The sequence below is a fragment of the Pseudophryne corroboree genome, chromosome 11 (genome assembly GCF_028390025.1).
Source record: "Pseudophryne corroboree isolate aPseCor3 chromosome 11, aPseCor3.hap2, whole genome shotgun sequence".
In the NCBI taxonomy this organism is placed as follows: Eukaryota; Metazoa; Chordata; class Amphibia; order Anura; family Myobatrachidae; genus Pseudophryne; species Pseudophryne corroboree.
Window position 1 is genome coordinate 67,918,565 of NC_086454.1, and position 144,179 is coordinate 68,062,743.

Here is a 144,179-nt window from a genome sequence, read left to right on the forward strand (position 1 = left end):
GCCACAAATCCACAGGAGAGTCCAATTGGGGTAAGCCATTCTGCGATGATCTTCCTCAGTTGCCGTAAGAGGTTTTTAGCTGTGTGCGTATTCTGGAAAGCGGTGATACAAAGCGTAGCCTGCCTAGGAAAGAGTTGGCATTTGCGAGATGCTGCTACTGGTGCCGCCGCTGCTGTTCTTGCGGCGGGAGTCCATACATCTACCCAGTGGGCTGTCACAGTCATATAGTCCTGAGCCTTCCCTGCTCCACTTGTCCACATGTCCGTGGTTAAGTGGACATTGGGTACAACTGCATTTTTTAGGACACTGGTGAGTCTTTTTCTGAGGTCTGTGTACATTTTCGGTATCGCCTGCCTAGAGAAATGGAACCTAGATGGTATTTGGTACCGGGGACACAGTACCTCCAACAAGTCTCTAGTTGCCTCTGCAGTAATGATGGATACCGGAACCACGTTTCTCACCGCCCAGGATGCCAAGGCCTCAGTTATCCTCTTTGCAGCAGGATGACTGCTGTGATATTTCATCTTCCTCGCAAAGGACTGTTGGACAGTCAATTGCTTGGTGGAAGTAGTAAAAGTGGGCTTACGAGTACGACTTCCCCTCTGGGATGACCATCGACTCCCAGCAGCAACAACAGCAGCGCCAGCAGCAGTAGGCGTTACACGCAAGGATGCATCGGAGGAATCCCAGGCAGGAGAGGACTCGTCATAATTGCCAGTGACATGGCCTGCAGGACTATTGGCATTCCTGGGGAAGGAGGAAATTGACACTGAGGGAGTTGGTGGGGTGGTTTGCGTGAGCTTGGTTACAAGAGGAAGGGATTTACTGGTCAGTGGACTGCTTCCGCTGTCGCCCAAAGTTTTTGAACTTGTCACTGACTTATGATGAATGCGCTGCAGGTGACGTATAAGGGAGGATGTTCCGAGGTGGTTAACGTCCTTACCCCTACTTATTACAGCTTGACAAAGGCAACACACGGCTTGACAAATGTTGTCCGCATTTCTGTTGAAATACTTCCACACCGAAGAGCTGATTTTTTTGGTATTTTCACCATGAATGTCAATGGCCCTATTCCTCCCACGGACAACAGGTGTCTCCCCGGGTGCCTGACTTAAACAAACCACCTCACCATCAGAATCCTCCTGGTCAATTTCCTCCCCAGCGCCAGCAACACCCATATCCTCCTCATCCTGGTGTACTTCAACACTGACATCTTCAATCTGACTATCAGGAACTGGACTGCGGGTGCTCCTTCCAGCACTTGCAGGGGGCGTGCAAATGGTGGAAGGCGCATGCTCTTCACGTCCAGTGTTGGGAAGGTCAGGCATCGCAACCGACACAATTGGACTCTCCTTGTGGATTTGTGATTTCGAAGAATGCACAGTTCTTTGCTGTGCTTTTGCCAGCTTGAGTCTTTTCATTTTTCTAGCGAGAGGTGAGTGCTTCCATCCTCATGTGAAGCTGAACCACTAGCCATGAACATAGGCCAGGGCCTCAGCCGTTCCTTGCCACTCCGTGTGGTAAATGGCATATTGGCAAGTTTACGCTTCTCCTCCGACAATTTTATTTTAGATTTTTGAGTCCTTTTTTTTACTGATATTTGGTGTTTTGGATTTTACATGCTCTGTACTATGACATTGGGCATCGGCCTTGGCAGACGACGTTGCTGGCATTTCATCGTCTCGGCCATGACTAGTGGCAGCAGCTTCAGCACGAGGTGGAAGTCGATCTTGATCTTTCCCTATTTTTGGAACCTCAACATTTTTGTTCTCCATATTTTAATAGGCACAACTAAAAGGCACCTCAGGTAAACAATGGAGATGGATGGATACTAGTATACTTATGGATTGACGAGCGACTGCCGACACAGAGGTAGCTACAGCCGTGGACTACCGTACTGCGTCTGCTGCTAATATAGACTGGATGATAATGATATAAAAATATATATATATATCACTACTGCAGCCGGACAGGTATATATTATATAATGACGGACCTGCTGGACACTGTCAGCTCAGCACTGCAGACTCCTAAAGTAAGCTACTAGTAGTATCAAGAAGATAGAAAAAAAAAAAAAAACACCACAGGTAGGTGGTATACAATTATGGATGGACTAGCGACTGCCGACACAGAGGTAGCTACAGCCGTGGACTACCGTACTGCGTCTGCTGCTAATATAGACTGGATGATAATGATATAAAAAATATATATATATATCACTACTGCAGCCGGACAGGTATATATTGTATAATGATGGACCTGCTGGACACTGTCAGCTCAGCACTGCAGACTCCTAAAGTAAGCTACTAGTAGTATCAATGTCACGATCCGGGTATCTGGACGCCATTACTTACCCTTCAGATGCCTCCTAAGGCTGGCTCAGCGTTCCAGGACCGGATCCCGCTGTTCCTGAGTTTCCACATGCAGAATGTCAGAGTGGTGATTTCATCAGCCGCGGCCTCCGCTGTGCCAGCGTGGTTAAATGTGCGCTTGTCAGTCTGGCGTCTCCTGTCTCCTGTGGCCGGCGTCGCCATTACTGTTTCAATTCTCACATGGATTACAAACCAAACTTCCCTCCAAGTGTCTGCATGGGCACAGCCATCTTGGATTTTGACATCTGAGCATTTCCACCAATCTGCTGTCTGTATTGTTGATTTGCATAATTGCCTAGCCAACCCCTTCCTTGCTGCAGGTATAAGTAAGCTGTGCCTGAGCAAGGAAGGCGTCAGTGCTTTGGTTGTCTAACCTAGTTCCAGTTTGTCTCTCTCCTGTGGTTGTCTTCCAGGTTCCAGCTCCTGTCTCCAGACTTCTGCTATAGAGACCCGCACCAGCATTCCATCTGCGGTGTAGCCTGACTCTCCGATCCATTCTGGACTCACCTGTTTCCAGTTACAACAATCACCTGCTTCCAGCCCAGCTTCCAGCAGTGTACAGCTTCTCTTAAAGGGCCGGTGTCCTTTCTGCAGTTTACCACTCTCCACCGGTATTATTATTTCACCGCTCTCAAACTCCAAACTTCATCAATCACCTGCTTCCAGCCCAGCTTCCAGCAGTGTACAGCTTCTCTTAAAGGGCCGGTGTCCTTTCTGCAGTTTACCACTCTCCACCGGTATTATTATTTCACCGCTCTCAAACTCCAAACTTCATCAATCACCTGCTTCCAGCCCAGCTTCCAGCAGTGTACAGCTTCTCTTAAAGGGCCGGTGTCCTTTCTGCAGTTTACCACTCTCCACCGGTATTATTATTTCACCGCTCTTAAACTCCAAACTTCATTATTATTTAATCGCTCTCAAGTTCATTTATTATTTAACTGGTTCCAGACAGTATCCACTCCGTGCTAACAACAGTCTGGTTCCAGCCAGTATCCACAGCAGCTGTTTTATCTTCAGCAACCCAGCTTTTCCTGGAACACCAGCTGGCACAATCCTGGGTTATCTCCATTGCTACAGTCGGGCCTGGTAAGGACTTTCCATCTAGAAGATCATAAGAACTATCTCACACTACCAGTGCCCTGTGGCTCCTGCCATCCTGTAGTACCCAGGAACTGTATTTATTCTTTGCTGACTTTTACGTTTTCTTTTACTGCTGCTGTGTTGCGGAGTTGTCATAATAAACATCATTGACTTTTATCCAAGTTGTCGTGGTCACGCCTTCGGGCAGTTATTATTCATGTTACTTACATGTCCAGGGGTCTGATACAACCTCCCAGGTTCCGGTACATCTCAGCCCCTACAACTGAGGCTGCCTCCCGTCAGCTCAGGCCCTCAGTTGTGACAGTAAGCACTGACCTAATGAATCCAGCCGGAGACCAGGATCAAGCGGCCAGGCCGATGCAAGAACTGGCAGCCCGACTAGAACATCAGGAGGCTGCACAGGGCCACATCATCCGCTGTCTCCAGGATCTCTCTACACGGCTGGATGGGATTCAAACGACCCTCCGTGGACCTGGCACGTCCGGTGCGTCCACTACAGTGACACCAGCTGTAACCCCACCCACCTTACCCATTTCCAGTCCACATCTTCATCTTCCAACGCCAGCAAAATTTGATGGATCTCCAAGGTTCTGCAGGGGATTTCTCAATCAATGTGAAATCCACTTTGAGCTTCTACCTGGCAATTTCTTCAGTGACCGTACCAAAATTGCCTATATCATCTCCCTTCTCAGTGGCTCAGCCCTTGACTGGGCATCACCTTTATGGGAGAAGTCTGATCCCCTGCTATCCGCCTATACTGACTTTGTAGCTACATTCAGGCGCATCTTCGACGAGCCAGGCCGGATAACATCTGCTTCATCTGAGATTCTCCGTTTACGCCAGGGAACACGTACTGTGGGACAGTATCTTATACAGTTTAAAATCCTGGCATCCGAACTGGCATGGAACGACGAGGCCCTGTATGCTGCATTCTGGCATGGCTTATCAGAACGCATCAAGGATGAGTTAGCTACCAGAGACTTGCCCTCTAAGTTGGATGAGCTAATTTCTCTTTGCACGAAGGTTGATCTACATTTCAGAGAGAGAGCAACTGAGCGAGGAAGATCATCTACTCCTAAATCTTCTGCTCCACCTCCTCGTCAACCATCTCCATCCAAGGATGAGCCTATGCAAATTAGTCGTTCTCGTCTATCTCCCGCTGAGCGCCGAAGACGTCTCTCTGAGTCTCTCTGTCTCTACTGTGCAGCTCCGTCGCACACTATCAATGCCTGTCCCAAACGTCCGGGAAACTCCAGATCCTAGCTCGCCAAGGAGAGGGCCGGCTAGGAGTAATGATCTCCTCTCCATCTCCTCATGACTGTAACCTCCCAGTGTCGCTCCAAATTGCTCAACGTTACAGGAACGTCATTGCCCTCCTTGATTCCGGAGCAGCTGGGAATTTCATAACCGAAGCTTATGTTAAACGGTGGTCCCTACCCACCGAGAGACTGTCCTCGTCCATCTCTTTGACTGCCGTGGATGGCAGCAAGATTTTTGACGCAGTCATTTCCTTAAGGACTCTTCCAGTTCGTCTGAGAGTGGGAGTTCTTCATTCTGAGTATATTTCTTTTTTAGTGATTCCAAGAGCCACACATCCAGTGGTTTTAGGCCTTCCATGGCTCCGTCTCCACAACCCATCAATTGACTGGACGACTACGCAAATACTGGCATGGGGTCCCTCCTGTGCTGAGACTTGTTTAGCCAAAGTTCTTCCTGTTTGTTCTTCCTTCCCCAGGTCATCTGATGTTCCGCCTCCTCCATATCAAGACTTCACGGACGTGTTCAGTAAAGCCTCTGCTGATATCCTTCCTCCTCATAGAGAATGGGACTGCCCAATCGACCTCATTCCAGGGAAGGTTCCACCGCGAGGCCGAACTTATCCGTTGTCTCTGCCTGAGACACACTCCATGGAAGAGTACATCAAAGAGAACCTGGCGAAGGGTTTCATCCGACCATCTTCTTCTCCAGCCGGCGCAGGCTTCTTCTTCGTTAAGAAGAAAGACGGTGGTCTGCGTCCGTGCATCGACTACAGAGGTCTGAACGACATTACCGTCAAGAACCGATACCCTTTACCCCTGATTACCGAGCTCTTTGATAGAGTTAGTGGTGCAACTATTTTCACAAAGCTGGACTTGAGGGGTGCCTACAATCTCATCCGAATCCGTGAGGGTGACGAGTGGAAGACCGCCTTTAACACCCGTGACGGACATTATGAGTACCTCGTCATGCCCTTCGGATTGAGCAATGCTCCAGCAGTCTTCCAGCACTTCGTGAATGAGATTTTCAGGGACATCTTGTACCGCCATGTCGTGGTTTATCTAGACGACATCCTCATCTTTGCTAATAATCTCGAAGATCATCGTTTCTGGGTAAAAGAGGTTCTTTCCCGTCTCCGTGTCAATCACCTCTATTGTAAATTGGAGAAGTGTGTGTTTGAAGTTAAAACCATTCCGTTTCTAGGTTACATTGTGTCCGGTTCCGGACTAGAGATGGATCCTGAGAAACTCCAAGCAATCCAGAATTGGCCTATACCCTTAAGCCTCAAAGGGGTCCAGAGGTTCTTAGGGTTCGCCAATTATTATAGAAAATTTATACGAGACTTTTCCACCATTGTGGCGCCTATCACTGCATTAACCAAGAAAGGTGCTAATCCGTCCAAGTGGTCCGAGGAAGCTACACAGGCCTTTCACCTTCTGAAGCAACGGTTCATCTCTGCACCAGTTCTGAAACAGCCCGACACCGACTCTCCTTTTATCTTAGAGGTAGATGCCTCCTCCGTTGGAGTAGGAGCAGTGTTATCCCAGAGGGCCAAAGATGGACATCTACATCCTTGCAGTTTCTTCTCCCGGAAGTTCTCCCCAGCTGAGCGCAACTATGCCATTGGCGATCAGGAGTTGCTAGCCATCAAGCTCGCTCTGGAGGAGTGGAGATACCTGTTGGAGGGAGCTTCCCACTCAATCACCATTCTTACCGACCACAAAAATCTTTTATATCTCAAAGGCGCACAATGTCTGAATCCTCGTCAGGCCAGATGGGCACTTTTCTTCTCTAGGTTTGACTTTAAACTCCAGTTCTGTCCGGGTTCTCAGAATCGTAAGGCCGATGCCCTTTCCCGCTCATGGGAGCAAGAAAATGAGTCCGAGTCTGCAGACAAGCATCCTATTATTAATCCGTTGGCATTCTCCACGGTAGGGATGGACTCTACGCCTCCACCAGGGAAAAGTTTTGTTAAGCCAGTTCTAAGGAAGAAGCTCATGCATTGGGCCCATGCTTCCCGTTTTGCTGGACATACAGGCATTCAGAAAACCCTTGAATTTATTTCTAGGTCCTACTGGTGGCCAACTCTGAAGAAGGACGTTATGGAATTTATTGCCTCCTGCCCAAAGTGTGCCCAACACAAAGTCTCCCGCCAGTCGCCTGCGGGGCAACTGGTTCCATTATCTGTTCCCCGTTGACCTTGGACCCATTTGTCGATGGACTTTGTTTCCGATCTACCTATCTGCAACAAGTTTAATACCATCTGGGTGGTAGTTGACCGGTTCACCAAGATGGCACATTTCATCCCTCTCACCGGTCTTCCGTCAGCTTCCAAGTTGGCTCAAGTGTTTATACAAGAGATCTTCCGACTTCACGGTCTTCCTGAAGAGATCATCTCGGATCGTGGAGTACAATTTGTAGCCAAATTTTGGCGAAGTTTGTGTCAAGCCCTCCAAGTCAAGTTAAAGTTTTCCACGGCTTACCATCCTCAGACCAATGGTCAAACCGAGAGGGTGAATCAGGACTTGGAGGCCTTCCTCCGTATATATGTGTCTTCCTCTCAAGATGACTGGGTTCAACTCCTTCCTTGGGCCGAGTTCAGCCACAACAATCAATACCATTCCTCATCTTCTTCTACACCATTCTTCATTAATTATGGATTCCACCCTAAAGTCCCAGAATTCCAACCGCTTCCCGCAACTTCTGTTCCAGCAGTGGATGTCACCTTGCGTCAGTTTTCAAATAACTGGAGGAACGTCCGCGCAGCCCTGCTTAAAGCCTCATTCAGGTATAAGAAGTTTGCCGATAGAAAGCGTAGAGCGGTTCCTGCTCTCAAGGTGGGTGATCGTGTGTGGCTGTCCACGAAGAATTTGAGGTTGAGAGTTCCCAGCATGAAATTTGCACCTCGCTACATCGGACCCTTCAAGATTGAACAAGTCATCAATCCTGTTGCCTACAGGTTACAGTTACCATCCTTCTTGAAAATACCCAGGACATTTCATGTTTCTTTGTTGAAACCGCTGATCCTGAATCGGTTTCATTCCGCACTTCCTCCAGCTCCCAAAGTTCAGACTCAACGGGGAGTCGAGTACGAGGTGGCCAAGATTTTGGACTCACGTTTCCGTTACGGTCAGTTACAATACCTCATTGACTGGAAGGGCTATGGTCCTGAAGAACGCTCTTGGACCAATGCCTCAGACGTCCATGCTCCTGCCTTGGTCCGAAATTTCCACGCAAAGTTTCCTTTAAAGCCTAAGAAGTGTCCTGGGGCCACTCCTAAAGGGGGGGGTGCTGTCACGATCCGGGTATCTGGACGCCATTACTTACCCTTCAGATGCCTCCTAAGGCTGGCTCAGCGTTCCAGGACCGGATCCCGCTGTTCCTGAGTTTCCACATGCAGAATGTCAGAGTGGTGATTTCATCAGCCGCGGCCTCCGCTGTGCCCGCGTGGTTAAATGTGCGCTTGTCAGTCTGGCGTCTCCTGTCTCCTGTGGCCGGCGTCGCCATTACTGTTTCAATTCTCACATGGATTACAAACCAAACTTCCCTCCAAGTGTCTGCATGGGCGCAGCCATCTTGGATTTTGTCATCTGAGCATTTCCACCAATCTGCTGTCTGTATTGTTGATTTGCATAATTGCCTAGCCAACCCCTTCCTTGCTGCAGGTATAAGTAAGCTGTGCCTGAGCAAGGAAGGCGTCAGTGCTTTGGTTGTCTAACTTAGTTCCAGTTTGTCTCTCTCCTGTGGTTGTCTTCCAGGTTCCAGCTCCTGTCTCCAGACTTCTGCTATAGAGACCCGCACCAGCATTCCATCTGCGGTGTAGCCTGACTCTCCGATCCATTCTGGACTCACCTGTTTCCAGTTACAACAATCACCTGCTTCCAGCCCAGCTTCCAGCAGTGTACAGCTTCTCTTAAAGGGCCGGTGTCCTTTCTGCAGTTTACCACTCTCCACCGGTATTATTATTTCACCGCTCTCAAACTCCAAACTTCATCAATCACCTGCTTCCAGCCCAGCTTCCAGCAGTGTGCAGCTTCTCTTAAAGGGCCGGTGTCCTTTCTGCAGTTTACCACTCTCCACCGGTATTATTATTTCACCGCTCTCAAACTCCAAACTTCATCAATCACCTGCTTCCAGCCCAGCTTCCAGCAGTGTACAGCTTCTCTTAAAGGGCCGGTGTCCTTTCTGCAGTTTACCACTCTCCACCGGTATTATTATTTCACCGCTCTTAAACTCCAAACTTCATTATTATTTAATCGCTCTCAAGTTCGTTTATTATTTAACTGGTTCCAGCCAGTATCCACTCCGTACCAACAACAGTCTGGTTCCAGCCAGTATCCACAGCAGCCGTTTTATCTTCAGCAACCCAGCCTTTCCTGGAACACCAGCTGGTACGATCCTGGGTTCTCTCCATTGCTACAGTCAGGTCTGGTAAGGACTTTCCAACTAGAAGATTATAAGAACTGTCTCACTCTACCAGTGCCTGTGGCCCTTGCCACCCTGTAGTACCCAGGAATTGTATTTATCCTCTGTTGACTTTTATGTTTCCTTTACTGCTGCTGTGTTACGGAGTTTGTCATAATAAACATCATTGACTTTTATCCTGGTTGTCGTGGTCACGCCTTCGGGCAGTTATTCTACATGTTACTTACATGTCTAGGGGTCTGATACAACCTCCCAGGTTCCGTTACATCTCAGCCCCTACAACTGAGGCTGCCTCCCGTCAGCTCAGGCCCTCAGTTGTGACAATCAAGAAGATAGAAAAAAAAAAAAACACCACAGGTAGGTGGTATACAATTATAAATGGACTAGCGACTGCCGACACAGAGGTAGCTACAGCCGTGGACTACCGTACTGCGTCTGCTGCTAATATAGACTGGATGATAATGATATAAAAAATATATATATATATCACTACTGCAGCCGGACAGGTATATATTATATAATGACGGACCTGCTGGACACTGTCAGCTCAGCACTGCAGACTCCTAAAGTAAGCTACTAGTATCAAGAAGATAGAAAAAAAAAAAAACACCACGGGTAGGTGGTATACAATTATGGATGGACGAGCGACTGCCGACACAGAGGTAGCTACAGCCGTGGACTACCGTACTGCGTCTGCTGCTAATATAGACTGGATGATAATGATATAAAAAATATATATATATATATCACTACTGCAGCCGGACAGGTATATATTATATAATGACGGACCTGCTGGACACTGTCAGCTCAGCACTGCAGACTCCTAAAGTAAGCTACTAGTATCAAGAAGATAGAAAAAAAAAAAAACACCACGGGTAGGTGGTATACAATTATGGATGGACGAGCGACTGCCGACACAGAGGTAGCTACAGCCGTGGACTACCGTACTGCGTCTGCTGCTAATATAGACTGGATGATAATGATATAAAAAAAATATATATATCACTACTGCAGCCGGACAGGTATATATTATATAATGACGGACCTGCTGGACACTGTCAGCAGAATGCGTTTATAGAATAAAAACACCACACGACGAGTGTTTAACTTTTTCAGGCAGACAATCACAATATACTGGTGGTCAGTGGTCACTGGTCAGTCACACTGGCACTGGCAGTGGCACTCTGGCAGCAAAAGTGTGCACTGTTAAAATATGTACTCCTGCTATAACTGCTCCCCAGTCTCCCCCACAATTAAGCTGTGTGAGCAGTGAGCACTCAGCACAGTCAGATATACAGTATTACATAGATGATGCAGCACACTGAGGGCACACTGAGGCTGAGCACAGATATGGTATGTGACTGTGTCACACTGTGTATCGTTTTTTTTCAGGCAGAGGACGGATTAAACTGGTGGTCACTGGTCACACTATCAGCAAGTAGTACTCCGTCCTAATATGCTCCCCAAAATTAGTAAATCAAGTGTCACTCTCTACTCTCTCTCTAGTCTACAGTCTAAATGGAGAGGACGCCAGCCACGTCCTCTCCCTATCAATCTCAATGCACGTGTGAAAATGGCGGCGACGCGCGGCTCCTTATATAGAATCCGAGTCTCGCGATAGAATACGAGCCTCGCGAGAATCCGACAGCGGGATGATGACGTTCGGGCGCGCTCGGGGTAGCCGAGCAAGGCGGGAAGATCCGAGTCTGCCTCGGACCCGTGTAAAAAGGCTGAAGTTCGGGGGGGTTCGGTTTCCGAGAAACCGAACCCGCTCATCTCTAGTTTCAATCTGGCAGCATACTGAAGGACTCTGCACCAGGGAGAGGGCCAATGTACAGGCTTCTTACAGACCCCCTCCTCTCTGGGATCACAGTAGACTCTGGCTTTGTGCAGGTCTCCAGGAACATGGTGCCCGCGCTTTGTTCCCAGGGACATCTATATTGCGTATGCGCAAATCATCAGGAAAATGGTCATCAACATTTTTTATTAGTGTGTCTGGATTTTCCCTCTCCAAATTCTGTAGACAAATGTGTCTGCATTTGTCAACATCCACTTCACCGGCTAGATTGAGCATGGTATATGCCTGTATCTTCTTTAATTTGTGAGAGCCTGGCACACAATTCCTTGTTGAACTTGAGCCATGCGTCCGCTATAGCATAACCGAAAACTAGTGGATCTATGCTTCAAAGCCAGACTTGCAACACTATGTAAAGTGGTCTGTGTGCAAATCACCACAGGACTCTGGAGAGCTGCAGAAGTGTGACTTCACTAGCTGCAGTCATGCTGAACAACGGCACTTCCTGAATAACAAGTGGATGGCAGTGATGCAATTTCCGACATCCACATTAAAACAACATGCCCACAGGCTGAATCCTGATAAAACAGAGGTCCTAATAGCAGGAGCTCACCATCAAAGGCAAAGACTGCAACTTAGCCAACAAACTGGACTGACACTTGGAGGTTAAGGATTACAAAACAATGAAATGGCAATGTAATGTTTTTACACTTCTGAAAAAATAAATTTTAACACTACTTATAGATTTGTGAAATGTATCCTATTAGGATTGTGGCCACAATAGGGAGCACAGAGCAATGTGAAAGTACCGAAGATGTACTGTAAGGCCACACAGAGAGTCCTTAACCAGACAGCTGGTACAGGGTAAATGCAGGAACACAGTAATGGTGATGGAGGGGTTAGCAGTAACCAGAGGTAATGGTATCAAACACGAGTGTGGTATTGAAGGTCGACAAGACTTAGGTAGACAGTGTCTAGGTCGACCACTATTGGCCAACAGGGATTCTAGGTTGACAGGGTCTCTAGGTCAACATGGTCTAAGTCCACAGGTCTCTAGGTCGACATGAGTTTTTAAATCTTTTTTGGTGACGTATTCGCCGTACAGTGACCGTGAACCCCAATTAGTGCACCGCATCCCCTCGCATGGCTCGCGAGCTTTGGGCAGGTTACCGTTCCCAATCGTAGTCCACGTGGGTCGTAAAGTATGAAAAAGTTCAAAAAAATTTTTCCCCTGAAAACTCATGTCGACCTTTTGACCTGTCGACCTAGAAACCCTGGTGACCTACTTACTGTCGACCAATAGTGTTTGACCTAGACACTGTCGACCTAGAGACAGTATATGCCATCAAAACACTGGTAATGTCCTCTTCATGGGCTGGAACCACTCTAATTTCAAGCATTTGGTAACCGCCCTATTATCTGCAAGTTCAAAAACTCCACTCCAATCAATTTCACACCTTTATTTTATCAACATTCACCTTAAGACAGGCTTCTGTTTCTTAGCCAAATTATGCTAATTTTAACCCATCCATGTGCATGATCATTCATTTGGGTAGGTGCACCACAGGTTCTGCAATGCATCCTGACATTTTTACCATACAGAAAAGAAGTTTCTTCTTTTTCCCCTGCTCAGGGTGATACACAAAAAAAATGCTATATTACTCTAAAAATGAAACAGGCAGAGGCGAAGCGTGGAGCCATGGCTCCCGGAGCAAGCTCACGTCATGGCAGATGTTGGGCAGAGAGAGGATGGGGAAGATGCTGGGCAGAGAAAGAGGGGGCAGATGCTGGGCAGAGAGAGAGGTGGTGACAGATGCTGGGGAGAGAAGAGGGCAGATGCTGGAGAGAGAGGGGGAGGCAGATGCTGGGGAAAGAGGTGGCAGATGCAGGGCAGAGAGGGTAAGGGAGTGTCTACAAATATTAAGCATTCTAATACACTAACATCACATCCTCTTTTCTTTAAAGATAATCCCTATACACTTCAATGCAACAATTAACAACGTCATATTAAGAACATCATCTAACACGTTTCAATGAGTCTCTCAGGTCTGCGTATTTCCCTTTTGGGTCTTTCATACACAGTCTGTGTTTCATCGACCATGTTGGACCTTTCTAGAATCGTGGTTTGTTCACCATTATGAGGATCATCATACATGTCAGATGAAGGGTATTCTTCAGTCATGTTGTCTTCATTATGGTTAGGTTGAGATCTTAAATCCACCCGATTTCTTCTTACTTCCGTTCCATGCTCTGTACGTATAGTATAAGATCTTGGTGCTACTTGTGCTTGCACAATACCTTTCTGCACCCAAATACCTTTCTCGTGATCTCTGAGACGGACTTGGTCACCCGATTTTAGATCAGATAAGCGTTTTGTTCGTCTGTCATGGAACAGTTTCTGTTTCGCCTGTTGACGTTCCTTCCTCAGTCTGACCAACGCTGAGTTATGTGTATTAAGCAGTTCATCATGTATCGGGAGATTTGCTCTAATCCTCCTTCCCATCAGCATTTGTGCAGGAGAAAATTCATTCTGTAAAGGTGTACTGCGGTAGATTAAAATACTTTTGTAGAAATCTTCTTTACCTTCTTGAGCTTTTTTCATGAGACTCTTTACAGTTTTTAGTGAACTTTCCACCAACCCATTTGAGCGTGGATAGTGGGGACTTGACGTAGTATGGACAAATTCCCACTCATCAGCAAATTGTCTAAATTCAGCACTGGAAAACTGAGGAGCATTGTCAGTGAACACTTCCATAGGAACACCATGCCTTGCAAAGATTGACTTCATGCAATTGATTACAGCTTTACTAGTAGTTGTATGTAGTGTCTTCACCTCAGGGTAGTTAGAGTAATAATCAGTCACGACAATGTACGTTTTCCCATTACAATCAAACAAATATGCGCCAACTTTCTGGTACGGTCTCTCTGGCACTGCGTGAGGACTCAGTGGCTCGACTTGTTGTTTCGGTCTATACGTAAGACATAATTCACATGTAACTGTAGTCTGTGCTATGTCTTGGTTCATTCTTGGCCAATACATAACTTCACGCTCTCTCCGCTTACATTTTTCTTCTCCTAAGTGGCCTTCATGTATCTTGCACAGCATAGTTTTTCTTAGTCGTGCAGGTATGACAAACCTATTGCCTTTGTAAATAATACCATCGACAACTGTAAGGTCACTGCGATACATCCAATAATCATGGATAGACAGCGGGCACGCATGTTTTTCTGCTGGCCAACCTTTCAGAATGATATCTTTCAACACTTTCATTGTGTCATCTGTCTCAGTTTCTTTCCTAATCTGTTCTTGTCTTGCAAGAGACACTGGTAGAGAAGCTACGATCAAATTAACATAGGCTTCTATCTCTTCATCCATCAGACTTTTGGAACCTTCACTTTTGTCCACAGCACGAGAAAGTGTATCAGCAATGTACATGTATTTGCCGGGACAGTACAGCAAGTGTACATCATATTTCTGTAGTCTGATAAGCATTCGTTGAATTCTCATGGGACAGTCATGTAATGATTTAGTCATGATAGCTACCAATGGCTTGTGGTCAGTTTCCACTGTAAATGTTTGACCATACACAAACTGATGAAATCGCTCACATGCATATGTGATCGCTAGAAGTTCTTTTTCTATCTGAGCATACCTTGTTTCAGCACTTGTCAGTGCTCTTGATGCATAGATTACTGGTTGCCATGTATCCTCATGTTCTTGTAACAGCACTGAGCCTAGGCCAAATTGCGAAGCATCTGCTGAAATTCTTATTATTTTCGCAGGATCAAAGAATTTTAGCACTGGTTGCTCTGTAATGATCTGTTTCAAGTTTTGCCAACTTTCTTCTTGTTCATGTGACCACATCCACTCGTTATCTTTGTCCAACAACCATCTAAGAGAGGCTGTTCGTTCAGAGAGTTGAGAAATAAACTTTCCTAAGTAAGTTATCATTCCTAGGAATCTTCTGACGTCGTCTTTGTTGTTAGGACGTTCCATGTTCACTATGGCTGATATTTTCCTTGGGTCTGGTTTTACACCTTGATCCGAGACCACGTCGCCCATAAAGGTAAGTGTATTCACGCCAAATTCACTTTTGTCCTTGTTTAGCTTTAGATTCACTTTCTTGACAAGTTCCATTACTTGTCTCAATCTAGAATCATGTTCTTCCTTTGTAGATCCCCAGACAATAATGTCATCCATCATTGTTTCAACACCTGGAATATGTTCAAAAATTATGTGTATCTTTTTGTGATATACTTCTGGAGCAGACAATATTCCATATGGTAGTCGAAGAAATCTGTATCGACCTTCTGGTGTATTAAATGTACAAAGCTTTGAGCTGGCCTCATCTAGCTTCATTTGCCAGAATCCTGAAGATGCGTCCAATTTACTGAACCATTTTGCTCCCACAAATTGCGACATGATTTCATCTCTGGTTGGTAGTTTGAAATGTTCTCGTTTAATAGCTTTGTTTAAATCTCTGGGGTCTAGACATATTCTGAGTTGTCCATTTTTCTTTTTAACAATTACTAAGGAGCTTACCCATTCAGTAGGCTCATCAACTTTCTGTATCACACCCAAGGCTTCCATGCGATTTAACTCTTGTTTCAGTTTTTCTCTCAGCGCAAACGGCACTTTTCTACAGGGGTGTATCACTGAAGAAACTTGCGTGTCTATATTTATTTTATGCTCTCCAGGCAAACAACCTAGACCTTCAAACAAGTCTCTGTATTCTGTAAACATCGATTTGCAGTCATCTTCTACTCGTGATGTCACCATAAAAACTTTCTTTAGCAAGCTTAGTTTCTCACAGGAACTTAATCCTAGAATCGGTTGCATTTTTATCCACAATCAGTAGAGATGTTTTAAACTGTTGTCCCTTATATTTCAGTGTCACTAAGCATGTACCTTTCACAGGAATTTCCTCCCCAGTGTACCCTGTAACTGTCACTTTGGCTGGGTGAATTTTAGGTTTTACTCTAAAAGTCTTATAGTCTTGAAATTATATTAAATTCACCTGCGCACCAGTATCAAGCTTAAAAAGAATGACAATCTCGTTCACAGTTAAAGGGACAATCCATTCTTTCTTATCTGCACTGCAAAGTTCAATGCTATCCACAAAGAATTCATCTGTTTGTTTAACAGCATGCACTTTGGTTGTTTTACTTTTAATTTTACAGCATTTGGCAAAGTGATTAAGTCTACCACATTTCATGCAGGTTTTACCATAAGCAGGGCACATTTTAGGATTGTGAGCATTTCCACATCTACTACACATTTCCTTATTAGACTGTTGCTTAGACTGCTTCATTCTTGAGAATGGAGGTTTGCATGGCTCTGTTTTCTGCACTACATGCACATCAGCTTCCTTGTGTAACTTTTTGGCTTGAAATCTAGTTATTTCTGCAGATCTACACATAGTCACTGCCTTTTCTAGTGTTAGGTCTTGCTCTCTCAGCAATCTCTCTCTGAGTCCATTATCAGGTATTCCACAGACAATACGATCTCTAATCAGTGAATCCTTTAAATCACCAAACTCACAGGTTTTACTGAGTGATTGCAGCTCTGTAACATACTGATCAAATCCATCTACAGACTTCTGATCACATGTGAAAAACTTATATCTTTCATATGTCACATTTTTCCTTGGCACAAAGTAATCTTCAAACTTTTGCATTATAGAAGATAGCACCATATTCTGCCCCTCATCAAACTGAAAACTATTATAAATGTCCAGCACATCCTCTCCTATCACATGGAGGAAAATGGATGCCTTCATTTTGTCAGCCTCTGAATCAGCTCCACATGCAGCAAGATATATATTAAACCTTTGCTTAAATCTTTTCCAGTTTTCAGACAAGTTACCAGACATCAGCCTGCCTGTTGGAGGAGCCAGTTTATCCATGGTTACTCACTGTTTGAAGAGAGGAGCACACGGCAGGCTTTGCAGACACTGAGTATCACAGCCTTACAGACTTCTGCAGGATTCTTTCACACTCTGAGAGCACTAGCAGTCCAAGTTAAACTTCTTCTGGCACCATGTTTTGTTCATATGTTTGTAAATCCAGTCATCAGGACACAGAGAACTGTGAGTTCACTGCTGTGCTGCTTTATTCCCTCACCAACTCCAGGCATACTGCACACTGGACCACCCACTTCCCAGCATCCCCCTGGTCCCAGGGACCATCACTGAAGATTCAGGCTTACACAGATTAGTAAGGGAGTGTCTACAAATATTAAGCATTCTAATACACTAACATCACAGGGTGGGTGATGCTAAGCAGAGAGGAAGGGGGCAGATGCTGGGGAGAGAGGGGCAGAGAGATGCTGGGCAGAGAGAGGGGGGACAGATGCTGGACAGAGAGAGAGAGAAAGGAGGGGGAGGGGGGGTAGATGCTGACCAGAGAGAGGAGGGGCATCAGATTCTGGGGAAAGAGAGCACGGAGGGACATATGTTGGGCAGTGAGGGGGCAGATGATGGGCAGTGAGGGGGCAGATACTGTGCGCAGACTTTACATAGAATGAAGCATGTACAGTATGAGTGAGAGAGAGACAGAGGCTGATTAGAGAGGTAGCAGAGTTATGCAGGAGCTATGGAGACAGGAGCAGTTACTGTGGAGACAGAGAAGGCAGGCTTAATACTTACAGACAGGGGTCATGCTGTGAGATCCTCCATGTTCCAGGGGTCAGAGGAACATGTGACAGCTCCTCCAATCAGGGGCTCTTCTAATCAGCATGTGCCGAGTTTCTCCAATCACAGCTCGGCACATGATCTTCTGACCCCCATTGCTGAGATCAGTAGGGAGGAGACTGAGGCTCGGCACCGCAGTGAGGTGCAGGCACTTCCCCTGCTGCTGCTCTCTCACAGTGAGACATATAGGCTCTAATTCCCCCTCTCATCCCTATGCTGCCGGCGCCGCTGCTTGTCATGCAGTGTGACAGGCGTAGTGGTAGCAAAGCAGGGAGAGTGCCCATCACCACGCCTCCCTACTTTGCAGACTGTGCTTAGTGGGTAGCGCTAGGCCTGCCCGTAGCGCTGCCAAGCGCCCTCTGAAGTTTCTGGCGCCTGGAGCTTGCACTCCACCGGAACCGCCCTCCCTACGCCCCCGGAAACAGGTGTTTGGAATTGAATTGCAAATGAAAGTTGAAGATTGTAAGCTTGCGAGCCTAGCCTTCCTATCTCTATAAAAGAAACTGTTAATAAATAAATAATTTAAGAACTAAATAACATGTGTAGAATATTGGTATTGTCCCAGGTGGTGGCTTAAAACTTAAACATCAGGTATCAGACATAATCAAATCCTTATTGTTTCATCTGAGGAACAGAAGACCCTCCTGTCAGTTGCTTCTTAAGGTGGGTACACACTGATAGATATATCTGCCGATCAATTGATCGGCAGATATATCTATGGACGGATCGGGCAGTGTGCTGTGCATACACACTGCCTGATCCATCGGGGACTGATGTCATGAACTGGGCGGGCGTGTACACACGCCCGCCCAGTTCAGGTGTCAATCACCGCCGGCCGCAACAGCGTGTGTACGAGCGGCCGGCTGGTCGCCCGCACACATACAGCGATGCACCAATATATCGGTAGATATATTGACCAACGTCTATGCTGTGGGGCCGACGCAATATGTCTGTGAACAACGGAGTTCACAGACATATTGCCCGTACACACTGGCTGACGGACCCGCGATATATCGGGCGTTCAATAGAACGACCGATATATCGGCCAGTGTGTACCCACCTTTACTCACAGCAGACTTTTGAGCGTAACTAAGAAGCAATTTGCTACTGTGGAAGCTACAGAACCCCCTCATGGGAGAAGGCTTCTCTTTAGACAGCACCTCTATCAGAGTCAAATTCAGCTCATCCTGGGCGTGATGTACTAAAGGGAAAATGCGGTAAAACCCCATTTTCTGTGTTTTAACGCATTTTCCCATATGTGCTTAGAGCCTAATTCAGCATGGATCGTTATTCAGAGAAACAGCAAATCGAGCGATTATCGGACTACTGTGCATGCGTAGCGTTCGCAAGAGGTAATAGCGATAGAAAATGTGTTCAGATCGTAAAAAAGCCGCTGTTTGACTGACAGTTGTTTCTGGTCGGAAACCTGCCATTTTCTGGATGTGTCAGAAAAAACGCAGGCGTGCCCGGGCGTTTTTGAGGAGGGTCTCTGACGTCAGCGGAGACCCCTTCCAAGCCATCTCAGTTGCAGATCAGTGGCAGCCTCAGACCTACTCACATTTGCTCAGACAGCAAAGTTCCGGGAATTGCGTATGCATCTGCGAGTGGAATGCGATCTGCGATGCTTTAGCAATTTTGCATGAGACATTTTTCTTCCTGTCGGGGCAGCGCCTTTCTACTTGCAAACATCTGCAATTTCTCTGAATAGCAATCCATGCTGAATTAGACCCTTAGCCCAACAATGCAGGCCTTCAGTGCGGAGGGTAATGCCAGCTATTGCTGGCAAAGGGCCTAATTCAGACCTGATCGTCGCAGCAAATTTGTTAGCAGATGGGCAAAACCATGTGCAGGGGGGGGGGCAGATATAACATGTGCAGAGAGAGTTAGATTTGGGTGGGGTATATTGTTTCTGTGCAACGTAATTACTGGCTGCTTTATTTTTACACTGCAATTTAGATTGCAGATTGAACACACCACACTCAAATCTAACTCTCTCTGCACGTTATATCTGCTTCCCCCTGCAGTGCACATGGGGGTCATTCCGAGTTGTTCGCTCGCAAGCTGCTTTTAGCAGCTTTGCACACGCTAAGCCGCCGCCTACTGGGAGTGAATCTTAGCTTATCAAAATTGCGAACGAAAGATTAGCAGAATTGCGAATAGACACTTCTTAGCAGTTTCTGAGTAGTTCCAGACTTACTCGGCATCTGCGATCAGTTCAGTCAGTTTCGTTCCTGGTTTGACGTCACAAACACACCCAGCGTTCGCCCAGACACTCCTCCGTTTCTCCAGCCACTCCCGCGTTTTTCCCAGAAACAATAGCGTTTTTTCACACACTCCCATAAAACGGCCAGTTTCCGCCCAGAAACACCCACTTCCTGTCAATCACATTACGATCACCAGAACGAAGAAAAAACCTTGTAATGCCGTGAGTAAAATACCTAACTGCATAGCAAATTTACTTGGCGCAGTCGCACTGCGGACATTGCGCATGCGCATTAGCAACTAATCGCTCCGTTGCGAGAAAAAAATAACGAGCGAACAACTCGGAATGACCCCCATGGTTTTGCCCATCTGCTAACAGAGTTGCTACTTCGATCATTAGACGGTGACCCATTGTCCGATAGAAGCCCATGGGTTCCTTTCCGCATTGTGCTTAAAGAGTGATGTGATTGGATCCCTCCCAGCACCCCCTGTGGCCACCACTTCACTTTGCACATGCGCAGACAGACCCCCAGGTCATTAACCCGAAAGTCCAAGGACCAGCGCTGATCGCAAAGGGCAGTTCTAATTGTGGAGAGCTGACCTTTGCTTTACTAATCACATAGATTAGTACATATGTGATTAGTATCAACGCGATGTACCGGTGAGGGTTAGTACATCCCGCCCCCCCCCGTCATGGGGCCCCTCCCATATGTTCCACTGGATCCCCATTCTCATGTGTGCCTCTTCCCTTGTCCCTCCCTAATAGTTCCACTAAACCACCTCCCCAAGTGTTTCTCTAAAAACCCCCTCCCCAATTGTGCCTCTGATCCCCCACCCCTTGTGTGCCTGTTCCCTTATCCCTCCTAAAGTGTGCCTCTAAAGCCTCCTTCCCAAGAGATCCTTTAAACCCCCCTCCACAAATGTTTCTCTAAACAATCCCCCCCTCCAATTTTGCCTCTGATCCAAGTATTAAATGTGCCTCTGAACCTCCACCCCATGTGTGCCTGTTCCCTTATCACAAAGTGCGCCTCTAAACCCCCCTCCCCAAGAGTTCCTCTAAACTCCCCTCCCGAAGTGTATCCCTAAACCCCTTTCTCCAATTGTGCCTCTGATCCCACTCCGAAATGTGCCTCTGACCCTCCACCCTATGTGTGCTTCCTCCCTTATCCCTCCCCAAGTGTGCCTCTAAGCCCTCCACCCCAAGTTTCTCTAAACCATCCTACCAAATTGTGCTCTTGATCCCACTCCCAAATGTGCCGCCGACCCTCTGCCCCATGTGTGCCTCTGACCCCCTCCCCAGGTGTCCCTCTGACCCCCTCCCCATGCTTGCCTTTGGTTCTCCTACCAAAGTGTACCTCTGACCCCCTTCCCCATGTGTTCCTCTGACCTCCCACCCCATGTGTCCTAGTTACACCCCTGCACACAGAGATATATCACAGCTGATCTTCATCCTAATACAAGGGTCATGCGGATCAGACCTGGAATGATCCGTCCCTACCCTTCTTCTATTAATTCTGCATAAGCTGGCCTGCGTTGGAGGGAAGCAGATTGACTGCTTGAGAAGTCACCTATGTCGGTGCTTATGCCATTTTTCTGGGGAGCCCAAACATAGCGCTGCCTTTCCCTGCAACTCTCATTGCTGCCCCCTGGCTACTCCAAGTGATAACAGACCCGCAGGTCAACTGCTGCCAACTGTCTACCTGCTCAGCTTGTTACAGATGGAGGCAACAGCTCTCCAGGGCCGCAAAACTCAGATCGCTCCCTCCATGGAGCAGAGAACAGGAGACAATATGTGTAAGTACTAGGTTTTGTCTCAGGCCATTTATAATTATTGAGTTTTAGATCCAGTAGTTAATATTTCTTTGCTGCCCAATTGTATTCAAAATCACATCCAGTGACAGGGGCACCCCAAGTGACACACAATCACGCCCCTAAAAGGTCATGCCCCAGAAGCATACTCTCGCGGGTACAAGATGGTCACAACCCTTTCACAGGCGAATTACTTCAGCACACACCAGGACTTTAAAATGTTGGGACATATGCTATGAGTGTGCATCATGCAAGTGACAGCCTCCCCTGAGTGTCATGTGAATGACAGTAGCCCTTGAGTGTCATGCGAGTGACAGCAGCCCCTGGGTGTGCATCATGTGAGTGACAGCAGCCCCTGAGTGTGCATCATGTGAGTGACAGCAGCCCCTGAGGGTGCATCATGTGAGTGACAGCAGCCCCCTGAGCGCGCATCATGTGAGTGACAGCCACCCCTAAGTATGCATCATGTGAGTGACAGCAGCCCCTGAGTGCACATCATGCGAGTGACAGCAGCCCCTGAGTGCGCATCATGTGAGTGACAGCAGCCCCTGAGTGCGCATCATGTGAGTGACAGCAGCCCCTGAGTGCGCATCATGTGAGTGACAGCAGCCCCTGAGTGCGCATCATGTGAGTGACAGCAGCCCTTGAGTGTGCATCATGTGAGTGACAGCAGCCCCTGAGTGTGCATCATGCGAGTGACAGCCACCTCTAAGTATGCATCATGTGAGTGACAGCAGCCCCTGAGTGTGCATCATGCGAGTGACAGCCACCCCTAAGTATGCATCATGTGGTTGACAGCCATCCCTGAATGTGCATCATGCTTCTGGGCAAATCAGAACTACAAATCGGGCATATCGGGCAGTGTGTATTTGCACTCTTCCGTGGTTGTTAGTGATATCTTCTTGTTAGCTCTACTGTGGGGTTAACCAGGAGGTGTCACTAACAATGCCATGCTGCCAAATTCAGCATGGCGTCCTCCACCACTCCATCACCCCCCTGCATTGGCAAGTGTCTATGCCGCTGGATCATCTGGCTACACATCGGTCTGATGTGTAGCCGGCTTTAGAGCGGCACCCTGGGGCTAGTGATTGAATAATGTGTGGTGTTGTTGGCCATTCATGAGAGGTGATTTGCTGCAGTGTATAAGCTACACGTGATGACATGCTCTGCGTCTCATCACTTAGTATGTGTATGTGTTTGTTTGGCTCTGGTATGGTATACCAGCAGATGGGATGCCGACTGTCAGTATACCAACAGCAGCATCCCGTCTACCGGATTATTGGCAGCGAATCCACTCACCACACTTCGGGCCCAGTGGCGAGCTTTGCTTGCTACAGGTTCTATTCCCACTCGGTTTGGTGGTGTGGACCCACCAACCGAGTGGGAATTAGGGGAGGGTGTCGGTATGGCGGCCATTGGTAAAATGCCTCCTGAACGCTGGGATCCTGTCCGGCGGCATTTTGACTGTATCCTGTTTGTTTATATGTTGTCTGCTGATTCTACAGGTACAGGCCTGTGCATACTTTAGATCACGGGTTCTCAAACTCGGTCCTCAGGACCCCACACGGTGCATGTTTTGCAGGTCTCCTCACAGAATCACAAGTAACATAATTAGCTCCACCTGCGGTCCTTTTACAATGTGTCAGTAAGTAATTAATACACCTGTGCACTTACTGGGTTACCTCCAAAACATGCACTGTGTGGGGTCCTGAGGACCGAGTTTGAGAACCACTGCTTTAGATGATAGATGTGTTTCCAAGCAGTCAATGGTTGTTGGCCTGGCAAGCACAAGCAGATATGTGTACCTGGTACAAAAAATCTTGGTGGATGGGATACATACATTATATACATACATAGGGGCCTATTTATTAATTATTGGGACTTGGCTAAAACAATAATTTCTTTTGCTGCTTATTGGAGCAGTAAGAACTTACAGTAAATATCATGCATTACCGTTCACACACCAGGACAGGGGCTCCAAAAGGTTCCTGCGATGTGTAAAAGTAAATTGATCACTAATGTGATCACTTCACTACCAGGTTCGGGAGCCATCTGCATACCTCCCAACATGACCCTGTCCAGGAGGGACAGAATGCTCTACTTCTGGACTATTTTTCAATATATGATTGCCATCACCTGTTTTGAACAGGTTAATGGATAAGAAAGGTGTTTCACCACAGGTGATGGCAATCATAAATTAAGAGGGAAGCCCAGGAGCAAAGCATTCTGTCCCTCCTGGAGAGGGTCATATTGGTAGGTGTCGAAGTCAAAATATTACATACACACCAAATACAAACTCCAAACAGATGAGTCGCTGTGCATGCTGCATGTATGCAAACGCACAGCGATATATGGTAGCATACACATTCACACAGACAAGCCACAAAGATATATTCAACACATATTTCATACAACACATAAACTAAACATGTCAAGCACCAGACATTATAATGTATTTATATAAGAGAGTTATAACATCATATATATAGATATATGTATTATTGGAATGGAACAAGATAAACATGTCATGCTTGGTGTCAAAATGATCAAGGGAATGAGTGTGTTAATTTGATAGCTGTGGTTAGATTGTAGCACATTGCAACGGTTAGTTATGATTAAATGTATGACTATGAAGCCACAATTCTATGAGAACAAAAGAATCTTCTTAGAAGACAGCATGGCTAATCCCTATGATGTCATCTTCAAGGCTGGACGTTGCTTGCATATGAACTGACCAATAACACCTCATGAATGAGATATTTCCCTCCCCTGGACCAATATCAGAAGACTCAGTCCCAGACATGTACTTCCCCCAAATACACAGTATATAGGTATTTCACCTCACCCAAGAAATTCTGTTTCTCTGCTGCTGTTAGTTGCTGTTGCTTGCTGAAAGGGAGAGATGGAGCAGACTGTGCATTGAGCAAATTGGGTGAAGTATGCTGGCTGTAATGGATACTTTTTGTAACCACAACTGCTTCTAGTGTAATTGTAACACTGAAACCATATATATACACTGTACATGTGTTATATTGTATGCATACCCTTTTAATATCAAATATATACATCTCTGAGCATTGGACCTCAGCCACTGTGTGCGATTGCTTGTTTTCTCTTAAGGGATGTAGTGTTTGCGATGTACAGCGCACTTTTATCATATATGGTAATAAGATGCGCCTTTCGTCCGCAGTATATATTAACGCTGGCATTTTAAATATTTATTAGAAATAATCTGAACTTCTCATAGGTATACATCTGTGCTGCACTTCTGTATGCGGCCATTGCTGGCAAGGGATCGTACAGTTCCCTCTTCAAATAAATTTTACAAAGTGTAGCATTGTAGGCTTAGGCTACTATGGCTTATGCCATCTGATGATGACATTAGCTACCTTGTTCTACTGTGTGGCATCATTTGAAATGGGAGTACTATTGTTACACCACCCCCCTTCCTTGTGAGACCACACCCATTTTGGTCATCCCTTTGTAAAGTATGGAAGGGGGTAAATTTATAGTTTGCAGGGGGCGCCGAAAATCCTAGCACCGGCCCTGTATTTACAGTATATAGAACCTATTGTAAAACACAATACACAAACAAATCCTGCAAAATATCAGTGTCTTTTCTTCAGCAAATAGATCTTGCTAACTTAGTTAGCAATTGATGTTTGGCAGCTATCGATGGTCAATGGCCATCCCTACACCAGGGCCACTTGCTAGTGTTTGCCCCCAAGGCTGAAAGTTGCCAGCCCATGCAAAATGTATGCTCCTTGTCAGTCTGGATTAAAATGTCTGAGCAGGTAACTCCAAATTTATTAGATGGGATCCGTTCAATTTGCTGGCTGTCGGGATCCCGACGGTCAGGATAGCGATGCCAGAATCTCGACAGCTGACAATGCCGCCAGCCGGAAATTCCGGCAAAACAGGACTATTCCCATGACACCCTTTGAGTGGGAATATAACTTGTGGCGAGCTCAGTGAGCCACCGAGCCCACAGCGCAGCGTGCCCGCAGAGAACTCTTTGCGCTCGCCCCGCAAACGGCATTCTGGTGGGCAGTGTGCTGTTGTTGGGATGTGGACAGCTGGCATCCCGCCCACCAGTAAATCATATGGATTCCCATTGGACTCATGAAATGCTTTAAAAAGTTACTTGGATTTATTTATTTAAAGGTCTGTCCTTTTTGCCCCACAAATTTATATCTTTTATCGGGGGTCATTCCGAGTTGAAAAACGGCATTTATGTGCATACGTATGGCCCGCAATGCGCACGCGTGACATACGGGTTCAAAGCTCTTTGTGTTTGTGCTCAGGTTCTAGCAAAGTTTTCCTTCACACTGATGGCCGAAAGAAGATTGACAGGAAGGGGGCGTTTCTGGGTGTCAACTGACCGTTTTCAGGGAGTGTTTGCAAAAAAGCAGGCGTGTCTGAAAAAACGCAGGCGTGGCTGGGCGTTCGCTGGGCGGGTGTATGCCGTCAAATCCGGACACGAATAGGCTGAAGTGATCGCAAGCGCTGAGTAGGTTCAGAGCTACTCAGAAACTGCACAAACTCTTTTTGCAGAGCTCGGCTGCACAAGCGTTCGCACTTCTGCTAAGCTAAAATACACTCCCCAGTGCTAGCGAGCGATCAAGTCGGAATGACCCCCATTGCCTTTTATTGCCTCTATTTGCATCTATAACAGATTAATGAAACGGGCAATTTATCATTAAAGACATAATAGATTGGTGTAGATTGCAAACCCCATGGAGATTTACAGTGACTGCTTTGGGTGTGGTATGGAAGGTCGACAGCAACTAGGTCGACAATGTCTTGGTCAACCACTATTGGTCGACAGTAACTAGGTTGACAGGGTGTCTAGGTCGACAGGGTCATTAGGTCGACATGTTCTAGGTCGACAGGTCAAAAGGTCGACATGAGTTTTTTATGTTATTTTGCTGTCGTTTTCTTCGTAGAGTGACCGGGAACCCCAATTAGTGCACCGCTTTGCTCGCCATGCTTCGGGCAAGATTACCGTTCCAATCGTAGTCCACATGGATCGTTAAGTACGAAAAGGTAAAAAAAAAAGAAAAAAATTGTGAAAAACTCATGTCGACCTTTTGACCTGTCGACCTAGAACATGTCGACCTAAAGACCCTGTTGACCTAGACACCCTGTCGACCTAGTTACTGTTGACCAATAGTGGTCGACCTAGACATTGTCGACCTAGTTACTGTCGACTTAGAGACCGGATCCCGACTGCTGTACCTGTAAATTTCCTGGATAACAAATGTGGTTTAATAAATAGGCCCAATGTTTTGCTGGCATGGGGCCCCAAGTTGCTGTTGCTGCAGGGCCACACAGCAGTGGCATGGTCTGCTCTATCTATAATTACACCTTTGTTTGAGGAGTTCCCTCAGAGCAGCATGCTTTCAGGGAAAGTCTTTTCCACCAGCTTTCATAAAAGGAACTGGAGATTTACATTCACTTAAATGAAAAACATCCCTTGGGTGTATCACATGATAATCACGTGACGTAATAAGGGCTGTACACAGCTGCAATGGGAAACAGATGGAGGTCATGTGACAAAATCCATGTGTATGTGGTTTAGGGGCACATACACAGTTAACTGAACATTAAGTAAAGATAATGATATATATACCTATTTAAATATACAGGTGTATTTGAGCACAATAACAACAGTGCACATTTTTACAGATACATGCAGATATATGGAATTGTTTTATTTTCAGCTTTGCCCATCTGTTTTCACTGTTGTTTTAACCCCCTTTTATTTCCTGACACTAATCTGTAGCCCCCTCTTGCTCTTGCCTCTTCCCTGTCCTCTCACTCCCTGCAGCTGGAAGTGTTTCCTCTCTGTGCCGCAGAGAAGGAGGGGTGAGAGGAAGTGACAGGCAGGAGAGAGCCACACATACTTGTGTGGGATGCACTGAAACTCTACGGTACAACATTTGTATCTTACTTATTTTCTGTGTTGGAAGCATCCGCCTATTTTGGCTGCATTTCTTGCTCTTCCACCCCCCTCTTCTATGATTCGCCTCTATTCAGCCTTACTGTCCTTTCTGGATGTCCCCTCCCTGAGACAGCCTGGAGGAGAGAGTGACCGGCGGGTGGAATGTGGAGAGCAGGGTAAGATCAGATTATTGTGTGCCCAGCTAGTGAAATATAGGGTGTCCTGCACTGTAATGTATATGTGATTAAATAATAAATCAATATTGGAAGATGTATACATTAGAGTGATGTAGATTCCTTACTTAATGGGGAACATTTTGACATGGACGAGCACTTAGAACTGTGTTAATAAGTTTAATTATTTACAGTGCTCCGGAACTGTATAATGGGACACAGTGTGATGGAGTTAGCTTTGCAGTTTACAGCCATATAGGTCGTAGTGCATTCTTCACAGCCACACTTTGATTAATCACTGCATTAACGCCGATGGATTTTGTACTTTGGATCAGTAAAGATTAGGTGGTTCCCAAAATTTCATGAATCACTCTAGTATCATTTTTTTCACAGCCCTCCCAGGCCAAAAGTTTCTCATTGACAAATTCAGCAAAATTGAATACATTAAGTAAATTGTACTTACCTGTCATCATTAGGTGCAGTTATGTGGTGGTGGACACGATTTGCTTCTGTCTGGCCACATATTTTATGATTGGCAGCCACCAGCTCTGGTTTTGCCTATCAGACTGACAACAAAATAATTTGATTCAGTTCTGGATCATAAACCCGTGGCACCTCTGTAAGTACCCTGAGGTAGGCTGACCATATTATCCCTTTAACCTGGGACACTCATGAATTACACAGGTTCTGTGGTTGGCTGACTACAAGCCTGCATTTCACCTGGTTTAAAGCAGCCGCAGAACCTGTGTAATTCATGAGTGTCCCAGGTTAAAGTGAAAATATGGTCAGCCTACCTGAAGCAACCCAGGGTGCCACGGCAACCGGTTTGGGAACCACTGCACTAGGGGTAGAAAAAAATGTGGAGATTTAGGTGTTGTAGAACTACAAATCCCAGCAAGCCCCTCTTCATATTTACAGTTGCACAATAGCAGAACTGGCAGGTTTTCTTAGATTCATTTATATAGCTATGTATAATTTAGCTAGGTTGTCACTTATACCCCTTTTCCACTAGCTCCTTAAAACACGGGTAAATGCGCGGGGGCGCGCATTTACCCGTGTTTTTCCCTAGTGGAAACGGGTTCCCCGGCAAATTCCCGGATCAAGTGATCCGGGAATCCTACCCTGGTAGCTAGCCGGGTTGAACACGTGTTCAACCCGGCTAGCTGTCTAGTGTGAACTGGAGCCGTGTCGAGGCGACACGGCTCCCATTCACAGTGCATAGGGAGGGCGGCGCTGGGAGATCATGTGATCTCCCAGCGCCACCCCTGCCGCGTCACTAGCGCGTCACCAACCCGGCAATTGCCGGGTTGGTGAGCGCTGTCTGCAGGGGGCTGTAGCACGGGTCGCAGCCGTGTCAGGCGACACGGCTGCGACCCGTGCTACTCTAGAGGAAAAGGGGTATTACTGGACACTTACTAATGACATACTGTAACTTGGAAACGTTCTGTTCTAGAAGGGTGGTCTTCACTTTGCCGGCGGTCAGGCTCCCGGCGATCAGCATACCGGTGCCGGAATCCCGACCGCCGGCATACCGACAGTTCTTCTCCCTCTTGGGGGTCCACGACCTCCCTGGAGGCAGAATAGATAGCGTGGCGTGCACAGCGAGCCCGCAAGGGGCTCATTTGCACTCGCCCAGCTGTCGGTATGCCGGCGGTCGGGATTCCGGCGCCGGTAACACATACTACACCCGTTCTAGAATACTGTTGTCACTCTAGTACAGTAAGGAGAATAACAGTAGACTGACCCAAATGTGGAACAGATTTCTAAGCAATGTGTGTTTTTCATTGATTGAGGATGTCGATCCGTTGCTCCTGTTGTGTGAATGCCAGGAAAGGACCACTTCCTGGCTCAGTGATATTAGCTTTCTTTTCTATGTTATATAGTTCCCTCGAGACTGACATTTGTTCTATTTTTTACCACAGGCAGAACCCTCTGTTAGATGGGGGTCCCCAACTCCACCACTCTCCTTCATTTGAGGATTGGTCTACTTCCCCCAGACCTGAAACTTCAAGACCCATGACTGAGCATTCTACTGAGACACCTTCGTACGATTTGTCACGCTTACGCAGCTCCTCGGTGGAAATCAGAGAAAAGGGCTCGGAAATCCTAAGAGAGGAGCTTCTGAAGGCTCAGAAGGTCATTTTATGTGTTATATATGTGTCCGAGCTGCAGCTGTGGATATTGCAGTGAATCTTAGAATGGCTGATGATGGTTAGAAAGTACATTGGAAACGAGACACCATTTTAATATAGTGCCGTTATTTAGCCCTGAGTAATGTCTCCTAATCAGGAGTCTGTTGCTGTGTCCTGCACAGGGTGTGGTTCTACAGAGATGGCATGCTTGTGCAGATAATGCCACAGGGCCACTTATCACAATCCTAAAGGTCCACCAGATGATAGAATGTCACGTACATAGTGTAAATGTAATACTATCATAGGATTGTTATTGCTACTTACGTGTAAGTTATTTCTGTATACTGAAACTCACTGTATGTAGTGGTAATGCATCACATGCAATAAATCTGGGATGCAGTTAATTTGCCAGCTGTTGGGATCCCGACGGTCGGGACACTGACACCCATAGTGTGTAAAGCATACTGAATCCCAATAATTCTTTATAGTCCTAATATAAATAACCATATCTGCACCAGTGATTAAATATGAGAAGTGCAGCTTTTCTGTGTCTGCCACGATGCCCAAACTATTTTGTAACTATTGACGAAGCTCTAATCCTTGTTAGTGCCTCCACCCCTCACATTGGAATCAGATGGGGCCCCAACTGCATACCTCCCAACTGTCCTGATTTGCGCAGGACAGTCCCATTTATTTGGGATTGTCCCGCTGTCCCACCAGCGAGCCGCATTGTCCCGCGGTGGGGGAAGGGGGGAGGGGCCAGTTGGGAGGCTCCTGCACTCGCTGCGAGCAGCGGTGAATAGACGCAAGGAGAGGGGGCGTGCCGGCGGCTCACAGAGTGCTGGGCATGCCCCCTCAGTGACGAAAATGGGGGCATGGCTCACGATCGCAGGCCCTCCCATGATGCCACACCCCCTTTCCATAGGACACCCCCCCTTTTGGATGGGCGCGCAGATGTTCCTCTTCATGACACATAGAAGTTAGGAGATATGCAACTGCACCCCCATCTTTAGCTTAAATGAGAGCAATATAGCAATTTTCTGAATGGAAAGATCAGCATGGGAGATTTTATATACTGGCAATGTGTATCATGTCTAGAGAATATGGGAATAATCTATATTTTCTTTTTTAAACTGAGTAGTTTTTTATTGAGTTTTCATGGGAAAAACTTTCATGAACATAAGCAATGGAAAAAAGTCATAATATAGCCATAATACTCGCAGGCATTACTTGGGGAATAATCTATATTGTCACAGTGGACAGCCACAGTTCCTTTTTCCAATGAGAAGAGGTCAGTTATTTTCATATCTCCAATTATGTATTCCAAACTGTCATATTGTCTGGTCAGTAATACTCAGAAGTGGAGATGTAATTTAATGGTGACTCCTAGTGCAGAATCCAACACTTGAATGCAATGTGGGGGAGCCACTAACTAGGGTGAGTGATTCTCTGAAAATATAGAAAACCTTTAGAACATGGATTGACAAAGTTTTGTACAGATCCTCACCCAGTCCACTACTGCATGGTGCAACCCATCCATTCTCTTTCCAACTAGCACTACCTAACCGGACAGATCACAAACCACTCACTCAGATGTATTAAGCCTGGAGAAGTGATAAAGCAGTGGTTAGTGCAAGGTGATAACGCACCAGCCAATCAGCTCCAATATGTAAATTGTCAGTTAGGAGTTGATTGGTTGGTGCGTTATCACCTTGCACTTATCACTGCTTTATCACTTCTCCAGGCTTAATACATCTGCCCCATTAGTCAGCACATAGGGGCAGGGCCAGGAGTGCCCCAAATATTCCCTTTCTATCAATCTATTGAGCGATGGCTAGAATGGTCCATAGTTACAAATCCTATGCTGAATGGCCAAACCTCAATCAAAGGATAATTTTGAGTCTAAACAGGTCTGCATGAGGACCATACTTGCCTACCTGACCCTCTCCATGAGGGAGAAAATGCTCTGTTCCTGGACTTTCCTGGTAATGTATGATTGCCATCACCTGTGTTGAGCTAGTTAATTGATAAGAAAGGTGTTTCACCACAGGTGATGGCAATCATACATTACCAGGAAAGTCCAGGAACAGAGCATTTTCTCCCTCATGGAGAGGGTCAGGTAGGCAAGTATGATGAGGACACCATCTGGAGGTAGCTGGGTCTGAATCATTGGTTTCCTAATCAGCATCCAGCTGACATTGCAGTTTTCCGTATGTTCAAGCTAGGCTTGCCATAATATCCCTTTAATTCGGGACACCTGTGATGTACACAGGTTCTGTGGCTGATTAAAACCAGATGTAATGTTGGATTGAAGTTATCCAGCCACAAAACCTGTATAAATCATAGGTGTCCAGGATGAAAGGGCTATTATGACAAGCCTAGAACTTTTCCAGACTGTTATGGAGAAGCATTAGTTGTCTGTCTGGCAGTGGTAAGTATCTGTCTCCGAGCATGCAAACTCTACAGTTCTACAAGCTCGGGTAAGAGCGGAGGAGCAAAATTATATTTTGTGTTCCTTTTAAATACAGAAAGATGGCTAGTGCTAAATGTATGTTTAGTAAATCATTCTTTTAGTAAAGCTGAATATGTAGAAAAATATTCCTATGACAGGATAGGTATAGTTATATTCACAGATCTGAGTTTCAAAATCATTATTGTGTGATGTAGCAGCTGCTTCACATATATAATATTTCAGATACCCGGAAAACACCCATTTTCAGGGACTACCTGCAAATATTAAGCATCACCAGGATGTTTGTATGTATGGGGGGGATGCGCATAATTTACCTACAATCAAAATCCAGACGGTCAAAATACTGACAACCATTGACTGACGGTCAAAATCCCGACAAGGTCAAAATACAGACATTTAAAATACCGACAAGGTCAAAATTCCGACATTTAAAATGTCGATAGGTCCAAAAGTCAACATGAGTTTTCCATGATTTTTTCATTGAAACCGACTTGTTCATACTTTACCATCCCAGTGGACCTGAGGCATGGCGAGCGCAGCAAGCTATGCGAGGGGATGGGGTACACTTATACGGTGTCCATGTCAACATATACACAAAAAAACAATGAAAAACTTGTGTCGATTCCTTTGACCTGTCGACTTTTTAAATGTCTGTATTTTGACCTTTTCGGTATTTTAAATGTTGGGATGTTGATCTTGTCGGGATTTTGACCGTCGGGATTATGATTGTAGGTATTTCATACTAAACCCGTATGGGGGCCCCCAGCAATTATTGGAGACATGCGTTGTGGACCCCATTTTTTGACTCCAAAAGCAGCCCCCATGGAAGCTGATTAAATATCAGAGGGAGTTAGCCATTTTAACCTATTGACTCCACAAAAGGTCTCCAGGATTAGCGCTCTTCGCTCACACATGCGTGTCCTGATGACCGGGCATGTACAGTATTGAGGCCAGCTCACAAACCCATTAAACGCATTAGCAATCACTTTACTTCTAACACATCACAGAGACGTGCTCCTATTGATCCCCTGTCCCTGTATGTAATGTTGTCACATCTCAGTGATTTTTCATTTCTTATTGCAGCAATAGTTGGTGACAAGAAATTAGATTTATCTGGACTAATTCCAGATAATCATACCCTCCAACATGACCCGCCCCACTAGGTACAAAATGCTCTGTTTCTGGACTTTTATCTTAATGTGCGATTGCCATCACCGGTGCTGAAACACCTTTCTTATCCATTAACCTGTTCAAAACAGGTGCCGGCAATCCTAAATTAAGAGAAAACTCCAGAAGCAGAGCATTTTGTCCCTCCTGGAGATGGTCATGTTGGGAGGTATGAATAACTATGCCCCATAATGTAACTGATGCAGGTTAATATTTCATTGGATGGTGACAGTGTCTCATCCAGTAACCAGTCATGCATTAAACTACTGCTTGGTGACTTTGGGCTGCTGCAACATGAGCGTCACAAGTCAGTGTTTCCCTGAAGTATATTATACATTCATGTACAGACTCTGCAACCTCAACTAGGGAATGTACAGTATATGCTTTATATAGATTTGTATTCCCCTGTGCAGGCTATAAGCAAGCCTAGGGAGCTTTCTGAACTTCTTTCCTTGGCATCTGTCCTTTTTCAGACCCTTATGATATGATTGTGTCTGCATTGATGTCACAACGGAGCCCCAATGACGTTGGATACATACCCCGCCACTAGCAATGTGTTGTATTGTGCAATGATTATAATTATAAATGACAGGGATGTTTTGAGGTCAGATAAGTAAAAGATGGCAAAGAAACCTCATTTTTTAAAGCTGTTCTGTAGAATATTCACCCGATTCCACTTTCGGGCATAGGATTTTACACCATTGTCTGGCAGACTTGGCATTTGGTGCTCCATGTGTAATGCCTACAATCATTTTTGTAGATTAGAACTTCCCTACATTTGTCATGTTCAAATTATACAAACTTGGGGCCTAATTCAGACTTGGTCGCTGTTGTGCAAATTCGCACAACGGACGATTATTGATAGACTGCACATGCATATGCATCGTAGTGCGCATACGTAAGGCAAAACTGCCAGAGAGTCCTGTGATTTGTTTGATTGCTAGGCATACGCAAGGTTATTGACAGGACGCGGACGGTTGTGGGTGGCAACTGGCCGTTTTCAGGGAGTGTCAGGAAAAACAAAGGCGTTCCCAAGCGTTTTCAGGTCGGGTGTGTGACGTCATCTCCGGCCCCGATCAGCCTGTTTGTATCGCACTGTAGGAGTAGGTCCTGGGCTACGCACAGACTGCACAGAATGGAAAAATCATTTGAGGGTGAGTAAGTTGCGATAGGATTTGCAGATTTCTGCTGTCTGGCAAAGTTTTCGCACGGCGTACGCCAGTGGCGTGTAGTGAGGTCAGTAGCTGGTGAGGCACTACAGCCATAATGTCCGCAGAATCCTGCCGAAGACCCCTACCGCCGCCGAGCCAATGCCCGCTACTGCCTCTGAGCCGCTGCCCGTTGCCACCGCAAATGACTTACAAACTCGCCCAACATCAACTGACCCAGCCCTCCGCCACTAATTTGCATCTCAGTCCGATGCCGCCAATGCCCGCTGCCTGCCTGCCCATCATACTTGTGATATATTGTACATTTTTATAAAAAAAAATAAAAAATTGAAATTAGTATTTGGGACTGGGAAGGGAGTGGGAGGAGGACATGAATGCAATTTTGTTGTCCAGGGCTTCCATTAACTTAGTGGAGAAGGGTCTGAATTGGTTACAAAATAAAAAAAAAATGTGTGATGTCCCCCCTCCTAAGTATAACCATCCTCGGGCTCTTTGAGCCGGTCCTGGTTGTTTAAATACTGGGGGAAAAATTGGACAGGTGTTCCCCGTATTTAGACTACCAGTACCAGGCTCTTAGTCCGGTCCTGGTTCCAAAAATACGGGGGACAAAAGATGTAGGGGTCCCCCGTATTTTTAACACCAGCACCGGGCTCCACTAGCCAAGGACATGATGCCACAGCCGGGGGACACATTTATGTAGGGCCCTGCGGCCGTGGCATTACCCCCCCTCCCAACTAGTCACCCCTGGCCGGGGTTCCCTGGAGGAGTGGGGACCCCTTAAATTAAGGCCCCTTCCCCCTCCAGGCACCCAAGGGCCAGGGGTGAAGCCCGAGGCTGTCCCCAGCACCCCTGGGCGGTGAGTGCCGGGCTGATAGCCATAAGTGTGTAAAAAAAAAAAAGAATATTGGTTTTTGTTGTGGAACTACAAGGCCCAGCAAGCCTCCCCCGCTTGCTGGTACTTGGAGAACCTCAAGTACCAGCATGCAGGGAAATAACGGGCCAGCTGTTACCTGTAGTTCTACAACAACAAAAATACCCAAATAAAAACACAACACACACACCTTGAAAGTAAAAATTTATTAAAACACAGTTACACACTCACACATACTTACCTACATCCCACGCCGATCACGTCCACTTGTCCAGTAGAATCCAATAGGGGTACCTGTAAAAATTAAAATGATAATTACAAACAATCCAGTGAAGCTTGGTCCTCTTCTAACCCAGAGGGGTAAAAAGAGGAGAGAGAGAGAGAGAGAGAGATTGTACGTACCTGATATTGAGTACTGCTAACGAGCAGAGCGGCCGGTGGAGCCCGCAGCAGGGGGATAGGACAAAGCTTGCCACTGCCAGGAGCCGCAACTCAGCCGGGGTGTGCAGGCGGTAAACAGAGCGAGGAGCTACCGAAAGGGTCCCACACTTGAGGCCCCGGCAGAGCCGGCCCCAGCCAATTTGATGCCCTAGGCAAGATTCTGCCTGGTGCCCCTCCCCCTCCTCCCAAGGGAGATAGTGGACGACTGGGAGAGGGACCAAGACAGATGGGGCAGGAGAGAGGAGTGACAGGAACACAACAGAGGTGACAGGGCAAGGTCAGAGAGGATAGGGACAGGGCAGAGAGGTGATAGCGCTGAGACAGAGGGGGCAGGGATATGACAGTGGGGACTGGGACGATACAGTGAGGACAGTACAAAGGCGATAGGACTGAGGGAACAGGACAGTGATAGGGCAGAGGTCATAGGACCAGGACAGGGGGGACAGGAGAGCGGGGTGACAGGGACAGGACAGAGGGGACAGGACAGAGGGGACAGGGCAGGAAAGAGGTGACAGGGATGAGACAGTGATGGCAGAACAAAAGGCAAGGCAGGATAGAGGTGACATGGACAGGGCTAGAACACAGGTGTCAGGACCAGGACAGATGGGGCAGGGACAGGACAGAACAGAAGGGACAGGAGAGAGGAGTAATAGAAACACAATATGGTGACAGGGCAAGGTCAGAGTGGACAGGACCACGGCAGAGGTGACAGGGCAGGAAAGAGGTGACAGGGATGGGACAGTGATGGCAGAACAAAAGGCAAGGCAGAATAGAGGTGACATGGACAGGGCTAGAACACAGGTGTCAGGACCAGGACAGATGGGGCAGGGACAGAACAGAAGGGACAGGAGAGAGGAGTGACAGAAACACAATATGGTGACAGGGCAAGGTCAGAGTGGATAGGGACGGGAGAGAGGAGTGATAGCGCTGGCCTATTCCCGGTGCTCTCCCAACTCTGCTCACATCTCACCTGGAGGAAAATGACTGCTAGGCGCTGATGCCCCGAACCCACGTGACCGTGTCCAGCTCTTTGCACGGGGGTGAACTGGACGCTGGCTGGGTGCTGCTGCAGGCAGTTCCAGCTCGGCAGCCTGTGGTCGGGATGGTCTCGGCAGGCAGCTCCGGGATGGCAGCCTGTAGTTTGGAGGGTCATCGGGTAGCGCGACCCTGAAGCGCACAGATGGAATGTCACTCATCTCAAGAGGAGGAGGCGGGTAGCGAGCAAAGCCGTGGCTAGGGCCGGTGGTCAGGAAGCCCACAACACTACGGTGATTGACGGCAGGGACCTTCCGGCGGTGGCTACCCGCATCCGGATTGCACACACACACTCCGCTCCGTCTCTGGCGCTACAGCAGGCGGCTCTGCTCAGATATGCAAGAGCAGAGCCGCCAGCGGCGCCGAACATCGGGTGCCCCACAGAGCAGTAGTGGTTGCTGAGCCAGCACCTAGATGAATCTAGGGCCGGCTCTGGGTGCCGGTTCTTCCAGCTGCAGATCACCAGGTACTCCGTGGCGGAAGGGAGAGCTCTGAGTCCCTTCCTTGTCCCACTGTGTGATTGGACCAGCGGATCCAGCACTGGATCCGCTGTCCAATCACATGCCCATGCCAGCGAGGCACTTGTAGAAGTGCCGCTTTTAGTGTTTTTTTACATGGGCTTTTACAGCCCAGTGTTTGGCCCCGCCCTCCGCTCTGTCCCCGTTCCCACTGTCAGCGGGAGGCACTAGCTATCAGTGCCTCCCAAACTAGTTTAATAATCTAAAATTAATAGAATAATATAAAGAAGATACATATGACACTGAATGTGTCATATGTATCTTTTTGTATAATTTTAATCATTGATAACAGGGGAGGCACTGCCTCCCCTGACTGCACGTCCCTGGCGTGCGCATGCATTCGCACACTTGCGCGGGGCGGGTGTTCACTCAATATGGGCGGCGGTATCTGATCACAGCAGAGGAGAGATCAGGTCTGAATTAGGCCCCTTCATGGCTATGGATTACCACCATAGTTTTGTGCTCTAGTCTAGATGACTAGTTTAGTCTCAATTTTATGCATATTTGCAGTATTTTGGCCGAAGTGTTTTTCCTTGACTCAGGCCACAATTTACTCTTAAGGCTGCTACGAGTAGTTTTTTTTGTTTTTTTGTTACTCATATTAGGCATCTACATAATAATCGTGTAAGGCTGTCCCGTTTCCACAGTGCGTACACCCCAAGAGCTGCCACTGAGAGGGAGATAGGACACCTTAGGAGAAGAGGACCGGTTGCCGAGGTAAGTATGGGAAGGGGTCTGAGTCACGGAGAGGGGGAAAGGGGGATATGCAGAGAGGAGGCGGGACCTCTTGCAAAGAAGGGATGTGTGGCATACTTGCCTACTCTCCCGGAATGGCTGGGAGGCTCCCGAAAATTGGGTGACCCTCCCGGCCCCACGGAAGAGCAGACAAGTCTCCCGGTTTTTCAGTTCCACCCTGCACGGCCGCCCACTTTGAGAGTAAAGTGGGCGGTCCGGACAGTAGATGACGTGATTCTTGTTGAATCGCGTCATCATAGTCACGCCCCCTGCTGTAAAATGCCGGTTATAGCATGATTTAGATGTTGTGACGCTATAACCCCGCCCTCATTCAGCCTCTGCCCCTCCTCTGCCACACCCCATTCCACCTCCTCCCCGCCCCCTCCTCTCGTCATTGTCCAGCCCAGCCCCTCCACTGAGCCGTCCTGGCAACTCTCTACCTACTTTCTGGCAGCTCTCTCTGGGAAGTATGATGTGTGGTGAGGTAAATGGCACAGGAGGCACTGACTAGTACCAGAGCCATATTTACACACAATATATGAACCAAAGGGTAGAGATGAGCGCCGGAAATTTTTCGGGTTTTGGGTTCGGTTCCGCGGCCGTGTTTTGGGTTCGACCGCGTTTTGGCAAAACCTCACCGAATTTTTTTTGTCGGATTCGGGTGTTTTTTTCCAAAAAACCTAAAAAACAGCTTAAATCATAGAATTTGGCGGTCATTTTGATCCCAAAGTATTATTAACCTCAAAAACCATAATTTCCACTCATTTTCAGTCTATTCTGAATACCTCACACCTCACAATATTATTTTTAGTCCTAAAATTTGCACCGAGGTCGCTGTGTGAGTAAGATAAGCGACCCTAGTGGCCGACACAAACACCGGGCCCATCTAGGAGTGGCACTGCAGTGTCACGCAGGATGGCCCTTCCAAAAAACCCTCCCCAAACAGCACATGACGCAAAGAAAAAAAGAGGCGCAATGAGGTAGCTGTGTGAGTAAGATTAGCGACCCTAGTGGCCGACACAAACACCGGGCCCATCTAGGAGTGGCACTGCAGTGTCACGCAGGATGTCCCTTCCAAAAAACCCACCCCAAACAGCACATGACGCAAAGAAAAAAAGAGGCGCAATGAGGTAGCTGTGTGAGTAAGATAAGCGACCCTAGTGGCCGACACAAACACCGGGCCCATCTAGGAGTGTCACTGCAGTGTCACGCAGGATGTCCCTTCCAAAAAACCCTCCCCAAACAGCACATGACGCAAAGAAAAAAAGAGGCGCAATGAGGTAGCTGTGTGAGTAAGATAAGCGACCCTAGTGGCCGACACAAACACCGGGCCCATCTAGGAGTGGCACTGCAGTGTCACGCAGGATGTCCCTTCCAAAAAACCCTCCCCAAACAGCACATGACGCAAAGAAAAAGAAAAGAAAAAAGAGGTGCAAGATGGAATTGTCCTTGGGCCCTCCCACCCACCCTTATGTTGTATAAACAAAACAGGACATGCACACTTTAACCAACCCATCATTTCAGTGACAGGGTCTGCCACACGACTGTGACTGATATGACGGGTTGGTTTGGACCCCCCCCAAAAAAGAAGCAATTAATCTCTCCTTGCACAAACTGGCTCTACAGAGGCAAGATGTCCACCTCATCATCACCCTCCGATATATCACCGTGTACATCCCCCTCCTCACAGATTATCAATTCGTCCCCACTGGAATCCACCATCTCAGCTCCCTGTGTACTTTGTGGAGGCAATTGCTGCTGGTCAATGTCTCCGCGGAGGAATTGATTATAATTCATTTTAATGAACATCATCTTCTCCACATTTTCTGGATGTAACCTCGTACGCCGATTGCTGACAAGGTGAGCGGCGGCACTAAACACTCTTTCGGAGTACACACTTGTGGGAGGGCAACTTAGGTAGAATAAAGCCAGTTTGTGCAAGGGCCTCCAAATTGCCTCTTTTTCCTGCCAGTATAAGTACGGACTGTGTGACGTGCCTACTTGGATGCGGTCACTCATATAATCCTCCACCATTCTATCAATGTTGAGAGAATCATATGCAGTGACAGTAGACGACATGTCCGTAATCGTTGTCAGGTCCTTCAGTCCGGACCAGATGTCAGCATCAGCAGTCGCTCCAGACTGCCCTGCATCACCGCCAGCGGGTGGGCTCGGAATTCTGAGCCTTTTCCTCGCACCCCCAGTTGCGGGAGAATGTGAAGGAGGAGATGTTGACAGGTCGCGTTCCGCTTGACTTGACAATTTTGTCACCAGCAGGTCTTTCAACCCCAGCAGACTTGTGTCTGCCGGAAAGAGAGATCCAAGGTAGGCTTTAAATCTAGGATCGAGCACGGTGGCCAAAATGTAGTGCTCTGATTTCAACAGATTGACCACCCGTGAATCCTTGTTAAGCGAATTAAGGGCTCCATCCACAAGTCCCACATGCCTAGCGGAATCGCTCCGTGTTAGCTCCTCCTTCAATGTCTCCAGCTTCTTCTGCAAAAGCCTGATGAGGGGAATGACCTGACTCAGGCTGGCAGTGTCTGAACTGACTTCACGTGTGGCAAGTTCAAAGGGCATCAGAACCTTGCACAACGTTGAAATCATTCTCCACTGCGCTTGAGACAGGTGCATTCCACCTACTATATCGTGCACAATTGTATAGGCTTGAATGGCCTTTTGCTGCTCCTCCAACCTCTGAAGCATATAGAGGGTTGAATTCCACCTCGTTACCACTTCTTGCTTCAGATGATGGCAGGGCAGGTTCAGTAGTTTTTGGTGGTGCTCCAGTCTTCTGTACGTGGTGCCTGTACGCCGAAAGTGTCCCGCAATTCTTCTGGCCACCGACAGCATCTCTTGCACGCCCCTGTCGTTTTTTTAAAAATTCTGCACCACCAAATTCAAGGTATGTGCAAAACATGGGATGTGCTGGAATTTGCCCATATTTAATGCACACACAATATTGCTGGCGTTGTCCGATGCCACAAATCCACAGGAGAGTCCAATTGGGGTAAGCCATTCCGCGATGATCTTCCTCAGTTGCCGTAAGAGGTTTTCAGCTGTGTGCGTATTCTGGAAAGCGGTGATACAAAGCGTAGCCTGCCTAGGAAAGAGTTGGCGTTTGCGAGATGCTGCTACTGGTGCCGCCGCTGCTGTTCTTGCGGCGGGAGTCCATACATCTACCCAGTGGGCTGTCACAGTCATATAGTCCTGACCCTGCCCTGCTCCACTTGTCCACATGTCCGTGGTTAAGTGGACATTGGGTACAACTGCATTTTTTAGGACACTGGTGAGTCTTTTTCTGACGTCCGTGTACATTCTCGGTATCGCCTGCCTAGAGAAGTGGAACCTAGATGGTATTTGGTAACGGGGGCACACTGCCTCAATAAATTGTCTAGTTCCCTGTGAACTAACGGCGGATACCGGACGCACGTCTAACACCAACATAGTTGTCAAGGCCTCAGTTATCCGCTTTGCAGCAGGATGACTGCTGTGATATTTCATCTTCCTCGCAAAGGACTGTTGAACAGTCAATTGCTTACTGGAAGTAGTACAAGTGGGCTTACGACTTCCCCTCTGGGATGACCATCGACTCCCAGCAGCAACAACAGCAGCGCCAGCAGCAGTAGGCGTTACACGCAAGGATGCATCGGAGGAATCCCAGGCAGGAGAGGACTCGTCAGAATTGCCAGTGACATTGCCTGCAGGACTATTGGCATTCCTGGGGAAGGAGGAAATTGACACTGAGGGAGTTGGTGGGGTGGTTTGCGTGAGCTTGGTTACAAGAGGAAGGGATTTACTGGTCAGTGGACTGCTTCCGCTGTCACCCAAAGTTTTTGAACTTGTCACTGACTTATTATGAATGCGCTGCAGGTGACGTATAAGGGAGGATGTTCCGAGGTGGTTAACGTCCTTACCCCTACTTATTACAGCTTGACAAAGGGAACACACGGCTTGACACCTGTTGTCCGCATTTCTGGTGAAATACTTCCACACCGAAGAGCTGATTTTTTTGGTATTTTCACCAGGCATGTCAACGGCCATATTCCTACCACGGACAACAGGTGTCTCCCCGGGTGCCTGACTTAAACAAACCACCTCACCATCAGAATCCTCCTGGTCAATTTCCTCCCCAGCGCCAGCAACACCCATATCCTCCTCATCCTGGTGTACTTCAACACTGACATCTTCAATCTGACTATCAGGAACTGGACTGCGGGTGCTCCTTCCATCACTTGCAGGGGGCGTGCAAATGGTGGAAGGCGCATGCTCTTCACGTCCAGTGTTGGGAAGGTCAGGCATCGCAACCGACACAATTGGAGTCGGACTCTCCTTGTGGATTTGGGATTTCGAAGAACGCACAGTTCTTTGCGGTGCTACTGCTTTTGCCAGCTTTAGTCTTTTCATTTTTCTAGCGAGAGGCTGAGTGCTTCCATCCTCATGTGAAGCTGAACCACTAGCCATGAACATAGGCCAGGGCCTCAGCCGTTCCTTGCCACTCCGTGTGGTAAATGGCATATTGGCAAGTTTATGCTTCTCCTCCGACAATTTTATTTTAGGTTTTGGAGTCCTTTTTTTACTGATATTTGGTGTTTTGGATTTGACATGCTCTGTACTATGACATTGGGCATCGGCCTTGGCAGACGACGTTGCTGGCATTTCATCGTCTCGGCCATGACTAGTGGCAGCAGCTTCAGCACGAGGTGGAAGTGGATCTTGATCTTTCCCTAATTTTGGAACCTCAACATTTTTGTTCTCCATATTTTAATAGGCACAACTAAAAGGCACCTCAGGTAAACAATGGAGATGGATGGATTGGATACTAGTATACAATTATGGACGGGCTGCCGAGTGCCGACACAGAGGTAGCCACAGCCGTGAACTACCGCACTGTACTGTGTATGCTGCTAATATATAGACTGGTTGATAAAGAGATAGTATACTCGTAACTAGTATGTATGTATAAAGAAAGAAAAAAAAACCACGGTTAGGTGGTATATACAATTATGGACGGGCTGCCGAGTGCCGACACAGAGGTAGCCACAGCCGTGAACTACCGCACTGTACTGTGTCTGCTGCTAATATATAGACTGGTTGATAAAGAGATAGTATACTCGTAACTAGTATGTATGTATAAAGAAAGAAAAAAAAACCACGGTTAGGTGGTATATACAATTATGGACGGGCTGCCGAGTGCCGACACAGAGGTAGCCACAGCCGTGAACTACCGCACTGTACTGTGTCTGCTGCTAATATATAGACTGGTTGATAAAGAGATAGTATACTCGTAACTAGTATGTATGTATAAAGAAAGAAAAAAAAACCACGGTTAGGTGGTATATACAATTATGGACGGGCTGCCGAGTGCCGACACAGAGGTAGCCACAGCCGTGAACTACCGCACTGTACTGTGTCTGCTGCTAATATAGACTGGTTGATAAAGAGATAGTATACTCGTAACTAGTATGTATGTATAAAGAAAGAAAAAAAAACCACGGTTAGGTGGTATATACAATTATGGACGGGCTGCCGAGTGCCGACACAGAGGTAGCCACAGCCGTGAACTACTGCACTGTACTGTGTCTGCTGCTAATATATAGACTGGTTGATAAAGAGATAGTATACTCGTAACTAGTATGTATGTATAAAGAAAGAAAAAAAAACCACGGTTAGGTGGTATATACAATTATGGACGGGCTGCCGAGTGCCGACACAGAGGTAGCCACAGCCGTGAACTACCGCACTGTACTGTGTATGCTGCTAATATATAGACTGGTTGATAAAGAGATAGTATACTCGTAACTAGTATGTATGTATAAAGAAAGAAAAAAAAACCACGGTTAGGTGGTATATACAATTATGGACGGGCTGCCGAGTGCCGACACAGAGGTAGCCACAGCCGTGAACTACCGCACTGTACTGTGTCTGCTGCTAATATATAGACTGGTTGATAAAGAGATAGTATACTCGTAACTAGTATGTATGTATAAAGAAAGAAAAAAAAACCACGGTTAGGTGGTATATACAATTATGGACGGGCTGCCGAGTGCCGACACAGAGGTAGCCACAGCCGTGAACTACCGCACTGTACTGTGTCTGCTGCTAATATATAGACTGGTTGATAAAGAGATAGTATACTCGTAACTAGTATGTATGTATAAAGAAAGAAAAAAAAACCACGGTTAGGTGGTATATACAATTATGGACGGGCTGCCGAGTGCCGACACAGAGGTAGCCACAGCCGTGAACTACCGCACTGTACTGTGTCTGCTGCTAATATAGACTGGTTGATAAAGAGATAGTATACTCGTAACTAGTATGTATGTATAAAGAAAGAAAAAAAAACCACGGTTAGGTGGTATATACAATTATGGACGGGCTGCCGAGTGCCGACACAGAGGTAGCCACAGCCGTGAACTACCGCACTGTACTGTGTCTGCTGCTAATATAGACTGGTTGATAAAGAGATAGTATACTCGTAACTAGTATGTATGTATAAAGAAAGAAAAAAAAACCACGGTTAGGTGGTATATACAATTATGGACGGGCTGCCGAGTGCCGACACAGAGGTAGCCACAGCCGTGAACTACCGCACTGTACTGTGTCTGCTGCTAATATAGACTGGTTGATAAAGAGATAGTATACTCGTAACTAGTATGACTATAAAGAAAGAAAAAAAAACCACGGTTAGGTGGTATATACAATTATGGACGGGCTGCCGAGTGCCGACACAGAGGTAGCCACAGCCGTGAACTACCGCACTGTACTGTGTCTGCTGCTAATATAGACTGGTTGATAAAGAGATAGTATACTACTAATATTATATATACTGGTGGTCAGGTCACTGGTCACTAGTCACACTGGCAGTGGCACTCCTGCAGCAAAAGTGTGCACTGTTTAATTTTAATATAATATTATGTACTCCTGGCTCCTGCTATAACCTATAACTGGCACTGCAGTGCTCCCCAGTCTCCCCCACAATTATAAGCTGTGTGAGCTGAGCACAGTCAGATATATATATACATTGATGCAGCACACTGGGCTGAGCAGTGCACACAGATATGGTATGTGACTGAGTCACTGTGTGTATCGTTTTTTTCAGGCAGAGAACGGATATATTAAATAAAACAAACAACTGCACTGTCTGGTGGTCACTGTGGTCGTCAGTCACTAAACTCTGCACTCTCTTCTACAGTATCACAGCCTCAGGTCAATCTCTCTCTCTCTCTCAACCCTAATCTAAATGGAGAGGACGCCAGCCACGTCCTCTCCCTATCAATCTCAATGCACGTGTGAAAATGGCGGCGACGCGCGGCTCCTTATATAGAATCCGAATCTTGCGATAGAATCCGAGCCTCGCGAGAATCCGACAGCGTCATGATGACGTTCGGGCGCGCTCGGGTTAACCGAGCAAGGCGGGAAGATCCGAGTCGCTCGGACCCGTGAAAAAAAACATGAAGTTCGTGCGGGTTCGGATTCAGAGAAACCGAACCCGCTCATCTCTACCAAAGGGTTCATGTGGGCGTTTTACACGGGTGCTGGAAATTTGGTGAGTTTTGACAAGAGATATGCCTCACTTGCCATAGACTTTTTTTTCTCCAGGGTTTCATCTATAAAAATTATTATAATAATATAAAGAAGATATTTCTAATATATTCTTTGTACTTTTCATATACTTTATATAATCAAAACTCTAGAGTACACGTTAGTATGACAGGAAATGCTCTGCTTTACCTGCCGCACCTCACCGCACGTCACTGCTAGAGATGGCGGTTGACTAGTACAATACAGTAGTAATCAATTTTTGGTGGGATGATAACACTGGACAACATTAGTTTTTGAACCACTGACAAACTCTGCTAATTTACAAATATATAGCTACTTTATTCCCAACACAAATACCAGGGGGGAGATGTAATAAGCCGTGGAGAGTGATAAAGTGGAGAGATAAAGGGGCCCATTTATCAAGCCTTGGAGAGTGATAAATATCACGGTGATAAAGTAAGAGCTAATCAGCTCCTAACTTCCATGTTACATACTGTGTTTGAAAAATGACAGTTACAAGCTGATTGGTTGGTACTTTTATCACTGTGCTATTTATCACTCTCCAAAGTTTGATAAATCTGGGCAAAAGTATCAGCCAATCGGCTTCTAACTGTCATGTTACAGGCTGTGTTTGAAAAACTACAGGAGCTGATTGGATGGTAGTTTATCTTTCTCCACTTTTTTATTCTCCAAGCTGTAGTATCTGATGTCTATGTGTTTTCTGCCTTTACGTCTACATACATCCCCTCTAGAATGTAAGCTCTATTGAGCAGGGACCCCTCTCCTATTGTATCCTCTAGGTCATGGGTCTTCAACCTGCGGCCCTCTAGCTGCTGTGGAACTACCTTCAGGGCTGTAACTACGTGGGTGCCAGGTGTGCCTGGCACACAGCGCAGTCGTCCTGAGGACGCAACTGGCCACATTGTAATGAGTCAAACTGACTCATTACAAGCTGCCTTTGTGTGCGAGCCGAGGTGAGGAGCAGCAGTTCGGGGAGGAGGAGGGAGGGGGACTTGGGAGCCGCAGCAGCGCTATGTAATTGGTGGCTGCTGCAGCTGTCCCTCTACTTCCACATAGGCTGACCGCTGTGAATGCTGGGATGCGCTTCCCTCATCCCAGCATTCACAGCGGCGGCGGCCAGCCAATGTGAAAGGAGAGGGACAGCTGCAGCAGCGCCGCCACCAATTACAGTGTGCTGCTGCGGCTCCTGAGTCCCCCCCTCCCTCCTCCTCCCCTGCCCGGGATCTGCCAGCAGCTGAGCAGCTGCACCAAGGAGCCTGCCTGAGCCAGCGGGGAGAGAGTAAGTATCATCTATTCTGTCTGTCTCTGTCTTCGGTAATGTGTAAAAAGGGGACGCTGTCTGTCGTAATATGTAAAAGATGGACTCTGTCTGCTGTAATGTGTAAAAAGGGGACGCTGTCTGCCATAATGTGTAAATGGTGGACTCTGTCTTTGGTGATGTGTAAAAAAGAGGACGCTGTCTGCCGCAATAAGTAAAAAAGGGGACTCTGTTTGCCGTAATGTGTAAAAAGGGAACGCTGTCTGCCGTAATGTGTAAAAAGGGGACTCTGTCTTCGGTAATGTGAAAAAAGTGGACTCTATCTGCCGTAATGTGTAAAAAGGGGGCTCTACCTGGTGTAGTGGGATGTGTAGTTCCACAGCAGCTGGAGGGCCACAGGATGAAGACCCATGCTCTAGCTAATTATATAACTTGTGAAATGTAATTATGTAAATTTGCAAACTTGTCTTTGACTGTTTGTGATATTGTTGCATGTTCTGTTTCCTACACCTCCTAAGGGACCCTGGTGTTGTCATATAGATAAAAAGATAATAATAATAATAATAATAATAATAATAATAATATTTCAGCAATATGTGACATTGACAAGTTCATCCTGAATCTTTCTGTCCTACTCTTAGGAGCTGAAACTGAGAGATGAGGAGTGTGAGAGGCTGTCGAAAGTTAGAGAGCAACTGGAGCAAGAACTGGAGGAGCTGACGGCTAGTTTATTTGAGGTACAGCTATACACAGACCTCCACATGGGTAACAAAGGGGGACATTTATCAAAGCTTGGAGAGAGATAAAGTATCAAGCAATCAGCTTCTAAATGTTACATAGGTTGTGTTTTAAAACTGAGCTGACTGGTTTGTGCTTACTCTTTCTCCACTGTATCTGTCTCCAAGCGTTGGTAAATCTCCCCCTAAATGTACATTGAATTCTTTGGAACCATCCCAGTGTGTTCAACAACAGTATTATTACAGCTCAGCGAAGCTTTGTACATGTATATACTTACATTTACGATAACACTTTCCATATGTGTAGAAGCCTTTACAATGGTCCTATGAATCAGTATTCACACTGCAGGAAGCTGGGAGCCAGCAGTGGGGCTCTTTAAGGAGCAGAATTAACTACACCATCCGCTGGGGGCAGAGCTTGCCGTGCTAAGTATCATATATTTGCCCCATATCTCTTTACCTAGGTTCTGCCCCTTGTAGTGTCAGTACCTCCAATGAGAACCCCCGCCATCGAATGGCAAGTGTACGTCACTGCCATATGCTACCTGGCAGATGTGGAAAGCTATAACTATAAAACTAGCCTGATAAATACCCACAGCTGTGTTACTGGAAAACAGCTTAAACATTACAAACCTCTATGGTTACATCCCTCAGATGACTTTTATACACCTTCCTGCCTCACACTATGCATCCCATATCACCCATATCAGGGTGGTATTCATGTGACCGGCAGTCGGGAGACCGACAGTCACATGACCTCCTCCAGCATCCTGACCCCTCACTATCCCGATGATCGGCATGCCGACCAACAGGGACTATTTCCACTCGTGGGTGTCCACGACACCCATAGAGTGGCGGTCGCCACCGAGCCCGCAGCGTAGGCTTGCTGCACTCGCCCCTCCCCGCTAGTCAGCCATACTACACCCCCCATATCATACTAGGAAAATAAAAAAAACCAATAATATTAAACTGCTCCCAACATGATCCATTTTTCTTGATTTTCATATTAATGCTGCATTAACCTAGACAAATTTTATTTTATTTTTAAATCAATGACTTTAGTCAGCTGCTTATGGGGCCGATTCAGACCCTGACGCGCAAAAATCGATATGAAGCGATTTCTGCACATCTGCGTACACTGGTACACGCATGTGCAAGGTCCTAAACTGCGTTCTCTTCAGAACGCAGTTTAAGACCTGGAAAGGGGGGGTGGAGAACAGGGCGTCAATGCCGCGTTTTAGGGGCACGGTCCAAACAACGCAGACATGTCTGGACCGTATGCGGGGCAGACTGCAGCGGCTGCGTGACATCACACGCAGCCACTGTAAACCTTAACATGGTGGGTAGCCGGCTAGCCGCCTGCTTTCGCACAGGCAGAGGGCTACTCTAAACATGCGAAAGCATGTCTGCGGGGGGGAAGGCTGGATCCGGCATGCGGGGCTGACTTGCCCTGTGCTGGGCGTCCCCCCGCATGTCAAAGAAATTGTCAGGTCTGAATTAGGCCCTATATTCAATAATGAAGTACAAGTTAGTTTGGAATTGTTAGTAGTACAGAAATGAGGTTGGGTCCTTGGGTACCTTCCACAGCATACGTTCTCTCCGTCCCATATACCCCCAATGTCTTCATTACTGGGACTGAATCCTTACGGCTTTACCAGGCGGAATCCATTCTCTTAGGTGTGGAAAGTAATGTCTCCCTCATATCTCCAGCTCATCTCTATTTACTATCACTGCAGGAGGCTCACAAAATGGTGCGTGATGCTAATATCAAGCAGACTGCATCCGAGAAGCAGCTCCGGGAGGCCCACGGGAAGGTAACGACCCATTCACTAGGTGGAAGTGTTTTGCAGGCCCTACTGTAGAGTTGCTCCGATGTTGATTGTGTACGTGTCACCTGTCTGCTCAGATTGACATGCTGCAGGCTGAAGTCACAGCTCTGAAAACCTTGGTCATCACTTCCACTCCATCCTCCCCAAACCGTGAGCTGCACCCCCAGCTCCAGAGCCCATCTAAGAACGCACTGCGCAAAGGTCATGCTCGCAACAAGAGTGCAGGATGTGCAGCTGTCATGCCACTGGCTCCTCCAGCCCAGCCTATCAGCACCGAGGCCAAGGAGGTAAGGGGAAATATACATAGTAAGGAAAAAGCGCTGCTTTTTATGGCAGTGGTAAATAAAAAATAATGGCTACAGCATGTCATTTTAGTAATAATGTAAATAATATAAGTAGTTATTTGTACATTGGTACTGCAATATGACACCCAAATACAGTAAGTTGTCTTGTTTCTGGTTTGTGCATTAGATAATGCAAGAGACAACTATTGTGTTTACTTCGTATGTGTGTGTTTGATAATACATATTATAAAATAAGCGGGGTTACCTCCAGTTCCCTACTACTCTGCTATTAAACATCCCAGCACAATTCAATGCGGAATAGAAATTGTACATAACATGTGCACAGGAAGTAGAATCTCTAAAGTCATCTCAATGTTTTCTAACGCTTTCTGATTTTCTCCATTCTGTGTTACAGTCTTCCATTATACTTTCCTGTTCTGGTATTTCCAATCTATTCATCGTGTATCCTTTTCTCTGTAACATTTCCTGTCTTCTTGTTTGTACTTGTCCTTCTTCCCTCTTCATTTCCCCTCAATTTGTTCATCTCTCAGTAACCTTTCTTTATCTTTGTTTTGCTTTCCATTTATATAACACATTTTCTCCACCAAATCATCCCCCCAAAAATCTGTGACCGACCTGGGTAGCTGAACGTGATTTTAAGCCGTGTCACATCAGCTTGAAACCCCGTTCACACCACAGGTTGTACCCAGGTTTGTAATGGTCTTCCCTCTGCCGGCGCTTGGAGATGACATCATTGGTTTGCCGGCTCTCCCTATGCTTTTAGCATGACCTGGGTCCAATAACTGCACCGTTACTTTTCTCAGACCCTTTCCCACCAAACTTGAACACGGGTTGTCCCAGCAATAACCCGGGTTATAAGTTTGGTGGAAAAGGGGTATTAGTAATCAAGAGCCTAACTACAAGAAGGAGACAGTTGCTCACCTCCTATTACTGAAGCTTCCTCTACTGATAAGTCTTTGGCCGCTTTAATAGGATCCAATAGGAAGCAGCCTACAATGTTAACTATTCAAAGGCTCCCTTCTGGTTACTATGACAGCAGATAGAGCCTGATCACTAGAGGGAGCTTCTGTAAGCTGAAGGACATGAGGAACTGGCTGCAGACTCACTGCATACAGCATACTGCTTTGAAGGGTAGACAGGCCTCCACATATTGGGCCTGGCTCCCTGCTACATCATTAGTTCCGCCTAAGTCAAAAATGTATTCTCCAAAACAAGGGGAAATCCGCTAAATTTGCTGAAATACGGTGTTGCAGCGAGTCAGAATACACGCTATGATAGAGAAGCTAATAAGAAAGGGTGGACATAATTTACAGTGAGAATCCAGCTGTCTTCCAATAAACAGGACACAGTGATTTTTCTATATGGTTGTCACTATACCAGGCTCAAAGTGTTGCAAGTATTTATGGGTTACATGGGGAACTTCGGAAACTAAGATTAATATATGCAATGCTCAGTCATCATATATAAATTACATACTCATTGTAATAATGTAATTTATTGTAGTTTGACAAGTTACTCATAGTTACCATTTATTCTGATTTTGTTTCAAAATATTAACATATTTGTAGTACCATAAAGAATTAGTCAAATATGTTCCAGTGGTATCTGGATGATAGGTCGTCAGTGTCTAGATCGACAGTAAATAGGTCGATACAATATGGTCGACATGCATTAGGTCGACCGATGAAAGGCTGACAGGTTCAAAAGGTCGACATGACATTACACCTTTTTTTTTTTTTTTTGGAGTATCTGTTCTGTGTTGACATTTGTCATCTTGACCTTTGACCCTGTCCCCCTTTGTACCTGTTGACCTTACCCACTGCCGCCTACCTTCAGCTGTCGACCTTTTGTCCCTGATGGCCGAATGCATGTTGACTATATAGGGTTGACCTAATGACTGTCTACCTTGACGCTATAGATCTTTCATATCACACCCGTTCCAGTGCCACAAACATTTGGGACCACTTGTTGGTGAAGACTCACTGTTTCCACAGAGACCCGATACAGTCCCAAAATTCAGTGTCACGCTACCTAAAATAGAACCACAACGGGGCCACTTTTGCTAGAAATATTTATTTGGATTATTTGACTATTTACCTTGTTTTTTAACGTTTAGAACCTGATCAATCCACAGTATGAAGCTGGCCCCAATGTAACTACTGGCAACACGCAGACTGACATTCACTTGTACATGATTTCATGGTTACTAATACATTTAAATTATAGTAATTATAAAAGAAATATTTTCTGGTTTTCTGGAACAATTTCTCCAAGCATGAAAGTGCCCTGCTGAGGAAATATTGTATTCAGAACCATCATTCGGGGACTACATGAAAACAAAATAACATAGCTGTCTTTGGCAACAAGTGGTTATTATAAGGGCGGAACAAATGGAGTTGCATGCAAAGTTTGTTGGGGGAACAGCTACAAAGCTGTGAACATTAAAATAAAAAATATCACTGATAATAGACCCCTTTCTTCCCCACAGTATAGCTCCAGTGTTAGTAAATTGTGCCACATCCTTACATCTTTATGTGCTTATAGAATGTACAACACTGACACACAGCAAAGGCAGCATTTTGTAGGCTTAACAATTATCTGACAATGCAGCAAAAGAAATATATTTAGCCATGAAATGCCTCAGTGACATGAATAAGCTCCAAGTGAATGGATAGGCTGCACTCTCAGTGATGTCACTGGTTCTTAGTGATGGGATAGGAAGGATACATTATCAGTGATGTCACTCGTTCCTAGTGGTTGGGTAGGCTGCATTCTCACTGGTTCCTAGTGATAGGATAGTATGCATTATCAGTGATGTCACTACTTCCTAGTGGTTGGATAGGCTGTATTCTCAGTGATGTTACTGGATCCTAGTGATTGGATAAGATGCACTGTCAGTGATGAATCTGGTTCCTAGTGATTTGAAAGGTTGTTTTTTTAGTGATGTCACTGACTCCTAGTGATTGGATAGGATGCATTGGGCCTTTCATGGTTTTAGTCTCAGTGTTCCCTGCTTCTGGTGATGACTGGAATCCCACGACTGCAACTCATGGCTGAAATCAAGGAGGCTGAATATAACTCTATTGCATGCAATTTGGGTAGCAATGCGAACTGCCTTTGGTATGATTTCCTGGTAGTACACCACTGAGTATTCCTGTACCGTACTGGTTACCGACTGATTAATTAAGCTGGACCATACTGCTTACTGGCTGAAGAATAAAGCTGGACCGGACTGGTTACCGGCTGAAGAATAAAGCTGGACTGGACTGTTTACCAGCTGAAGAATAAAGATGGACTGGACTGGTTACTGGCTGAAGAATAAAGCTGGAACAGACTACATTACTGGCTGAAGAACAAATCTGGAGCTGACTGGTTATTGTCTAAAGAAAAAAGCTGGACCAGACTAGCTACCTGCTGAAGGGTTAAAACTGAACCAGACTGGTTACTGGCTAAAGGGTTAAAGCTAGACCCGACTGGTTACCAGCTAAAGGGTTAAAGCAGGGGTGGGGAACCTCCGGCCCGCGGGCCGTATAAGGCCCGCAAAGCCATTTGCTCCGGCCCACCCGCTTCTCTCAGTGAGACACGCCGCCGCTCAGTCCAGCGGCAGCGTGTCTCAGCTGTCGGGACAGGGAGGAGAGCGCGGCTATGTCGGGTGGCGGCGTGCAGGACTTGAAACCAGACGACCAGGACCAGCAGCCAATCAGGAGCCGCGGCTGCTGGTCCGCGAGCTCTGATTGGCTCTCGAACCGACGGCTGGTTTCAAGTCCTACACGCCGCAGCCCAACATAGCCTCGCTCTCCTCCGTGTCCCGCCGAAAGGAGCAGCAAGCAGCGGTAAGCAGCACGGGGGGGTGTGCATCTGTATACCTGGCACTGTGGGGGCATCTGTATACCTGGCACTGTGGGGGCATCTGTATACCTGGCACTGTGGGGGCATCTGTATACCTGGCACTGTGGGGGCAATTGTGGATCTGGCACTGCACTATTGGGGGCATATGTGTATCACGTCCCATTTTAACTGGCCACACCCATTTTTTTGGTGCGCGGCAGACCTACTGGGGGGCAGGGTAATTTTTTAAGTTGAGAATTTTTGTATGCCCCCGAAGGATTTTATAAATATCCAAATGGCCCTCTGTAGAAAATAGGTTCCCCACTCCTGGGTTAAAGCTAGACCAGACTGGTTACCAGCTAAAGGGTTAAAGCTGGAGCAGATTGGTTACAGGCTGAAGGGTTAAAGCTGGACCAGACTGGTTACCGGCTGAAGGGTTAAAGCTGGAGCGGATTGGTTATTGGCTGAAGGGTTAAAGCTGGACCAGACTGGTTATTGGCTGAAGGGTTAAAGCTGGGCCGGACTGGTTATTGGCTGAAGGGTTAAGCTGGACTGGACTTGTTACCGGCTGAAGGGTTAAGCTGTACCGGTCTGGTTACTGGCTGAAGGGTTAAAGCTGAACCCGACTGGTTACCGGCTGAAGGGTTAAAACTGGACTGGTTACTGGTTGAAAGGTTAAAGCTGGACCTGGTATAGCTGCACAGGAGACGAAATACAGGTTCACTTGTCACACACACAATGTAGCTAGTTGCACAGGCCCTGGGTGCTTGCAAAGGACCTCCTTTTATACCTGAGCATGACTATGACTATCTTTTTGCAATTTAGCAATTACTGGCACACTGCACATGCACTGTGATCGCACTGGGCATGTGTAAAGTTCCTTTGCAGTTCTGCTCGCAGTGAGGATTTCTTTGCAGAGTGATTGGCAGGAAGTGACCGTTTGGTGGTTGTAATAGGTAGTGGTGGCAAACGTAGGCTTGTCATGGTCGCTTGTGGGGCATGTATCTTATTTCAGCTGCGATCATGTACGCCTGCGTCGCTACTGCCGTCGCTAGTCTGCCTAGCCATAGCTCTACTTGAGCAGTCAATGATACCTGTTGTTGCTTACAGGTTGCAAATGTGTATGCAGTTGTGAATGGGTTTGCGATTGCCCCGGTAGGCGGCCCTTTTCATTTCTGGGTGGCAACTTCATTTGCTAACCGTTAGCAGTTCCATAGCCAAGAAAATCACAATTGAAATTGTACAACGCTGAATTAGGCCCTTTATCAGTGATGTCGCTGGTTCCTAGTGGTTGGATAGGCTGTATTATCAGTGATGTCACTGGTTCCTAGTGATTTCATAGGCTGTAATCTCAGCTATGTCGCTGGTTCCTAGTGATTGGATAAGATGCATTCTCAATGATGTCACCGATTCCTACTGAATTTAATATCACCGGCCTTCATATGGCTGCCACTTCTGTATCTAGGTAACAGTTCACTTTAATCTCCCAACAGTATGATTATAAATACTCCTGTTGTCTCTGATTATTCTAAGTCTTCTCTTCGTCTTATCCACTGCTGTTTTTATTTTCCATATATCCATTTCTGTGCATATTTTGTTTATTTCGCTTTTTTTCCCTTCTTTTCTCTCTATCTCTTTGTATGTGTCTGTTGTTCTTTGTCTCTATGTCTGTATTGCGTCTCTTATCCCTTTCCTACCTTCTCTCTTTTTTTCCTCTTGTCTCTCAGTTTTCTGCAGTTCCATCTCTGCTTTCATTGCTTCTCTGTATTGTCCCGGGAAAGGTTGTCCATATAACCTACGAGCCGGGATGGCCTCTTTCTGACGAGTCTTCCTCCTCTACTTCCTCACGCCAGGTACTGCCACTTTATATGGGCACTAAAGCTTGTAATGTAATACAAGGGCACAGGGGTATGGCTACTGACACACACATACACACACACACACACACACACACACACACACACACACACATACACACACACACACTTCCCTCTCTCTCTTATTTTGTTTAGAAGAAACACCATTACACTCAAGTGTACACTATGTAGACAAAAGTGATTGGTCACTGACAACTGACCGCAAATAGATCAAAGCGATTTTATTGATGTCAGTACTTTGTAGGTCCACCATGTGCAGTGATTACTGCAGACACCCTCTTAGTAAACTGCCCACAAGTTCCTGGACAAGAGCAGGTGGTATATTTTGGCATTCTGCCTTAAGTACAGTAACCAACTGCGACACTGAAGAAAGTTGAGACAGTCTAGAACACACCCGTCGCTCCAATTTGTCCCAGAGGTTCTCAGTGGGGTTAAGATCTGAACTCTGAGCTGGTCAGTCCATCTGGGTTACCGAATTTCTGTATACCAGTCCAGCGTCGCCCTGGACACATGATATCGCGCAGCCTATGATGATGCCTTTTCAAACTCGGTTAGCTCCTTCCGGCAAGCCATTTAGTTAGCAAATTATCTAATCAGTGTCCCTCTACCCATTTTATACCTTCACAAACACATGTCTGCTGCAGGTGCACACCATGTCATGTAGAAGCTACAGAAAAAATTGGTCCCTTAACATCATTTGCCTCCTGTTTATCCACAGGGTTGCTTTGTATTAAATGTTGATAGGAAAAGTATGTTGCATGTGGAAACCATCACTTCCTAGGCATTGTTGTTTCTATAATGGGTGTAGTGTGTACGGGGTCCAGGGGGGCCCACACTGTGCACAGTACACCCAGAATTTAATACTGACCTTTCTGGAGTCCAGCGTAGGGCGCTGCTGTCGAGAATCGCTGCCAAAATGGGTGCCCCACATGCACAGTAGCCAAATTGGTCGCCGGAACATGGCGGGCGCCATGTTTTCGGAGACCTGTGCATGCGGAGAAGGCTGCGGCACTATGCTGGAGACTATTGCGTTGTGCAGAGGAGGGGGACCACTCAGAGTTGCACATGGGCCCCCTCCTCTGTTAAAGCGCCCCTGTTCCTAAGGGTCTATGTACTAAGCTTTGGAGCGATATAAAGTGGACGAAGATAAAGTATCAGCCAGTCAGCTCCTATCATTTTTCAAACACCCCCTGTAACACGTCAGTTAGGAGCTGATTGGCTGGCACTTTATCTCTCCAAGGCTTCGTACATAGACCCCATAGTTTTCTGAAACCAATACTGCACTTTAAATGTTCACTTTGTCAAAAATCTCTACAAAGCAAAATGACAAACTAATAAATCAAAAGATTCTGTTCCCAATGATTACCCCAATATCAATTTGTAAGAGCGCTCAAGTATGTCATTTTCTGCAGCATTACAGCAAATCACCCCCTGGCCATCCCTGAGCTCCGGTGTCACCTGAGGAATAGGCTGCAGCTTACAGAGTATGTGAGCTGATGTCTGGCTATTATCTTCTAGAAGGTACTAGATAAATGATAAGTAGAATCTGATTGGCTGCTATTAGCAATATCTCCACATCGGAAAACCGTGCTTTAGGAAATATACCCCTTAGTGTAATTTCTCTGTATAACAAAGCTGTGCAGTGGTATTTGGATAGAGGACCTACTGGACAAAGGAGCAGTGTCACTTCTGGAAGGACTTACGTGCTGATTTATAACATATGCGGTGGTGCCGGGCTATTTCAGCTCTGGACCCAAACTGCTTTTTTTAAGCTAGCCCACCGCAGGGCCACCAGATGGTGAGAGATTTATTGTTTACATATTGCACAGTCACTTTAAATCAGTCACTGCCTCCAGGTCCATAATTGTACTAACACTGTTATACCACTTTTTAATCTTTATGAGTGATTTTATGTTCATGTCGGTGAGTCTGTTGATGTGATTAAATGCACTTTATCTTGCCAAAAAAGACATATTGTCTCATTCCTTCTTATCCCTCACCAATCTAAGGGATTCATCTTACTGTCTGAGCGCCAATGCATGCTGCACATTTCTTTAGTATTAAAGCTGTGCAGTAAATAATGCGTCAAGCTAACAAGGTGGTGGATATCCAGAAGTGCCAATAACTTCTGTGGATTCTGGACATGCTGAAGTATTCTGCATACATAAAGGTCCATATATACTACATCTGTATATACTATGGAATATCAAATAGAAACCCAAAAATTAAATGCTACTTTTAAATTTACTTTATTGAGGTCTTTTTTTTTGCTTTGTATTTGATAGCAGATTAAAGGAAACATCTGATTGGCTGCTTTGGAGTTTCTTCATACCTTGTGAAATAGTCTGACATATGTCATGGCTTTACTCTGGGCTTTGCATGAGTCTAGACACAATAATCAGTGATAATGAGCATTAGTGACGATGATTATTGTGTTGTCTCGGCAGGTGGACACTCTGCTTTTCTCTGAGTTTATGGAATGGAAGGAGAGCCCAACTCTAGATAAATCCTGCCCCTTCCTGTCACGTATCTACCAAGAGGACATTGCGCCATGCTTGGACTTTGCAAAAAGGGAGGTGAGTGGAAGATTTTTAATGTTAGATTGAATTTGAAATGCGATTAATTGTGGCAATGAGGGATTAGATGGTAAAGGTAGAGTTACAAATGTATCAGAATTGACTCCTAGCTCACCAAATATGGGCATCGAGCATCAAGCCTTGACTTGAGTCCCATATGGTCAATCGTCTGGTCATATTGGACCACTTCTGTCTGTACACTCTGTCAGCCTGAGCAGTCTGATCATCTCGTCATCACTTTGTTCTGTTAATGTGGTCAGGGGATAATGGCGGAGACAGTCCTATTCCAATCACATTTATCATTACGCCCAATAATGAGCCAATTGAATATGGGTCACACAGTATTGGCCAACTGACCAATATCACCTGCTGTATAGCAGCACATCTTCAGGCACTGCAACCACTGTCTACTAAGTGTTCTGGCAATACCTGTAGAGAGGTGATAAGAGCTCTAGAACTGCTTCATTAGTTCTTCAACTATAACAAGCTGTATTCCCCTTAAAGCTATACATGCTCACGGTACTCATTTATATATAAAACAACAGAACAGCAAGGAACTTTTAGATCATACATTCAATACCCAATGATTGGTGAAATTTGAGGTACATATTGTGCCCCATTGTAGTGCCTCAGTTCTTATTATGTAACATTATAGCGCCCTCCAGTTCATATTATAGCACATTACAATGCGCAGGTCAGATTAAGCCCCATTACAGTTCCCCCTTACCATTATCTACTACACATACTGTACCTCTCACTGAAAATGGAATGTCACACCATTCCAGCTGGGAAAAAGGTTAGACCCATTTGCTCAACAGGCAGATCTAGGAATTTGGTGTACTACAATATAATCTGTGTCCATTCTTCTAATCACAGGTGCTCAGACCACTTTAAGTAATCTTACTGGGGAAAAACTAATAAAATGGAATTAAAATACTGTAAAATTATTATTATGATTTTTCAGATGAGTGCCACCCTAGGCATGAGCTTAGTGGCCAGTTACTAAGCAACACTTTTTGAAATTGCCACGTCTTTGGCAATTTTGACTGCTGGAGTTAAAGGGTTAATAGTACTCAATAAATAACATACCTTGTTTTGTATGGAATCTTATTGCCCCTTTAAATCCAGAGATCAAAATAAGAATTTACTCACCGGTAATTCTATTTCTCGTAGTCCGTAGTGGATGCTGGGAACTCCGTAAGGACCATGGGGAATAGCGGGCTCCGAAGGAGGCTGGGCACTCTAGAAAGATCTTAGACTACCTGGTGTGCACTGGCTCCTCCCACTATGACCCTCCTCCAAGCCTCAGTTAGGTACTGTGCCCGGACGAGCGTACACAATAAGGAAGGATTTTGAATCCCGGGTAAGACTCATACCAGCCACACCAATCACACCGTACAACTCGTGATATGAAACACAGTTAACAGTATGAAACAATAGAGCCTCTCAACAGATGGCTCAACAATAACCCGATTTAGTTAACAATAACTATGTACAAGTATTGCAGATAAACCGCACTTGGGATGGGCGCCCAGCATCCACTACGGACTACGAGAAATAGAATTACCGGTGAGTAAATTCTTATTTTCTCTAACGTCCTAGTGGATGCTGGGAACTCCGTAAGGACCATGGGGATTATACCAAAGCTCCCAAACGGGCGGGAGAGTGCGGATGACTCTGTAGCACCGAATGAGAGAACTCCAGGTCCTCCTCAGCCAGGGTATCAAATTTGTAGAATTTTGCAAACGTGTTTGCCCCTGACCAAGTAGCTGCTCGGCAAACTTGTAAAGCCGAGACCTCTCGGGCAGCCGCCCAAGATGAGCCCACCTTCCTTGTGGAATGGGCATTGACAGATTTTGGCTGTGGCAGGCCTGCCACAGTATGTGCAAGCTGAATTGTACTACAAATCCAACGAGCAATAGTCTGCTTAGAAGCAGGAGCACCCAGCTTGTTAGGTGCATATAGGATAAACAGCGAGTCAGATTTTCTGACTCTAGCCGTTCTGGAAACATATATTTTCAGTGCCCTGACAACGTCTAGCAACTTGGAGTCCTCCAAGTCCCTAGTAGCCTAGGCACCACAATAGGCTGGTTCAGGTGAAACGCTGACACCACCTTTGGGAGAAACTGGGGACGAGTCCTCAATTCTGCCCCATCCATATGAAAAATCAAATAAGGGCTTTTACAAGACAAAGCCGCCAACTTTGATACTCGCCTGGCAGAAGCCAAGGCCAATAACATAACCACCTTCCACGTGAGATATTTCAGATCCACGGTTTTTAGTGGTTCAAACCAATGTGATTTTAAGAAACTCAACACCACGTTGAGATCCCAAGGTGCCACAGGAGGCACAAACGAGGGCTGACTCTGCAGCACTCCTTTTATAAATGTCTGAACTTCAGGTACTGAAGCTAGTTCTTTTTGAAAGAAAATCGACAGAGCCGAGATCTGTACCTTAATGGAACCCAATTTAAGGCCCATAGTCACTCCTGCTTGCAGGAAATGCAGAAATCGACCTAGTTGAAATTCCTCTGTTGGGGCCCTTTCGGCCTCACACCATGCAACATATTTTCGCCATATGCGGTGATAATGAGTTGCTGTAACCTCTTTCCTGGCTTTAGTAAGCGTAGGAATGACTTCCTCCGGAATGCCCTTTTCCTTCAGGATCCGGCGTTCAACCGCCATGCCGACAAACGCAGCCGCGGTAAGTCTTGGAACAGACAGGGCCCCTGCTGCCGCAGGTCCTGTCTGAGTGGCAGAGGCCATGGGTCCTCTGATATAAATTCTTGAAGTTCTGGGTACCAAGCTCTTCTTGGCCATCCACGAGTATCGTTCTTACTCCTCGCCTTCTTATTATTCTCAGTACCTTTGGTATGAGAGGCAGAGGGGAGAACACATAAACCGACTGGTACACCCACAGTGTTACCAGAGCGTCCATAGCTATCGCCTGAGGGTCCCTTGACCCGGTGCAATATCTTTTATAGCTTTTTGTTGAGGCGGGACGCCATCATGTCCACCTGTGGCCTTTCCCAATGGTGTACAATCCTATTGGAAGACTTCTGGAGGAAGTCCCCATTCTCCCGGGTGGAGGTCGTGTCTGTTGAGAAGATCTGCTTCCCAGTTGTCCACTCCGGGAATGAACACTGCTGACAGTGCTAACACATGATTTTCCGCCTATCGGAGAATCCTTGTGGCTTCTGCCATCGCCATCCTGCTTCTTGTGCCGCCCTGTTGGTTTACATGGGCGACTGCCGTGATGTTGTCTGATTGGATCAGTACCGGCTGGTTTTGAAGCAGAGGCCTTGCCGGCCTCAGGGCATTGTAAATGGCCCTCAGGTCCAGAATATTTATGTGTAGGGAAATAACTTGACTTGACCAAAGTCCCTGGAAATTTCTTCCCTGTGTGACTGCCTCCCAGCCTCAAAGGCTGGAATCCATGGTCACTAGGACCTAGTCCTGTATGCCGAACCTGCGGCCCTCTTGAAGATGGGCACTCTGCAGCCACCACAGTAGAGATACCCTGGTCCTTGGAGACAGGGTTATCAGCCTATGCATCGGAAGATGCGATCCGGACCACTTGTCCAACAGGTCCCTCTGAAAAGTTCTTGTATGGAACCTGCCTAATGGGATTGCTTCGTAGGAAGCTACCATTTTTCCCAGGACTCGCGTGCAATGATGCACCGCTACCTATTTTGGCTTCAGGAGGTCCCTGACTAGAGATGACAACTCCTTGGCTTTCTCCTCCGGGAGAAACACTATTTCTGGTTTATGTCCAGAACCATCCCCAGGAACAGTAGACGTGTCATAGGAACCAGCTGTGACTTTGGACTGTTTAGAATCCAACCATGCTGTTGTAGCACTTTCCAAAATAGTGCTACCCCGACTAGCAACTGCTCCTTGGACCTCGCCCTTATAACGAGATTGTCCAAGTACGGGATAATTACAACTCCCTTTTTTTTTTTTTTTTTTTTTTTTGAAGGAGTATCAACATTTCGGCCATTACCTTGATAAAACACCCTCGGTGCCATGTACAGTCCAAACGGCAGTGTCTGGACTTGGTAATGGTAATCCTGTACCACAAATCTGAGGTACTCCTGGCGAGGATGGTAAATGGGGACATGCAGGTAAGCATCCTTGATGTCCCAGGATACCATGTAATCCCCCTCGTCCAGGCTTGGAATAACCGCCCTGAGCGATTCCATCTTGAACTTGAATTTTGGTGTTCAAGGATTTTAAATATAAAATGGGTCACACCGAACCATGCGGTTTCGGTACCCCCACCCGTGTGGAATAGTAACCCCATCCTTGTTGAAGTAGGGGCATCTTGAGTATTACCTGCTGGGAATACCGCTTATTAATTGCCTCTAGCACAGCCTCCCTGCCTGAGGGAGTTGTCAGCAAGGCATATTTTAGGAAACGGCTGGGGGGAGACATCTCGAATTCCAGCTTGTACCCCTGAAATACTACTTGAAAGAAACAGGGATCCACCTGTGAGCGAGCCCACTAATTGCTGAAATTTTTGAGACGGCCCCCCACCGTACCTGGCTACACCTGTGGAGCACCCGCGTCATGGTGTGGCCTCACAGGAGGCGGGGGAAGAATCTTGATTCTGGGAACAGGCTGACTGGTGCAGCTTTTTTCCCTCTACCCTTGTCTCTGTACAGAAAGGAAGCGCCATTTGACCCGCTTGCTTTTCTGAAGCCGAAAGGACTGTACCTTTGTCTGTGAGGAAACCTGAGGTAAAATTATTTCTTCCCAGCAGTTGCTGTGGATACGAGGTCCCAGAGACCATCCCCAAATAATTCCTCACCCTTATAAGGCTCTCCATGCGCTTTTTAAGTCAGCATCACCTGTCCAGTGACAGGTCTCTAATACCCTCCTGACAGAATGGACATTACATTTATTTTGGATGCCAGCCGGCAAAATATCCCTCTGTGCATCCCCCATATATAAGACGACGTCTTTAATATGTTTTTATGTTTGCCAACTAGTATCCCTGTTTGACAGGGTCACCGACCACGCTGCAGCAGCACTATCTGCAGGTCTCAGTCTAGTACCTGAGTGTGTAAATACAGACTTCAGGATAGCCTCCTGTTTTTTATCAACAGGTACCTATTAAAGTGGCCGTATCCTAAGACGGCAGTGCCACATTTTTTGACAAACGTGTGAGCGCCTTATCCACCCTAGGGGATATCTCCCAGCGTAACTTATCCACCTGGCGGGAAAGGGTACGCCATCAGTAACTTTTTATAAATTACCAGTTTCTTAACGGGGGAACCCACGCTTTCACACACTTCATTTATTCATCTGATGGGGGAACAAAACACTGCCTGTTTTTTCTCCCCAAACCTAAAACCCATTTTTAGAGGTGCTTGGGTTAAAGTCAGAAATGTATAACACATTTTTTATTGCCGGGATCACGTCACGGATGTTCCTAGTGGATTGTGTATATGTCTCCACCTTGTCGACACTGGAGTCAGACTCCGTGTCGACATCTGTGTCTGCCATCTGAGAGAGCGGGCGTTTTTGAGCCCCTGATGGCCTTTGAGACGCCTGGGCAGGCGCGGGCTGCGAAGCTGGCTGTCCCACAGCTGTTACGTCATCCACCCTTTTATGTAAGGAGTTGACACTGTCGGTTAATACCTTTCACCTATCCATCCACTCTGGTGTCGGCCCCACAGGGGGCGACATCACATATATCGGCCTCTGTTCTGTCACCATATAAGCCTCCTCATTCAACATGTCGACACAGCCGTACCGACACACCGCAGACACACAGGGAATGCTCTAAACGAGGACAGGACCCACAAAAGCCCTTTGGGGGGACAGAGTAAGAGTATGCCAGCACACACCAGAGCGCTATATATATATACAGGGACTAACTGAGTTATGTCCCTAATAGCTTTTATATAATATACTGTATACAGTGCCAATTTTAATGCCCCCCCTCTCTTTTCCCTCTGTAGAATTGCAGGGAAGAGCCAGGGAGCTTCACTCCAGCCGAGCTGTGAGGGAAAAATGGCGCCAGTGTGCTGAGGAGATAGGCTCCGCCCCTTTTTCGCGGCCTATTCTCCCGTTTTTAATGGAATTCTGGCAGGGGTATTTACCTCATATATAGCCCCTGGGGCCATATATTGAGGTATTTTAGCCAGCCAGGGTGTTTTTATTGCTGCCTCAGGGCGCCCCCCCCAGCGCCCTGCACCCTCAGTGACCGGAGTGTGAAGTGTGTGAGAGGAGCAATGGCGCACAGCTGCAGTGCTGTGCGCTACCTTGGTGAAGACAGAGTCTTCATGCCGCCGATTTTCCGGACCATCGTCTTGCTTCTGGCTCTGTAAGGGGGACGGCGGCGCGGCTCCGGGACCGAACATCAAGGCTGGGCCTGCGGTCGATCCCTCTGGAGCTAATGGTGTCCAGTAGCCTAAGAAGCCCAATCCGGCTGCAAGCAGGCGAGTTCGCTTCTTCTCCCCTTAGTCCCTCGCTGCAGTGAGCCTGTTGCCAGCAGGTCTCACTGAAAATAACAAATTCTAAGACTATAACTTTCTAAGAGCTCAGGAGAGCCCCTAGTGTGCATCCAACCTCGGCCGGGCACGAAATCTAACTGAGGCTTGGAGGAGGGTCATAGTGGGAGGAGCCAGTGCACACCAGGTAGTCTAAGATCTTTCTAGAGTGCCCAGCCTCCTTCGGAGCCCGCTATTCCCCATGGTCCTTACGGAGTTCCCAGCATCCACTAGGACGTTAGAGAAAAGTGGCAAATACGCAGCGGATTTGAAAAGAGCTGCTCAGCAAATTTACCCCTGGTCTAAAAGGATCTTAATTCAGATTATCAGTGGACGTCATATATACACCTCCCACACCCAAAAAGTTACATTTAAGAACAATGGCGGAACTAGCGAGTGCTGGGCCCAGCAGGGGACCCAAAGCAAAAGGGCTTCACCCGCAGCTAAGGCTAAAATCCCTGTGGCGCATGGAAAGGCTATTCAATTAATAGCATTTTTCCTGCGCCTAAAATCAAGGTTTCAGGGCCGGAAACACACTGATTCCATGTAAACTGCGGAATCAATGGGTTTTCCCTGTTCTCAAAACCCTGATTTTGCAATTTTCTCAGACTTTATACATCAAGGTTCAGTCCACCATTGGGTATTCACGCGCAGTGCAATCCACTCAAACTGAATTGCTCTGGCACGGCAATTAGCATGGCTAATTGAATATCCCCATATAGTGCAATAAATACAACAGAAATAAAATGTTTAATCTCCTGAGATGACAATGAGCACACACTCACTGCCCCTCATAGCTCAGACGTCTCTTGCAGACACATGCCCACATTTATCAAGCCTTGTGGAGGGATTAATTGCAGGGTGATAAAGTACCAGCCAACCTGCTCCTAACTGCCATGTTACAGGCTGTGTTTCAAAAATGACAGTTAGGAGCTGATTGGCTGGTACTTTATCACCGTGCAATTTATCACTCTCCAAGGCTTGATAAATCTGGGCCTAACTGCCTCACTCATAGCACACAATAAAACCCTCGCTACTCACTTTACACTCATAGCTCACTGTCCCCCATGCAGTTGTCACTGCCCGCTCACAGCTTACAACCCTCCCTCATAGCACACTGACCCTCTCACAACACACCTCTTCCTCATAGCACACACTGACCCCCTCACAGGACACTGCCCTCTCATTGCTCAACTTCCTCTCATAGCGCACACTGACCCCCTCACAGCACACTGCCCCCTCACTGCTCAACTTCCCCTCATAGCGCACACTGATCCCCTCACAGGACACTGCCCCCTCAATGCTCAACTTCCCCTCATAGCACACACTGACCCCCTCACAGCACACTGCCCCCTCACTGCTCAACTTCCCCTCATAGCACACACTGACCCCCTCACAGCACACTGCCCCCTCACTGCTCAACTTCCCCTCATAGCACACACTGACTCCCTCACAGCACACTGCCCCCTCACTGCTCAACTTTCCCTCATAGCACACACTGACTCCCTCACAGCACACTGCCCCCTCACTGCTCAACTTCCCCTCATAGCGCACACTGACCCCCTCACAGCACACTGCCCCCTCACTGCTCAACTTCCCCTCATAGTGCACACTGATCCCCTCACAGCACACTGCCCCCTCACTGCTCAACTTCCCCTCATAGCGCACACTGACCCCCTCACAGCACACTGCCTCCTCACTGCTCAACTTCCCCTCATAGTTCAACACTGATCCCCTCACAGCACACTGCCCCCTCACTGCTCAACTTCCCCTCATAGCACACACTGACTCCCTCACAGCGCACTGCCCCCTCACTGCTCAACTTCCCCTCATAGTGCACACTGATCCCCTCACAGCACACTGCCCCCTCACTGCTCAACTTCCCCTCATAGTGCACACTGATCTCCTCACAGCACACTGCCCCCTCACTGCTCAACTTCCCCTCATAGTGCACACTGATCTCCTCACAGCACACTGCCCCCTCACTGCTCAACTTCCCCTCATAGTTCACACTGATCCACCACACTCACCTGTTTTTTTAGTTCTCATGAATGACAGCATTATGTGCTGTTATTGAATGCTGACAGCTGACTCCTCTTCACACTGTATCAGAAAAATGGGTGTGACTCCGCACCAGTCAGCATAGAAGTGAATCACAGCATAACTAGATATATGAAGCGAAAACCAGCATTCGTGAAATTATGTGACTAAAGGCCCGTACACACTGGTCGATATATCGGCAGTTCTTTTGAATGGCCGATATATCGCGGGACCGTCGGCCAGTGTGTACGGCCGATACGTCTGTGAACGCTGTCTTTCACAGACGTATCGCGTCGGCCGCGCAGCACAGCCGACGGCCAATATATCTACCGATATATTGGCGCGTCGCTGTGTGTGTACGGGGCGGTCGGCCGACCGCCCGTACACATGCTGCGGCGGCCGGCGGTGATTGACAGCTGAACTGGGCGGGCGTGTGTACACGCCCGCCCAGTTCATGACGTCAGTCCCCGACGGATCGAGCAGTGTGTATGCTGAACACACTGCTCGATCCGTCCATAGATATATCTGCAGATCAATTGATCTGCAGATATATCTATTAGTGTGTACCCACCTTTAGGGGGACATTTCCTAAGCAGTGATAAGAGCAGAGAAGTGAGCCAGTGGAGAATTGCCCATGGAAACCAATCAGCACTGAGGTAACATCTATAATTTGCATACTATAAAATTATACAGAGCTGCTGATTGGTTGATGGGGCAACTTCTCCACTGGCTCACTTCTCTGCTCTTATCACTGCTTAGTAAATTACCCCTTAACTGTCCTATTAACATTGCTGGCGGTGCACCATAAAGTCAATACATAACTTAAAGTACAGACAAAGAGAAGAGAGAAGACTTTTTTTGTTTGGCGCACTCTTGACTCTTGAGAAAAAAGACATAATAAACTCTGTAATGTTATAGGAATATAAAAATTACCTTTTATTCAGTTAATTTAAAATCTAGTCCCTTAAAGAAAAGGTTAAAATAAGCTGATGAATATCAGTATGAATATATGTGCGGCAGAGATAGCAGGAATGTTGGTATCATATTGGTAGTCCTAAATTGGACTTATTACAGCGCACCTGTGTTCATAAGAAGTTTTTAAGGTCCAAAACTAAATTAGTCTTTCTTAAATGCGATAGTGCAGAAGATATATTTCTTATTTAAGAATGATTCAAAATGTGAGTAACTGGGGTAAATATGCCCAGTGATGCCCAGAACTGGGCGTAAACTAGTGCCCAATTAAACGTTGTTCCTGAATTATTGATCACTGAAAAGGAGAGTACCTGTAAACTCCCAATAATTGCTCTGATGTAACTGTTCACAGATTAAACACACAGTGCATACATTAAGGCAGTATATATATTTGCTGGTGAATATATAGTGTGCACATATGGGTATGTCGAAAAAGATTTGGTCTTACATGGCATCTTTCTATAGTGAATGACCTCCACTGTGTAGTGGACTACTTTATGATATAAACAGATAAACATCACTTAATGCAGAGGACCATGGATGTACCTAGACATTTTATAAGAGCTACATGTACCATACAAAAGTGACAAAAAACTATATATATATATATATATATATATATATATATAAAACCCCTTGTTTTGCGCTATTCACAGAGCAGCACCGTGGATAGGACCCCTGTTAGTTGGGACCTTCAAATACCACACTTTTACAACAAATATCCCAGTGCGTTAATACGTATAGATACAATGAGATGATGAATTATACAACTAGATATGTTCCATGGACCATAGATCTCTGTTAGGCAAATCACAAACTATTTACACCAATACACTCATGTAGTGTCTATGTACAGAAGATGGTAACAATTCCTCCCTCACCTTAACAAAGGTGTGAGCTCAGGGTGGAGATAGTCAGTACAGCAACATATTGAATGCAAGTTTGGTGAACCCTACGCGTTTCGTCAAAAATTACTTCATCAGGGGTGTAATTCAATTAATTCCAAGTGGATTTTTTAAAAGATGAACAGTCCTCAAATACAGGAGACTTAAGGATGGGAATAGCGATATTCTTCCGATACAGTTTTAAAAAAACTGTCGCAAATCCTTAATATACAATCATGTAGAGTCCATTCAATGGGAATTATAAATGAGAGTAATAAATGGCATCCAGAAATGCCTATAAACATACAGCAATTATCTTACTAGTGACCAAGTATGTAATGGATTCTCCGTATACAGGTCCTATTGTGTGCATGTGTGTTGGTCACCAGTCAGTGTGTGTGTGTGTGTGTATATATATATATATATATATATATATATATATACACACACATCAGTCTGCCTGATGTACTACTGCGCTGCTATACAGTGACCATAGGCAGAGGCGGATTGGTCATAGGGTTTACATGGAAGATTCCCGGTGGGCCGGCGCACCCGTGGGGCCTGTTTTGTTTGAGGACATGTGGTCCTTTTTACAGACATAATGAATAAGGGCCCTCATTCCGAGTTGTTCGCTCGTTCTTTTTCATCGCATCGCAGTGAAAATCCGCTTAGTACGCATGCGCAAAGTTCGCACTGCGACTGCGCCAAGTAACTTTACTATGAAGAAAGTATTTTTACTCACGGCTTTTTGTTCGCTCCGGCGATCGTAATGTGATTGACAGGAAATGGGTGTTACTGGGCGGAAACACGGCGTTTTAGGGGCGTGTGGCTGAAAACGCTACCGTTTCCGGAAAAAACGCAGGAGTGGCTGGAGAAACGGTGGGAGTGCCTGGGCGAACGCTGGGTGTGTTTGTGACGTCAACCAGGAACGACAAGCACTGAACTGATCGCACAGGCAGAGTAAGTCTGGAGCTACTCTGAAACTGCGAAGTAGTTTGTAATAGCAATATTGCGAATACATCGGTCGCAATTTTAAGAAGCTAAGATTCACTCCCAGTAGGCGGCAGCTTAGCGTGAGCAACTCTGCTAAATTCGCCTTGCGACCGACCAACTCGGAATGAGGGCCAAGATGCAAAATAATTTGCATATATGAAAATTACTTTGTCACTTAGCCTTTGATTGCAGATGATCTAGAGTATGCTCTGTTCGCCTGCTTGGCTGACATATAAGATTGAGTGAATAGTGATTGGGATACAGTTGGTGTAATAAGCAAGAAAATATATCTTTCTAAAGAATGATATAGTTTCCTAAATTCTGAAGGTGTATCATATAATGTGCTCATAATATTTAATTTTATTTTCTTTTAACTTCCCCCTTGATGGTGGACATGCCCACTATCTGGATAGTCTTGGGGGGAGGGTGCTGCTCCCATGGCTAGACCTTACACCTCTGGTGCTGCCCATGTGGGGCCACTAGTAAAAAATTTTCCAGGGCCGCTTTTTGTTCCCAATCCGCCCCTGACCATAGGTAATGGGTTGAGTAGTGTTACGGGAGAGAGGGGGATTCCGCCACTGCTCTGAGGCCTTTTGTGGTCACCGGGATGCTGCCTGTGCAGTATAGAGGTCATTGCGTGGTTCTGTGTGCGTTATAGCAATATAAAATATCAGTATGTCACATGTAGTAGCTGTGTGAGGGGCGCAGGATGTGCCTTTTCCTTTGGTGACAATTTTCTTTTTTCTCGATCACTACAATATCCTTTTAGGCTACTAGGCCATATCTAAAAAAAAAAGCTAGCATTAGTTATTTACAGCAGGTCAGGTTTTCTGTATTGGACTCTCACAGCTTTCACCCAGCCATACAACAGGGCACCAAGGTTCCATACCCACTACAGTTCTGCCTAGCAGCACACCTACTGCCTATCATTTCTATATTCATTACAGGTTCCTGGCCACAGTATCCCCTCCTTGATTATAGTGCCTCCCTTATCATTTTTTCTCTATCGTCCTAAGTGGATGCTGGGGTTCCTGAAAGGACCATGGGGAATAGCGGCTCCGCAGGAGACAGGGCACAAAAAAGTAAAGCTTTACTAGGTCAGGTGGTGTGCACTGGCTCCTCCCCCTATGACCCTCCTCCAGACTCCAGTTAGATTTTGTGCCCGAACGAGAAGGGTGCAATCTAGGTGGCTCTCCTAAAGAGCTGCTTAGAGAAAGTTTAGTTTAGGTTTTTTTTCTTTACAGTGAGTCCTGCTGGCAACAGGATCACTGCAACGTGGGACTTAGGGGGAAAGTAGTAAACTCACCTGCATGCAGAGTGGATTTGCTGCTTGGCTACTGGACACCATTAGCTCCAGAGGGATCGAACACAGGCCCAGCCGTGGAGTCCGGTCCCGGAGCCGCGCCGCCGACCCCCTTGCAGATGCTGAAGCGTGAAGAGGTCCGGAAACCGGCGGCTGAAGACTCCTCAGTCTTCATAAGGTAGCGCACAGCACTGCAGCTGTGCGCCATTTTCCTCTCAGCACACTTCACTGGGCAGTCACTGAGGGTGCAGAGCGCTGGGGGGGGGCGCTCTGAGAGGCAAATATAAACCTTATACAAGGCTAAAAATACCTCACATATAGCCCATAGGGGCTATATGGAGATATTTAACCCCTGCCTGACTGGAAAAATAGCGGGAGAAGAACCCGCCGAAAAAGGGGCGGGGCCTATCTCCTCAGCACACGGCGCCATTTTCTGTCACAGCTCCGCTGGTCAGAACGGCTCCCAGGTCTCTCCCCTGCACTGCACTACAGAAACAGGGTAAAACAGAGAGGGGGGGCACATTAATGGCTATATATATATATATTAAAGCAGCTATAAGGGAGCACTTAATATAAGGATATCCCTTGTATATATAGCGCTTTGTGGTGTGTGCTGGCAGACTCTCCCTCTGTCTCCCCAAAAGGGCTAGTGGGTCCTGTCTTCATTAGAGCATTCCCTGTGAGTTTGCGGTGTGTGTCGGTACGTGGTGTCGACATGTATGAGGACGATATTGGTGTGGAGGCGGAGCAATTGCCAAATATGCAGATGTCACCCCCCAGGGGGTCGACACCAGAATGGATGCCTTTATTTGTGGAATTACGTGATGGTTTATCTTCCCTTAAACAGTCAGTTGAGGACATGAGGCGGCCGGACAATCAATTAATGCCTGTCCAGGCGCCTCAAACACCGTCAGGGGCTGTAAAACGCCCTTTGCCTCAGTCGGTCGACACAGACCCAGACACGGGCACTGATTCCAGTGACGACGGTAGAAATTCAAACGTATTTTCCAGTAGGGCCACACGTTATATGATTTTGGCAATGAAGGAGACGTTACATTTAGCTGATACTACAGATACCGTAAAACAGGGTATTATGTATGGTGTGAAAAAACTACAAACAGTTTTTCCTGAATCAGAAGAATTAAATGACGTGTGTGATGAAGCGTGGGTTGCTCCTGATAAAAAGTTGATAATTTCAAAAAAGTTATTGGCATTATACCCTTTCCCGCCAGAGGTTAGGGCGCGCTGGGAAACACCCCCTAAGGTGGACAAGGCGCTCACACGCTTATCCAAACAAGTGGCGTTACCCTCTCCTGAGACGGCCGCACTTAAGGATCCATCAGATAGAAAGATGGAAGTTATTCAAAAGAATATATACACACATGCAGGTGTTATACTACGACCAGCTATAGCAACTGCCTGGATGTGCAGTGCTGGAGTAGTTTGGTCAGAATCCCTGATTGAAAATATTGATACCCTAGATAGGGACAATGTTTTACTGTCGTTAGAACAAATAAAGGATGCATTTATCTATATGCGTGATGCACAGAGGGATATTTGCACACTGGCATCTCGGGTGAGTGCTATGTCCATTTCAGCCAGAAGAGCCTTATGGACACGACAGTGGACAGGCGATGCGGATTCAAAACGTCACATGGAGGTTTTGCCGTATAAAGGGGAGGAGTTATTTGGAGTTGGTCTATCAGACTTGGTGGCCACGGCTACTGCCGGGAAATCCACTTTTTTACCTCAAGTCACTCCCCAACAGAGAAAGGCACCGACCTTTCAACCGCAGCCTTTTCGCTCCTACAAAAATAAGAGAGCAAAGGGCTTGTCGTACCTGCCACGAGGCAGAGGAAGAGGGAAGAGACACCAACAGGCAGCTCCTTCCCAGGAACAGAAGCCCTCCCCGGCTCCTGCAAAAACCTCAGCATGACGCTGGGGCCTCTCAAGCGGACTCGGGGACAGTGGGGGGCCGTCTCAAAAATTACAGCGCGCAGTGGGCTCACTCGCAGGTAGACCCCTGGATCCTGCAGATAATATCTCAGGGGTACAGGTTGGAATTAGAGACGGATCCTCCTCATCGTTTCCTGAAGTCTGCCTTACCAACCGTCTCTTCCGAAAGGGAGAGGGTGTTGGAAGCCATTCACAAGCTGTACGCTCAGCAGGTGATAGTCAAAGTACCCCTATTACAACAAGGAAAGGGGTATTATTCCACTCTATTTGTGGTACCGAAGCCGGATGGCTCGGTAAGGCCTATTCTAAATCTGAAGTCCTTGAACCTCTACATAAAAAAGTTCAAGTTCAAGATGGAGTCACTCAGAGCAGTGATAGCGAACCTGGAAGAAGGGGACTTTATGGTATCCTTGGACATCAAGGATGCGTATCTACACGTTCCGATTTACCCCGCACACCAGGGGTACCTCAGGTTCATTGTTCAAAACTGTCACTATCAGTTTCAGACGCTGCCGTTCGGATTGTCCACGGCGCCTCGGGTCTTTACCAAGGTAATGGCCGAGATGATGATTCTTCTTCGAAGAAAAGGCGTATTAGTTATCCCATACTTGGACGATCTCCTAATAAGGGCAAGGTCCAGAGAACAGCTGGAGACAGCTTTAGCACTATCTCAAGAGGTGCTAAGACAACACGGGTGGATTCTGAATATTCCAAAATCCCATTTAATCCCGACAACTCGTCTGCTGTTCCTAGGAATGATTCTGGACACGGTTCAGAAAAAGGTTTTCCTTCCAGAGGAAAAAGCCAAGGAGTTATCCGATCTGGTCAGGAACCTCCTAAAACCAGGAAAAGTGTCAGTACATCAATGCACAAGAGTCCTGGGAAAAATGGTGGCTTCTTACGAAGCAATTCCATTCGGCAGATTCCATGCAAGAATATTCCAAAGGGATCTGTTGGACAAATGGTCAGGGTCGCATCTGCAGATGCACCTGCGAATAACCCTGTCACCAAAGACAAGGGTGTCACTTCTGTGGTGGTTGCAGAAGGCTCACCTATTAGAAGGCCGCAGATTCGGCATTCAGGATTGGATCCTGGTGACCACGGACGCCAGCCTGAGAGGCTGGGGAGCAGTCACACAAGGAAGAAACTTCCAGGGAGTATGGACGAGTCTGGAAAAGTCTCTTCACATAAACATTCTGGAACTAAGAGCAATCTACAATGCTCTAAGCCAGGCGGAACTTCTCCTGCAAGGAAAGCCGGTGTTGATTCAGTCGGACAACATCACGGCGGTCGCCCATGTAAACAGGCAGGGCGGCACAAGAAGCAGGAGTGCAATGGCAGAAGCTGCCAAGATTCTTCGCTGGGCGGAGAATCACGTGATAGCACTGTCAGCAGTGTTCATCCCGGGCGTGGACAACTGGGAAGCAGACTTCCTCAGCAGACACGATCTTCATCCGGGAGAGTGGGGTCTACATCCAGAAGTCTTCAACATGTTAATAGACCGTTGGGAAAGACCAATTGTAGACATGATGGCGTCTCGCCTCAACAAGAAACTGGACAAATATTGCGCCAGGTCAAGAGATCCACAGGCAATAGCTGTGGACGCACTGGTAACTCCTTGGGTGTACCAGTCAGTGTATGTGTTTCCTCCTCTGCCGCTCATACCAAAGGTATTGAAGATCATACGGCAAAGAAGAGTAAGAACAATACTAGTGGTTCCGGATTGGCCGAGAAGGACTTGGTATCCGGAACTTCAAGAGATGCTCACGGACGAACCGTGGCCTCTACCTCTGAGAAGGGACCTGCTACAGCAGGGTCCCTGTCTTTTTCAAGACTTACCGCGGCTGCGTTTGACGGCATGGCGGTTGAACGCCAGATCCTAAAAGGGAAAGGCATTCCAGAAGAAGTCATTCCTACCTTGATTAAGGCACGGAAGGAAGTCACCGTGAAACATTATCACCGCATTTGGCGAAAATATGTAGCGTGGTGCGAGGATCGGAGGGTTCCGACGGAGGAATTCCAACTGGGTCGTTTCCTACATTTCCTGCAATCAGGATTATCTATGGGTCTCAAATTGGGATCCATTAAGGTTCAAATTTCGGCCCTGTCAATATTCTTCCAAAAAGAATTGGCCTCTGTCCCTGAGGTCCAGACTTTTGTCAAGGGAGTACTGCATATACAGCCTCCTGTGGTGCCTCCGGTGGCACCGTGGGATCTAAATGTAGTTTTAGATTTCCTCAAATCCCATTGGTTTGAACCATTGAAAAAGGTGGATTTGAAATATCTCACATTGAAAGTGACTATGTTACTAGCCCTGGCCTCTGCCAGGAGAGTATCTGAATTGGCGGCTTTATCTTATAAAAGTCCTTATCTAATCTTCCATTCGGATAGGGCAGAACTGCGGACTCGTCCGCATTTTCTCCCTAAAGTGGTATCAGCATTTCATCTGAACCAACCTATTGTGGTGCCTGCGGCCACTAGCGACTTGGAGGACTCCAAGTTGTTGGACGTTGTCAGAGCCTTAAAAATATACATTGCAAGGACGGCTGGAGTCAGAAAATCTGACTCGCTGTTTATATTGTATGCACCCAACAAGTTGGGCGCACCTGCTTCTAAGCAGTCGATTGCTCGTTGGATTTGTAACACAATTCAACTTGCACATTCTGTGGCAGGCCTGCCACAGCCTAAACCTGTAAAAGCCCACTCCACAAGGAAGGTGGGCTCATCTTGGGCGGCTGCCCGAGGGGTCTCGGCATTACAACTCTGCCGAGCAGCTACGTGGTCGGGGGAGAACACGTTTGTAAAATTTTACAAATTTGATACCCTGGCAAAGGAGGACCTGGAGTTCTCTCATTCGGTGCTGCAGAGTCATCCGCACTCTCCCGCCCGTTTGGGAGCTTTGGTATAATCCCCATGGTCCTTTCAGGAACCCCAGCATCCACTTAGGACGATAGAGAAAATAAGAATTTACTTACCGATAATTCTATTTCTCGGAGTCCGTAGTGGATGCTGGGCGCCCATCCCAAGTGCGGATTATCTGCAATACTTGTACATAGTTATTGTTAACTAATTCGGGTTATTGTTAAGGAGCCATCTTTAAGAGGCCCTTTCTGTTGTCATACTGTTAACTGGGTTTAGATCACAAGTTGTACGGTGTGATTGGTGTGGCTGGTATGAGTCTTACCCGGGATTCAAAATGCCTCCCTTATTGTGTATGCTCGTCCGGGCACAGTACCTAACTGGAGTCTGGAGGAGGGTCATAGGGGGAGGAGCCAGTGCACACCACCTGACCTAGTAAAGCTTTACTTTTTTGTGCCCTGTCTCCTGCGGAGCCGCTATTCCCCATGGTCCTTTCAGGAACCCCAGCATCCACTACGGACTCCGAGAAATAGAATTATCGGTAAGTAAATTCTTATTTTTCTGGATCTGCCACTGGCGCACAACAAGGCACAAGAGTTACAAGTTACAAGTGTTATCAGCAATTTACTAATAATATATGGAGCAGATGGAGTGAGGCACCTGATGGAAACCACACACAGGACCTCATACAGAGATGGCCACTGTGTAATGACATGCTAATGAAGCAGAAGGCATCATGTGTAAATAAATGCTTCCTTCCGCCTTCTCTGATCTATTGTGTTGGCTTGCCACACCCCCTCTGTAGGCTGACCACACCCCTAAACACAGACACCTACCACTGCCTTCCTCCTGACACTGAGGCCCAGATTTATCAAGCCTTGGAGAGTGATAAATTGCACGGTGATAAAGTACCAACCAATCAGCTCCTGTCATTTTTCAAACACAGCCTGTAACATGGCAGTTAGGAGCTGAGTGGTTGGTACTTTATCACCGTGCAATTATCACTCTCCAAGGACTGATAAATCTGGACTTAAGGGGGAGATGTACTAAGCCAGTGATGGCTAACCTTGACACTCCAGCTGTTGTTGAACTACACATCCCAGCATGCCCTGCATCAGTTTTAGCATGGCCAAATAACAAAACTGTATCAGGGCATGGTGGGATATGTAGTTCAACAGCTGGAGTGTCAAGGTTAGCCATCACTGTACTAAGCAGTGATAAAAGTGGAGAAGTGAGCCAGTGGAGAAGCTGCCCATGGCAACCAATCAGCTGCTCTGTATACTTTTATAGTATGCAAATTATAAATGTTACATCACTGCTGATTGGTTGCTATGGGCACTTCTTCACTGGCTCACTTCTCCACACTTTTCACTGCTTAGTACATCTCCCAAGTGTACTAATGAGCAATGTCCTAACCCTCCACGTTTTATATTGTTATAGTTGTCGGAGCAGGTCCTTACTGCTGTAGCAGACAATACCCTGTCGGTGGAGCCGGTCATACAGCCTGTGCTGCCTGTGGTGAAAGCATCAGCCGTGGAACGTGGGGGGCCCAGGTAAATGCTTGATGAATAAAATGAATGAGCATAGAAATAAAATCTTCAGAAGATTAGAGCCCGCTGTGTGTTCTGTGCTATTCTGGGGTCCCATGGATTGTAATGATCTAGGCTACCTTTGACCACAGATATATTTCTTTTGTTTTGTCTTACTTTCAGTGGGTGTCGGGTGCAGGTCGTAACGTAAGTGCCACACGAAAAACTCCTATTAATCCACTAATGAATGTCTTATTGGACTTTCCCTGATCTATTAACTGCAGCACTAATGTTGCTTCTACTCTGTGTGATCTGAGTTTGGACATGCTTGTGCTAGGACATGGAGAATGACTTGGACTTAACCATGAATCACAACGATTGCACAATACTGTACTTCCTTTGCTGCATGCTTCAGTGTTAACAATTCTGTTTTCTCAAAACAATTGCATTATTTCTATGATTAAACATGCTTCAGACTTACAGATTCTCTGTGGGCATTGCATATAAAACTGGAATTAGTTTTATACCTCTATTAAATCACCTAATAGTGACTGATGATTTCCATAAGGATAATGACTGATGATTTCCATATGGGAAGGCCCCTCGGTACTGAAGGGGCATGGCCAAATATGAGAGGTGTGGCCACACCCACTTAAAAAAAGGTAAAATAATATGCATGCTGCAAAGGGGGGACATGTGTGCTCCTTACCAGCTGGCCTGGGCCCCTCCAACAAGCCAGTGCCCCATTCCCTTCTATTGGCACCCTGCATATGGACCACGCTCCAGTCCAATCCTGTGTTATGGAGATAAGCCAGTTTATTCTATTTTTCTCTGACGTCCTAGTGGATGCTGGGAACTCCGTAAGAACCATGGGGGAATAGACGGGCTCCGCAGGAGACTGGGCACTCTAAAGAAAAGATTAGGTACTATCTGGTGTGCACTGGCTCCTCCCTCTATGCCCCTCCTCCAGACCTCAGTTAGAATCTGTGCCCGGCCAGAGCTGGGTGCTCCTAGTGGGCTCTCCTGAGCTTACTAGTAAAGAAAGTATTTATTAGGTTTTTTATTTTCAGTGAGCTTCTGCTGGCAACAGACTCACTGCTACGTGGGACTAAGGGGAGAGAAGCAAACCTACCTGCTTGCAGCTAGCTTGTGCTTCTTAGGCTACTGGACACCATTAGCTCCAGAGGGTTCGAACACAGGCACCTGTCCTCGATCGTCCGTTCCCGGAGCCGCGCCGCCGTCCCCCTCGCAGAGCCAGAAGAACAGAAGCTTGAAGACGACGAAATCGGCGGCAGAAGACTCCTGTCTTCATTTAAGGTAGCGCACAGCACCGCAGCTGTGCGCCATTGCTCCCAGCACACTTACACACTCCGGTCACTGTACGGTGCAGGGCGCTGGGGGGGGGGCGCCCTGGGCAGCAATTGAAGTACCTTTTGGCAATAAAAATACATATATACAGTCTGGCACTGTATATATGTAAAAAACCCCGCCATTTTTTTACACAGAAAGCGGGACAGAAGCCCGCCACTGAGGGGGCGGGGCCTTCTTCCTCAGCACACCAGCGCCATTTTCTCTTCACAGCTCCGCTGGAAGCAGCTCCCCAGGCTCTCCCCTGCAGTATCCAGGTACAAGAAGGGTAAAAAAGAGAGGGGGGGCACATAAATTTAGGCGCAAATAAGACATATAAAGCAGCTATTGGGTAATCACTTATTATAAGTGAAAATCCCTGTGTTATATAGCGCTGTGGTGTGTGCTGGCATACTCTCTCTCTGTCTCCCCAAAGGACTTTGTGGGGTCCTGTCCTCAGTCTGAGCATTCCCTGTGTGTGTGCGGTGTGTCGGTACGGCTGTGTCAACATGTTTGATGAGGAGGGTTACGTGGAGGCGGAGCAAGGGCAGATAAGTGTGGTGTTGCCCCCGTCGGGGCCGACACCTGATTGGATGGATATGTGGAAGGTCTTAAACGACAATGTAAGTTCCTTACATAAAAGGTTTGACGCTGCAGCCTTGGGACAGCCGGGGTCTCAGCCCGCGCCTGCCCAGGCGACTCAGAAACCGTCAGGGGCTCATAAACGCCCTCTATCTCAGATGGTTGACACAGATGTCGACACGGAGTCCGACTCCAGTGTCGACGATGATGAGGCACATTTACAGTCTAAAATGACCAAGGCCATCCGATACATGATTATTGCAATGAAAGATGTATTACACATTTCTGAGATTAACCCTGTTAATACCAAGAGGGTTTATATGTTTGGGGAGAAAAAGCAGCCAGTGACTTTTCCCCCATCTGATGAATTAAATGAATTGTGTGAAGAAGCGTGGAGTTCCCCTGATAAGAAACTAGTGATTTCTAAGAGGTTACTGATGGCGTACCCTTTCCCGCCAACGGACAGGTTACGTTGGGAAACATCCCCTAGTGTGGACAAGGCGCTGACACGCTTATCTAAAAAGGTGGCCCTGCCGTCTCAGGATACGGCCGCCCTAAAGGAGCCTGCGGATAGAAAGCAGGAAGCTATCCTGAAGTCAGTGTATACACACTCTGGTACTCTACTGAGACCTGCTATTGCTTCATCCTGGATGTGTAGTGCTGTAGCAGCATGGACAGATACTCTGTCACACGACATAGATTCCCTCGACAGGGATACTGTTTTGCTAACCCTGGGCCATATAAAAGACGTCGTCTTATATATGCGGGATGCTCAGAGGGACATTTGCCTGCTGGGCTCTAGAATTAATGCTATGTCCATTTCTGCCAGGAGGGTCTTATGGACTCGGCAATGGACAGGAGATGCTGATTCTAAAAAACACATGGAGGTTTTGCCTTATAAGGGTGAGGAATTGTTTGGGGACGGTCTATCGGACCTCGTGTCCACAGCGACAGCTGGAAAGTCGACTTTCTTGCCTCAGGTTTCCTCACAGCCTAAGAAAGCACCGTATTATCAAATGCAGTCCTTTCGTTCTCAGAAAGGCAAGAGGGTCAGGGGTGCATCCTTTCTTGCCAGAGGCAGGGGTAGCGGTAAGAAGCTGCACCATGCAGCCAGTTCCCAGGAACAAAAGTCCTCCCCTGCTTCCACTAAGTCCACCGCATGACGTTGGGGCTCCACAGGCGGAGCCAGGTGCGGTGGGGGCGCGTCTCCGAAACTTCAGCAACCAGTGGGTTCGCTCACAGGTGGATCTCTGGGCTGTACAAATTGTATCTCAGGGATACAAGCTGGAATTCGAAGCGACTCCTCCCCACCGTTACCTCAAATCAGCCTTGCCAGCTTCCCCCATGGAAAGGGAGGTAGTACTGGCGGCAATTCACAAGCTGTACCTCCAGCAAGTGATTATCAGGGTCCCCCTCGTTCAACAGGGAAGGGGTTACTATTCCACAATGTTTGTGGTACTGAAACCGGACGGTTTGGAGAGACCAATTCTGAATTTAAAGTCCTTGAACACTTATATAAAGAAATTCAAGTTCAAAATGGAATCGCTCAGAGCGGTTATTGCAAGCCTGAAAGAGGGGGATTTTATGGTGTCGCTGGACATCAAGGATGCTTACTTGCATGTCCCCATTTACCCACTTCACCAGGAGTACCTCCGGTTTGTGGTACAGGACTGTCATTACCAGTTCCAGACGTTGCCGTTTGGCCTGTCCACGGCACCGAGGATATTTACCAAGGTAATGGCCGAAATGATGATACTCCTTCGGAAGAAGGGAGTTATAGTTATCCCGTACTTGGACGATCTCCTCATAAAGGCGAGGTCCAGAGAGCAGTTGTTGATCAGCGTAGCACTCTCTCAGGAAGTGTTGCAACAGCACGGCTGGATTCTGAATGTTCCAAAGTCGCAGCTGATTCCTACGACGCGTCTGCTTTTCCTGGGCATGGTTCTGGACACAGAACAGAAGAAGGTGTTTCTCCCGGTGGAGAAGGCCCAGGAATTAGCATCTCTGTTCAGGAACCTCCTGAAACAAAAACAGGTATCGGTGCATCACTGCACACGAGTCCTGGGAAAGATGGTGGCTTCATACGAAGCCATTCCCTTCGGCAGGTTCCATGCAAGTATCTTTCAGTGGGATCTGTTGGACAAGTGGTCCGGATCGCATCTCCAGATGCATCGGCTGATCACCCTGTCCCCAAGGGCCAGGGTGTCTCTTCTGTGGTGGCTGCAGAGTGCTCACCTTCTCGAGGGCCGCAGGTTCGGCATACAGGACTGGGTCCTGGTGACCACGGATGCAAGCCTCCGAGGATGGGGGGCAGTCACTCAGGGAAGAAACTTCCAAGGGCTGTGGTCAAGTCTGGAGACTTCTCTACACATAAATATACTGGAACTAAGGGCCATTTACAACGCCCTGAGTCAAGCAGAGCCCCTGCTTCGAAACCGGCCAGTGCTGATTCAGTCAGACAACATCACGGCGGTCGCCCATGTAAACCGCCAGGGCGGCACAAGAAGCAGGATGGCAATGGCGGAAGCCACAAAGATTCTTCGGTGGGCGGAGAATCACGTGCAAGCACTGTCAGCAGTGTTCATTCCGGGAGTGGACAACTGGGAAGCAGACTTCCTCAGCAGACACGACCTCCACCCGGGAGAGTGGGGACTTCATCAAGAAGTCTTCACACAGATTGCAAACCGATGGGAACTGCCACAGGTGGACATGATGACGTCCCGCCTCAACAAAAAGCTAAAAAGATATTGGGCCAGGTCAAGGGACCCTCAGGCGATAGCTGTGGACACCCTAGTGACACCGTGGGTGTACCAGTCGGTATATGTGTTTCCTCCTCTTCCTCTCATACCCAAGGTACTGAGAATAGTAAGAAAGAGAGGAATAAGAACAATACTCATTGTTCCGGATTGGCCAAGAAGGACTTGGTACCCGGAACTGCAAGAAATGCGCACAGAGGACCCATGGCCTCTGCCTCTCAGACAGGACCTGCTGCAACAAGGGCCCTGTCTGTTCCAAGACTTACCGTGGCTGCGTTTGACGGCATGGTGGTTGAACACCGGATCCTAGCGGAAAAGGCATTCCGGATGAAGTTATTCCTACGCTGATTAAGGCTAGGAAGGACGTGACAGCAAAGCATTATCACCGTATATGGCGAAAATATGTTGCTTGGTGTGAGGCCAGGACGGTCCCTACAGAGGAATTCCAGCTGGGTCGATTCCTGCACTTCCTACAGTCAGGGGTGACTATGGGCCTAAAATTGGGGTCCATAAAGGTCCAGATTTCGGCCCTATCCATTTTCTTTCAAAAAGAACTGGCTTCACTGCCTGAGGTTCAGACGTTTGTTAAGGGAGTGCTGCATATTCAGCCCCCTTTTGTGCCACCAGTGGCACCCTGGGATCTTAACGTTGTGTTGGATTTCCTGAAATCCCACTGGTTCGAGCCACTTAAGACCGTGGAACTAAAGTATCTCACGTGGAAAGTGGTCATGCTGTTGGCCTTAGCATCGGCTAGGCGTGTGTCGGAATTGGCGGCTTTGTCATGTAAAAGCCCATATCTTATCTTCCATATGGACAGGGCAGAATAGAGGACTCGTCCCCAATTTCTCCCAAAGGTGGTATCGTTTCATTTGAACCAACCTATTGTGGTGCCTGCGGCTACTCGGGACTTGGAGGACTCCAAGTTGCTGGACGTAGTCCGGGCTTTGAAAATATATGTTTCCAGAACGGCTGGAGTCAGGAAGACTGACTCGCTGTTTATCCTGCATGCACCCAACAAGCTGGGTGCTCTTGCTTCAAAGCAGACTATTGCTCGCTGGATCTGTAGCACGATTCAGCTGGCTCATTCTGCGGCTGGATTGCCGCATCCAAAATCAGTAAAAGCCCATTCCACAAGGAAGGTGGGCTCTTCTTGGGCGGCTGCCCGAGGGGTCTCGGCTTTACAGCTTTGCCGAGCGGCTACTTGGTCAGGTTCAAACACCTTTGCAAAGTTCTACAAGTTTGATACCCTGGCTGAGGAGGACCTTGTGTTTGCTCATTCGGTGCTGCAGAGTCATCCGCACTCTCCCGCACGTTTGGGAGCTTTGGTATAATCCCCATGGTCCTTACGGAGTTCCCAGCATCCACTAGGACGTCAGAGAAAATAAGAATTTACTCACCGGTAATTCTATTTCTCGTAGTCCGTAGTGGATGCTGGGCGCCCGTCCAAAGTGCGGACTTTCTGCAATACGTGTATATAGTTATTGCTTAAATAAGGGTTATTGTTATGAGCCATCCGTTCAGTGAGGCTCAGTTGTTGTTCATACTGTTAACTGGGTAAGGTTATCACAAGTTGTACGGTGTGATTGGTGTGGCTGGTATGAGTCTTACCCTGGATTCAAAATATCCTTTCCTTGTAATGTCTGCTCTTCCGTGCACAGTTTCCCTAACTGAGGTCTGGAGGAGGGGCATAGAGGGAGGAGCCAGTGCACACCAGATAGTACCTAATCTTTTCTTTAGAGTGCCCAGTCTCCTGCGGAGCCCGTCTATTCCCCCATGGTCCTTACTGAGTTCCCAGCATCCACTACGGACTACGAGAAATAGAATTACCGGTGAGTAAATTCTTATTTTAAGACCCTTGGATACAACACAGATCTCCTCTGCTTTTCATTGGATTAAAACAACAATATCATCTACTAATGAAAATAAACAGCGCTGCCCGGATTATGTAATTGTCATGCTAAAACATATACAGAAGCCAGACTCCATAGATAGAGTCAGACTTCTGACTCCATGATCTGCAGAATTAACTGATGCATGGAACAGAAGCTTTACCCTCCAGCATAGTATTTGATATGCCTGTGTTTTTGCTAAGAAGAGGACAGGTGAAATTCTACTCATAAATTACACAGGTTCTGTGGCTGGCTGACTTCAAGTCAGTGACGTGCGGTGAGGTCATTGGCTGGGGAGGCACTGAGATATAGATAGATAGATATATATATAGATATATATATGTTATATAGTGGTCGAACTGGAAATTTTGAAGTGGGGGAATGCAAAAGTCAAGGATGCAATTATTTCGGCGCGCGTGCTCCAGAAAAGGGGGCGTGGTTACCCATGAAGGGGCGTGTCCAGTCTGTAGTAGAACCCCTTATACTATCTAGTACTGGTGCCCCTTTCACCTTATAGCACACGGTACGAGCCGAAATTCACATTGTAGCATACGGTACGAGCCGAAATTCACATTGTAGCACACTGAATGAGCCGAAATTCACATTGTAGCACACTGAATGAGCCAACAGTCACATTATGCCACACTGAATGAGCCAAAATTCACATTGTAGCACACTAAATGAGCCGAAATTCACATTGTAGCACACTGAATGAGCCGAAATTCACATTGTAGCACACTGAATGAGCCGAAATTCACATTGTAGCACACTGAATGATCTGAAATTCACATTGTAGCACACTGAATGAGCCGAAATTCACATTGTAGCACACTGAATGAGCCAAAATTCACATTGTAGCACACTGAATGAGCCAAAATTCACATTGTAGCACACTGAATGAGCCAAAATTCACATGATAGCACACTGAATGAGCCGAAATTCACATTGTAGCACACTGAATGAGCCGAAATTCACATTGTAGCACACTGAATGAGCCGAAATTCACATTGTAGCACACTGAATGATCTGAAATTCACATTGCAGCACACTGAATGAGCCGAAATTCACATTATAGCACACTGAATGAGCCAAAATTCACATTATAGCACACTGAATGAGCCGAAATTCACATTATAGCACACTGAATGAGCCGAAATTCACATTATAGCACACTGAATGAGCTAAAATTGTGACAGCAGGGACAGCCAGAGTGACAGCAGAGACAGGGAGAGAGAGAGTAACGGCAGGGAGAGAGAGAGTGACGGCAGGGAGAGAGAGAGTGACGGCAGGGAGAGAGAGTGTGACGACAGTGACAGCAGGGAGAGAGAGAGTGACAGTAGGGACAGTAACGACAGGGAGAGAGGGTGACGGCAGGGGAACATTACCTGAATGTGGTCGGCGGAGGCACCCATGGGCAGCGGCGGTGATAAGGAGTCCTTTGGTGCGATGAGGTCCTTCTGACCGCCATTTGTTGCGGCTGGTGGCTGACGGCGGTGAGCAGCGGGCGGCTGGCGGCGGTGAGCGGCTGGCCAGGGGCGTAAGTTAATACCAGACGCCCGGAGGCGAAAAAGATCATACTGCTCCCCCCCCCCCCACTCAGCCCAGTTCAGGTATACACACAAAGACACATATACACGCATACACACATTTACATATATAAAAATACACACCCAGCCACATTTACAAACAGACACACACACACACACACACACACACACACACACACATTATACCACTTATACACAAATAGCCACACATATATAGCCACATATCTACATACTCACAGTCACACACACGCAGCCACATTTACACACACACACACACACACACACACATGTCCCCACACTGACACTCTCCTCCGTTTGTTCCAGAATGAGCTGTCAGTGGGGCAGGAGCCGGGCTAGCGGGCGGCTGGGCGGCTGTGAGCCGCAGCCTTTCATTTGAAAGTCGGGCGGTGGTGAGCTGTCAGTGGGGCGGGGGACGGGAGCCGGGCTGGCGGCGGCGGGCGGCTGGGCCGCTGTGAGCTGCGGCGTTTCATGGGGGAGCCGGGCGGTGGTTAGCTGTCAGTGGGGCGGGGGGCGGGAGCCGGGCTGGCGGCGGCGGGCGGCTGGGCCGCTGTGAGCTGCGGCTTTTCATACGGGAGCCGGGCGGTTGTGAGCCGTGGGAGCCGGGGGCAGGTGAGGAGTGGAGCGGGGATGGGACATGGGAGAGGGGAGGAGCTATGAGCTAGTAGGTGGTGTCACAGTGATGGGCGTGCTTTCAGATACGCTGAAAGCACGCCCCTGCTGTTTAGCGGCACTTGGACAGGTGCCGCTTCCATTAGTTTTTTCAATGGGCTTTTACAGCCCTCTGCTTGTCCCCGCCCCCTGCCCGCCCCCTGCTTCCGGCCGATCACAATGGAGAGCGGGAGGCACCGTTCTCGGTGCCGCAAAATACATTTCATCAGCCATTTAAACGGAAAAATTATTAACATAATATAAATAAAATACTTATGACACAGAATCTGTGTCATAAGTATCTTCTTTGTATTATTTTAATAATTAATCACAGGGGAGGCACTGCCTCCCCTGCCTCCCCTGACTGCACGTCCCTGCTTCAAGTATGTATGTCATCTGGTTTAGTCAGCCCCAGAACCTGTGTAATTTATGAGTGTCCCAGTTTAAAGGAATATTATGGTCAGCCTGATATATATTAGGCTGACCATAATATTCCTTTAAACTGGAATGTGTGTGTGTGTGTGTGCGCGCACACACACACACACACGTGACACGATTATCCCTTTTACCTGGGATGCTCGTGGATTACACAAGTTCTGTAGCTGATTAAAACCATCTGAAATGTAGCCACAGAACCTGTGTAATCCATGAGCGTCGCAGGTAAAAGGGATAATATGGTCACTCATGACCTGGGTTTAGGACTGGACTAAGAGGAAGACCCAGGGAAGTGTTGGGACACAGCAGGTTGTCATTCGGCCTTAGCGCGGACGGTTTTGGGTCCCTGTGGTTTGGATGGGGGAGAGAGAGAGTGGGGGGGGGGCTCTCATCCATGTAGGTCTGGTCCAGGTTTTGGAGCAAGTGCTCCCAGCATTCAGGCACACCTGTGCCACACTTTTATAAAGCTCGTTAGGGCAAGGGCTCAGGGCTCCTGATGCCAACAAGTGGCCAGGTGATAGAAGACTGGCTAGTGGGTTAGAGACAGGGAGCCTGAGATTTGTATATATGCTATTTGTGGGGTGGTCTTCAGTTTGCCGGCTGTCGGGATCCCGGCGCACAGTATACCGGCCCCGGAATCCTGACAGCCGGCATACCGACACTTTATCTCCCTCTTGGGGGTCCACTACCCCCCTGGAGGGAGAATAAATAGCGTGGCGCGCATAGCGAGCCACCGTGCCCGCAGCGTGGCGAGCGAGCCCGCAAGGGTCTCATTTGCGCTCGCCACGCCGTTGGTATGCCAGCGGTCGGGATTCCGGCGCCGATATGCTGGTCGCCGGGAGCCCGGCCGCCGGCATACAATACTACACCCCTATTTATGGACCGGTGCCCGGTTAAGGTAACCGGTAAACTTGCTGTGATATAGATCTGTTTACTGTGTTGTGGACGTAAACAGACTGCTTTTCCCTACAACTGTGTCAGCATCTTGTGACTGGTGGAAGGTCTCTTGATACAATATATATATATATATATATATATATATATATATATATATATATATGTATATGTAAAATTTAGTTTAGTAATACATAGGATTTTAACATACAGTACAGAACTTTCATCAAAATAAGATCCAGGAGTGTAGCGTGAGCTAAGGTACCTGAATGTGTGCTTTGGGCCCCAGCTGCCTGCTTCAGTGCTGCAGTGGCACAATTTTATCTCCATCTCAGCTGTGAGGTGGGTTTCGTGCTATTTAGGAACGGTATTAATACATTATTATATAACTGGTAGCGCTATGGATGTAGTAGATTGTGTATCGGTAACAGGAAGCAGCATATGCAGTGCTTTCACTTAGTGATGAGTGGGTTCGGTTTCTCGGAAACCGAACCCCCCCGAACTTCACGCTTTTTACACGGGTCCGAGGCAGACTCGGATCTTCCCGCCTTGCTCGGTTAACCCGAGCGCGCCCGAACGTCATCATCCCGCTGTCGGATTCTCGCGAGGCTCGGATTCTATCGCGAGACTCGGATTCTATATAAGGAGCCGCGCGTCGCCGCCATTTTCACACGTGCATTGAGATTGATAGGGAGAGGACGTGGCTGGCGTCCTCTCCGTTTAGAGTAGACTAGAGAGTAGTAGAGACACTTGATTTACTAATTTTGGGGAGCATATTAGGAGTACTACTTGCTGATAGTGTGACCAGTGACCACCAGTTTAATTAATCCGTTCTCTGCCTGAAAAAAAACGATACACAGTGTGACACAGTCACATACCATATCTGTGCTCAGCCTCAGTGTGCTGCATCATCTATGTAATACTGTATATCTGACTGTGCTGAGTGCTCACTGCTCACACAGCTTAATTGTGGGGGAGACTGGGGAGCAGTTATAGCAGGAGTACATATTTTAACAGTGCACACTTTTGCTGCCAGAGTGCCACTGCCAGTGTGACTGACCAGTGACCACTGACCACCAGTATATTGTGATTGTCTGCCTGAAAAAGTTAAACACTCGTCGTGTGGTGTTTTTATTCTATAAACGCATTCTGCTGACAGTGTCCAGCAGGTCCGTCATTATATAATATATACCTGTCCGGCTGCAGTAGTGATATATATATATTTTTTATATCATTATCATCCAGTCTATATTAGCACTGCAGCAGACGCAGTACGGTAGTCCACGGCTGTAGCTACCTCTGTGTCGGCAGTCGCTCGTCCATCCATAATTGTATACCACCTACCCGTGGTGTTTTTTTTTTTTTTTTCTATCTTCTTGATACTAGTAGCTTACTTTAGGAGTCTGCAGTGCTGAGCTGACAGTGTCCAGCAGGTCCGTCATTATATAATATATACCTGTCCGGCTGCAGTAGTGATATATATATATTTTTTATATCATTATCATCCAGTCTATATTAGCAGCAGACGCAGTACGGTAGTCCACGGCTGTAGCTACCTCTGTGTCGGCAGTCGCTCGTCCATCCATAATTGTATACCACCTACCCGTGGTGTTTTTTTTTTTCTATCTTCTTGATACTAGTAGCTTACTTTAGGAGTCTGCAGTGCTGAGCTGACAGTGTCCAGCAGGTCCGTCATTATATAATATATACCTGTCCGGCTGCAGTAGTGATATATATATATTTTATATCTCATTATCATCCAGTCTATATTAGCAGCAGACGCAGTACGGTAGTCCACGGCTGTAGCTACCTCTGTATCGGCAGTCGCTCGTCCATCCATAATTGTATACCACCTACCCGTGGTGTTTTTTTTTTTTTCTATCTTCTTGATACTAGTAGCTTACTTTAGGAGTCTGCAGTGCTGAGCTGACAGTGTCCAGCAGGTCCGTCATTATATAATATATACCTGTCCGGCTGCAGTAGTGATATATATATATATTTTTTATATCATTATCATCCAGTCTATATTAGCAGCAGACGCAGTACGGTAGTCCACGGCTGTAGCTACCTCTGTGTCGGCAGTCGCTCGTCCATCCATAATTGTATACCACCTACCTGTGGTGTTTTTTTTTTTTTTCTATCTTCTTGATACTAGTAGCTTACTTTAGGAGTCTGCAGTGCTGACAGTGTCCAGCAGGTCCGTCATTATATAATATATACCTGTCCGGCTGCAGTAGTGATATATATATATTTTTTATATCATTATCATCCAGTCTATATTAGCAGCAGACGCAGTACGGTAGTCCACGGCTGTAGCTACCTCTGTGTCGGCAGTCGCTCGTCCATCCATAAGTATACTAGTATCCATCCATCTCCATTGTTTACCTGAGGTGCCTTTTAGTTGTGCCTATTAAAATATGGAGAACAAAAATGTTGAGGTTCCAAAAATAGGGAAAGATCAAGATCGACTTCCACCTCGTGCTGAAGCTGCTGCCACTAGTCATGGCCGAGACGATGAAATGCCAGCAACGTCGTCTGCCAAGGCCGATGCCCAATGTCATAGTACAGAGCATGTAAAATCCAAAACACCAAATATCAGTAAAAAAAGGACTCAAAAATCTAAAATAAAATTGTCAGAGGAGAAGCGTAAACTTGCCAATATGCCATTTACCACACGGAGTGGCAAGGAACGGCTGAGGCCCTGGCCTATGTTCATGGCTAGTGGTTCAGCTTCGCATGAGGATGGAAGCACTCAGCCTCTCGCTAGAAAAATGAAAAGACTCAAGCTGGCAAAAGCACAGCAAATAACTGTGCGTTCTTCGAAATCACAAATCCACAAGGAGAGTCCAATTGTGTCGTTTGCGATGCCTGACCTTCCCAACACTGGACGTGAAGAGCATGCGCCTTCCACCATTTGCACGCCACCTGCAAGTGCTGGAAGGAGCACCCGCAGTCCAGTTCCTGATAGTCAGATTGAAGATGTCAGTGTTGAAGTACACCAGGATGAGGAGGATATGGGTGTTGCTGGCGCTGGGGAGGAAATTGACCAGGAGGATTCTGATGGTGAGGTGGTTTGTTTAAGTCAGGCACCCGGGGAGACACCTGTTGTCCGTGGGAGGAATAGGGCCATTGACATGCCTGGTGAAAATACCAAAAAAATCAGCTCTTCGGTGTGGAAGTATTTCAACAGAAATGCGGACAACATTTGTCAAGCCGTGTGTTGCCTTTGTCAAGCTGTAATAAGTAGGGGTAAGGACATTAACCACCTCGGAACATCCTCCCTTATACGTCACCTGCAGCGCATTCATCATAAGTCAGTGACAAGTTCAAAAACTTTGGGCGACAGCGGAAGCAGTCCACTGACCAGTAAATCCCTTCCTCTTGTAACCAAGCTCACGCAAACCACCCCACCAACTCCCTCAGTGTCAATTTCCTCCTTCCCCAGGAATGCCAATAGTCCTGCAGGCCATGTCACTGGCAATTCTGACGAGTCCTCTCCTGCCTGGGATTCCTCCGATGCATCCTTGCGTGTAACGCCTACTGCTGCTGGCGCTGCTGTTGTTGCTGCTGGGAGTCGATGGTCATCCCAGAGGGGAAGTCGTACTCGTAAGACCACTTTTACTACTTCCACCAAGCAATTGACTGTCCAACAGTCCTTTGCGAGGAAGATGAAATATCACAGCAGTCATCCTGCTGCAAAGCGGATAACTGAGGCCTTGGCATCCTGGGCGGTGAGAAACGTGGTTCCGGTATCCATCATTACTGCAGAGCCAACTAGAGACTTGTTGGAGGTACTGTGTCCCCGGTACCAAATACCATCTAGGTTCCATTTCCCTAGGCAGGCGATACCGAAAATGTACACAGACCTCAGAAAAAGACTCACCAGTGTCCTAAAAAATGCAGTTGTACCCAATGTCCACTTAACCACGGACATGTGGACAAGTGGAGTAGGGCAGGCTCAGGACTATATGACTGTGACAGCCCACTGGGTAGATGTATGGACTCCCGCCGCAAGAACAGCAGCGGCGGCACCAGTAGCAGCATCTCGCAAACGCCAACTCTTTCCTAGGCAGGCTACGCTTTGTATCACCGCTTTCCAGAATACGCACACAGCTAAAAACCTCTTACGGCAACTGAGGAAGATCATCGCAGAATGGCTTACCCCAATTGGACTCTCCTATGGATTTGTGGCATCAGACAACGCCAGCAATATTGTGTGTGCATTAAATCTGGGCAAATTCCAGCACGTCCCATGTTTTGCACATACCTTGAATTTGGTGGTGCAGAATTATTTAAAAAACGAGAGGGGCGTGCAAGAGATGCTGTCGGTGGCCAGAAGAATTGCGGGACACTTTCGGCGTACAGGCACCACGTACAGAAGACTGGAGCACCACCAAAAACGCCTGAACCTGCCCTGCCATCATCTGAAGCAAGAAGTGGTAACGAGGTGGAATTCAACCCTCTATATGCTTCAGAGGTTGGAGGAGCAGCAAAAGGCCATTCAAGCCTATACAACTGAGCACGATATAGGAGGTGGAATGCACCTGTCTCAAGCGCAGTGGAGAATGATTTCAACGTTGTGCAAGGTTCTGCAACCTTTTGAACTTGCCACACGTGAAGTCAGTTCAGACACTGCCAGCCTGAGTCAGGTCATTCCCCTCATCAGGCTTTTGCAGAAGAAGCTGGAGACATTGAAGGAGGAGCTAACACAGAGCGATTCCGCTAGGCATGTGGGACTTGTGGATGGAGCCTTTAATTCGCTTAACAAGGATTCACGGGTGGTCAATCTGTTGAAATCAGAGCACTACATTTTGGCCACCGTGCTCGATCCTAGATTTAAAACCTACCTTGGATCTCTCTTTCCGGCAGACACAAGTCTGCTGGGGTTCAAAGAACTGCTGGTGACAAAATTGTCAAGTCAAGCGGAACGCGACCTGTCAACATCTCCTCCTTCACATTCTCCCGCAACTGGGGGTGCGAGGAAAAGGCTCAGAATTCCGAGCCCACCCGCTGGCGGTGATGCAGGGCAGTCTGGAGCGACTGCTGATGCTGACATCTGGTCCGGACTGAAGGACCTGACAACGATTACGGACATGTCGTCTACTGTCACTGCATATGATTCTCTCCCCATTGAAAGAATGGTGGAGGATTATATGAGTGACCGCATCCAAGTAGGCACGTCAGACAGTCCGTACTTATACTGGCAGGAAAAAGAGGCAATTTGGAGGCCCTTGCACAAACTGGCTTTATTCTACCTAAGTTGCCCTCCCACAAGTGTGTACTCCGAAAGAGTGTTTAGTGCCGCCGCTCACCTTGTCAGCAATCGGCGTACGAGGTTACATCCAGAAAATGTGGAGAAGATGATGTTCATTAAAATGAATTATAATCAATTCCTCCGTGGAGACATTGACCAGCAGCAATTGCCTCCACAAAGTACACAGGGAGCTGAGATGGTGGATTCCAGTGGGGACGAATTGATAATCTGTGAGGAGGGGGATGTACACGGTGATATATCGGAGGATGATGATGAGGTGGACATCTTGCCTCTGTAGAGCCAGTTTGTGCAAGGAGAGATTAATTGCTTCTTTTTTGGTGGGGGTCCAAACCAACCCGTCATTTCAGTCACAGTTGTGTGGCAGACCCTGTCACTAAAATGATGGGTTGGTTAAAGTGTGCATGTCCTGTTTATACAACATAAGGGTGGGTGGGAGGGCCCAAGGACAATTCCATCTTGCACCTCTTTTTTCTTTCATTTTTCTTTGCGTCATGTGCTGTTTGGGGGGTGTTTTTTGGAAGGGCCATCCTGCGTGACACTGCAGTGCCACTCCTAGATGGGCCAGGTGTTTGTGTCGGCCACTAGGGTCGCTTAGCTTACTCACACAGCTACCTCATTGCGCCTCTTTTTTTCTTTGCGTCATGTGCTGTTTGGGGAGTGTTTTTTGGAAGGGCCATCCTGCGTGACACTGCAGTGCCACTCCTAGATGGGCCAGGTGTTTGTGTCGGCCACTAGGGTCGCTTAGCTTACTCACACAGCTACCTCATTGCGCCTCTTTTTTTCTTTGCGTCATGTGCTGTTTGGGGAGTGTTTTTTGGAAGGGCCATCCTGCGTGACACTGCAGTGCCACTCCTAGATGGGCCAGGTGTTTGTGTCGGCCACTAGGGTCGCTTAGCTTACTCACACAGCTACCTCATTGCGCCTCTTTTTTTCTTTGCGTCATGTGCTGTTTGGGGAGTGTTTTTTAAAAGGGCCATCCTGCGTGACACTGCAGTGCCACTCCTAGATGGGCCAGGTGTTTGTGTCGGCCACTTGGGTCGCTTAGCTTAGCCATCCAGCGACCTCGGTGCAAATTTTAGGACTAAAAATAATAGTGTGAGGTGTTCAGAATAGACTGAAAATGAGTGGAAATTATGGTTATTGAGGTTAATAATACTTTGGGATCAAAATGACCCCAAAATTCTATGATTTAAGCTGTTTTTTAGGGTTTTTTGAAAAAAACACCCGAATCCAAAACACACCCGAATCCGACAAAAAAAATTCGGTGAGGTTTTGCTAAAACGCGTTCGAACCCAAAACACGGCCGCGGAACCGAACCCAAAACCAAAACACAAAACCCGAAAAATTTCCAGTGCTCATCACTACGTTTCACTGCAGTTGCCAGTATTGTGTTTTAATGCATAAGAAATAAATTACTGTGATACTGTGGCAAATTGTAAGAAACAACTTGGTAATTGGGTCTCTTTTCATTGCCAATTCCATCCCCTTCTCCTTTCCCCTCTGTCACATGATATCTGTTGTCACATGAGTCTGTATTAGGATGGCCAATCGATACAGAATTGCCATGTCTGTATTTCATGTCTAGGAATTAAAAAATCAAATGTTCTACTATTTGAAATGTCTGCTGTAGGCTTTCATAATGTAAGCCTCTACTACTGCATGTAGAGTGCCACGGGCGTCAGACCTGTTGGCCATACCTCCCAACTTTGGTGCCTGCAGAAGAGGGACATCGACGCTGCGTAGCCGCGCCCTGCAGGGGAAAGGGGGTGTGGTCTCAGGAAAGGGGATGTGGCTTCGCGGGAGTGCCGCGATCGTGAGCCACGCCCCCGGTTTTCGGCACTGAGGGGGCATGCCCTGTGAGCTGCTGGCATGGTTGGTTCTAAATCGGAGTGGGAGAAGGGACCTTCTGACGTCACTAGGGGAGGAGACACGTCACCAGGGGGAGGAGCTACAGCCGAATAGGGTACCCTGAAAAGTACCCTTGCGTGCTCGCTTCGCTCGCCGCGCTTCGGGCTCGGTGGCTCGCTCTGCTTCGCTCGCCACCTGATTACTAAAGGTAATAGTTGGTGGCGTGGAGAGTAGAGGACCTATCCCGCTGGCCCAGCTCCTCCCCCTTGTGTCGTGCCTCCTCCCCCTGACATGAAAGGTCCCTTAGGCCACTTGAATCTAGCATCAACACTGTTGGCATGCCCCCTCTCCCTCTGTCTTTTGTACTGTTTCATATGAGATTCCGTTTAAGTAATGCTAGAAAGTGAGCCTATACCAGCAGGAAGCCACGCCACCCACTGTTCTTCTCATGCTAACCATTGCAGCTTCCGTCATCAGTAACGCCACTTACACCAGCACCAAGTGCAAGAGATCTATCGGAAACAGGCTTTCCTTCTCTATGTGTGCGACTTACAATCAAATGGAGCTATAGCTATATACAGTATATATTGCCCATGACGCCCCACTGACCTTTCCATGACACTTCCATGATACACATCTCTGGTCTGTTGTCTCCCAGTTGCATCCAGTTTCAGTCCATTTCACGCAAAGCAAAACCTGGCAAAGTTTCATCCGACTCAGAATGGAGTGTAGGTAGGCAAGAATGCGTAATCTCATATGCTCATGCACTGGACGGCAGAACTCGCTATTTGCATCCATAACAGAGGATTTTTCCGTCTACGAGTCAGGCCCATAGTGTTTTAAATACAATTCAATCAGAAATTCTATGGCGACAGCCTCAGGTACTCCTAATGCCCATGTGTTTGCTGGGTACAATTAGCAGTAACTGACCACTGCAGGTTATGACTGGTGCCAGTTAGAGCTTACTCTGTTCTCATCTATTCTTAGGAAATGCGCACTTAGTGGTTTGTCACGTCCATGCCGCCATCGGATAAAGCTAGGGGATTCTGGGAATTATTACTTTATTTCACCATCCTGCCGGTACAGGGTAAGTGCTGCAATAAATCTCCTCCTATCAGGCATGTGAATGCACTCATGTTAATGTATGTGTCAGGCAGGTCATAGTGTGAGTTGTCATCTCACGTGTCCTGCGTGTAGTCTTGTGGTGCCGTTACATTTCTGTGCAGGTCATTTTGTGCCACTGTTTGTGTTCTCTTTTTGTAGCAGCTCCGTATCTCACTCTCCTTCTCGCCATTGTCACAACTCCCCATCTGCTTCCTATTCTATCCTCATTCTACACTGGATTTCATCCGCTGCCCCTGTTTTAGCTTTCTGATGATGTTCTTTTCCTCCTGTAGATAACAGCAGTGTGCAATTTCTTCACTTACATCCGTTACATACAGCAAGGTCTGGTGCGTCAAGACAGTAAGTAGCCCCGGTGCTTATCTTGCCAAATCTTCTGGCCATACAGATGTTTCATCATACATCTAGCCTCAATACGCCATGCAGTAGGAGATGCCTGGCGTGAGTCAGCTGGTAGCTCCCGGGCAGCTCTGCTAACGTTGGGCATCTTTTTTTTGCTGAAATTGAGTCTTAGGATGCACAAGCAGCTTATGCTGATTAAAATTATATGCAGCATGTCTATATTCTGTGTTTGATTGTGGCTGTATCTGTATACGAAATGCTATTTTACAGTGATTTCCAGGAAAACACTGTAACGTAGCATTTTTTATGCAGATACAGCCGCAGTCACAATCTAAATTGCAAGCACAAAATGCACCACGTAACAAGGAGCATTTTGCTTAGCTTGCAGAGCTAGATGTGTGCAGCTCGGGAAAGATAACATAGGTGCCTGGAATAATCCAGGAGGGAACAGTAGTATGCAGCGGCACTGCGTAACAGGGCTCCGGAGTGCACTGTGCCGCCTCCGCCTCTAAGTGCATTACATTATGACATTGTGCAGAGGGAGTGGGGCCTCCAAGAAGCGTCTGTGCAGACTGGAGTTCCCAAAGGACGCTCAGGGCGATACTGCCGCAGGGACTCTGGCTGCAGGGTGCCGTTTTAGGATCGCGGCTGCGACAGTGCCACCCCCAGAGCCATGCGCCCTAAGTGATGGCACCTCCACACACACCTAGTGATGGACCTGGTAATATACATGCACCTGGTTTACCCCAGAACGTTTGGTTGGCAGAGGTAGTAATAAATGCTACAGTCCATATACAATACATTCTGCCTTAGGCTGGGCAGTATTATTATTATTATTATTATTATTATTATTGTTAAAGAAAAAAGCCTAATTTCTCTGACGTCCTAGTGGATGCTGGAAACTCCGTAAGGACCATGGGGAATAGACGGGCTCCGCAGGAGACTGGGCACTCTAAAAGAAAGATTAGGTACTATCTGGTGTGCACTGGCTCCTCCCTCTATGCCCCTCCTCCAGACCTCAGTTAGAATCTGTGCCCGGCCAGAGCTGGGTGCTCCTAGTGGGCTCTCCTGAGCTTGCTAGAAAGAAAGTATTTGTTAGGTTTTTTATTTTCAGTGAGATCTGCTGGCAACAGACTCACTGCTACGTGGGACTGAGGGGAGAGAAGCAAACATACCTGCGTGCAGCTAGCTTGTGCTTCTTAGGCTACTGGACACCATTAGCTCCAGAGGGTTCGAACACAGGGCCTGACCTCGATCGTCCGTTCCCGGAGCCGCGCCGCCGTCCCCCTTGCAGAGCCAGAAGACAGAAGAAGGAAATACCTTTTGGCACATTATGCACATAATACAGTCTGGAAAACTGTATATGTGCAAAAACCCTAGCCATTAAGCTATACAAAACGCGGGAGAAGCCCACCGCTGAGGGGGCGGGGCCTTCTTCCTCAGCACACCAGCGCCATTTTCTCTTCACAGCTCAGCTGGAAGGACTCTCCCCAGGCTCTCCCCTGCAGTATCCTGTACAAGAAGTGTAAAAAAGAGAGGGGGGGGGGGGGGGGGGCACATAAATTTAGGCGCAAATAAGATAATAAGCAGCTATTGGGAAAAATCACTCATTATAGTGTAAATCCCTGTGTTATATAGCGCGGTGGTGTGTGCTGGCATACTCTCTCTCTGTCTCCCCAAAGGACTTTGTGGGGTCCTGTCCTCAGTCAGAGCATTCCCTGTGTGTGTGCGGTGTGTTGGTACGGCTGTGTCGACATGTTTGATGAGGAGGGTTACGTGGAGGCGGAGCAAGGGCAGATAAGTGTGGTGTCGCCCCCGACGGGGCCGACACCGGATTTGATGGATATGTGGAAGGTATTAACAGACAGTGTCAACTCCTTACATAAAAGGTTCGATGACGCAGCAGCCTTGGGACAGCCGGGATCTCAGCCCGCGCCTGCCCAGGCGTCTCAGAGGCCATCAGGGGCTCATAAACGCCCGCTAGCTCAGATGGTAGACACAGATGTCGACACGGAGTCTGACTCCAGTGTAGATGAGGATGAGACAAATGCGCAGTCTACAAAAGCCATCCGATGCATGATTACTGCAATGAAAAATGTATTGCACATTTCTGATATTAACCCGGTTACTACCAAGAAGGGTATTATGTTTGGGGAGAAAAAGCAGCCAGTGACTTTTCCCCCATCTGATGAATTAAATGAATTGTGTGAGGAAGCGTGGAGTTCCCCCGATAAGAAACTAGTGATTTCTAAGAGGTTACTGATGGCGTACCCTTTCCCGCCAACGGACAGGTTACGTTGGGAAACATCCCCTAGGGTGGACAAGGCGCTCACACGCTTATCAAAAAAGGTGGCACTGCCGTCTCAGGATACGGCCGCCCTAAAGGAGCCTGCGGATAGAAAGCAGGAAGCTATCCTGAAGTCTGTGTATACACACTCAGGTACTATACTGAGACCTGCTATTGCTTCAGCATGGATGTGTAGTGCTGCAGCCGCATGGTCTGATACCCTCTCAGACAACATTGATTCTCTCGACAGGGATACTATTTTCCTAACCATAGAACATATAAAAGACGTCGTCTTATATATGCGGGATGCACAGAGGGACATTTGCCTGCTGGCATCTAGAATTAATGCAATGTCCGTTTCTGCCAGGAGAGTATTATGGACTCGGCAGTGGACAGGTGATGCTGATTCTAAAAGACACATGGAGGTTTTGCCTTATAAGGGTGAGGAATTGTTTGGGGACGGTCTCTCGGACCTCGTATCCACGGCAACAGCCGGGAAGTCAACTTTTTTACCTCAGGTTCCCTCACAGCCTAAGAAAGCACCGTATTATCATGTACAGTCCTTTCGGCCTCAGAAAGGCAAGCGGATCAGAGGCGCATCCTTTCTGCCCAGAGGCAGGGGTAGAGGAAAGAAGCTGCACCAGGCAGCCAGTTCCCAGGAACAAAAATCCTCCCCCGCTTCCTCTAAGTCCACCGCATGACGCTGGGGCTCCACAGGCGGAGCCGGGTGCGGTGGGGGCGCGTCTCCGAAACTTCAGCAACCAGTGGGTTCGCTCACAAGTGGATCTCTGGGCTGTACAAATTGTATCTCAGGGATACAAGCTGGAGTTCGAGGCGACTCCCCCTCGCCGTTACCTCAAATCAGCCTTGCCAGCTGCTCCCAGGGAAAGGGAGGTAGTACTGGCGGCAATTCACAAGCTGTACCTCCAGCAGGTGATAATCAAGGTTCCCCTCCTTCAACAGGGACGGGGTTACTATTCCACAATGTTTGTGGTACCGAAACCAGACGGTTCGGTGAGACCCATTCTGAATTTAAAATCCTTGAACACTTATATAAGGAAGTTCAAGTTCAAAATGGAATCGCTCAGGGCGGTTATTGCAAGCCTGGAAGAGGGGGATTTTATGGTGTCGCTGGACATCAAGGATGCTTACTTGCATGTCCCCATTTACCCACCTCACCAGGAGTACCTCAGGTTTGTGGTACAGGATTGTCATTACCAATTCCAGACGTTGCCGTTTGGTCTGTCCACGGCACCGAGAGTATTTACCAAGGTAATGGCCGAAATTATGATACTCCTTCGGAAGAAGGGAATGACAGTTATCCCGTACTTGGACAATCTCCTCATAAAGGCGAGGTCCAGAGAGCAGTTGTTGATCAGCGAAGCACTCTCTCAGGAAGTGTTTCAACAGCACGGCTGGATTCTGAATGTTCCAAAGTCGCAGCTGATTCCTGCGACGCGTCTGCTCTTCCTGGGCATGATTCTGAACACAGAACAGAAGAAGGTGTTTCTCCCGGTGGAGAAGGCCCAGGAATTGTCATCTCTGGTCAGGGACCTCCTGAAACCAAAACAGGTGTCGGTGCATCACTGCACGCGAGTCCTGGGAAAGATGGTGGCTTCTTTACGAAGCAATTCCCTTCGGCAGGTTCCATGCAAGGATCTTTCAGTGGGATCTGTTAGACAAATGGTCCGGATCGCATCTTCAGATGCATCGGTTGATCACCCTGTCCCCAAGGGCCAGGGTGTCTCTGCTGTGGTGGCTGCAGAGTGCTCATCTTCTCGAGGGCCGCAGATTCGGCATACAGGACTGGGTGCTTGTGACCACGGACGCAAGCCTCCGAGGATGGGGGGCAGTCACTCAGGGAGGGAACTTCCAAGGACAGTGGTCAAGTCAGGAGACTTCACTACACATAAATATACTGGAACTAAGGGCCATTTACAACGCCCTGAGTCAAGCAGAGCCCCTGCTTCAAAACCAACCAGTGCTGATTCAATCAGACAACATCACGGCGGTCGCCCATGTAAACCGCCAGGGCGGCACAAGAAGCAGGATGGCGATGGCAGAAGCCACAAGGATTCTCCGATGGGCGGAAAATCACGTGCTAGCACTGTCAGCAGTGTTCATTCCGGGAGTGGACAACTGGGAAGCAGACTTCCTCAGCAGGCACGACCTCCACCCAGGAGAGTGGGGACTTCATCCAGAAGTCTTCACGCAGATTGTAAACCGTTGGGAACGGCCACAGGTGGACATGATGGCGTCCCACCTAAAAAAAAAGCAAAAAAATGATTGCGCCAGGTCAAGGGACCCTCAGGCGATAGCTGTGGACGCACTAGTGACACCGTGGGTGTACCAGTCGGTTTATGTGTTCCCTCCTCTTCCTCTCATACCCAAGGTACTGAGGATAGTAAGAAAGAGAGGAGTAAGAACTATACTCATCGTTCCGGATTGGCCAAGAAGACCTTGGTACCCAGAACTACAAGAAATGATCTCAGAGGACCCATGGCCTCTGCCTCTCAGACAGGACCTGTTACAGCAGGGGCCCTGTCTGTTCCAAGACTTACCGCGACTGCGTTTGACGGCATGGCGGTTGAACGCCGGATCCTAACGGAAAAGGGCATTCCAGATGAAGTGATTCCTACGCTGATAAACTCTAGGAAAGATGTGACAGCACAACATTATCACCGTATATGGCGAAAATATGTTGCTTGGTGTGAGGCCAGGAAGGCCCCTACAGAGGAATTCCAGTTGGGTCGATTCCTGCACTTCCTACAGTCAGGAGTGACTATGGGCCTAAAATTAGGATCCATAAAGGTCCAGATTTCGGCCCTATCTATTTTCTTTCAAAAAGAACTGGCTTCACTGCCTGAAGTTCAGACGTTTGTTAAGGGAGTGCTGCATATTCAGCCCCCTTTTGTGCCTCCAGTGGCACCTTGGGATCTTAACGTTGTGTTGGATTTCCTGAAATCCCACTGGTTTGAGCCACTTAAGACCGTGGAGCTAAAATATCTCACGTGGAAAGTGGTCATGCTATTGGCCTTAGCTTCGGCTAGGCGTGTGTCAGAATTGGCGGCTTTGTCATGTAAAAGCCCTTATCTGATCTTCCATATGGACAGGGCAGAATTGAGGACTCGTCCCCAATTTCTCCCTAAGGTGGTATCAGCATTTCATTTGAACCAACCTATTGTGGTACCTGCGGCTACTCGGGACTTGGAGGACTCCAAGTTACTAGATGTAGTCAGGGCTTTGAAAATCTATGTAGCCAGGACGGCTGGAGTCAGGAAAACTGACTCGCTGTTTATCCTACATGCACCCAACAAGCTGGGTGCTCCTGCTTCAAAGCAAACTATTGCGCGCTGGATCTGTAACACGATTCAGCAAGCTCATTCTGCGGCAGGATTGACGCATCCTAAATCAGTAAAAGCCCATTCCACAAGGAAGGTGGGCTCTTCTTGGGCGGCTGCCCGAGGGGTCTCTGCTTTACAGCTTTGCCGAGCTGCTACTTGGTCGGGTTCAAACACATTTGCTAAGTTCTACAAGTTTGATACCCTGGCTGAGGAGGACCTTGCCTTTGCTCATTCGGTGCTGCAGAGTCATCCGCACTCTCCCGCCCATTTGGGAGCTTTGGTATAATCCCCATGGTCCTTACGGAGTTCCCAGCATCCACTAGGACGTCAGAGAAAATAAGAATTTACTCACCGGTAATTCTATTTCTCATAGTCCGTAGTGGATGCTGGGCGCCCGTCCCAAGTGCGGACTCTCTGCAATACATGTATATAGTTATTGCTTAACTAAAGGGTTATTGTTATGAGCCATCTATTACTGAGGCTCAGTTGTTGTTCATACTGTTAACTGGGTATGGTTATCACAAGTTGTACGGTGTGATTGGTGTGGCTGGTATGAGTCTTACCCTGGATTCCATATCCTTTCCTTGTTGTGTCAGCTCTTCCGGGCACAGTTTCCTTAACTTAGGTCTGGAGGAGGGGCATAGAGGGAGGAGCCAGTGCACACCAGATAGTAACTAATCTTTCTTTTAGAGTGCCCAGTCTCCTGCGGAGCCCGTCTATTCCCCATGGTCCTTACGGAGTTCCCAGCATCCACTACGGACTACGAGAAATAGAATTACCGGTGAGTAAATTCTTATTTTACCATGTAAAAGGAAATGAAAACCAGATGGAATAGAAAATTAGAAGACTAATTTAGTTCAAACATCTGTTGTTGTCCCTTTAAAGATGAAATAAAGAAATTCTTCTTTTTGCGGATCAATTGCAAATACTGTATCACTATTAATGTAAATAGATTACAGCAGTCAGTATACAAAAGTAAATTGTAACATAATAAGATAGAAAATAGTAATGGTATCATTGGGAAGGGTCAGATACACTCAGCCAATCATAATTACGCTATCAGAGCATATCCTGTATGTAACTATAGCTGTAAATTACCACTTCATAGCCTGCATACAGGATACAGATATTTTCCTATACACTGTACTGTAAGCTGTAAAAATATTATAACCGTATACAGCTATAGGGGCAGATGGATTATTAATCACATTTTGCATGCAAAAATTATCACTTGTTTTAGTAGCGACAATCAAGGACTTTTCACCTGAATGTATCAATGTGAAGTCAAATTCTAACAGGAGTATTCAATTAGTTGCAGGGTTTATCCCGCAGATAATTACGGGTTAAAATTCCTGATGCACACGGAAAGGTTATTTCATTAAATAGTCTTTTTCCTGCGCCTAAAAACTACACATTGCAGCATGCCCTAACACAGATTGCTGTTAGGGTATTCTAAAACTATTGCAGGGATGTGTATTTCTAAAACAGCTGGAGTGCCACAGGTTGTTTACCCCTGACCTACTAGTTAGTGCACTACCCATATTTTATGATCATTTGATATCTTTCATTTATTGTTTGTCACACTCAGGAGCATTAATAAAATTGATGAAAAATATTACCCCAAAAATTACCATATAAAATATAAGTTTGGACAATAAGTCAGTCCATTAATTTTACAAAGGGGGTCATTGCGAGTTGATCGCTCGCTCGCTGTTTTTAGCAGCCGTGCAAACGCTATGCCTCCTCCCACTGGGAGTGTATTTTAGCTTAGCAGAAGTGTGAACGAAAGGATGGCAGAGCGGCTACAAAATAATTTTGTGCAGTTTCAGAGTAGCTTCAGACCTACTCAGCGCTTGCGATCACTTCAGACTGTTCAGTTTCTGTTTTGACGTCACGAACACGCCCTGCGTTCGCCCAGCCACGCATGCGTTTTTCCTGGCACGCCTGCGTTTTTCCGAACACACCCTGAAAACGGTCAGTTGACACCCAGAAACGCCCACTTCCTGTCACTCACTCTGCGGCCACCAGTGCAACTGAAAAGCTTCGTACGTTGCGCGTGCGCATTGCACCGCATGCGCAGAAGTGCCTTTTTTTGCATCATCGCTGCGCAGCGAACATTTTCAGCTAGCTATCAACTCGGAATGACCCCCTATATAATAGCTATGAAATAGTTTTAAAAAATAATTATTTAAAAAAAATTTTTATTCACCTTTGCTATAGATATTTTTCATGGTCTTATGCTGAGAACATTTTTCAACTTTTTACTTATTGCTAAAAATTTAGTTATTGGGGGGTAATCAGTTAGCCATGGGGTTTACCCATTGATTCCACAGTTTGAGTGGAATCAGTGGGTTTCCGCGTCTGAATCACAATTTTTCCACAGCGGTTCGATTTGTACAGGTTGCCTAACCCTGTAGTGGGTACAGGGGTGCCGACAGCTCTTCCAGCCTCGGTACTGGAAGGGGGCATGGCCATTTTTTTTTTGGGGGGGGTGGCCCCCTCCTTTAGAATATTTAAAAAATAAAGGATATATGTGGCTGCGAAGCGTTCACGCAATATTTACCGATACTTTACAGAGGCAGATATATCAGTTTAATAGATATCATGAAAAATAAATTAGAATGAAAACCATGGAAAAAGGGCCATTGTCGCAATTTTTTCATGGAAATGCTCGTGATACATCTGCCCCATGAAGCATACTTGCCTACTATTACTGTCTCCTCTACGGGAGAAGCCCAGAGAGGAGACACTGCTAGCCACTTTGGAGGGTGGGGCCGTGCTGACATGTGATTAGACCCCGTCCCACCACGGGAAAAATGGCATGATTTGCAGTTCTGTAGACAGGGGGTGGGGGTTAATGACACAAATGCAATTAAGCCCGGGCCCCTTCATACAGCTCCCGCGATTACAGTGCTTTTGTATACATCCTGTTTGTTTCACTAGGAAGCGTGTAGGAATTGGGAGGAGTGCCTACTCTTCCAGGGGGTGCAGGGGACTACCCAATAAACCAGGAGTCTCCCACAACTTCTGGGAGAGTAGACAAGTATGCCATAAAGTGATTATTATAATTATATAGAATTGTTTAGTCAATGTTATTGTTGTTAATAATAATTATTATTATAATATAAAATATAATATGTCACCCCCACAGCGGAGCTGATATTCTGGGAGATCATGAGACTCCGCCGTGAGATGTCAGTGGCCAAACTTGGCTTCTATCCCAATGAATCATAGCGGTTTCATAACCTGGACTAGCAGATCGACGGACACTACTCAAGTTCCTGCTGTGGGGTCAAATGAAAATATGAGAGCACAGTGTGTGGGTGTACATGTGGAAATACAACTGGACCTGAGGTTATAGCTATTCTGTGTGGACTTATTAGCATCTTCAGTATGGTACAATCCTTGTTCTTGGAGATAAATATGTAACATGCATATAGAATTTTAATTCCTGAGAGACTCTTCACTAGCAGCTTTATATATGACAAAACCAACCATGGGCATAGTGTGGCCGGAGCAGCTGGGCTGTATTTTTCCTTTTGGGCATTATATCAGCTCAGTATAACTCACAGCTGAGCAGATATAACCGTAAGGGGCAAATGCAGGAGTTTTTGGCAGGGGTTTCTGAATGCTTGATTTTGGAGCATGTGTGGACAGCACATGAAGGAGGCATCATACAGTGCAGTGTATGTCATATTTCAGACATATACAGGGCCAATTATGATGACAGCAAGCCGATAGGTGCGACAGTAGTGCAATCGCGCCTCAGCTGAATTATTTTATTTTTTGGATGTGGGCATCATTTCACAATCTACGATCCTTGCTCTGTGAGCAACTGGAAACCCCGCATTTACTTCATACTTGCCTACCCTCCCTCATTCTGCAGGAGACTCCCTGAAATAGCAGTAATCTCCCTGACTCCCTGAATAGAACAGCAATCTCCCTGATTAGACCTTATTCCCATGTGGTAGCTGTTACATTCTTTGGGGGGAGGGGGGGAAAGAAATCAGAGATACATACATTCATATGGGATCTTCAGTACCATTTCCCTGCATTGGGTATAAGGCACAATGATCCCTATGGCTACATGCATTCTAAATAAGGCTTCTCGTGTCCACTTACAGTATATGGACCCTCTTCTAAAACACAATACACAAACAAATCACTATTTTCAACAAGTAGATCTTTACTAACTTTGGGGTTCATTTACATTTGGATGCAAGTCATTTTCATGACACGCCTCTCTGATGTACCAGTACTTATGACGATGGGACCTAGTGCTTTCATCTATGCACACACCCCTTCCTCCTTATTGGCGGACAGAGGCTAGGGGGGGTGCAACAATTTATAAGCAAGGGCACACTTTGCTGTTGTACAGGCCATATCTCTTACCTTGGCTTAAACAGTAGAGGAGCTGGAGCCCTCACATCTGATTTCAAGACCCTAGGGCAAGGACTGCAGTCTTCCTAGGACTGTACTTGTTGCTCCTATGATAGCAAACGACTCCCCCCCCCCCCCCTCCCAGTGTCAAGTATTGCTTTGTTATACATCAGACATTGGGGTGCTGCATTATAACACTTCCATTGTGATGAACTGTATGTCACATAGAGGAGGAATGTTGTTCTCCCCATGGTGTCTTTATGAAAATAGCAGATTACAAGGCACAATGCTGTTATGGCAGCTTAGTCTTTATGGATCGCTTGAATGTGATTCACTGAAGCAGCAGTTGCCCAAAATCAAGCTCCTAAAATCCGTACAAGTGATGGGGGGTTCCAGCAGCCTCAGAGCTTCCTAATAGCAGGCTTGTTGGATTCCTTCTCCAGCTCTGTCCACCTACACTACATAAACTCCAGCAATCATATATGCTGGGTACACACCTGACCAACTCACAGACCGGGCAACCAGTTTGATGAGCTTTGCACACTTACCAATCGGCTGCTTGCTATGTCTGTCCAAACATCACAACTAGGTGGGCATTTAAATTTGTCCGGGCAGTTGTGATGTCATTGTCGGCGGTTCCTGCGGCCAGTCGGCTGTCCATACATGTAGGCAGATGTACCGCAATATCTGCAAGAAATATCGACCTATACCATGCTGCAGGGCTGATACGATATGTCTGTGAGTGACATGATATCGGCTGTACACACAAGCTAATACAAGCCATATATCGCTTGGCGACTGTACAAACGATATATCGCATAGTGTCCACCCAGCCTTACTTGTTGAGGTGAATCTAGTCTATACCCACCAATGGGTTTCCAGATGTTTTCTGTAATGCAATAAAACACAGGCAGTTATTGAACATGTTTACATATTTACAATGCACTCTAATAAGGTTTTATGTGCTAAATGCAATGAACACTGTGAACTGACACATTGCTTATTATTGGAACTCATTGTTTTTATTACATTTAACGTGCTATCATTGAGGGGAAAAGTATGTATATGGCATAGGTGGCAATGGGTTCTTCAACCATGTGTGAAGGCTGCTATTAAAATGGGGATCATTCATCCCTATAAAGAGTGTAGTTTGTACAATACACATAGGAGTAAATGTAATAGCTTGCCTGATGCAGACAACGTCAAGTTTCCGGAGAGTCTGGCTGATGGTTTTAGTGATTGCCCTTTAAAGCATTGGGCAGACTCAATTTAAAGTCCCAGATACCTGCATCACATATGCCCCATAGGATCCCGAAGGATGGGATCTCAGCGGTCAAAATACCGGCAGCGGGGAAAATGTCGGCGGTTGAAATCCTGACAGGCGCAAGATATTCCCTCTAGGGCGGTGGTCCATGCCATCACCCGAGGTGGAATATAATAGTGTGGCGAGCGGAGCATGGTGAGCACGCTATGGGACAAACTGCGCTCGAGGTCGGGAAATTTACTGTCAGGATTCAATGGTGGTATATTGATCGCCGGGATCCCGACAGTCGGGATTTCATACTGAATCGCCCCATAGGCTTCATGGCAAACATGCAATGCAGTATTCATTATTTTCTGTGCCTATGACATGAAGCATATATATTGTATGGTCATTTAGTAATACTTGTTTTTAGGTGCGTTTTAGCAGCTATACAACGGATTATATTCAGCAGACTGGAGCACAGACTCACCCATGTGTACCCAGCCTGTGCAGGAATATGGCTCCCATACACACCACGTGCTATATTCAGCTTTCTGTTTTGCGAGCAAAACTTATATTAGATGTGTAAAACCGTTGCAGCCCCGCCACTCTCGCGTCTGGCTAGCAGGGTGTCTGCTGCCTGCTCCCCGATTTCCTGCGCACAGAAACGTAGCACAGAATACGGCGCAGTGTCTGAGAATCATAGTGGGTATACCTGGAAGGTAACATGGAGGTGGTGAAGCCAATGCAGGTGTGCACTGAAAGACACCCAGCCACTCACACTGGAGGCCATACTCCCAACTGCCATAGGGCTGCGCACCTGAATATGCACATTGATGGAAACGCTGCAAGTGGGTGTCACAGTTATTTAAATATGGGATGTGGCATTATCATAAAGATGTAGGTGTGACTGTGGCAGAAGACGCAGCAGCCATATCTGCAGCCATCTCTGAATTCTTAGTCTTATCATTAATCATGGTGTTGTTTGTTGTGGACAAACTGTCATACTCAATACAGTTGTAGCAACAGTTATCCCAAAGTTGTTTTCTCAGTTTTTCTTGATAACTAGCTCTGGAACTATTTGTTTAACTCAGGGCCTTCTTAATGGAATGGCACACGGGCAGCTGCCCAGGGCGCCGTGATTCTAGAGGCTTCTCAGCAGGGATGGGCTGGGCCATGGGGCTGCTGTCTCCAGAGCTTCTTGGGAGGCAGGTAGAGGATGCTGTCTCGCCGTTCTGATTGTGAAATGCACACAATCATAGTGGCCAGGCAGCAGTCTCTGCTTTCCTCCCAACTTGCAGTCAGACAGTGAATGGCTGTCAGCATGCTGATTGGTGGATGGCTGAAGCTTCATTGCATAGAAGCATGTGGAGAGAAGTTGTGGAACTGTAGGAGGGGGTAAATTATTTTTATTTTTATTTTTTTTATGTAATCCCATGTATGGGTGAATAGAGGCCCCAGTGCATTGCTTTGCCCAGGGCCTGCAATGCTGTGAAGACGGGATGCAGTTACATGACCGGCGGTCACAATACAGATGCAAGAATCCCGCCCCCTTACAGTGCCAACAGTCGGCATGCCGACTAACATGGACTATTCCCACTCGTGGGTGTCCACGACACCCATAGAGTGGGAAAAGAACCTGTGGTGAGCGCAGCTTGCCACCGAGCCTACAGCGCTCCGCTTGCCCCTGCCGGCCATCTGCAAACCGGCGTCGGTATGGTGACTGGCTGTCTTAAAACGGCCCTGTCTTAACTCCAGGATGACAAATCAAATGAGATTAAGATGGCTTCTGTTATGCTCATTCAGATTGGGATAACCATGGCTCCATCTGTATGTGGTGCATCAGAAAGTTGAAAAACTGCAGACTCAGTACAAGCGTGTTGTAGCAGAGTCACTATTGCATCTAACGTGTTGGGCCATATCTTATTAGATGATTGCAATACTGTCCTACACTACGACATACACTAGACCAAGCAATTTATAGTGTAGAGAAGAGATATTTAACCTGGTTTCTTATATTGAAAATTATAATTCAACCACAGCTAGGTTAAGCTCGCCTAAGGCTGCTTTAGTACATGATATGTATGGACTGTTCCTTATACATGGTGTTTATTATAGTCCAGCTGATTAAAGGAATTATTTAGCTAAATTATTGGCTTAGGCAACCTGCAGCTTTACAGCTGATATGGACCTGGGCATCAGGACTTGTAGTTCCTCAACAGCTAAGATGCCACTGGTTGCTTAACTCTGTATTATGAGAATATGCATGTGACTGTGTTCCCTATTACTTGTCCAGTTATTAGACTTATATTACATATCCCAGTGCCATGCCAGGGCACCACCCCCAGTGCATGTACATCATGGTATTACAGGGGATGAGGGCTGGATGCAGGAAATTGAGTGCCAGTCATGTCGCCCTACAAACTGGATACAGGTGCCGCTAAGGCAGCAACCATTTCGCTCACTTGGCCTTGCACTGCCCTCGGTATGGCCCCTAACACATTCTTCTGGCAATTTGACATTCCATATGAGGGTTATTTGCTGGCACATATCATAGTCCCCTCATAATCACAATGTAGCATTGTGATTGTTGGTAAAGCAAAGGTAGACAATATTTAGGTCGACCACTATAGGTCGACAGGTAAAAAGGAAACATGAGTTTTTTGGGGGGCTTTGTGTCGTTTTCTTCGTAGAGTGACCGGGAACCCCAATTAGTGCACCGTGTCCCCTCGCATGGCTCGCTTCGCTCGCCATGCTTTGGGCAAGGTGCCTCACTCCACTACCTCACAGATTACCGTTCCAATCGTAGTCCACGTGGATCGTTAACTATAAAAAAGAAAAAAATGTGAAAAACTCATGTCGACCTTTTGACCTGTCGACCTAGAACATGTCGACCTTCTGACCCTGTCGACTTAGTGGCTGTCGACCTATAGTGGTCAACCTAGACACTGTCGATCTTCAGACCGGATCCCAAAGCACAACCCACATTGCTCTTCCTCACTTCTGTGGGCACTCTCATCATACAGAACTGCTACAAGACAGAACTTCTGTATCACACAGCTATTTGTATGGAAACTGAAGGGTGGGAGAATGGAAAGTGAGAAGAATCATTTTATACTGCAGACCACCCTTGTGGGTGTAGTATTCATTTACCAGTATTATGCAGCCTGTAGCTATGAAGCACATATACATATAATCTATGGAATTGCATTAAAATAATTACTTTTTATCAAATTGTGTCAGAGTATTTGTTTTGACGTTACGGTATAGCTGTGGCGGCCATTTTGTTGCATGACTGCTTAACCTATCAATTCCTTATAAATGATTGACTATGTAATATAATAATACTCTCACTCTGCACGCTCTCTTTTTCTTCAACGCTGCTCTCTCTCTATCTACCTCCCACCTTTCTCTCTCTCTCTCCTTCAGTAATTAATGTATCATTATTGTGAAAGATGTACCTTAAATAACCTTTTAACACACACAATCATTTTATGATACAATAATCCATTGACTGTTCTGTAAAAAATAATTGTTTTTATTGTATTTATATGCGACATGAGAACATGCTGATACTACACCAAAGATGCTGAGAGATCAATTCAAGTCCTGCCACAGCTTTCTTCTTACTGGGCTCCAGCAATGATGCAACCACAGAAGAAACAGGGGATTGCATTAGAGTGTTTTCCTGTAGGCTGCACCCTGAGGCCTAAGTACTGTCATAGATGTAATAGGAGTGTGGGGGGTGGATACCTTTAATTGGTCCAGTAGAGACTTTCAAGGTAAGGGGAGGTGGTGGCTTGGCTCTGTCAATGAGTCAGTTGCTGTGTGTGAAGCACTTCTAAACAATAATAAATTATTACAGATATTAGAGTCACTTCAGAAACCCATACCCTCATACATTTATATGGTCATAGAACTGCACCCCCCAATATTGAACAAATGTAAAGCAGGACACACAGAAAGATGGAGTGTCCATATCACAGTGGATTGGGCCATCCTAACTCTCTCTTCCCCCGCCTAAAAACCCCCTTTCAATGCCACACTAGAAGCACGGCATTGAAAGGGCATCAAAATGTAGGGGACGTTTTTCCCAATTGTACCCAAACTAGGACAAAGCTTTGATAATCAGGACAAATTGGGACTGTCTTGTCTAAATCAGGAGGATAGATGGGAGGTATATAACAGAACTCTTATACTTTTTGTTATTTTTATCTTCATAGAGTAGTTGGTATATTGGGGGTATTTATCAAAGCATGGATAAAGTACCAACCAATCAGCTGGTATGCTTTTCGGCAGCCAGTGACCTGCTCCGTTCTTTACCTGAACCCTCTGGCACTCTTTCTTCATTTGATCCCACAAATGAAGATGAAGTATCATCACTCTTCTCATCCTGCTTCTCTACTACCTCTCCTCTTGATCCTTTACCCTCACAAATAAGTAAAGCTCTGTCTCTGGTGCTCATCCCTACCTTAACTAACATCTGTAATCTCTCTCTACTGGTATTTTTCCTTCACTCTTCAAGCATGCAGTGATTACTCCCATTTTAAAAAAACTAAATTCTGACCCTAATGCTCTCTGAAACTACCGCCCTATCTCTCAGCTCCCTTGTCTCTCTAAGCTACTTGAGAGACTTGCCTACACTCGACTCACACACTTTCTTAACTCATACACTTTGTTGGACCCACTTCAGTCAGGCTTCCGTTCCCAACATTCCACAGAGACAGCACTGACTAAAGTGGTTAATGATTTGGTCACTACGAAGTCTAAAGGCCACTACTCACTACTTATTCTTCTAGATCTATCTGCTGCATTTGACACTGTAGACCACTCTCTTCTCATACAGACACTACAATCCCTAGGTCTTAAAGACACAGCCCTTTCTTGGTTCCTATCCTACCTATCTAATCGCTCCTTCAGTGTTCGCTTCCTGAATCTACCTCCTCTTCGCTACCTCTTTCAGTTGGAGTACCGCAAGGCTCAGTCTTGGGTCCTCTGCTTTTCTCTATCTATACCTCATCTCTTGGCAAACTAATCAGCTCTTTTGGTTTTCAGTATCATCTGTACGCAGATGATACTCAAATCTACCTATCCTCCCCTGACTTGTCCCTATCTGTACTGGACCGTGTCACTGAATGCCTTTCTGCCATTTCATCCTGGATGACATCTCGCCACCTCAAACTGAATATTTCAAAGACAGAGTTAATTATATTTCCACCGGCCAATAGTAGGTACCAACCTGATATCTCTATCACTGTTGAAAACTCGACTATCTACCCTACCCCACAAGCTCGCTGCCTAGGTGTCATCCTTGACTCTGATCTGTCCTTTGTTCCCCACATTCAATCTGTCTCAAGATCATGTTACATGCATCTAAAAAACATATCCAAAATACGACCATACCTTACACAAGACACTGCTAAAACTCTAATCCACGCTCTGATTATCTCCCGCATTGATTATTGCAATAGTCTCCTAACTGGTCTTCCCAAAACGAGACTCTCACCACTACAATCCATTCTGAATGCAGCGGCGAGGCTTATCTTCCTCGCTAGACGTTCATCGTCTGCAGATCCACTCTGTCAGTCCCTCCATTGGTTACCTGTACTCTACCGCATTCAATATAAAATACTTTTACTCACACACAAGGCCATTAACCAAACTACACCAACGTACATCACTTCGCTTATCACAAAATATCTCCCAACCCGACCTCTTCGCTCTTCACAAGACCTGCGTCTCTCATCCACACTCATTACTCGCTCCCACTCACGACTGCAGGACTTTCATCGGGCTGCACCCACTCTGTGGAATGCCCTACCACGCACAATAAGACTCTCCTCTAGTCTCCAAACCTTCAAGCGTTCCCTGAAAACTCACCTCTTTAGGCAAGCGTATCAAATTCCAGAACCGCCCAGATAACTTTCATAAACCTTCCTATCAAATTGCATCCACTCTGTACAGTCCACACATATTCACACATGTCTTCTCATTCTATGCAATAGATAGGCATATGTACACAAGGAAAGGTGCTATTTCCCTATAGATTGTAAGCTTGCGAGCAGGGCCTTCCTACCTCTATGACTGCTATCACCCAGTTTGTTATTGTTATTGTTATTTCAAATGGTAAAGCGCAATGGAATTTGCTGCGCTATATAAGAAACTGTTAATAAATAAATAAATAAATCAGCTGCTGTCATTTTTCAAACACAGCCTGTAACATGAGAGTTAGGAGATGATTGGTTGGTACTTTATTTCTTTCCACCCTTTGATAAATATATCAATTATCCCATAAGGCAGAAGAGTCTATTTCCCACATGGCAAAATGTTCCGCCATCATTGTGCACTTATTACACAAATAAGAATTTACTTACCGATAATTCTATTTCTCGGAGTCCGTAGTGGATGCTGGGGTTCCTGAAAGGACCATGGGGAATAGCGGCTCCGCAGGAGACAGGGCACAAAAAGTAAAGCTTTAGGATCAGGTGGTGTGCACTGGCTCCTCCCCCTATGACCCTCCTCCAAGCCTCAGTTAGGTACTGTGCCCGGACGAGCGTACACAATAAGGAAGGATTTATGAATCCCGGGTAAGACTCATACCAGCCACACCAATCACACTGTACAACCTGTGATCTGAACCCAGTTAACAGTATGATAACAGCGGAGCCTCTGAAAAGATGGCTCACAACAATAATAACCCGATTTTTGTAACTATGTACAAGTAATGCAGATAATCCGCACTTGGGGTGGGCGCCCAGCATCCACTACGGACTCCGAGAAATAGAATTATCGGTAAGTAAATTCTTATTTTCTCTATCGTCCTAGTGGATGCTGGGGTTCCTGAAAGGACCATGGGGATTATACCAAAGCTCCCAAACGGGCGGGAGAGTGCGGATGACTCTGCAGCACCGAATGAGAGAACTCCAGGTCCTCCTTAGCCAGGGTATCAAATTTGTAGGATTTTACAAACGTGTTTGCCCCTGACTAAATAGCCGCTCGGCAAAGTTGTAAAGCCGAGACCCCTCGGGCAGCCGCCCAAGATGAGCCCACCTTCCTTGTGGAATGGGCATTTACATATTTTGGCTGTGGCAGGCCTGCCACAGAATGTGCAAGCTGAATTGTATTACACATCCAACTAGCAAAAGTCTGCTTAAAAGCAAGAGCACCCAGTTTGTTGGGTGCATACAGGATAACAGCAAGTCAGTTTTCCTGACTCCAGCCGTCCTGGAACCTATATTTTCAGGGCCCTGACCACATCTAGCAACTTGGAGTCCTCCAAGTCCCTAGTAGGCGCAAGACACCACAATAAGCTGGTTCAGGTGAAACACTGACACCACCTTAGGGAGAGAACTGGGGACGAGTCCGCAGCTCTGCCCTGTCCGAATGGACAAACAGATATGGGCTTTTTTGAGAAAAAAACCACCAATTTGACACTCGCCTGGTCCAGGCCAGGTCCAAGAGCATGTTCAATTTTCATGTGAGATGCTTCAAATCCACAGATTTGACTGGTTTTAAACCAATGTGTTTTGAGGAATCCCAGAACTACGTTGAGATCCCACAGTGCCACTGGAGGCACAAAAGGGGGTTGTATATGCAATACTCCCTTGACAAACTTCTGGACTTCAGGAACTGAAGCCACTTCTTTCTGGAAGAAAAATCGACAGGGCCGAAATTTGAACCTTAATGGACCCCAATTTGAGGCCCATAGACACTGTTTGCAAGAAATGCAGGAATCGACCGAGTTGAAATTTCTTCGTGGGGCCTTCCTGGCCTCACACCACGCAACATATTTTCGCCACATGTGGTGATAATGTTGTGCGGTCACCTCCTTTCTGGCTTTGACCAGGGTAGGAATGACCTCTTCCTGAATGCCTTTTCCCTTAGGATCCGGCGTTCCACCGCCATGCCGTCAAACGCAGCTGCGGTAAGTCTTGGAACAGACATGGTACTTGCTGAAACAAGTCCCTTCTTAGCGGCAGAGGCCATAAGTCCTCTGTGAGCATCTCTTGAAGTTCCGGGTACCAAGTCCTTCTTGGCCAATCCGGAGCCATGAGTATAGTTCTTACTCCTCTACGTCTTATAATTCTCAGTACCTTAGGTATGAAAAGCAGAGGATGGAACACATACACCGACTGGTACACCCACGGTGTTACCAGAACGTCCACAGCTATTGCCTGAGGGTCTCTTAACCTGGCGCAATACCTGTCCCGTTTTTTGTTCAACGCCATCATGTCCACCTTTGGTAATTCCCAACGGTTTACAATTATGTGGAAAACTTCCCCATGAAGTTCCCACTCTGCCGGGTGGAGGTCGTGCCTACTGAGGAAGTCTGCTTCCCAGTTTCCATTCCCGGAATGAAAAACTGCTGACAGTGCTATCACATGATTTTCCGCCCAGCGAAAAGTCCTTGCAGTTTTTGCCACTGCCCTCCTGCTTCTTGTGCCGCCCTGTCTATTTACGTGGGCGACTGCCGTGATGTTTTATCCCACTGGATCAATACCGGCTGACCTTGAAGCAGAGGTCTTGCTAAGCTTAGAGCATTATAAATTTACCCTTAGCTATATTTATGTGGAGAAAAATCTCCAGACTTGATCACACTCCCTGGAAATTTTTTCCTTGTGTGACTGCTCCCCAGCCTCTCGGGCTGGCCTCCGTGGTCACCAACATCCAAAACTGAATGCCGAATCTGCGGCCCTCTAGAAGATGAGCACTCTGTAACCACCACAGGAGAGACACCCTTGTCCTTGGATATAGGGTTATCCGCTGATGCATCTGAAGATGCGATCCGGACCATTTGTCCAGCAGATCCCACTGAAAAGTTCTTGCATGAAATCTGCCGACTGGAATTGCTTCGAAGGAAGTCACCATTTTTTTTACCATGGCCCTTGTGCAATGATGCACTGATTTTAGGAGGTTCCTGACTAGCTCGGATAACTCCCTGGCTTTCTCTTCCGGGAGAAACACCTTTTTCTGGACTGTGTCCAGAATCATCCCTAAGCACAGGAGACTTGTTGTCGGGATCAGCTGCGATTTTGGAATCTTTAGAATCCACCCCTGCTGTTGTAACAGTATCCGAGATAGTGCTACTCCGACCTCCAACTGTTCCCTGGACTTTGCCCTTCTCAGGAGATCGTCCAAGTAAGGGATAATTAAGACGCCTTTTCTTCGAAGAAGAACCATCATTTCGGCCATTACCTTGGTAAAGACCCGGGGTGCCGTAGACAATCCAAACGGCAGTGTCTGAAACTGATAGTGACAGTTCTGTACCACGAACCTGAGGTACCCTTAGTGATAAGGGCAAATTTGGGACATGGAGGTAAGCATCCCTGATGTCTCGGGACACCAGATAGTCCCCTTCTTCCCGGTTCGCTATCACTACTCTGAGTGACTCCATCTTGATTTGAACCTTTGTAAGTGTTCAAATTTTTTTCGATTTAGAATAGGTCTCACCTAGCCTTCTGGCTTCAGTACCACAATATAGTGTGGAATAATACCCCTTTTCTTGTTGTAGGAGGGGTAATTTAATTATCACCTGCTGGGAATACAGCTCGTGAATTTTTTCCCATACTGCCTCCTTGTCGGAGGGAGACCTTGGTAAGCAGCCTTCAGGAGCCTGCGCAGGGGAAACGTCTCGACATTCCAAACTGTACCCCTGGGATACTACTTGTAGGATCCAGGGGTCCTGTACGGTCTCAGCGTCATGCTGAGAGCTTGTCAGAAGGGTTGGAACATTCCTGGGAATGGGCTGCCTGCTGCAGTCTTCTTCCCTTTCCTCTATCCCTGGGCAGATATGACTCTTATAGGGACGAAAGGACTGAAGCTGAAAAGACGGTGTCTTTTTCTGCAGAGATGTGACTTAGGGTAAAAACGGTGGATTTTCCAGCAGTTGCCGTGGCCACCAGGTCCGATGGACCGACCCCAAATAACTCCTCTTCCTTTATACGGCAATACACCTTTGTGCCGTTTGGAATCTGCATCACCTGACCACTGTCGTGTCCATAAACATCTTCTGGCAGATATGGACATCGCACTTACTCTTGATGCCAGAGTGCAAATATCCCTCTCTGCATCTCGCATATATAGAAATACATCCTTTAAATGCTCTATAGTCAATAAAATACTGTCCCTGTCAAGGGTATCAATATTTTTAGTCAGGGAATCCGACCAAGCCACCCCAGCTCTGCACATCCAGGCTGAGGCGATCGCTGGTCGCAGTATAACACCAGTATGTGTGTATATACTTTTTATGATATTTTTCCAGCCTCCTGTCAGCTGGCTCCTTGAGGACGGCCCTATCTATAGACGGTACCGCCACTTGTTCTGATAAGCGTGTGAGCGCCTTATCCACCCTAAGGGGTGTTTCCCAACGCGCCCTAACTTCTGGCGGGAAAGGGTATACCGCCCATATTTTCTATCGGGGGGAACCCACGCATCATCACACACTTCATTTAATTTATCTGATTCAGGAAAAACTACGGTAGTTTTTTCACATCCCACATAATACCCTCTTTTGAGGAGATAGGCCCCGCCCCTTTTTCGGCGGCCTCGTCTCCCGCTCTTAACGGATTCTGGCAGGGGTTAAATATCTCCATATAGCCCCCGGAGGCTATATGTGAGGTATTTTTAGCCAAAAAAGGTTTTCATTTGCCTCCCAGGGCGCCCCCCTCCCAGCGCCCTGCACCCTCAGTGACTGCCGTGTGAAGTGTGCTGAGAGGAAAATGGCGCACAGCTGCAGTGCTGTGCGCTACCTTAAGAAGACTGAGGAGTCTTCTGCCGCCGATTCTGGACCTCTTCTCGTTTCAGCATCTGCAAGGGGGCCGGCGGCGAGGCTCCGGTGACCATCCAGGCTGTACCTGTGATCGTCCCTCTGGAGCTAATGTCCAGTAGCCAAGAAGCCAATCCATCCTGCACGCAGGTGAGTTCACTTCTTCTCCCCTAAGTCCCTCGTTGCAGTGATCCTGTTGCCAGCAGGACTCACTGTAAAATAAAAAACCTAAGCTAAACTTTTCTAAGCAGCTCTTTAGGAGAGCCACCTAGATTGCACCCTTCTCGGCCGGGCACAAAAATCTAACTGAGGCTTGGAGGAGGGTCATAGGGGGAGGAGCCAGTGCACACCACCTGATCCTAAAGCTTTACTTTTTGTGCCCTGTCTCCTGCGGAGCCGCTATTCCCCATGGTCCTTTCAGGAACCCCAGCATCCACTAGGACGATAGAGAAATTAGGTTTAATGCTTCGGGCCGCACACGTCATGCATAGAATCTGTCATTTGGGAAAAAGTTGACTGAAATCATGCATCAGTCCATAAATGCAAGCCAAAATTGGGGACAGTATAGTTAATAAGGAAAAGAGGATCTGTGGAACCAGAAGCTTGGTTTCAGCTTCTGTTCCACTGCTAAATTAAAATAATAATTTTCAATCTTTTTTTTTTTTTTAAGACAAAAAAACTTTGTGTATCTAAAAATAATGCACATATATAAAGTAAATGAAAAAAAAATCCTGCTTTTCTTCTTCCTCACAGAAATGTGGGCTGACTAATACATTTTAAAAAGTTTTTTTTTTTTAACTGAATAAAACTAGATTGAGGTATAACATAAGGCGAAGTAAAAGTAATAAGCCATGCCACAGACATAATGATAAAGTTTATTTCACTGCTGTTGGAAACTACTTTAAAGTTGCCGCAGCCTACAGTACATCAGTACTTTTCCATTGTTGGGTTAGTGCAGCTCCCCCTCTGCCACTTTTGGAAGGACACATGCCAGCTCACAGCACAGTGTGCAATATGATTACAGTGAGACTACATGCAGCACTTCCATCACTTGTCCACAGGGTGTCACTGCAGTGTAATACCGCAGTTCCAGTATAATGTCAGCTGTATAATCTTCATTATCTAGGTCTAGGACACATATTTTCTCAATGGCAAGGACAGATTACTTACTGTAAAACCATGTTGATTTATTATGTGGTCTATTTTTAAAGAACTCAGAGAATGTAGCAAGTTTGCAAGTGCGTAATAACAATTTTTCTCTATCGTCCTAGTGGATGCTGGGGTTCCTGAAAGGACCATGGGGAATAGCGGCTCCGCAGGAGACAGGGCACAAAAAGTAAAGCTTTAGGATCAGGTGGTGTGCACTGGCTCCTCCCCCCATGACCCTCCTCCAAGCCTCAGTTAGATTTTTGTGCCCGGCCGAGAAGGGTGCAATCTAGGTGGCTCTCCTAAAGAGCTGCTTAGAAAAGTTTAGCTTAGGTTTTTTATTTTACAGTGAGTCCTGCTGGCAACAGGATCACTGCAACGAGGGACTTAGGGGAGAAGAAGTGAACTCACCTGCGTGCAGGATGGATTGGCTTCTTTGGCTACTGGACATTAGCTCCAGAGGGACGATCACAGGTACAGCCTGGATGGTCACCGGAGCCTCGCCGCCGGCCCCCTTGCAGATGCTGAAACAAGAAGAAGGTCCAGAATCGGCGGCATGAAGACTCCTCAGTCTTCTTAAGGTAGCGCACAGCACTGCAGCTGTGCGCCATTTCCTCTCAGCACACTTCACACGGCAGTCACTGAGGGTGCAGGGCGCTGGGAGGGGGGCGCCCTGGGAGGCAATGAAAACCTATTTTTGGCTAAAAATACCTCACATATAGCCTCCGGGGGCTATATGGAGATATTTAACCCCTGCCAGAATCCGTTAAGAGCGGGAGACGAGGCCGCCGAAAAAGGGGCGGGGCCTATCTCCTCAGCACACAGCGCCATTTTCCCTCACAGAAAGGCTGGAGGGAAGGCTCCCAGGCTCTCCCCTGCACTGCACTACAGAAACAGGGTTAAAACAGAGAGGGGGGGCACTAATTTGGCGTTAAAAATATATAAAAAAGATGCTATAAGGGAAAACACTTATATAAGGTTGTCCCTATATAATTATAGCGTTTTTGGTGTGTGCTGGCAAACTCTCCCTCTGTCTCCCCAAAGGGCTAGTGGGGTCCTGTCCTCTATCAGAGCATTCCCTGTGTGTGTGCTGTGTGTCGGTACGTGTGTGTCGACATGTATGAGGACGATGTTGGTGAGGAGGCGGAGCAATTGCCTGTAATGGTGATGTCACTCTCTAGGGAGTCGACACCGGAATGGATGGCTTATTTAGGGAATTACGTGATAATGTCAACACGCGGCAAGGTCGGTTGACGACATGAGACGGCCGACAAACAATTAGTACCGGTCCAGACGTCTCAAAAACACCGTCAGGGGTTTTTAAAACGCCCGTTTACTTTAGTCGGTCGACACAGACACAGACAGGGACACTGAATCCAGTGTCGACGGTGAATAAACAAACGTATTCCTTATTAGGGCCACACGTTAAGGGCAATGAAGGAGGTGTTACATATTTCTGATACTACAAGTACCACAAAAGAGGGTATTATGTGGGATGTGAAAAAACTACCGTAGTTTTTCCTGAATCAGATAAATTAAATGAAGTGTGTGATGATGCGTGGGTTCCCCCCGATAGAAAATATGGGCGGTATACCCTTTCCCGCCAGAAGTTAGGGCGCGTTGGGAAACACCCCTTAGGGTGGATAAGGCGCTCACACGCTTATCAGAACAAGTGGCGGTACCGTCTATAGATAGGGCCGTCCTCAAGGAGCCAGCTGACAGGAGGCTGGAAAATATCATAAAAAGTATATACACACATACTGGTGTTATACTGCGACCAGCGATCGCCTCAGCCTGGATGTGCAGAGCTGGGGTGGCTTGGTCGGATTCCCTGACTAAAAATATTGATACCCTTGACAGGGACAGTATTTTATTGACTATAGAGCATTTAAAGGATGCATTTCTATATATGCGAGATGCACAGAGGGATATTTGCACTCTGGCATCAAGAGTAAGTGCGATGTCCATATCTGCCAGAAGATGTTTATGGACACGACAGTGGTCAGGTGATGCAGATTCCAAACGGCACAAAGGTGTATTGCCGTATAAAGGAAGAGGAGTTATTTGGGGTCGGTCCATCGGACCTGGTGGCCACGGCAACTGCTGGAAAATCCACCGTTTTTACCCTAAGTCACATCTCTGCAGAAAAAGACACCGTCTTTTCAGCTTCAGTCCTTTCGTCCCTATAAGAGTCATATCTGCCCAGGGATAGAGGAAAGGGAAGAAGACTGCAGCAGGCAGCCCATTCCCAGGAACAGAAGCGTTCCACCGCTTCTGACAAGCTCTCAGCATGACGCTGAGACCGTACAGGACCCCTGGATCCTACAAGTAGTATCCCAGGGGTACAGATTGGAATGTCGAGACGTTTCCCCTGCGCAGGCTCCTGAAGTCTGCTTTACCAAGGTCTCCCTCCGACAAGGAGGCAGTATGGGAAACAATTCACGAGCTGTATTCCCAGCAGGTGATAATTAAATTACCCCTCCTACAACAAGAAAAGGGGTATTATTCCACACTATATTGTGGTACTGAAGCCAGAAGGCTAGGTGAGACCTATTCTAAATCTAAAAAAATTTGAACACTTACAAAGGTTCAAATCAAGATGGAGTCACTCAGAGCAGTGATAACGAACCGGGAAGAAGGGGACTATATGGTGTCCCGAGACATCAGGGATGCTTACCTCCATGTCCCAAATTTGCCCTTATCACTAAGGGTACCTCAGGTTCGTGGTACAGAACTGTCACTATCAGTTTCAGACGCTGCCGTTTGGATTGTCCACGGCACCCCGGGTCTTTACCAAGGTAATGGCCGAAATGATAGTTCTTCTTCGAAGAAAAGGCGTCTTAATTATCCCTAACTTGGACGATCTCCTGAGAAGGGCAAAGTCCAGGGAACAGTTGGAGGTCGGAGTAGCACTATCTCGGATACTGTTACAACAGCAGGGGTGGATTCTAAATATTCCAAAATCGCAGCTGATCCCGACAACAAGTCTCCTGTGCTTAGGGATGATTCTGGACACAGTCCAGAAAAATTTCTCCCGGAAGAGAAAGCCAGGGAGTTATCCGAGCTAGTCAGGAACCTCCTAAAATCAGTGCATCATTGCACAAGGGCCATGGTAAAAAAATGGTGACTTCCTTCGAAGCAATTCCAGTCGGCAGATTTCATGCAAGAACTTTTCAGTGGGATCTGCTGGACAAATGGTCCGGATCGCATCTTCAGATGCATCAGCGGATAACCCTATATCCAAGGACAAGGGTGTCTCTCCTGTGGTGGTTACAGAGTGCTCATCTTCTAGAGGGCCGCAGATTCGGCATTCAGTTTTGGATGTTGGTGACCACGGAGGCCAGCCCGAGAGGCTGGGGAGCAGTCACACAAGGAAAAAATTTCCAGGGAGTGTGATCAAGTCTGGAGACTTTTCTCCACATAAATATAGCTAAGGGTAAATTTATAATGCTCTAAGCTTAGCAAGACCTCTGCTTCAAGGTCAGCCGGTATTGATCCAGTGGGATAAAACATCACGGCAGTCGCCCACGTAAATAGACAGGGCGGCACAAGAAGCAGGAGGGCAGTGGCAAAAACTGCAAGGACTTTTCGCTGGGCGGAAAATCATGTGATAGCACTGTCAGCAGTGTTTCATTCCGGGAATGGAAACTGGGAAGCAGACTTCCTCAGTAGGCACGACCTCCACCCGGCAGAGTGGGAACTTCATGGGGAAGTTTTCCACATGATTGTAAACCGTTGGGAATTACCAAAGGTGGACATGATGGCGTCCCGTCTGAACAAAAAACGGGACAGGTATTGCGCCAGGTTAAGAGACCCTCAGGCAATAGCTGTGGACGTTCTGGTAACACCGTGGGTGTACCAGTCGGTGTATGTGTTCCATCCTCTGCTTTTCATACCTAAGGTACTGAGAATTATAAGACGTAGAGGAGTAAGAACTATACTCATGGATCCGGATTGGCCAAGAAGGACTTGGTACCCGGAACTTCAAGAGATGCTCACAGAGGACTTATGGCCTCTGCCGCTAAGAGGGGACTTGTTTCAGCAAGTACCATGTCTGTTCCAAGACTTACCGCAGCTGCGTTTGACGGCATGGCGGTGGAACGCCGGATCCTAAGGGAAAAGGCATTCAGGAAGAGGTCATTCCTACCCTGGTCAAAGCCAGAAAGGAGGTGACCGCACAACATTATCACCACATGTGGCGAAAATATGATGCGTGGTGTGAGGCCAGGAAGGCCCCACGAAGAAATTTCAACTCGGTCGATTCCTGCATTTCCTGCAAACAGGAGTGTCTATGGGCCTCAAATTGGGGTCCATTAAGGTTCAAATTTCGGCCCTGTCGATTTTTCTTCCAGAAAGAATTGGCTTCAGTTCCTGAAGTCCAGAAGTTTGTCAAGGGAGTATTGCATATACAACCCCCTTTTGTGCCTCCAGTGGCACTGTGGGATCTCAACGTAGTTCTGGGATTCCTCAAAACACATTGGTTTAAAACCAGTCAAATCTGTGGATTTGAAGCATCTCACATGAAAAGTGAACATGCTCTTGGACCTGGCCTGGACCAGGCGAGTGTCAAATTGGTGGTTTTTTTCTCAAAAAAGCCCATATCTGTTTGTCCATTCGGACAGGGCAGAGCTGCGGACTCGTCCCCAGTTCTCTCCCTAAGGTGGTGTCAGTGTTTCACCTGAACCAGCTTATTGTGGTGTCTTGCGCCTACTAGGGACTTGGAGGACTCCAAGTTGCTAGATGTGGTCAGGGCCCTGAAAATATAGGTTCCAGGACGGCTGGAGTCAGGAAAACTGACTTGCTGTTATCCTGTATGCACCCAACAAACTGGGTGCTCTTGCTTCTAAGCAGACTTTTGCTAGTTGGATGTGTAATACAATTCAGCTTGCACATTCTGTGGCAGGCCTGCCACAGCCAAAATATGTAAATGCCCATTCCACAAGGAAGGTGGGCTCATCTTGGGCGGCTGCCCGAGGGGTCTCGGCTTTACAACTTTGCCGAGCGGCTATTTAGTCAGGGGCAAACACGTTTGTAAAATCCTACAAATTTGATAACCTGGCTAAGGAGGACCTGGAGTTCTCTCATTCGGTGCTGCAGAGTCATCCGCACTCTCCCGCCCGTTTGGGAGCTTTGGTATAATCCCCATGGTCCTTTCAGGAACCCCAGCATCCACTAGGACGATAGAGAAAATAAGAATTTACTTACCGATAATTCTATTTCTCGGAGTCCGTAGTGGATGCTGGGCGCCCATCCCAAGTGCGGATTATCTGCAATACTTGTACATAGTTACAAAAATCGGGTTATTATTGTTGTGAGCCATCTTTCAGAGGCTCCGCTGTTATCATACTGTTAACTGGGTTCAGATCACAGGTTGTACAGTGTGATTGGTGTGGCTGGTATGAGTCTTACCCGGGATTCATAAATCCTTCCTTATTGTGTACGCTCGTCCGGGCACAGTATCCTAACTGAGGCTTGGAGGAGGGTCATGGGGGGAGGAGCCAGTGCACACCACCTGATCCTAAAGCTTTACTTTTTGTGCCCTGTCTCCTGCGGAGCCGCTATTCCCCATGGTCCTTTCAGGAACCCCAGCATCCACTACGGACTCCGAGAAATAGAATTATCGGTAAGTAAATTCTTATTTTAGATATAAGTTAGTAAGTTACCCAAACTGATTCTATAGTTACAGGGACGGAACATGTATCACTAGGGTAGGCAAAGCCAGTCCTCCCTGTCACAGGGCCTGGTTACTTCTCATTGGCATGCACATCAGCTAGCATCAGCTCCATGTTATAACTCCTCTGGAAAGTTAAAGGGAGAGGGCCAGATGTACTAAGCTTGAAAAGTGATAAATATCACTGTGATAAAGCACCAGCCAATCGGCTCCTAACTGTCATATTTCAAACACAGCCTGTGACATGGCAGTTAGGAGCCGATTGGCTGGTGCTTTATCACAGTGATATTTATCACTTTTCAGGCTTAGTACATCTCCCCCAGAGTGTGTGCGTGGGGAAGGGGGGGGGGGTGGGGGGGGGGGGGTGTAGCTGTTATGGGTTGCATTAGGTTGCTATGAGCTGCTAGAAAAATGGTCAGACTGCAGCACAATCTGACTCTCATTGATGTGGATTATACATTACCTTGGGGCCGGCAGAGCAAGAAAGATAGGAAGAAAAAGTCCTTTTACATTATTGCTCCTACGGAATACATACGTGTTACCGGCGGCCGGGATCATGATCCTGACAGCGGAATCCCGGCCACCAGTATGCCGGCAGCGGGGCGAGTGCTAAAAAGCCCCTTGCTACGCACGCCATGCTTCGGGCACAGGTTATATTCTCCCTCTGTGGGTGTCGTGGAGAAAAGCCTGTGGTGCCGGTATTCTGGTGGCAGCAATTCACCGCCTGTCAGGATTCCGGCGTCGGCATTGTGACCGCCGGGATCCTGACAGGCGGTCTCGTGATTGCCTCCCGCTCCTTTAGTTACACCAATATAATTAGTTCAGCTCCATAACTGTACAGTTTAATAACCTTGTTCTGAATACAGAAATACCAATATGGACCATGCAAAAGGCATCCCATAGAGACCCCCATGATTTGTGGGTAAGAGGAAGGTCATTGCTGGAGAGAGTGACAGGAGAGTGTGTCATAGGCGGGATGTACTAAAGCAAAAAAGCTGCGCATACGCAGATGGACTCCAGGGGGCCAAAACCCAGAAGTCCATGGACTGGTGCTGATCGCAACGGACAGTTCTTATCAGGAGAGCTGTCCTTTGCATATGTACTAACATATGTGATTAATACTGCAATTAGTATGGATGCTATGTGTGGTGGGATGTATCGCCATTGGTTAGTATATACCGCCTGAAGTCAGTTTGCTCACTTGAGACTGGTTTGCTAAATTATTGGGATTGAATTGCATTTGCTTGTCTCACGGAGATCCCTTTGTGACATTAAAAGTCATCTAGGAAACACAAATAATGCAGATCTTAAATAATACTTTATGTAGGAGGGAGCGGCTACATCTGCAAACACTAAAGCGTTCCGGGGAGAATGTGATAGTAACACCAATAAGCGCGGACATGCACTGCTACATCTGAGAGGCTTGTCATAAAAGTTAAGGCCCCCATCCACTTCTCAGACTTGTCTGAACTGCAGATCGCATCAGATTTCTCTTGAACTTTTCTGGGAGCGTCCCGGGAATCGGATCGGTCCCTGGCTTTAATTTTCACTACATTCACTTCAGATATATCTGATGCGATCTATCATGTGCCAGATCGCCAGTGGCGTCAGAAGGTGGGTGCGGCCCGCACCCAGGTATCACCCACGGAAGGGGTGACACCAAGTGCTGGCTCTTCTGCAGTGACGGGAGCTGAGTGCTGCAGTGTGATAATCCTCTGCAGCACTCGGCTCCTGTCACAGAAAAGGAGCCGGCACTGCACGCCGCCTAGTCTCCAGGGGCAGCCAGCATTTCCGAGGAAGCTGGATACAGCCCGCCCGGAGTGAAGAAGAGGAGACCCGCGAGGCTGCGCCCCTTTAAATTAGGCCATGCCCCTTTTGTCCGCCTGTGGCTCTGGCGGGTGAGTGTAGGAAGGGGGGGGGGGTGTAGTAATGCAGAGTGCGCCCCGGGTGTACCCACACCTGGTGACGCCTCTGCAGATCGCATCAGATATATTTGATGCACACTTGCTACATGTGATTGATCTGATGCTGCTGCCGCCTTGTCCTGTGGTGGGTGGGAGTAGCCAGGGAGATGCCAGTTAAGTGACGCTTCAGATTAATCTGATCCGAGACATCTGGAGTAAAAAAAACACTCCGATGTACACCTGTTTTCTTCAGATTCAGATAAATAGTTGGGGCAGCCTCAGAGATCTGTAGTTCAAACATATCTGACACGGGACTGCGCATTGGATCGGAAGAGCCATCCGATGTGACACTTTTTTCAGATTTTTCGGTCAGATGAGTCAAAATCTAAAGAAAAATGCCCAAATCGGACTAGTGGATGGGACCTTTACATCCTAATGGAAATGACTCCTAAAGCAATTAGTAAGATCTACTTGTTGATGAAAAAGACACTGTTACTTGTCAGGGCTTGCTCAAAAATTGTGAATTACAAGTGGTTCCATATAAGTGACCACAAGAAACCTTATTTAAAAATGCGTGCATCCATAGGGATCATTGTACTTTATAACCGGGATCAGTATGAGATCCCGGCATATGGTATACCGGCGTGCGAAATACCTACGCCGGGATCCCGGAGTTTAAAATACAGACAGGGGTGAGTTAAGGGTGTTCTACCCTGTCCCCACCCCCCTAATCCTCCCTATCTGCAGCCTAACCCCCCCCCCTCCCGTTTGAGCTTAACCCTAACCTCCCCCCGAAGGTGCATAAACCTAGCCCCCCCATCCCCGCTGTCTAAACCTAACCCTCCCATCCTGTAGATTAACCCTCCGAGGGGGTGCCTACAGTAACCCTAACCCCCCTCGCCGAAGCCTAACCCTAACCCCCTTGACGCAGCCTAACCCAAACCCCCCCGGGAAGCAGCCTAAACCTAACCCCCCACACACACACACACGCGCGGCTCACCTCTACAGCGGCGCGGTGCCTCCTCGGTCGGGATCCCAGTTGGCGTGATTCTGCCGTTGGGATGTTGCCCCCTCTCTGAATGTGGTGTCGGCATTCAGCTTAGTGTCGGGATCCTGGAGTCGGTATTCTGACTGCCGGGTTCTCGACAGCTGGTATCTTGACTGCTTCTCTTATAACCAATGCAGGGAAATGGCACTGATACCTTCATTTAAGTTTATATTTATTTTTTTCCCAAAGAATATAACAGTTACATCATGGAGATAAGGTGCAATCAGGGAGATTTCTAGACTCTTCAGGGAGTCAGGGAGATCACTGCTATTTTAGGGAGTCTCCCTGACATTCAGGGAGAGTTGGCAAGTATGCATCAGTAATTTAGGAACTGGGCCAGAAAATCGGTCTGCACCTAGAGGAAATTTAATAAGAACTGATTTTGGGTGAGATTACAAATCACCCTTAATCACCCCTAATCACTGGAACAATAATCTCACATTTGCAAAGTGTTTTCTCTTGCATATTTGTGTGTGATTTGTGTCGATTTTACAGCTTTCACATGGTAAGCAGGGGTGTAGTGAGGGTGGAGCGCGCGCTCCGGGTGCCAAAAAAGTTAGAGGGTGCACTGCCGCCCAGCACTCCCCCACCCACCCCTTCCCTTTTTATTTTATTTGAATTAAACAAGTAAATGATGTAATGTGTATAAGGGACTCAACCATGGTGTAACGTGTATAAGGGGTTCTTCTGTGTGGCGGAACGTGTATAAGGGGTACTACTGTGTGATATAATGTGAATAACAGACACTACTGTGCGGTGTAATGTGAATTGGTACTATTCTGTTGCCACTCACCTTCCCAAGTAAGCCATTATTTATTTATTATTACCAGTTATTTATATAGCGCACACATATTCCGCAGCGCTTTACAGAGAATATTTTTCCATTCACGTCAGTCCCTGCCCCATGTGAGATTACAATCTTTATTCCTTACCACACACACACAAACAACTGGGTTCATTTTTATTGGGAGTCAATTAACCTACTAGTATATTTTCTCCGGCAGGGTCCACAGGTTATCTACTGGATAACATTGGGATATGATGTAGCGACAGCGGATTTGCACCAAACAGTCAAAGCTCTCTGCCTCCCAGCATGCAACAGACCCATCCTTATATACCTCCTGGCTCAGGCAAATCAGTTTTTTGTTTGGTTTTTATCAGCCATAAGCTTTTTATTTTATTTTTATAGTCTTGCTATGTTTTCGAGCGTTTTTTCTAAAAAGCGTCTTATACGTACCTTAGAAAGAGTCGCTCCAACAACTCCCCGCCGGGTCGCGACAACGCTTACCCACATGTACAGTGCTGTTTTGGCGGGTGTATGTGTAGGATGTACTTGCAAGTCCAGCAGACGTTACCAGGCTGTGGCCAGAGCATGGGGAGAAGATAAGGCATCGGTTCCGCTTAGTAGGGGAAACGCGAGACACAGCCGCACTGTTTCGGGATGGAGACTAGCGAACAGTCGCTGACGCGGTTGCCACCTCTGGTGCACCAGCGCTAGGTCTCAGGGATCATAGGCTCCAGGTAGTTTGAGGCCGCGATCTCTAGGGTTGATGTCAGCAGTGGGGAGTAAAATGCTCCCTTGGTCGCCCCTCCCCCCGATTCATGACCAGTTTCCTCCGAGTCTCCTGCCATGAACTGAGTTCCCGCTTCCGTCTGAGACGCTGTGTATCTAAAAGGATAGGCGGCTGTGTGACAGGTGCGTCAGTGTTCACTTGGAAGCGGGGTGAAGTCTCCCTGTATCCCACTCTCCTGAGCCGGGTGATACAGCTCTAAGGGGCCGATTCAGACCTGATCGCAGCTATGCATTTTTGCACAGTAGGTGATCAGGTCTGAACTGCGCATGCGTATGCACTGCAAAGTGAGGCGCGACGTGCCGCAGCAACGGTGAGCGACGGGATGGTGCGAGAAAAGCGATCGCACTGGCGATCGCAAGGCGACTGACAGGAAGAGGCCATTTGTGGGTGGCAACTGACCGTTTTAGAGGAGTGTCCAGAAAAACGCAGAAGTGACCATGCGTTTGGATAGAGTGTTTCTGACGTCAGCTTCCGGCCCCGATAATCGCACTGGAAGAGTAAGTCCTGGGCTGTATATGAAGAACTACCTTCTTTGACCCTGTGTGGGGGATATACGCTGACTCATCTGTACCTTTGTGAGTGGGACCAATAAAAACTTTTTTTTTTTATCTTATGGTGCCATCTCCTATTTGCACTATTGTGTTTTCTTCAAATCTTAGGAAATTGAAATCCTAAATGGTCAAAAAGAATCATGTATGAAATGATAATAACCCAACTTTTCTGTACATGTGTAAGCATTTTTCTTTTTGTTCAATGGTAGCGCCACTGGTGGTCACTTTTTCTATAGTTTAGGCAACTTTCTTCCTTGGTCCAATGTCCCTGGAAGCAATTCCTTCCTGACACCGCTCACCAGCCCTGAAGGCTGGCATCCATTGTCAGAATTTTCTAATCTGATATCCAAAAGGGTCTCCCTTTGTCCAGATGGGATGTCTGTAGCCACCAGGCTAATGACCTCCTTACTTCCAGAGGAAGGACAATAGTCTGCGTTTTTATTATCTGATGAAAACCATTCCATTTGGAAAGGATCAGACGTTGCAGAGTTCTCGAGTCAAACTGAGCAATACGCTACCATATCGAATGTTAACACCACCAATCCCATCACACACATTGCTGCGTGAATGGATACCCTTTGAAAGCGTAGCAGCTCCTGAATCCTTGACTGAACTTTGGATATTTTGTTCAGAGGTAAAATTACTCTCTGAAGACTTGAATCCAACACAGCCCCCAAGTGAGTCATCCGTTGTGACGGAACCAGGGACGACTTTGCCCAATTTATGAGCCAACCGTGTCTCTGCAAACAAGCTATTGTCTGTTGCAGATGACAGAGAACCAATTCCTGAGATTGTGGCAGGATTAATAACTCACTGAGGTATGGAAAAATCCTTATCCCCTGCTGACTGAGATAAGATGACATTACCGCCATAATTTTGGTGAATACTCTTGGAGCTATGGCCAGTCCAAATGGTAGGGCCTGAAACTGAAAATGTTGTTGGAGGATAGCAAACCTGAGATAGTACTGATGGGACAGTGCTATAGGAATGTGTAAGTAAGCATCCTGGATATCCAGCGATACCAAAAAATCCTCCGGCTCCATGGCCAAAATAATGGAACATAAAGTCTCCATATGAAACCGAGGCACCCAAATGTACTTGTTCAGCACTTTGAGATTGAGTATGGGCTGGAACGACCCATTTGGATTCTGGACTAGAAACAGGTTGGCGGTAAATTGACTGCATCCCCCTGTACTAATAGCCCCCTCATACACTGACTAGGGGTGCTTTATAATTGTACTATATTATTTCATAGCAGTAGCTGTAGAGATTGATGCACACACCTCTCACTGCAAGCAAGATTGCAAAGGAAATTTGACATATGCGCTGTCTGCCAGCAGTTACTCACTTGCGTGAACATCAGCCGCAGCATGCAGTCCTGTATTTGGCTCATATACAGTAGTGCTATAGATTGTTTGAGGAAGGGGGGCCCCAAATCGGTGTCTTGCTTAGGGCCCCGTGAGTTCTAAATCTGCCTCTGCCCAGCCCATGCACTTTCTAATGGTTAGGCAACCCAATGTGGTGGCTAACTCAACCACTCTGGAGACTGGTCACACCCCTAAACGTGGGCCCCTACCACTGCAATCCCCATGTGGGCCCCTCATGTCCCAGTCCGATACTGAAAGATGGCATAGGCTCTGCTTCTCAGATGTCAGCTGTAGAGGGGTAAAAGCTTGAAGTGCCGGAGGGGGTCCCGAAATACCTGAAAGCCGAGGAGCCCAGCCATCGATTAATGTGCACGTCTCTGAGCTCTGATAAGGATAAGATGAGGCTGATTTGGTACCACATATTGGGGTAAATTTACTAAGACGGGAGTTCTGTTTCAGATGGGATGTTGCCCATAGCAACCAATCAGATTCTACTTCTCATTTATCTTGCACCTTCTAGAAGATAATATCTGGAATCCGATTGGTTGCTATGGGCAACATCCCATCTTAAATAGAACTCGCATCTTAGTAAATTTACCTCATAGTGATGATAAAATAATTCAGTTATTGACACAGTTTGGCAACAAACTTTGCTGAGGTAGCCTCAGTGATACTGTCCTATACTGGTAAAGGTAAATTACTGCTGTGCCAATCCATTTGGAGATGTGACTCCTGGAAGTGGAACTGAAAGGCAATAATGCAGGAAGAAAATAAGAAAAATTATAAATATTTTATATTACATTTATTTAATAAAAATGACAATAAAAATGTATTTTCTTAATGATTTCAATCTGTCATTTCCATCTTGCAACATAGGCTTCTGCATACCATGTGTAGGGTTTATTCACAAGCAGACTGTGCAGTGACATCAGGATTCGACACCAGTATTAATGTGTTGCAAGCTGCTGATAATGATGACAAACCTGAGCAGTTTGGTCCAGCTCCTGTAGTTGGATTTGCTCCCAACGCTACATCAAGAGGTCTGTAGCAATGTGAGACTTGAGGTTATCGAATATTAACAGTGGTGTGTGTAAATGTGACAATACACTGTCATTTGTAGAGAGAAGTTTAGGTTTTCTCACCAGGCGTATTTGTTTCATGGTAAAAACCTGTCCAATATCAGCCAAAGTATCTGACTGGACAGAGCATAACATGAACAGGGACATGTCACTCTATACGTGACCAGGTATAATATGTAATGCTTACACGGTTTACAGTACATAAATGACCCCTAACGTCGGTGATTAGAGTGATAAATATATGCAGAGCATGGAATGAGGACGGCACTGTGCAGTGTGCTGAAATGCAGAGCAGTGCATAGGTGTGCAGAACATTGTGACAAAGGGGGTAATTCATATCTGATCGATAGGCTTGCGTTGTCTCACAGCCTGCGATCAGGTCCAATCTGCGTATGCGTATACACCGCAATGCGCAGGCGCAATGGACCGCAGCAATGGTGATCGGTGCATAGCGACGGGATGGTGCGAAAAAAGCGATCGCACCGGCAATCGCAAGGTGACTGACTGGGAGAGGGTGTTTGTGGGTGGTAACTGACTGTTTTCAGTCTGACGTCAATTCCAGTCCCGGACAAGGTGAAGTGATCGCAGCGGCTAAGTAAGTCCTGGGCTGCGCAGAGTCTGCACAAAATCAGTTTGTACAGCTCTGCTACACATGCGTTCGCACACTTGCACAGATAAAATATCCTTTCCCTGTAGGCGGCGACTATCTGGTCGCAGGACTGGCAAAATCGCTGCCCAGTGATCAGGTCTGAATTAGGCCCAATGGGGGTCATTCCAAGTTGATCGCTAGCTGAAAATGTTCGCTGCGCAGCGATAAAGCAAAAAAAAGTCACTTCTGCGCGTGCGTATGCGGCGCAGTGCACACGCGCAACGTACTTTCACAACGGCCGATGTAGTTTCACACAAGGTCTAGCGAAGCTTTTCAGTCGCACTGCTGGACGCAGAGTGATTGACATGAAGTGGGCGTTTCTGGGTGTCAACTGACACCCCAGTTTTCAGGGAGTGTTCGAAAAAACACAGGCGTGGCAGGAAAAACGCAGGTGTGGCAGGAAAAACACAGGTGTGGCTGAGCAAACGCAGGGCGTGTTTGTGACGTCAAAACAGGAACTGAACAGTCTGAAGTGATCGCAAGCGCTGAGTAGGTCTGGAGCTACTCTGAAACTGCACAATTTTTATTTTGTAGTCGCTCTGCGATCCTTTCGTTCGCACTTCTGCTAAGCTAAGATACACTCCCAGAAGGCTTAGCGTTTGCACAGCTGCTAAAAACTGCTAGCAAGCGATCAACTCGGAATGACCACCAATGAATGGAGCAATGTGTGGATACAGTACACAGTGTACATATGTACATAGGGAGGCGTGTTCATATGCAGACGTGTCTTGCTGTGTGTGCATGAAGCAGTGCTGTGCAGTAGTTATGGAGGCACAGTAGCCCTTAGCACAGTGATGGATTGAGAGTTCAAGCTGATAACGGGGACTCTAATTTGCTATTTGGACTTTAATACTCATCACACCACACAGATGGGCCATTGGTTTGTCCTCATCTCACTGCTGCCTGACAACCAGGGGCAAAGTACAAGGGTTGCACTAACTGTCACTTGTGTCTAATAATAAAGGGCAGAATGCCCCAGGAAGGAATGCCACGAGGTGTCAACCTGATATCTGAAACTGCATGTGTTCTATCATTTCTGTCCTAATGTTATGTACGTGCATCCGATCACATGATGTGCTAAATAATAAGAATTTACTCAGCGGTAATTCTATTTCTCGTAGTCCGTAGTGGATGCTGGGTACTCCGTAAGGACCATGGGGTATAGACGGGCTCCGCAGGAGACTGGGCACTCTTAAAAGAAAGCTTAGGTACTATATCTGGTGTGCACTGGCTCCTCCCTCTATGCCACTCCTCCAGACCTCAGTTAGGGAAACTGTGCCCGGAAGAGCTGACATTACTAGGAAAGGATTTGGAATCCAGGGTAAGACTCATACCAGCCACACCAATCACACCGTACAACTCGTGATAACTATACCCAGTTAACAGTATGAACAATAACTGAGCCTCTCTCAACAGATGGCTCATACAATAACCCTTTAGTTAAGCAATAACTATATACACGTATTGCAGAGAGTCCGCACTTGGGACGGGCTCCCAGCATCCACTACGGACTACGAGAAATAGAATTACCGGTGAGTAAATTCTTATTTTCTCTGACGTCCTAGTGGATGCTGGGTACTCCGTAAGGACCATGGGGATTATACCAAAGCTCCCAAACGGGCGGGAGAGTGCGGATGACTCTGCAGCACCGAATGAGCAAACTCAAGGTCCTCCTCAGCCAGGGTATCAAACTTGTAGAATTTTGCAAAAGTGTTTGAACCCGACCAAGTAGCAGCTCGGCAAAGTTGTAAAGCCGAGACCCCTCGGGCAGCCGCCCAAGAAGAGCCCACCTTCCTCGTGGAATGGGCTTTTACTGATTTAGGATGCGGCAGTCCAGCTGCAGAATGTGCAAGCTGAATCGTGCTACAGATCCAGCGAGCAATAGTCTGCTTTGAAGCAGGAGCACCCAGCTTGTTGGGTGCATGCAGGATAAATAGCGAGTCAGTTTTTCTGACTCTAGCCGTCCTGGAAACATAAAGTTTCAGGGCCCGGACTACGTCCAGCAACTTGGAATCCTCCAAGTCCCTAGTAGCCGCAGGCACCACAATAGGTTGATTCAAATGAAACAATGATACCACCTTAGGGAGAAATTGGGGACGACTCCTCCATTCTGCCCTTTCCATATGGAAGATCAGATATGGGCTTTTACATGACAAAGCCGCCAATTCTGAGTGACACACGCCTAGTCCAAGCTAAGGCCAAAAGCATGACCACTTTCCACGTGAGATATTTTAGCTCCACGGTCTTAAGTGGCTCAAACCAGTGGGATTTTAGGAATCCAACACACGTTAAGATCCCAAGGTGCCACTGGAGGCTTAAAAGGGGCTGAATATGCAGCACCCCTGTAACAACGTCCGAACTTCAGGCAGTGAAGCCAGTTCTTTTTGAGAGAAAAAGGGATAGGGCCGAAATCTTGGCCTTTATGGATCCTAATTTTAGGCCCATAGTCACTCCTGACTGTAGGAAGTGCAGGAATCGACCCCCCTGGAATTCCTCTGTAGGGCCTTCCCGGCCACACACCAAGCAACCTATTTTCGCCATATACAGTGAAAAAGTCTTGCTGTCACGTCTTTCCTAGCCTTTATCAGCGTAGGAATAACTGCATCCGGAATGCCCTTTTCCGCTAGGATCCGGCGTTCAACCGCCATGCCGTCCAACGCAGCCGCGGTAAGTCTTGGATCAGACAGGGTCCCTGTTGCAACATGTCCTGACTGAGAGGCAGAGGCCATGGATCCTCTGAGAGCATTTCTTGCAGTTCCGGGTACCGAGTCCTTCTTGGCCAATCCGCAGCAAAGAATATTGGCCCTCATTCCGAGTCGTTCACTCGTTCTTTTTTTTCGCATCGCAGTGAAAATCAGCTTAGAGCGCATGCGCAATGTTCGCACTGCGACTGCGCTAAGTAATTCTGCTATGAAGAAAGTATTTTTACTCACGGCTTTTTGTTCGCACCGGCGAACGTAGTGTGATTGACAGGAAATGGGTGTTACTGGGCGGAAACACGGCGTTTTATGGGCGTGTGGCTGAAAACGCTACCGTTTCCGGAAAAAACGCAGGAGTGGCCGGAGAAACGGGGGAGTGTCTGGGCGAACGCTGGGAGTGTTTGTGACGTCAAACCAGGAACGACAAGCACTGAACTGATCGCACAGGCAGAGTAAGTCTGGAGCTACTCTAAAACTGCTAAGTTTTTTTTGTTCGCAATATTGCGTAAACTTCGTTCGCACTTTTAAGATGCTAAGATACACTCCCAGTAGGCGTAGACTAAGCGTGTGTAACTCTGCTAAATTCGCCTTGCGACCGATCAACTCGGAATGAGGGCCCTTGTTCACACTCCTCCGTTTATTACAATTCTCAGCCCTTGGGTCTGAGAGGAAGAGGAGGGAATATATAGACCGACTGGAACACCCACGGTGTTACTAGTGCAACCACAGCTATCGCCTGAGAGTCCCTTGACCCAGCGTAAAACCTTTTTTATCTTTTTATTGAGGTGGGACGCCATGTAGTCCACCTGAGGCAGTTTCCATCAATTTGCAAAACTGCGTGAAGACTTCCTGATGAAGTCACCACTTTCCCGGGTGGAGGTCGTGTCCACTCCCGGAATGAACACTGCTGACAGTGCGCTTACTTGATTCTCCGCCCAGCGAAGAATTCTGGTGGCTTCTACCCTCGCCACCCTGCTCCTTGTGCCACCCTGGCGGTTTACATGAGCCCCTGCGGTCTGACTGGATCAGAACCGGTTGGTCGCGAAGCAGGAACTCCGCTTGACTTAGGGCGTTGTATATGGCCCTTAGTTCCAGGATATTGATGTGAAGGCAAGTCTGTTGGCTTGACCACAAACCTTGGAATTTTCTTCCCTGTGTAACTGCCCCCCACCCTCGGAGGCTTGCATCCGTGGTCACCAGGACCCAGTCCTGAATGCCGAATCTGCGGCCCTCGAGAAGGTGAGCACTCCGCAGCCACCACAGGAGAGACACCCTGGCCCTGGGGGATAGGGTGATTAACCGATGCATCTGAAGATGTGATCCGGACCACTTGTCCAGTAAGTTCCATTGTCCTTGCATGGAACCAGCCGAAGGGGATGGCCTCGTATGATGCCATCATCCTTCCCAGGACTCAAGTGCAGTGAAGCACTGACACCTGTTTTGGTTTTCAATATATTCCTGACCAGTGTCATGAGCTCCTGAGCTCTCTCTATCGGGAGATAAACCCTCTTCTGGTCTGTGTCTAGGATCATGCCTAGGCGAGGCAGATGAGCTGTAGGAACCAACTGCGACTTCGGAATATATAGAATCCAGTCGTGTTGCCGTTTCACTTCCAGAGAAGGTGATACGCTGTCCAGCAACTGCTCTCTTGATCTCGCTTTTATGAGGAGATCATCCAAGTATGTGATAATAGTGACACCTTGCTTCCGTAGGAGCACCATCATATCCGCCATTACCTTGGTGAAATTGGTAATGACAATCCCGTACCGCAATTCTGAGGTACGCCTGATGAGGTGGATAAATGGGGACACGAAGGTATGCATCCCTTATGTCCCGATTCATTTCAGGCTTGCAATGACCGCTCTTAGCGATTCCATCTTGAACCTGAACCTTTTCAGGTATATGTTCAGGGATTTTAATTCAATATGGGTCTAACCGAACCGTCTGGTTTCGGGATTATAACATGGTCGAATAATAACACCCTCTTGTTGAAGGAGGGGACCCTTGACCACCACCTGTTGAAGATACAATTTACGAATTGCAGTTAACACTGGCTCCCTCTCTTGGGGGGAAGCCCGCCGGGTCCTCGGTGAGGGGGCATCTTCTCACAGTCCAGCCTGTATCCCTGCAATACAATTTCTATTGCCCAGGGATCTAACAGGGAGTGAACCCACTTGTGGCTGAACTTACAAAGGCGTGTCCCCACCGGGCCTAGCTCCGCCTGTGGAGCCCCAGCGACATGCGGTGGATTTTTGTAGAGGCCGGGGAGGACTTCTGTTCCTGGGGACTAGCTGTGTTGTACAGCTTCTTTCCTCTGCCCCCGGCTCTGACAAGAAAGGACGCACCTCAGACTTTCTTGTTTCTTTATTCGAAAAGCTGCATTTAATAATGTCGTGCTTTCCTAGGCTGTGCAGGAATATAAGGCAAAATATCAGAATTACCAGCTATAGCTGTGGAGACCAGGCCTGAGAACCTTTCTCCACACAATCCTCAGCCTTCCATATGCCTCTTAAGTCGGCATCATCTGTCCAATGTATATTCTAAAGTACACGTCAAGCAGAAATCGACATAGCTTTTGTCTCTAGGACCCAGTATACTCATGTCCCTTTGGGCATGCTTTATAATTATATATCTATCACTTAAGACAGCATCTTAAAATATTTATATGCATACTAGGGTCTCAATCTCTGCTGATAAGGTACCTGTCCACGCTGCCCCAGCGCTATAAACCCATGCCGACACAATCGCCGGTCTGGGTAGTATACTAGAATGTGCACACTATCTGCAGGATCCCTGAGAATAGCTAGTGCAAACAGGACACCCAAGGGGAAGATTCTCAACACATCCTGGCCCTAGTGGGGAAAGGATACAGCCTGAGAATTCTCTTGTGGGAAGCTGCCGTCTCTTGTCTGGAGATTCCCGCTCTTTTTCCTCATGAGAGGAGGGAAATTTACCTCAGCATTCTTCCCCTTAACATGTGTACTCTCGTGTCAGGGACAGATGAGTAATCAGTGATATGCAAATCATCTTTTATTCCAATAATCATATATTGAATATCTTTTAGCCCTCTTGGCTGTAACTTTGCATTATCGTAGTCGACAGTGGAGTTAAACTCCGTGTCGATACTTTGTTATTTTGGATAGTGAACATAGAGAGACTCTGAAGGACTCTGTGACATAGGGACAGACCAGGGTAGATTTCCTTTCTGTTCCCTAACCTTTTGTGCAATAATTTTACCTCAGCACTTATACATATCCAAACAGGTGTCGGCGTTGTTGACGGAGACACCCTCCCACACACTTATCCGCTCTATCACCTCCTTAGAGGAGCCTTTTACCTCAGACATGTCGACACACGCGTACCGACACACCACACACACAGGGGATGCTCTATTTGAAGACAGTTCCCCCACCAGGCCCTTTGGAGAGACAGAGAGAGAGTATGCCAGCACACACCACAGCGCTATATAATACAGGGATGTACACTATACTGAGTGATTTTTCCCCTATAGCAGCTTATATACACAGTTTTGCGTCTAAATTTATGTGCCCCCCCTCTCTTTTTTACCCTTTGTGTACCAGGATACTGCAGGGGAGAGCCTGGGGAGCTTCCTTCCAGCGGAGCTGTGAAGAGAAAATGGCGCTGGTGTGCTGAGGAAGAAGGCCCGGCCCCCTCAGCGGCGGGCTTCTGTCCTTTTATGTACTTTAATGGCGGGGGTTAATGCACATATACAGTTTATCAGACTGTATTATGTGCTTTTCGCCAAGTAAGGTAATCTAATTGCTGCCCAGGGCGGCCCCCCCCAGCGCCCTGCACCCATCAGTGACCGGAGTGTGTGGTGTGCTAAGGGAGCAATGGCGCACAGCTGCTGTGCTGTGCGCTACCTTAATGAAGACCGGAGTCTTCAGCCGCCGATTTTCAACTTCTCTTCGTTCTTCTGGCTCTGCAAGGGGGACGGCGGCGCGGCTCCGGGACCGGACGACCGAGGACTGGGCCTGTGTTCGATCCCTCTGGAGCTAATGGTGTCCAGTAGCCTTAGAAGCCCAAGCTAGCTGCAAGCAGGTAGGTTCGCTTCTCTCCCCTCAATCCCACGTAGCAGTGAGTCTGTTGCCAGCAGATCTCACTGAAAATAAAAAACCTAACAAATACTTTCTTTTCTAGGAAGCTCAGGAGAGCCCCTAGGGTGCATCCAGCTCTGGCCGGGCACAGATACTAACTGAGGTCTGGAGGAGGGGCATAGAGGGAGGAGCCAGTGCACACCAGATATAGTACCTAATCTTTCTTTTAAGAGTGCCCAGTCTCCTGCGGATCCCGTCTATACCCCATGGTCCTTACGGAGTACCCAGCATCCACTAGGACGTCAGAGAAAATCCTATTACAGTATGTGTAATATAAAACATGCATGTGAGAATGAGCCCTAAGATATGCAGGCCTTAATGGCATCCTTTTCATCCCTCACACACCCTAAACATCTGTATAACTACTTGTGTGGATTGCAAATTGCTGCCGCTGAGGTACTTTATGAAGCTGCAGTCAGTTCACACCACAAGTGCCTTCAAGTTGCACATGACAAGGTCGGTGTTTGCATGCGCCTAAGTAGCTAAAAAGCTTCACAGCGCATGCGTCCCATGGTGTGTACACACAGAGCCGCAGCTGCGAGTGAGAAGCACTATCTCAGCAATGTATTGGAATGGGCTGAGCCTTTCTGTGGGTGACTGGGAGGGGAGGCTTCAGAGTCTTATGGGACATGTCAGACACTTATTTACTTACTTTGGAGGCCATACTCTGATGGAGAGTCTGCAACCCAGCACGGGGCAGGTGTAAGTTTCGATGATGTGACAGTAGCATTGAAAGAAGCAGGATTGTTGCCTCTAAAGACTAACAAAGTGGGGGTCCCAGTATTTGCACATTCAGACGCACACTTGTATATTGGGAAAGGGAATATACTAGCAGTGGCTCCGAGAGGAGTGGGGAGGAGGTACTAATTCTTGTTCAACACTGGCCCCCTCTATGGCCGCAGGGTTTCGGTATGAATGGTCGACCATGTTATGGTCGACAGTCATTAGGTTGACCACTATTGGTCGACATTGACATGGTCGACATGGACACATGGTCGACTCATGAAAATGGTCGACACATGAAAAGGTCGACATGATGTTTTTTTTACTTTTTTTGGGTGTCGTTTCTGCGTAAAGTGACGGGGAACACCAATTAGTGTACCGCGTACCCTTGCATGGCTCGCTTCGCTCACCATGCTTCGGGCAAGGTGCCTCGCTCTGCTAACGCTGCGCTCGGCACAGATTACCGTTCCCATTAGTAGTCCACGTGGATCGTAAAGTATGGAAAAGTTCCCCCCAATTTTTTTTTTTAAGAACTCATGTCGACATTTTCATGTGTCGACCATTTTCATGTGTCGACCATGTGTCCATGTCGACCATGTCGACCAATAGTGGTCGACCTAATGACTGTCGACCATAACATGGTCGACTATCCAAACGGATACCTGGCCGCAGAGGGGGTCAATGGGGAGAGAGTTCCTCCTCAGTGCAAACACCCCACACCCTCACTTCCCCTCCTCTCAGGGCCGTTTCTTGGGGCAGGTGAGCAGTGCAACCGCACTTTCTCCCCGAGTAACCCGCTTGGGGGGCGGAGTTTCACGGAATGACGCGGTTGTGGCGTTACGTCACGACGCAACCCGTCACTCCGTGAACCCCCCCGAGCGGTAATCGCCTCTGTAAGTATTCTCTCTCTCTCTCTCTCAATGTGTAAAATGGGGACACCTGCCGTAATGTGTGAAATGGGGACTCTTGCCTGCCGTAGTGTGGGGATTTAATGTATCAAGGGCATTTCAGTGTGTGGTATAATATGGTGCACTGGGGCATTGCTGTGTGGGGCTTAATATGGTAGAATTTTTTTTCCCTGTGGTGGTCATGATCTGTTGGAGCAGGGTCAAAAACTGGATTGTGAGGCAGTCTTTTCAGACGAGGCAATGCCCATTTAAATGAGGCCACACCCATTTAGATGAGGCCACGCCCCCTTGCCGTGTGCGCTCGCACGGGTTTTTTTTTATCTAGGTGTGTGTGTGGGGGGGGGGGGGGGGCACATTTTTTTATGTCATGGGGGGGCGCATTTTTAAATCTCGCACTGGGAGCCAAATTGGCTAGAAACAGCCCTGCCTTCTCTCTACCTTTTCATGGATGCAGCAGCTGCTGAGTGGTACAAATAATCTCCTGTGCGGCTGCCGGTGCCCCCCTGTACAGCTTGGCTCACCGTGCATAGTATTTTTCCGCATTAAGAAGGGTGAATGTAATGCCTCCCCCAGACTGGCCATCCCCTCCCCCACCTCAGTACCGGGGCCCGTAGCCTCTCTCTATGGCCCTGCATACTAGCATTAGTAGAAAGTTGCTTACATGATTACGGCAAAAGGCACATAAAGCCGTTCAAGCAATGTGCAACTCAGAATCAACCCCTTCGTTTGATCATTACGCGCATATCACTTTGTTTTAGACATGAATACACTTTATAGCAGGCATGTCCAAACTGCGTCCCTCCAGCTGTTGTCAAACTACATATCCCAGCATGCCCTGACACAGTTTTGCTGTCAGAGAATGCTAAAGCAGGACATGCTGAGATGTGTAGTTTCTCAACAGCTGGAGGGCCGCAGTTTGGACATGCCTGCTTTAGAGTATTTGGAAAGACTTATGTTTATTTTGTAGGAACAAACTGTATTTTTTTTGCCCAGTCTAATCGACTGTTACTTCTAGCAAAGGTTGCTTTTATCAAGCCCATTGGTTTTCCAAGAGTAAATAGGCAACGAGGAATAATTACCCAATAACTAATATACTTTATCTTTATTTTATATGCAGTGCCACTACTAGGATCTTTATTTATCTGTATATGGCCGTTTCTCAGCTGGAGGTAAAGCTATACTGCCAATCGGGAATATATACAGAAATATATTAGACATTCTAAAGAGGACAAGTGAAGAAGTTGCCTGTAGCAACCAATCAGCTTCCAGCTATCATTTGTCAAGTACATTCAATAAAATAACCAAAAGATTGAGATCAACTTTTATTGGTTTTCAATAGATTAAGATTGTCCAAAATCTACTTTTAGTAAATTTCCTCAGGTACAGTACAAATATTTTGCTTTGCTAGGTGATAGAGCAGTTTTCTTTGCTAGGTGATAGTGCAGTTATTTTAGCTAGGTGATAACGCAGCTTTCTTTGCTAGGTGATAGTGTGGCTTTCTTTGATAGGTGATAGTGCAGTTATTTTAGCTAGGTGATAGCGCAGCTTTCTTTGCTAGGTGATAGTGTGGCTTTCTTTGATAGGTGATAGTGCAGTTATTTTAGCTAGGTGATAGCGCAGCTTTCTTTGCTAGGTGATAGCGCAGATTTTTTTGCTTGGTGATAGTATGGATTTCTTTGCTAGGTGATAGCGCAGATTTCTTTGCTAGGTGATAGCGCAGCTTTCTTAACTAGGTGATAATGCAGCTTTCTTTGCTAGGTAATAGCGCAGCTATCTTAGCTAGGTGATTGCACAGCTTTCTTTGCTGGGTCATAATGCAGCTTTCTTAGCTAAGTGATAGCACAGCTTTCTTTGCTAGGTGATAGTGCAGTTTTCTTAGCTAGGTGATAGCACAGCTTTCTTTGCTAGGTGATAGCGCAGTTTACTTAGCTAGGTGAAAGCGCAGCTTTCTTTGCTAGGTGATAGTGCAGCTTTCTTTGCTAGGTGATAGCGCAGCTTTTTTAGCTAGGTGATAGTGCAGCTTTCTTTGCTGGGTGATAGTGTGGCTTAATTAGCTAGTTGATAGCGCAGCTTTCTTTGCTGGGTGATAGGGCAGCTTTCTTAGCTGGGTGATGATAGCACAGCTTTCTTAGCTAGGTGATAATACAGCTTTCTTTGCTAGGTGATAGCGCAGCTTTCTTTGCTAGGTAATAGCGCAGCTATCTTAGCTAGGTGATAGTGCAGCTTTCTTTGCCGGGTGATAGCGCAGCTTTCTAGGTAATGGTGCAGCTATCTTAGCTAGATGATAGCGCAGCTTTCTTTGCTAGGTGATAGTGCAGCTTTCTTTGCTAGGTGATAGCGCAGCTTTCTTTGCTAGGTATTACTGCAGCTTTCTTTGCTATATGATAGCACAGCTTTCTTTGCTAGGTGACAGTGCAGTTTTAAAGGAAAGCTCATTAACAAACTGAAACTTAACAGCACCCCCTTTTGCCAAGTTATTCTGAAATTTGTAGAATATGTAACAATTCTCCTTTTTTTTTATTTATTTTTTAAGCTAACCATAATATTACTCTTGGTATACAGGACGATTCTGTTAAGAGAAAATGCAACATAGTTTGCTTACAATATATGCCAAGGCTGTCCATAGAAACATAGAATTTGACGGCAGATAAGAACACTTGGCCCATCTAGTCTGCCCCTTTTTTTTTATCTCAAACGT

The 144,179-nt window shown here is 47.1% G+C and overlaps 1 protein-coding gene across 5 annotated transcripts; it reads left to right on the forward strand.

Moving 5' to 3' along the window:
• The first annotated feature begins 21,501 nt into the window (after positions 1–21,501).
• RAB3IL1 (RAB3A interacting protein like 1) lies at positions 21,502–110,513 on the forward strand. 5 transcript variants are annotated; one of them, XM_063944398.1, is made up of 12 exons: positions 21,502–21,638; positions 29,693–29,906; positions 47,777–47,872; positions 49,609–49,686; positions 49,779–49,988; positions 55,562–55,687; positions 58,159–58,287; positions 77,231–77,343; positions 77,503–77,526; positions 95,549–95,648; positions 95,959–96,025; positions 104,808–110,513. In XM_063944398.1, exons 2-12 carry the CDS (start codon positions 29,787–29,789, stop codon positions 104,888–104,890), a joined length of 1,146 nt encoding a protein of 381 aa, XP_063800468.1. In that variant the 5' UTR covers positions 21,502–21,638; positions 29,693–29,786; the 3' UTR covers positions 104,891–110,513. The 5 variants fall into 5 exon arrangements, with proteins under 5 accessions (XP_063800468.1, XP_063800466.1, XP_063800467.1 ...); XM_063944396.1 differs by lacking the exon at positions 21,502–21,638 and adding an exon at positions 27,202–27,773; XM_063944397.1 differs by lacking the exons at positions 21,502–21,638; positions 77,503–77,526 and adding an exon at positions 27,205–27,773.
• The last annotated feature ends 33,666 nt before the right edge of the window (positions 110,514–144,179 follow it).

What these genes read in the sequence shown, in the direction of transcription:
- RAB3IL1 (XM_063944396.1), top strand. An exon ending in TCCGGGAGGCCCACGGGAAG is followed by an intron (nt 49,687 to 49,778) that starts GTAACGACCCAT and finishes CTGTCTGCTCAG; the next exon opens with ATTGACATGCTGCAGGCTGA. An exon ending in CACCATCCTGCCGGTACAGG is followed by an intron (nt 95,649 to 95,958) that starts GTAAGTGCTGCA and finishes TTCCTCCTGTAG; the next exon opens with ATAACAGCAGTGTGCAATTT.